At 40.3% G+C, this 114,222-nt stretch overlaps 12 protein-coding genes, 1 long non-coding RNA gene, 2 other non-coding genes and 2 pseudogenes across 21 annotated transcripts in view; 11 read left to right on the forward strand and 6 right to left on the reverse strand.

Annotated features, from left to right (window-relative positions):
* The window catches only part of LOC103979407 (NAC domain-containing protein 2), a 1,535-nt gene extending 1,455 nt beyond the window's left edge, over positions 1-80 (forward strand). The window contains exon 3 of the mRNA XM_009395544.3: positions 1-80. This exon is cut by the window's left edge and continues 637 nt beyond it. The gene's annotated coding sequence lies outside the window, so the exon portion shown is untranslated.
* Positions 81-7,993: 7,913 nt separating this feature from the next.
* Positions 7,994-12,049, forward strand: LOC135627163 (2-oxoisovalerate dehydrogenase subunit alpha 2, mitochondrial-like). The gene is made up of 9 exons (XM_065133162.1): positions 7,994-8,336; positions 10,059-10,196; positions 10,342-10,524; positions 10,620-10,777; positions 10,850-10,949; positions 11,034-11,145; positions 11,224-11,363; positions 11,437-11,622; positions 11,738-12,049. Exons 1-9 carry the CDS (start codon positions 8,124-8,126, stop codon positions 11,903-11,905), a joined length of 1,398 nt encoding a protein of 465 aa, XP_064989234.1. The 5' UTR covers positions 7,994-8,123; the 3' UTR covers positions 11,906-12,049.
* Positions 12,050-13,264: 1,215 nt separating this feature from the next.
* LOC135637558 (transcription factor MYB54-like) lies at positions 13,265-14,411 on the reverse strand. Of its 2 annotated transcripts, none has more exons than XM_065150149.1 (2): positions 14,120-14,411; positions 13,265-14,040 (listed from the first exon to the last, which is right to left on the reverse strand). In XM_065150149.1, exons 1-2 carry the CDS (start codon positions 14,265-14,267, stop codon positions 13,409-13,411), a joined length of 780 nt encoding a protein of 259 aa, XP_065006221.1. In that variant the 5' UTR covers positions 14,268-14,411; the 3' UTR covers positions 13,265-13,408. The 2 variants fall into 2 exon arrangements, with proteins under 2 accessions (XP_065006221.1, XP_065006213.1); XM_065150141.1 differs by having other exon boundaries at positions 14,111-14,411.
* Positions 14,412-16,742: 2,331 nt separating this feature from the next.
* Positions 16,743-29,272, forward strand: LOC103979411 (uncharacterized). Its single transcript, XM_009395549.3, has 13 exons — positions 16,743-16,963; positions 17,899-17,983; positions 18,103-18,173; positions 19,693-19,807; positions 19,967-20,046; positions 21,075-21,159; positions 21,246-21,326; positions 23,605-23,699; positions 23,814-23,864; positions 24,810-24,890; positions 27,303-27,375; positions 27,758-27,835; positions 28,850-29,272. Exons 1-13 carry the CDS (start codon positions 16,827-16,829, stop codon positions 28,877-28,879), a joined length of 1,062 nt encoding a protein of 353 aa, XP_009393824.2. The 5' UTR covers positions 16,743-16,826; the 3' UTR covers positions 28,880-29,272.
* Positions 29,273-29,577: 305 nt separating this feature from the next.
* On the forward strand, positions 29,578-35,031 carry LOC135627184 (uncharacterized). The gene is made up of 4 exons (XR_010492547.1): positions 29,578-30,702; positions 31,506-31,562; positions 33,758-33,969; positions 34,383-35,031. It is a non-coding gene; the product is annotated as an uncharacterized LOC135627184 (long non-coding RNA).
* A 1,124-nt stretch (positions 35,032-36,155) lies between these two features.
* Positions 36,156-37,785, reverse strand: LOC103979412 (zinc finger A20 and AN1 domain-containing stress-associated protein 5). The gene is made up of 2 exons (XM_009395551.3): positions 37,551-37,785; positions 36,156-36,869 (listed from the first exon to the last, which is right to left on the reverse strand). The coding sequence occupies exon 2, from the start codon at positions 36,846-36,848 to the stop codon at positions 36,375-36,377; it is 474 nt and encodes a 157-aa protein (XP_009393826.2). The 5' UTR covers positions 36,849-36,869; positions 37,551-37,785; the 3' UTR covers positions 36,156-36,374.
* An 11,298-nt stretch (positions 37,786-49,083) lies between these two features.
* On the reverse strand, positions 49,084-53,702 carry LOC135584312 (neutral/alkaline invertase 3, chloroplastic-like). Of its 4 annotated transcripts, none has more exons than XM_065133190.1 (7): positions 53,531-53,702; positions 52,474-53,187; positions 51,957-52,122; positions 51,382-51,593; positions 50,402-50,895; positions 50,270-50,318; positions 49,084-49,657 (listed from the first exon to the last, which is right to left on the reverse strand). In XM_065133190.1, exons 2-7 carry the CDS (start codon positions 53,119-53,121, stop codon positions 49,334-49,336), a joined length of 1,893 nt encoding a protein of 630 aa, XP_064989262.1. In that variant the 5' UTR covers positions 53,122-53,187; positions 53,531-53,702; the 3' UTR covers positions 49,084-49,333. The 4 variants fall into 4 exon arrangements, with proteins under 4 accessions (XP_064989262.1, XP_064989276.1, XP_064989268.1 ...); XM_065133204.1 differs by having other exon boundaries at positions 53,552-53,699; XM_065133196.1 differs by having other exon boundaries at positions 52,474-53,484; positions 53,552-53,682.
* Positions 53,703-55,401: 1,699 nt separating this feature from the next.
* LOC135637568 (uncharacterized) lies at positions 55,402-56,092 on the forward strand. Its single transcript, XM_065150160.1, has 3 exons — positions 55,402-55,627; positions 55,732-55,812; positions 55,924-56,092. The coding sequence occupies exons 1-3, from the start codon at positions 55,529-55,531 to the stop codon at positions 55,996-55,998; spliced, it is 255 nt and encodes an 84-aa protein (XP_065006232.1). The 5' UTR covers positions 55,402-55,528; the 3' UTR covers positions 55,999-56,092.
* A 7,469-nt stretch (positions 56,093-63,561) lies between these two features.
* On the forward strand, positions 63,562-75,061 carry LOC135627209 (DDT domain-containing protein PTM-like). Of its 3 annotated transcripts, none has more exons than XM_065133227.1 (10): positions 63,562-64,882; positions 64,971-65,660; positions 66,276-66,463; positions 66,551-67,596; positions 71,543-71,831; positions 71,939-72,063; positions 72,158-72,627; positions 72,727-72,755; positions 72,849-73,319; positions 73,401-75,061. In XM_065133227.1, the coding sequence occupies exons 1-10, from the start codon at positions 64,050-64,052 to the stop codon at positions 74,372-74,374; spliced, it is 5,115 nt and encodes a 1,704-aa protein (XP_064989299.1). In that variant the 5' UTR covers positions 63,562-64,049; the 3' UTR covers positions 74,375-75,061. The 3 variants fall into 3 exon arrangements, with proteins under 3 accessions (XP_064989299.1, XP_064989304.1, XP_064989292.1); XM_065133232.1 differs by having other exon boundaries at positions 66,572-67,596; XM_065133220.1 differs by having other exon boundaries at positions 66,276-67,596.
* Positions 75,062-75,550: 489 nt separating this feature from the next.
* On the reverse strand, positions 75,551-78,798 carry LOC135627223 (UDP-D-apiose/UDP-D-xylose synthase 2-like). The gene is made up of 9 exons (XM_065133238.1): positions 78,407-78,798; positions 78,045-78,137; positions 77,843-77,950; positions 76,773-76,887; positions 76,558-76,691; positions 76,353-76,454; positions 76,184-76,276; positions 75,945-76,080; positions 75,551-75,862 (listed from the first exon to the last, which is right to left on the reverse strand). The coding sequence occupies exons 1-9, from the start codon at positions 78,710-78,712 to the stop codon at positions 75,747-75,749; spliced, it is 1,203 nt and encodes a 400-aa protein (XP_064989310.1). The 5' UTR covers positions 78,713-78,798; the 3' UTR covers positions 75,551-75,746.
* Positions 78,799-79,825: 1,027 nt separating this feature from the next.
* On the reverse strand, positions 79,826-80,676 carry LOC135637569 (uncharacterized). The gene is made up of 3 exons (XM_065150172.1): positions 80,390-80,676; positions 80,146-80,328; positions 79,826-80,065 (listed from the first exon to the last, which is right to left on the reverse strand). Exons 1-3 carry the CDS (start codon positions 80,576-80,578, stop codon positions 80,009-80,011), a joined length of 429 nt encoding a protein of 142 aa, XP_065006244.1. The 5' UTR covers positions 80,579-80,676; the 3' UTR covers positions 79,826-80,008.
* Positions 80,677-88,646: 7,970 nt separating this feature from the next.
* LOC135637573 (mitogen-activated protein kinase kinase kinase 18-like) lies at positions 88,647-89,944 on the forward strand. The gene has a single exon (XM_065150184.1). The coding sequence runs from the start codon at positions 88,706-88,708 to the stop codon at positions 89,927-89,929; it is 1,224 nt and encodes a 407-aa protein (XP_065006256.1). The 5' UTR covers positions 88,647-88,705; the 3' UTR covers positions 89,930-89,944.
* Positions 89,945-90,401: 457 nt separating this feature from the next.
* Positions 90,402-90,473, reverse strand: TRNAG-UCC (transfer RNA glycine (anticodon UCC)). Its single transcript has one exon. It is a non-coding gene; the product is annotated as a tRNA-Gly (tRNA).
* A 723-nt stretch (positions 90,474-91,196) lies between these two features.
* On the forward strand, positions 91,197-92,753 carry LOC103979419 (U-box domain-containing protein 4). Its single transcript, XM_009395561.3, has 2 exons — positions 91,197-92,336; positions 92,438-92,753. Exons 1-2 carry the CDS (start codon positions 91,320-91,322, stop codon positions 92,498-92,500), a joined length of 1,080 nt encoding a protein of 359 aa, XP_009393836.2. The 5' UTR covers positions 91,197-91,319; the 3' UTR covers positions 92,501-92,753.
* An 8,091-nt stretch (positions 92,754-100,844) lies between these two features.
* On the forward strand, positions 100,845-100,963 carry LOC135639490 (5S ribosomal RNA; annotated as a pseudogene).
* Positions 100,964-101,225: 262 nt separating this feature from the next.
* Positions 101,226-101,344, forward strand: LOC135639313 (5S ribosomal RNA; annotated as a pseudogene).
* Positions 101,345-101,629: 285 nt separating this feature from the next.
* LOC135639364 (5S ribosomal RNA) lies at positions 101,630-101,748 on the forward strand. Its single transcript, XR_010496905.1, has one exon. It is a non-coding gene; the product is annotated as a 5S ribosomal RNA (ribosomal RNA).
* The last annotated feature ends 12,474 nt before the right edge of the window (positions 101,749-114,222 follow it).

The following is a 114,222-nucleotide window of genomic DNA, read 5'->3' on the forward strand; positions in this document are numbered from 1 at the left end:
CAAAATTTTGTTTGCTTCTTGTATGCGCAGTGTGTGTTAATGGTGATTGAATCCTTAGACAAATGCAAGTGCTTGCGTAATCCCTCGGGCTTCTTTGTAGGTTATTACTTGGTGCTGTGCTTGACGAGTAGATTGCCAATGTGTTGTCCTCATCCTAAATGCCCTCTGTAAGCATTTGAGGGCAATTAAAAGCGCAAACATAGAGAGTGATGATTGTCAATATAAACTTAATCATATGTATGATATTAATAAAACATTTAAGATGTATATATGCATCATCATTTAATTCAAGTTTTAGATGTTTGAATCGGCCTATCAATCTAATATACATTTGTCTTCTGAAACCTAAAACTTATGCATATGTCATTGCAGTTAATCTCTGTTAGCTATCATAATTTAGTTGCTACTTGAATCTTTGATTTGTATTGACATCCTTTATAAACTCATTATGATGATTTATTTGGATTTGACGCAATATAATTCCACATGAATTGGGGAATATATGATACCATCATCTATATCAATACACGTGTGTGAATATAACGGTCCACGAGCTATATACTATAAAAAGCCCATTCATGTGCATGCCAAATCAGATAGAAAATCTCTCACTCAATCAATGCATTCAACTTTGTTGCTTTGCACTTTTCTAACACTTCAACTCCTCGAAATAATTTAAGCATCGAAGAAGTTTTATCCGGTGTACCGTGATGTAATTTTATAGGGTTCAACATCTTTTAGAATCTTCTTGATTTTGTTGTTTTTTATATCAGTAAGAGACAAACACGAAATAAGGTTGCCGTTGTTTTCGAATTAGTATCTAATTTGGATAATCATATTTCGATTTAATACTTTGTCACTGAAAGAAGGATCTTTCCTAAATTGTCTAAATAAATCATGTTGGTCCGTAAGATAATGATACCACTAACACGCCTAACTTGTCTACGATAAAAATATAAAAATACGATCAATACAATCAAAAGTGATATCTATGATGACAGTTTAGTTGACAGAGGCCAAAGCACCTTATATGATGGTAACACAATCGACATGATTCAAAACATTCTCTATGACAATAATATGGTTGACACATCTGAAAGCACACTCTATGATGCTAGTGTAATTATAAGGAAATAATAATATAACCAAGGTGATCGACACCTCAATAATAAGTGGTCGATACCTTAGTGTCAAATGGCTAATATGATGGTGCTAGTCATAGGTGCCCTGCAGGTTAATCATGTGAATGATGACATATATGACAAGATATGCATTCTTTTTTCTTATTATATTATTTGATATTTTATCACTTTATATTACATATATATATATATATATATATATATATATATATATATATATATATATATATATATATATATATATATATATATATATATATAGTCATAGGTTACTCGAGAGGGATATCGAGATAACCAAACAGACTAGTGTACTATATACACGTACATATGATGGAGACGATTGGTCTCATAGCTGCTCGTGTGGGGACCCTAGGGTGTGTAAGTGCTCATTAGAGAATGAGTTCACTAATTGATCCACTTACGGAATGCTAGACGATTAATGATACCTCATTGTCAGACAATGATTCTATTGTTCTAGTTGTATACTTGGTCCTTAGACTTGAGACACCAAGGATATCCTGTATAAGTACTTCATTCTTTGATACTAAACTTATAGGTTTGAAAGTTTTAGATCTAACATAGTTAGTCATCGGGAGTGGCAGCCAATCTTACAAGGACTATTGAGTGTCGATAGAGGATCATCCACTCTCGGTATAATGAGAGGAATATCCCATGTGTTCTTGCTCAAACAAATCCTTGGTTAGGGTCATTCAGATTGAGAGAAAAAGAGTTTTCCGGGAGAATCCGATTAGAGCGAGACTTAGAGTAGAAATCGTATGGGTCTTACAGCATCTTACCCAGTATATGGTCTATGAGATATTAAATGGATGAGGGACTATAAATACACGGTAATTGATGACAAATATGTCTAATGGATTGAATTCCCTTGTATCATCTGGGGACTACAGCGTAGTGGCCTAATACATCTGCAATCGATGAGTTGAGTGAATTATTATGAAGATAATAATTCGCTAAGCTAGAAAGAATTTTGACATGTATGACTCACGACCAGTTCGATATTGGGCCTAGAGGGTCACAAACATATGATAGAAATTGTGACGAGTAGATATTTAAATATGAGATATTTGTTGGAGCCCCTATCTTATTGGATATCTAATAAGCCCCTGAATTATTGGATCCTATAAAAGAGATCTAATAAGAGCCAATGAGAGATTATTGAATAAAGATCCACTAATCTAAAAGGCTTAGATAGTTGGATGGAGATACAATACCCAATATGATAGGATCCATTAGGGTTAAGTTGACAAGGGGTAGGATATATAGGCTAGAGCTTCTCTTGGTTGTCACCTCCTATTCTCCGCTTCCCTTTTCCTCCTCGAATAGCAGACTTGAAGATTTATGGAGCATCGTCGCAACTCTACTATGTGGATCACCGTTAGAGAGGAGGATGCTTGACCTCCTTCATTATTTTTTATAGATCTATAGGAATTCAGGGATATATGATCTCCCTAGGTAAAACATAATCTTTCATATATACAGTTTTCGGTTTTACGGATTTTGCACACCAATCTTTGCACCACGATGAACACAATTTATGAAAAATTTAAGGGTTTTTATTTTATGTTCTTTCACTGCGCATGTGATGTCGTTCCTAAATTTTCTCACACATGATGTCAAGTGGTCGACACCTTAGTACTAAGTGACCAACACTCTTAGTATTATGTGACTAGCACCTCAATGACATGTCCACAACATTTTTGCTATGTGTAGCTAACATGAAATGTCTTAGTGATGTTACCAACCACATTGCACTTGTCACGTGTTCCCCAAATTCAATATAACACAATTCTACCTAAGCTAGGGAATACAAGAAATCATCGCTAACATTAATGCATGACTACATATATAATGGTCCTAAGCCATATAATAAAAGGCCCCTTTGGGTGCATTCCAAAACACATAAAAAAAAAGTTCACTCTTGGTGTTTTGCTAATTCTTCAACTCCTAAGCTAACTTAAGCATGGGAGAGGCTTTGTCGTAGATACTATTGGCATAGATTTGTAAGATTCGACATCTTCTAAATTTGGTTATTCTTGACACTAATAAGAGAGAAATGTAGAATAAGATCCTAGTTGGCTCAAGTTAGTATCCAATTCGGATAATCAGATTTCTACAACAAATAAAAAATATTTATCATGATTGTGAGTTTAGATACTAAATCTTTATATTTCGATGTTCAATTAATACTTTTACAATGTTCTTTCCTTTTTGTATATGTTTTACAATGGGTAAGTGATAGAAAAAAGCGATCTTTAAACCTTAATTATTAAAATGAACCAATTAATTTAGTTGCTTTTTTTATTATTGAATGATATATCATACTTTCTTCTATTTTCATCATGAACTTAGATTCAACTTACATGTGAAGCATAATCTAATTTATATTACATGTTGGATATATAGTTTAATGTATTAATAATCTAAATTAAGATCATGTCTTTTATATAACTAAAGCTTTTATGTTGAATGATATTTGTTTTGGAAAGATATTATTGATGTCTTGGTCAGTCCAATGTGATTCCAGCCTGTGTGTATAGGGATATCCGAGGTACCTTTAAGATGGAAACATCGAGCTCCCGAAGTGCCACCTGCATGAAGACCAAGGTGGAGAAAAGTTTTCTAACTCGATCCCTTCGATGTCTAGTTTAGTAACCCGAGGTAGGTGAGTGTAATAATCAATTATCAAAAAGTGATTCTTTATAACTATGTTAAAAGTGAACTTTTATACCTAGTAGTGAAGGGATAGAATATTCTGTGAAATATTCTTCGAGGGGGTAATCTTTAATAGTCTTTAACAACCTAAATTTGGCCTTTTATTCACATAGGCAATAAGGGTACAGATAACCTATATTAGCCTGCTTTGGAACCGTATCCATATGGGTGCACTGATGAGGAGTAACCTGTCTCTTTCTTTTAGCTTGGATGTCATGCAAAGGACACTATCGAATGGTGATTAGTCAACGATAAGAGAGCAAGGGTGCCCAACTAATATACCTTAAGCATACCTTAAAAAGTGGGTTGGGAAACCCATCCTCCCCACCTCAAGCAACGAGGGGATCAGGGTGCCCAACCTACCCACCTTGGGTGGATGGGGGAGCGATGCCTAACCTCTCCACATTGGGTGAAGGGAGAGGTTAGCTCTTGACTTGCCCACCTCGGAGGGGTGGTTGGCACCTAATTTCTCCACCTAGGGTAAAGGGGGAGGTCAATGTCCAACCTACCCACCTTAGGCAAAGAGAGGTCAATGCTCGACCTCTCTACCTTGGGCAAAGGAGATGTTGATACTCGGCCTACCCATATCGGGTGAAGAAGGGGTCAACACTTGACCTCTTTATTAGTCATAGATGTCCTACAAGTCAATCACGTGAGTGATGACAGATGTGACATGTTATATAATTTTTTTACTTATTATTATTGGTATTTTCTCACTTTATATTATATGTTGCATATATTAGGATATCCATATATCTATGCAATGGGAATTAAATTATATCGCCACTCAATAGTCTTCGTAAGGTTGGCTACCACTCTCGATGATCGGCTGAGCTAGATTTGGAATCTCCAAACCTATAAGTCCGGTATCAAAGAATGAAGTACTCATATAGGACATCCTTAGTATCTCAAGTCTAAGGACCAGATATACTACTGAGACTGCGTAATCATTGTCTAATAATAAGGCATCATCAACCATCCAATATTATATAAGCGGATCAATCAGTGAACTCATTCTCTAATGAGTGCATATATTGTATCCCTAGTGTCCCCACACGAATAGATATGAGACCAGTTGTATTCATTATATAGACGGGTATACAGCACACCAGTCTATCCGGTTATCTCGATGTCCCTCTCTAGTAACCTATTACCGAAATTATTTAGGATCTGTGTTTAAAGGTGAATCGGTCTCATTATAGTGATCTCATCATGATCCGATTCCTATTGCAATCTATGAACATCACAATATATTTATGTGTATATATATAATAATTAATATAAAGTGATAAAAATATCAAAATATAATAAGCAAAAAGACTGTGTGCCAAGTCACACGTGTCATCACTCACGTGATTGGCTTGCAGGGCACCTATAACTAGCGCATTGGGCATATTTTACTTTTTGTCTCCTATTGTGCTCATGTAGATCAAATTTTTTTGACTCACGCACCATAGGTACATTTTGCGTTATGCCTCTCCTCATAGTAGACTTCTTCTCAAGTAGGTCAAGTTTTTTTTACTCACATGACTCGGGCATATTTTGTATTGTGTCTTTCGTCTTGACGAGTTTTTTCTCACGTGACTTGAGTTTTCCTAACTGATATGCCTCATGTAAATTTTGTCTTATGCTTGATAGGTTTCTTTATGCTTTCAAAGGTAGTCTCCGTATATTGGGCATCTTTACGCTTCTCGAGGTATCTCTTGAAGAGTTGGAGTTGCATCCACTTTCAAGGGAGGTGTGCTTCTTACCCTTCCTAATGTGCCATCATGTTGTAATTAATTTTGAGGTTAGGGTATTACATTCAGATCCAACCCAAAGGAACACTTGTCTTCAATGTGAGAGGTGAGAGGTCAATCCTCACCCTATAAGTTGCCCTTAGCCATAGGGGGGGGGGGGTTTGCTTGTAGGACTCATTATCTCATATGAGCCTATGTGATCCCCCTTAAAAACCTTTTCTTCTTAGCCTTGATCTTTCTCTCTGAGACAAATTCTAAATTCTCCCGTTCAAGACAGGTTGGTCTTTGGGTGTCTTAGCCTTTAAACACATCGGCACTCTAATACCTCAGCTTTCTAGCATATCGTTTTCAAAGTACTTATTCCACCTCCATAAGTTAGGGTGTCTTTCTTTTCTCACACAAGCTCCTCTTGATCTCACAACCACCAAATGGTCGAGGAGGTTGGCCCTCCATCATCGAATACCCATGGGTGGAGGAATTTTTGACCTCCCCTTTGTCGGGAGAGTTAATCCCCGTGAATTCAAAAATCCTTTATGATTTAGAGTTCATGAAAAGCATATATGATCGAGACTTAATAATAACTCCATAACTCATAGACTATTTATGGACTAGGTACTCTATTCCAATCGAGTTCGAGTTATAAGTCCCTTAGCTATGTTACTATCCATATAGCCTAATGTTTAATTTTTTTTTGCTTATCTTCTAAAACACTAAAGGTGAGACTTCACTTTCCCCTCCACTAGTGATTGTATATTACCTCCAAATGGTGGAGGATATCATCCTCCTAGATGAGGCCCAACTCATGACACTATTTAGTAGTATTCATCGGGAACTATGCTGATATTATCCTGACTCGTAAACTCTTTGTCGCTTGCTTTTGATTGTGCAAGATAAAAAGTGACTATTACCTTACTACTCGGGAGGGCTTCAAGGTTAGTGGTGCCCCTTCCAACAATAAGAGTTAGAAGGAGCGCTTCTTCTTAATAGGCCTAGGTCAAAATTAGGGGTTCAATCTTGTTTGATCCATACACTCTATAGATAATATATTTTCTTTCTTGTCAGACGAGAAGGTGGATCAAATATTTCGATTGAGAGATATGCTCTTTTCTTTTGAGGTTGTTAAGAAGATGAAAGAGGATTAGCTACTCGATACAGGTCTCAACCCTACTCCTTGAGGTATGATTTGAACACCCCTCCCTCTTTTCTCTCTTCTTTCTATTTCTTTTAAGAAATTATTGTATGTAGTCTCATGACTTTAATTTTCTACAAGTATGGATCTTTGAGCCTTATGAAGATGAAAAGCTGGCTCTTGTTCAGGCACAATAGTAGCCTCTTTCATCCGTGAGCCGTCACCTAAGGTATCAGCTCTGACCTAGTCCAACCATCCTTCCATCGCTAGTTAACCAAGAAAAAAGAAATTATGAGGAAGGTGGCCCATCCTTGGTCGTCGAGGAGTTTGAGGTTGAGTGAATTCCTAAAAAGGAATTGAGCGAGTTTCCTCCTACCCCCGAGATACTAATGTTTTCAGAAGTTGTCGAGGTCCTCCTTGGAAAGAAGATGAGAGAAACAATGGTCAATGATTGACTTATGCATGAGCAAATCTTTTACCATTCATGATATAAAAAGTCAACCCATCAAATCAACTCCAAATACTTAATTATAGTCAAGATGAGAGAATCTATAAAAAGAGTAAAAAAATATGAAGCAACGTCAGAACTAGAAATAATACGACTAACGATTTTTATCAATAAAAAAATTTAACATAATATTGAGCGAGTCATACATATAAACATTTAAGTAGATTGAGACACCACAAAGTAAATTAAGAAAAACAAGATAATCTCATGTAAAAGCTGAAAAAGTAAGAATTTTATGGATAAATTACATTTATAATCGATAAAATTAATTTTGTTAATAATTTTAATACTAACTAAACTGCACTTCTTATTATTAGTTATCTGATCAACGGCAACGTTTTCCCGAGTCCAAGCTGACGTGTCCAACGCCACCGAGAAAGAGTTTCCGAGACGCAAAAAGAAAAAGTACGGCGTGCAAATAAAGAAACTAGCAATTACCAAAACCCCACGTGCCGGATTCTTCCCCCCGCCCACACGCGGCGGACTCACAGCCTTAACGTGCACTCTCTGTACGACACGTCTTCTCAAGACCCGAACCCTGCTCAATACGAAGCAGCCGATCCCCGTAAATGACCAAAACGCGGTAGGACGAAACCTCGGGCCACGAGCACGCTGACGTGGTGATCGTATCGGCCGTGTGAATGACGACAACAGTCATGATGATCGTCCGTGGATCGCTGCGTCATCTGTAATCTTATGGTACCTATTGGTCCGGGAGAAAAGGAGACAAGCAAGCCCAGATAAAGATGAGACAAACTCCTTCCTCCATCTCACCATCTCCTCCTCTCCTCTCCTCTCCCTCTCCCTCTCCCTCTCCCTCCCTATTTCTTCCCCCCTTCTTCTCCGAGGAGTTTATGTAACAGTGTGCGACAATGGCTGTCCGATTGATGAGATCACCAACGTTGGCGTGGAGGAAGATGGCTTCTCTGGCCGCCTTTGGTCGTAGCCTCTGCCCTACATCGCCTCGGTTCCCGGCGCCGGCTTGCGGCAACCACGGAAGTCTCCTTCGCCCGGTACGGCACCTTGGGTCGGGAGAAGCCGCTGGTGAACGCGTATTGCAGGTGGACAATCGCTGCAGTGATCAGGTTTAATCCTTTGCCTTATATGCGATTGTGCCGGATTTATCTTAGGGTTGATGCACCCAATCTTTCTTATGAAAATGATATCTTTGGTTTTTAGGTTTTAAGTTTAGTTGAATCCTTCTTTTTATTAGACATTTTGAGAGGGTGGTCAGGTAAGATTTTGACTTGAGGGTATTGCTGGCAAAAGATGCCAAAGCTGTCCCAACGCAGAGCCCTATTCATTCACAGAGGGAAGATGTTGATGTTGCTGGTGACGAGGATTTGGATTCCTGTGAGCGTCGGTGTCCCGATTATTAAATTCAAGGGTAAAGGATTTTTATAGACGGCATTAGAACTTCTGATGTAATTTTGACATTTCCCTCTCAAAGGCCCAGTGGCTTGTACTATCTGCTTGTAGATTTGAACGTTCTCTGTATGGGAGAAACCTGTTAAATTGCAAGAGAATTCATAATGTCATGTTTATGGAAAAGGATCAACATGATAATCGGTACATGGTTCTCTTTAATTCGCTCACCGCATAGAGACCATGTGATAGATGTGACTGATATTTAATGATTTCTTGCAAATTTGAGCATGAGGATCAAGAGATAAAAATGTTTGACCAGATCATGGCCTTACTTGGTAGATGAAAGGCATAGTATCAGATCTTTAACCATATGATTGCTCAATGGAATTGAATAGCAAAGTTCTAGTTAAAAGAATTCTTTGACAAGTTGGGAGAATACTCATTAACTTTTCATATGGGCTCAGAAGTTCATGTATCATTTTTCTTTTTTCTTTTTTTTTGCTTAACTATTTTGTGGAAACATTTGGAGGACAGGATTCATGAATGATGCTAATGGACATGAAAACATATAATGGAATGCCAACAGTTTGTTTTCGATAGGTCTCTTGTTATGTGTGTCATGTTTTGACTTAGATTTATTGAGTAGGGAAGTGTTATATGCTTATTTAGACAGCATCATGAAGGATTATACTGTATTTAATTGAAAACTTGAGAAATCCTAGCAAATCTTCCTGGTTTGTGTACAAATATAAGGCTGAAATCCTAGATCTACTTTTCTTCATCTGCTAAGTTGATTAAATTTATTACTCAGCAAACAATAGGGAGATATTTGAGGACTTTAAATTGGAGGAGACCTTACCAGATATGCTGTGTTAAATAGATTACTGTGCAAGATGATAGTAAGCAAGAGATGATGGTTTCTTTTGTTGAAAAATATTATGTTGGATGTGTGGCCAACTTGGAGTGATATATACCCATAAATTTTCAAGCTTAGGAATTGGGAGACTTGACAATTATTTTATCCAAAAGTAGAACTGTTCCTGATTTCACTTTTGATCCTAGAAGACAGGAAAGCCAAGGAAAACGTGCCAAAGAGATAGAACGGGGCAAGGGAGGAACAGGATTTAGATAAGGGGACATAAATTTGTTGGTTGGAAAGGAGGTCCTTCTCATGTTACTGAGGTGAAAATAAAATAAATTACCAGCTATGTTTTTAGGTTCAGTGTTTTGGCTTTGACCGCTGCTTAGTTTTTATACATTTCAGGAGTCGTTGGAATATTGAGATTACTACATGGTTTAGTAAATTATAGATCAAGGACTGTAGTTTCCAACTACATTATGAACAATTAGACTTACCTACTGCGGAAGAATAATGGTAGTCTTCTAGATTCTTAAGATTTCTGGCTGCATCTCAAGGATTTTCGTCATGGTAATGGCAGGTGCTGGATTTTCCTGGAGGAAAGGTTATGTTTGTCCCTGAAATGAGGTTCTTACCAGGGTCTCCAAATGAACGAATCAACTGCTACCGTGTTCTTGATGACAATGGGCAAACTATATCAGGCAGCAGATTCCAGGAGGTATTCGTTCTCCCCTCTTTGGTAGTGATTTGCAATTTTTTTAAAGCAGAACAAAGCAGAAATTTCATAGCATTGTAAGAAGAAGAGTTCACAAAATTTTAGTGTGCTATTGATTGTTGCTAACAAAACCATTTTTTAACATCAGGTGAGCAAAGAAGTCGCCATCAAAATGTACAGTGACATGGTCACTCTTCAAGTTATGGATACTATCTTCTATGAAGCTCAGAGACAAGGAAGAATCTCCTTTTATCTTACCTCTAATGGGGAGGAAGCTATAAATGTTGCATCAGCTGCTGCTCTTACCATGGATGATATCGTCTTTCCTCAGGTACATAAACAGAATGAATGATCCTTTTTTTCTCTTGTTGCTGTTATCCGCTGATGACATAATCTAATCATTATGGATAACCGTGCTCAATCTAGTACAGGGAGCCTGGTGTGCTCTTGTGGCGAGGTTTCACCTTGCAAGAATTTGCAAACCAATGCTTTGGCAACATGTTAGATTATGGTAAAGGACGACAGATGCCAATCCACTATGGGTCAAGCCGGCTCAATTACTTCACGGTCTCATCGCCTATAGCGTAAGGATCAACTTCCTCTTATAAGCCAGTAAATAGATCAGATATTTTCTCCTCACATTCTGTACTTCACAGTACACAAATCCCTCATGCTGTTGGAGCTGCTTATTCCCTCAAGACGGATGGGAAGAATGCATGCACCATCACTTATTTCGGAGACGGTGGCACCAGCGAGGTACACAAGCAAGTTCACTACTGCTGCATCAGTAAAACTTCCACCACCATGATTGATTTTTCTGATTGAGAAATGTTGTGGCAGGGAGATTTCCATGCTGCACTAAACTTTGCCGCGGTCATGGAGTCACCAGTCATCTTCTTTTGCCGCAACAATGGATGGGCAATAAGCACACCTACAGAAGAACAATTTCGAAGTATTGACAAATCCACGTAGTTCATTAGGATCTTCCCCCAAAACTAGATCTAATATTGCTGTGCTGTTGAAATGGTAGGTGATGGTGCTGTTGTCCGAGGTCAGGCTTATGGAATACACAGTATCCGTGTCGATGGCAATGATGCTCTTGCTGTGTACAGTGCAGTGCATGCTGCCCGCGAGATGGCCGTCCATGATTGCAGGCCTGTTTTGGTTGAGGTGGGGGTGTCAATCTTTACTGATAAAATCACTCTTCAAGATTGCTGAACTCAACACTGCTTCAAACGAACAGGCACTGACATATAGAGTGGGGCATCACTCTACATCAGATGACTCCACCAAGTATCGGTCGATCGATGAGATCGAGCACTGGAAGACTGCACGAGACCCTGTGTCGAGATTCAGGAAATGGGTTGAAGGAAATGGCTGGTGGAGTGAAGCTGCTGAAGTGGAACACAGAAGCAGTACCAGGAAGGAGGTATCGTAAACTGCAAATTGTAATGCTTGTGATACAGAACTCTCTCAGCATCCATTCCCTCACTCTCAGCATCCATTCCCTCTAATATCTCTGTGCATGGCATCCCATCTTGCAGCTATTGCGAGCTATTCAGGTTGCAGAGAGAGCAGAAAAACCTCCGTTGAGCGAGCTATTCACAGATGTGTATGATCAAGTTCCTGCGAACCTGCAGGAGCAAGAGAAATCACTCCGCGAAACCATCAAGAAACATCGGAACGACTATCCATCTGATGTGCCGGTCTAGTAGAACATCCAAAGGCCCATATCTGTAGTTCATTACAACTATGTTGTTTCTGGGAACCATCAATAGATGTATTCCAAGAACAAAGGATAGAATAAATGTAAACAAGTTGAATAGCCAAACATTCGTTATATTGTTTTTTGTTAAGTCTTATTAGATCCTCCTCTATCTTTACTCGTATGACTAATCGCAATTGTTGCTATATTAATTTTGGAAAAACACTTAATTATTTTATATTAAAATATTTTTTTCATCTTTTCTGATAACGTGCATTGTTTTTTACCTCAATTACACATTTCTTTTATGCAAATTATTTCTTAGTCGTTCAACGTTCCTATACATAAACTATAGCTGATCTTATAATAGTATGATAAAATTATTCCTTTAATAAAGTCTCCAATTTAATTTTTTTATTTTTTATTAATAATATCTTCATGGATAATATATTCAAAATATTAGCTACATATCCCTTTTTCCTGACGATAGGATAAATCGATCTAGTTATAATATTTTTACACTACCTTATAATATTTTTAATAATAATATAAAAATACTATAATAGAGTAAAAAAAGACTATGTTGCACTGTTTTTTTAAATATTACTGAAAATATTATAACAAAGTGCAAAAATATTATTTATTATAAATAATATTTTTATCAAATTTATATCGTAACATAGTGTAAAAATATTATAACTAGATCGGTTCACCCCGTAGACGAATTCATAATTATGCAAATTAATTCTTTGTCGTTCAACGTTCCTATACATATACTATAGTTGATCTTATAATAGTATGATAAAATCATTCCTTTAATATACTCTCCAATTTAATTTTTTTAATTTTTTATTAATAATATCTTCATGGATAATATTTTCATAATATAATATATTCTATGATCATCAAAGGTAGATTTCCAAAAAAAAAAAAAACTTCTTTTTGAGTTTTTCTCAAAAAAAGCATCCTCAAATTTTTTAACACTATCCTTTTTTTTTTACCTAATACTTGAAATACCCCTTTCCCCTTCCTTTTCATAGGGACCTATCCACAACATAAATCGATCTAGTTACAATATTTTTACACTACATTATAATGTTTTCAACAATAATATGAAAATACTATAATTATGTTGCAATATTTTTTTCTAATATTGCTGAAAATACTATAACATAAGTGTAAAAATAGATATTAGACAAAAAAAAAAAATGCCATTAGAGAATTATGAAAATGAAGGATACTTCCCGAACAAAACCCAAAAAATTTTTGGAATTCACCTTTTCTTCAACATTATATAATTTTTCTCCTTCTACTATAAATAATTTTCACCAAATACTGAATTATCTAACTCCATAATTTATCCTGCACTTCTTCATGCATATCATACACTGATGTGCCATGGGTAAAAGAAGGAAGCTACATTGATGAGAACAAATGCACCTGAGAAACTATCACGTATATATCACATCTTCTCTCCTATCATATTTTACAGCTAATTGAGGTTTTGGATTCAAGGTGTTATTCCAACTCCCAAAAAGTCTATGAAGGGAACGTTCTTGCCCCTCTCATTCTGCTCATTATCATCCCCACGTCTGATTGCATGGCCTACACAACTATCATACTCGGAGGAGAATTTGGAGTTAGGAGCAGCAGCCCTCTTGTTGTGACCATCCTCGCATGCTCTGAGACTCCTGTAAGTTTGGTGACGATGGCGAATCGATTGATCATGGAGCTGTGAAGTCTCGAGAGTACAGCAACTGCATCTAAAGCTGGAGTAGTTTCTTCTCTCTGAACCAAATCCTTGTGGTACCAAATGGATCCTTGATCCGAAGAAGGCTGATGCAGGAGTAGTTGTACCGTTCGTGCCATCTCCAACCTCAAAAGGTAGCTGCGAAGTAAAATCCTGATCGGTTCTCTTCCTCATGAGCTTTAATCTTTCTCTGTGCCGGCGAGCCATGATGACATGCCAGTGGTTCTTCACTGAGTTGTCTGTTCTTCCAGGGAAGAGCTGTGCGATCAGTGCCCACTTGTTTCCATGAACTTGTTGAGCTGCAAGCAGCATTTCTTCCTCTTCCGCTGTGAATGGGCTTCTGTTAATCCTCGGGTCAAGTTGGTTGAACCACCTCAGTCTGCAGCTCTTACCTGCAAAAGGATGAAAACAACACATGGCACACAGTTCTTCGAGAGCAAGAGAAGGTAAGAGAAAACACACCTGATCTACCTTGCAGCTTCTCAGCTATCGAGTTCCAGTTGTGAGGCCCAAACTGCTCTACGAGCTGCCGCAGCTTCGCATCTTCGCTTGGTTTCCAGTGCCCACGAGGGCATGCCTTCATGTCACCTGATCCAGTCGATGTTGCCGTCGATTCCATCACTGCTCCTACTAAAACTAGGGGATGGGAAGAGAGGAAGAGAAGTAAGAAATGAGGAGTTAGATTGGGTTAGGGTTTGGATGGCATGTCCTTTTTGTTAGTTGTACACGACAGAGAAGGAAGGGTGGCAGTGTTCGAGTTGCGTGTTAGGCCATTGCCCAACATCTCTCTCTATCAAATTGCACCTGTCCTAACTCCATTAATGGAGTCATATGTACACGTTCTTTCCTTTTAACTTCCTTGACAATCCTCTCTATCATACACATCTCTCCAAAGAAAAATCTTTCTTTGAGGTCTTGGGTTAACAACAGTGCAAGAAACAGATTCATCAAGTTCTTTATTTTGGTGGATCAATGAACGTCATGGTCTCATCCACGTTATGCAAACAGGTGACTGGAATACCCACATAACTAATGTTGATTGCTACAAAGACAAAGGTAACTAATATATATACAAAGGTGCCATGAATTCCTTGTGCAAAAGTAGGGTTTCAAAGCATTGACATGGCTCAGGTTTCCAGAAGAGTTCAGGGTTGAAGACATGATCGACTTGTCTCGCTGAAGATAGGGAACAGACAGCACGTCGAGAACACTGAGAAGCAACTTTTGAATCAATCAACTATGTCCTTAGAAAAAGTCTTGTAGACGAGGTTATAATTAATCCTCCATGCATGAACTTACAGTGTCTTGTTTGAGTTGCAATGTCATAAGGCCATGCTTATCTAACTTTGATGTCATGCTCAGAGGCTTTCCAAGAAAGCTTAAACTCTCTCCTGCCTTCCATAATAGACATTTGAAATGTTCAGAAATAAGAGAATGTGTAAATGCAATAAAAGAAGCCAACCATCATTAAATTGCTTGATGAAAGCCTTGGCTAGCAGCAATTATTTTTGATGTATGAGCCAAGTTAGATCTGATATAAGCACTTTATAAGGCTCAAATTATAGTATAATGGAGGCAATTAATGTGTCTAAAATGAATAAGGATGAAACTAAAACTAGATCACAATTACTGGAGTCCTAAAGGAATAGGGTTTGAACACCAATACAACATAAAAGTTTAAGCCATATATTTATATCCTAACATTGTGGAACTAATCTTCAACCTCCATTATACATAAAATTAATCCTCAAAAAGCAATATCCTAATTCATTAGCTAACTACCAACTAATCACAAAGAGTTGCTTAGTCAAAGTAGTTTCACTATCCATTCAGTGAGAAACTTCTGATATCATACAACAGTTGGCTGCCACATTATAGGTCATACCTAATCTACTTCATAAAAAAATAATATATAAGAACTTATAGGTGATGTACACATGTAGATAGTGATAGGTGCATTAACCATCATAATATAGTGCATTATATAAAGCTTTTGCTTGTTAAGAAGGTTGGGTGATCCTACAAGTAGTGCATGACAATGCACCAACAAAAAGATCCCATCAAAGTTTCCATAAAATGAAACAAGAATGGCCCACTTAGTTTAGGCATGCTTGTGGAATAAGAAATGCTATCCAAAATTATATATCCAAGGCAGATATATCAAACAATGACTATAGGAGGAAGAGGTCAAAAGAAGCAGTCTCAACCATTACAGGGCATTGCAGATGACAACATTAAAAGAAGCAACATTTATTATATTCAAAACAATTAATCCAATTATATATAGAAGCATACATTAAAATTGGCAGAGAAAACAGTTTAAGAAATAATTCATATTTCATCTTTCCTTTCCCCACCACAGTTGATCTGCATGGCTTCTCTAATGAGTCATGAAGTACTGGCAAAGATAGGAAATGGCTTCGTTAATCAAACATGGAGGCTTATATAAATTAATCAAAGTTCAAATAGCTATTACCCACTATGAGCTATCTTTCGGAGAAGATATTATTCTTGTATCGCGTGTCAACTCTTCCTACCAAGCGCTAAATGTTATTACTCTATCAAAGCATCATGACTTTCGTAAGTCATCAACTTTCGAACAACATTGACTTGAGTATCAAAGGCGTATTACTAAAAAAATCTTTTGACATCTCTTTTAGTCTTGTAGAAATCAATCACTCGATGAAAGAGGAAGAACATATGTCATTAGGAGTGTGCTCCATCTACTATTCTTCGTCGGTGATGTTGATGGATCGAAAAATATGAACCTAATCGACTCCATTCAAATCAATACGAATGGATGAATAACCATATCTGGTGATCGATCAAGAAAGATCCTTATTGCAACCCATTATTCTTTGTAATTAATAATAATGACAGTAATTTGGTAATTAGAATACTTCGAGAATTTAGAGAATCAAAGAAACTGGTGAACCGATCCGACCCGTTTGAGTTTATGGGTCGGATCCATGTTCGGGTCACGGTTCCTTGAGCAGTCAACGGGTCGGGCTGGATTCGATCCGCGTCGCAATTTCGGGTCCCTCGCCCGTACTATTTATCACGAGCTCCGAACGCTCTCACTGCCTTCGTCCTTTGTTCCGAGGAATTCCCTTCCCGTTCTCACCTTCCTCGCTGCGTCTCGTCACTGTAGAGTTTTCCCAGGGGGGAACAGACACTCATGGAGCCCTCTAACCTCTCCGCTCTCAAAGAAGAAGAAGACGAGGACGAGACCTCCGTCGGTGGAGGAGATCAAGTACGCCTCGCCGCCCCGTCCGCCTTCTCTCCCGACTCGATCCCTCCCCGCCCCGCATCACAGTGAGATTACCTCTCCGGATAGATCCATTTCCTTACCCTGTTTTATCCTAACCATCTGGATGCAACAGTTGTGAGATCGAATGTTTTTTCTGGGAATTTAGAACCCAGGAACTTGTTTTGATTGGTAACATTTAGAACTCTAATCCGAGCTGTCTCCGTTTCCGATCGTTCGTTTCGTGCTGTTCGGTTGGATGGGAAATTTCGGGAGATAAAAGATGCACGTGAAGCTACGGCATCTGATTGATCGCGTCGTTTGACACGATTTTTCACGGTGGCTATGCGTTTGTTCGAGTAAGATGTTCGATCAAGAGGCAAGCTAGGGTTCCATAGTGTCATCGCTTTGGTGTACTTCTCATTTGCGTTTCTGTAGATATACCAGTTCATCAGGTGTAGAAGTTTTCTCGTTGTTCTTTTAGGAATGAGCAAGTCTAGTGATCTTACATCAACCACTGGCGGAGCATTGTCTTCCAGAACATATATTAGGCATGTTCTTGTGTAAATATGATTCTAATTGCATCGAATTTGGAATTAGACTTCAAGTACAGAAATTAGGCCTGTTCTCGTGCATGGACTTCTAATTTCAATGTGTCACTGCATGGATCTGATTCTGTAGCATCAAATTAGGAACTGGTTGCTATATGAATAAGTCTAATTAACTCTGAACCACTGTGATGTCATAACAACTTTCTGATTCATCACCAAGTAAATGTAGCATTGGAATGTTCCCTGTTTATGTTGTTCTATTCCTTTACTTTCTTTTGGGTGAGGTAGCTCCCTTAGTCAAGGGTTGTTCGTGTAGCTGCTTTTCTCTGTTATTAACCAAGCAACTTGATAGTTTTTCTTTAAAGGAAATTTATACTAAAGTTATCATTATAATTATGTGTAAGCAACTTGATAGATAGGACATGTAACTGTATATTAGAATGCTTATGCAGGAGTTCACTTCAAAAGTATGCACCTTTAGAATGGTCAGATTATTTTGATAAAGAAGATGATGTAAAAGTTCCTGGATCAGATAATGTGAGTAATCTTTAGTATTTTATGATATTTGTTAAATGTTCTTGATTTAAGTTTTTGAATTTGATTTCCTATCATAAGAAATTGTATAACATTATGCCTCTCTGCTGTTTTCTGATTAGGTTTTTCATGTCTATATGGCTGGATCTGAAGGACCAGTTGTTTTTTGCATACATGGAGGTGGCTATTCAGGGTATTTGAAACTTCTCAAGCCAGAGATATTAGTTTGCAATTTTGTATCTGCATCCTATATAACAATATTAGTGCTTCTTGTGTTTCATTCTTGAATTCATTTCAGGCTTTAAGTAGTCAACTCTATGTTTCAGGCGTTATGATATTTGCTTTGTGCAGTAATTTCACTTTTTGGTATAATTGGGATGAGTAACTTATGATTGTTCACTTTAATTTGTCAGTCACCAATAGTGTATGGGCATTGACTGATATGTAATACATTAGACAAGAAATTGGCTGATTATGATTAGAGATGATTTTAAAATATCTATATTTAATGTACTTTTCATTCAGATACTTCTGCCTTGGGAAATAGTTTTTGGATGTTATGGTTTAACATATATCACTTTTCCGTACACATAGTGCCACTATCTCTGTTCATACTATTATACCTCTGCTAACTATTTACAATAGAGTATGGTGTCATTTTGATCTGACAACTGTGATCATTTGAAGGTGCTTGCTAGCTTGTCTGGTAAAGACTTTGACAGATTATCACAAGATCTCGGGATCAAATCCCGCCTTCGTCACTTGCCCTTACAAAGAAAAAAGACAGTTTGGATGATTTGATGAATGATTGAACTAAGTTTTTCTTATCAATCTAAGATGATGTCCATTTGTGATGGCTAAGATTTGGACTTGTCAATGACATTATGCTTCGGCTATTTTGTGTCCTGACTTTGTCTTATCTAAAGGTTAATTTTGGAACTTTTTAAAAAGAAAGGTGCAGCATCACGATCATATTAAGCTAACCTAGTTTGACATTGCAACAATCATATGACTTGTAGCCTTTATAATCTTTGTGGTCCCTGAAACATGGATTCTCAAATTACTCACTTTTTTGCATTAATGAATTATTACGATTTGAGTATTTGTGGTTATCATCTTTCCACACAAATCCTAAGGTTCTTCTTTGTCCAATAATACTTGTGATTGATGGTCTTCTGCAGCACAGCACCTTGGCTAGTAATATTCTGAATATCCATATAAAATGCATGCTTATGGATAAACATGACCATCTAATTTGAAGCATGTATGTGACTGTTTTGTCTGGCTTTCTTGTCACATTATATTCTTCATGATTAGTTTAGTTGGTCTGTAATCTAACTCCATCGACCATAAGTGGATATATTTGATGTCCATTTGAGCTTTTCAGGATATTTTTCCCAACAAATTTACATAGTAGAAACATAAGTCTAGTCCTCTATGATTATTAGGATATGTTGTAGAAGTGAGAAGGCATCCTCTGTTTAGTTCAATCAGATATGGCAATGCTGCTGAATACGTTTTTGGACATTTGTCTTTTGTGTGTAACTTCTTTTAGGTACAAGTATGTTTTTCCTCTCTTGTTTTTGTTATGATTTTGTTGTCAATCATGAAACTTCATAAACTTTTTTATAGCATTTTTAAGCAAGTAAATGACAAGATTTTGCAGTTGTCTTACATATTACGTTAATATTCGGCTATCACTTTTTGGCTAGGCTTTCTTTTGCTCTGGCAGCGAGTAAGATAAAGGAAAAAGCTAGGGTGTTATCCATGGACCTTCGAGGGCATGGAAAATCAGTCACCGACAATGACCTGGACTTATCTATAGAAGTGCGTTCTTTCTTAGTTGGTAAATCTGTCAAGAGAGCAGATTATAAATATTCATGACATCTTTGACAATTTTTCTTACAGGGATCGATAAAACCTGTGTATTCTAGATGATACTATTTTTTTACTTAAAAATGGGAAGTAACATATTCAAATTTGCAGACTTTATGCAATGATATTTTGTGTGTTTTGAAGACACTGTATGGAGATTCGCCACCTGCAGTTATACTTGTCGGCCACAGGTTTTCTCATTGGAGCATAATGAAATCTTTATGATTATATTAATGCATTTGCTTAAGCTTGGAGGTCTTTTGTAGCTCAGCATCCAGTCATTTCATTCACAATTGGGAATTCGAAATATACACATTAATATGATGTCAAAGATGCTGTTTTTAATTAAATTATTAAATTATGAATTCTCCTTTGTCTGCGATCTAAGATTGATCATTTTTTGCATGAGCAAATTATATAAGAACCATCTATGATCAGTATAACTTATCATAATGCAAATGAAACTATGGCACTTAATATATAATTCAAACATGGTTGACCTAACATATACAAAATTAGCACATCATTATCCTTGACATTGAAGTACAATATGAAAATGACTATTTCAAGTTCAATATGAAAATGACAAACCGAAGTATGTTTCTCCGGTGCACATGTGCAAACCAGTGATATTAATTTTGACATGCTTAAAAATGTAGTAAAGATTTATGAAAGTGCAAATAATGCTCACCTTATTTCCCTGACCTAGAGACAGTGAAAAAGAAAAGAAGACATGGATCCCGTCCATAAGTCTACTCTACTTGTCATGTTCAAGTTTCCCAAGACCAAGAGTAGCTTTCAAGCTTGTAAATCTTATTACTGCAGCATCCTTTGATCCAAGAATCTTTACTATTTATTTGCTCTCTAAGCACCTGCAGGTGCAATAAGACAACAATCCAGGTTCTTCTTGTGTTAACTTTTTAACTAGAAATTAGTCAACTAAAGGGATAATGCTGAAGTTGCATCACAGAATTGCTATGAAGAAGAAAAAAATTTATAGCTCTCCTTGTGCACCTAGACAACTACTAGTAATTTATTTTGTTTGTTCCTTCATTATGTAGTGAATGAGAAATTTTATACAATGATATGTGTTTACGGTTTTGTTGTTGTTGTTTAAAAATATGTAACTTCTCATGCATGTGTGTTGAACATCTAATTTGTTTTATGTTTGACTAAAATAATCGATAAATAAATGTCTCTTCTAATTCTGTCCCTGTAGCATGGGAGGTTCAGTGGCCGTGCATGTAGCTGCAAGAAAAGTTATACGTAACTTAGCTGGTCTTGTTGTCATTGATGTTGTCGAGGTCTGTTTCACATTTGAAGCTGTTTGTACGAATGTTGATTTCTTTTTGTTGAATGCTAATCCAGTCAATTTCATCTTGAATAACAGGGAACAGCTATGGCATCCTTAGTCCATATGCAGAAAATCCTCTCGAGTCGAATGCAATATTTTCCCACAATAGAAAAAGCAGTATGTAGTATGCCACTAAGCTTTTTTGTTCTGATTGTTTGTTGTCATTTTCAATGAAAATTTTAGTCAAACATTGGATAATATCTGTTTTCTATATTTTGGCATGCCACAGTTTCCTAGTACAGTAATGCAAATATAGATTTTGTGTATTGACATGTTATTACATGGTCATCAAAGCGATCAAGTGTTTGAGAATGTTCAGGATTTGGTGTTGTGTTCTTAACAATCGTGTAAATATGGATAATAATAATTTTGTTTATCATCCATCACATGGCGTTGCATGGGACCATTTTACCATATCACAGTGGGAGTTTTCTTATGCCATCATGGACTGAAAGTTTAACAAGGGACATGGATGAAATCAATTTTCAAGCACCATTCATTTCATCACCTTGGAAGCCCCGCAAGTGGCACACAGGATATAGTTGCAGATGGTACCTAGGACATGGCCGTTGAGAACTAAGCCAGCTATTTTACACTTCTGCATAGTTTTGTTTGATGGTTTTCCTTTTTCTTGTTATTGGAAATTGTGGTGTCATATCGAGTTGTAAGCATTCCCATTATCAGTAAAAAATTTCCAATGCAAATTTTGTGTGCCTTCCATTGAAATAATAAGTTACCCATTCCATTGATAATGACACGTCTGAGATCCTTGTCTACCGAATTGGTGCACTTACAAGCAATCAACATGTTTCACCCTAGCAATCATTCATTTAGGTTGACTTCTTTGGCAGTGTGCAACAGACGACTGCCGCATAAATTTGCCAGAAAATGCTAAGTCCATGATAGTATGTAGCAACAATATCACTCGTAATCCTAGTTGATCCATATAGAAATGTCATTTGAGGAGTTGCTGATGTTGTCATGGTACATGTTGTTTAAGTAGCATGTTTTGTTTCCTTGAACTCTTGAGACTGTCAAACATAAAACTGGGGTGTTTGTTTCAGAGTATGTTTCTAGTAGCTTGATTGGAAATGCAACCCTGAAGAGCTAACCTCGCAACCAAATGTTATATTCCTTGGTTAAGAAACTTTTTGATATATGTTAGCAATTAAGTGGATTGATTTTTTAGTGTTGGCATATTTCATGTTGTGTCTATGGAAATTGCCCTTGTGAAACATTATCTGCAGCCCATATACTGTCATATTATTCAGCTAGAGATTTACTTAGTTGTCTTCTAGCTTTGTATGTTGTCTTAGTTCAAGTGCAAGCTAGCATAATAAAGATTGCTAGGTGATATCTTTGTTCTATGTTGTCTTGGTTCAATTGCATGCTAGCATAATGAAGACTATGAGGGTACAGCTTTTGGTATTCACTCAAATGTCTTTTATGCTTATATCATCTCAACTGTTATGTTTGTACAGGAGTTTCTAGGAACTGTTCTGTTAAAGTTACTGGTTGTTGTAATTTGTTTGCATGGTCCACAAATTAAGCTTGATTGATTATGAAGTGTGGATCCTTTTGTCCATTTTACCATCTATCTATTTCATTTTTCGCTTTCTAAGTCAGCTTGTTAGTTCTCACTTAGCTATCGATGACAGACTTTTGTGCAGTTAATCTTAATACTTTGGTAATAGTTATTGTTGCATATGATCAATCTTAAATTACTTGATCTGCAACATATTAGTTGTCTATTAACCATTGACCTTCTGGCAGAATCTAACTACAGTAGAATATCAGTCAAATGTCCCAGTATTCCTGAACTTAGGCACATGATGTAGCTCAGTTGTAAATAGCCAGCTCTATGTCACCCGATATTGTTGGTTAATCATTGAAGAATTAAGGGTTAAGGCTGACAACAGGTCTGTGAAACTGGTGATGGATCAAATCATAAGTTTACAAGATAGTTCGTGGTCTTGCACAGGAGATCTAATATTATGCATATAACAATTAAAAATAAGTTAAAGAATTTTTTTTCCTTCCTTGGAGATGATTCAATAAATTTTCAGGGTTAAAATTTGAGGTTTCAATGAGGGTAGAACAGATTATTTAGCTAGTTGCAGAAACAAAGTTATATGTCATGCCTACCAAAATGTTTTTGTCTGTATCAAATTTAGCATCAATTGTCAATTTTACAGATATATTGTAGAAACTTTTATCTAAGGATTTCATATGTAACAACCACCATTAGTTAGTCCTCTTGGGTATGAAATCTGCTTTTAGAAAATAACAAAATTAATGGACTATTATTTGATTTATCTAGAAGTTACAACATGCCTAACCATCAATTCAGATGCATTTGACTTCATTTTAATTCATTGATTACCAAATTCTGTAGATTGAGTGGAGTGTTAAAGGAGGCCCATTAAGAAATATTGAATCTTCCCGTGTATCTGTTCCATCAACACTAGTGTATGATGATTCAAAGAAGTGGTAAGATTACCTGTGGCTATATTATGAAATGATTTTCTTCAGCAATTTCATCAATTCATGCGGTCTGTGTTTGACATATACCTAGAATGTTTCTAATTGAAAGTTTTATTGCAGTTACACCTACCGTACTCCTCTGGAAAAAACCGAGAGATACTGGAAAGGCTGGTAGGTCGAAGATGTTTCTTTATTGCAGTATAAGCTAGAATTTTCTGGGGTTTTGTAACCTTCCGTAGATTTACTAGTCTTTAAGCATTCGAACCATAATTATCAAGCTCAAACTGAACAATGACTTTACTAAGCCTCAGATTACTAGTTGGACCAATAAGACAGCCAAGATTTTGGTGCAATATTGGAAAATATTTAAAAATCTGAAAGTACTAAGAAGTAAGGAAATGGTGCAATATTTTGCAGCTAGAGATAAAATGATGACTGGAAAGAAGAGGGAGCAAGGACAAAAAAGACAGGAGGAGGTCAATTGCTGGGGAGAGAGAGAGAGGAGTGTGCAAGAGCCAAGAGAGGGACAGAGTAGTTAGACAGAGATAAAAAAGGGTGGCTGGAGAGAGAGAGAGAGAGAGAGAGAGGGTAGCGGTTCACGAATGAGAGGGTTCAATCATGCTTATGATTGAATAGACTGAAATGTCTTCAAGATAAAAACAAGTAATAGCTTGGATGGAGGGTACTCTAGTCATTATGTGCCTCGTGACAACAGGGTTGGTACTGTTCAACTCGGCCAGTTCCTGCAGGTCAATAAAAAATCCATTTTTGTTGATTGGTTTAAAATGTATTTCAAGCAAATTGATCTAATAAATGAATCAAACTGGCCAGAGGTCTTGTTCCCATTCTTTTGGTCCAGCCGACAATCTGGTTAGTTCTATTCTAATAACTATGATTGTAAGTATGGGTGACATCCTAGGATTTCTATTTCATTATGATCTTGTACTTGTAATGTTACAAATTTATTTAGAAGGGTTAAGATGCAGAAATTTTAGTTAACGGAGTGACTTTAAGATATTGTTTAGAATCACAAAATCAGGAGGCAAATAGAAGAATTACAGTTATTCATATCACCCTCTGCTGTAGTTGTTATATCTTATTGCTGTGTGATTCCAGGTATGAAGGCCTCTCAGAAATGTTCTTATCATGTCCAGTGCCAAAGCTGTTGCTGTTAGCTGGAACAGACAGATTAGACAGGTCCTCTCTGGCAGATCTCCAGCACACCTTACTATATATATCTTTAGTCCAGCATGTTGTCACTGATGAAAAATTAATTGCTAGAGCTGAATCCAAATAGTTGTCACCAAGGTTCGTCATACCATGGCATACTGCCCAGTACAAGCGGTATATACCGATCCAACAGGTGATCGGTATGGACGATACATATCGATTTGTCGGTATGTCCCATCGTACCATGTCTTAATACATTGATACAATTTGGTACATAGCATACCGATGGTTGGTCAGTACATCGGTATGGACCGGTAAGACAAACTATGGTTGTCACAATAAAATATTATTCATTCTAGTCTGCTTCCTGTTCTTGTATTTGTGCACTTTGATGTGTAGTGCAGGCCATTGGCATAATCAGCAAGAAATTGTTAGGTTTAAATCAAGATATAGTGGAGATGATCCATTAAATTCCTTGGCTTCCATTAAATCAAGATATACACAACTAAATAGTATGTTCTGATATGCAGAGCACTGACTCTTGCTGATTGAACTAACCTGATTATGCCGCTGTAGTGTCACGGACTTAACTGGTTTTGCCTAAGTCGTGCGGCACCCTTGCATGTCCGTCCGCAAAGGTCAACCTCCCCGAAACCTCCTATGGTCCCTTAGGACCTACAAAAGAGAAAACGGGTTAGAGAAAGCACCTCACTCGGGATCCAAAAGCAAACATTCCAGGAAACACTTCATAGACAATGCAAATTACAAACAGACTTTACAAGCTCTGAACAGTTGCACAACAAAGGGTCAAAATGGTCCACAACAGATCGACTATCTCTCACAAGTGTCCACATGACACAACATTTATTTACAAGCCTAAGAAGACCACCAAACTCAACTAAAATGGGACTGTTAAGCCTTCGATCATTCCTCTACATGCTGTGCAAAGCATGAACAAACATAAAGACATGGACATACACAAGTATTACATCAAACATCTGTTTAGAACTTTGTCCGTGACAGTAGGGCATTGAATTTCCATGTCGGTTAGCCTCTGGCAGCAATCCAGTTCATATTCATTGCATGGGTTAGCTTGCACCAATTATGTTTCAGGTGATTAAGGTAGGAGGATGTTCCAATTAATTTTCTTGGATTATGTGAGGATAATCTAACATCTCTTAGTATATCTCATAGTATATCAGGATAAACTTGTGAACAAATAAAGAATGCATAACCAAAGCCTAGTCTATACTAAAAAACAAAGCAACAATGTTTCGACTGGCCCCTGACCAATCCGCGTTAGATCAGTCTGGCTCCTTACTTGTTTCGGTCTTGAACAACCTTGATTGGGTGTCTTTGAATGTCCAAGTTAGGTCATGCTGTCAAGTGGTCTGAGCAATAACTGCAGATTCAACAAGAATTTGCTTTTCATCATCAATCCTGGGCTTCTCCACAATGGATTAATTGGACCTAAGGCCTCAAGTGTGATGTCAATGAGATAAAGCCACAGGAGACTGCCATCTGCCCTGTGACGTTGAATGGTCATATTATGTTTTCTTCAGCCACTTGGCTGAGCTTGGGATCCACTTTTGTCGGACAGTGGAATGCTCTGTGGTGTTTTTGATTGTCTGGAAGTTCCAAAATGACAAGAAAATGATGAACAGAAGGAATCTAAGTGAAAAATGGTGGAAAAGGGACGATGACCAAATAGAAATGAAATGAAGAAAGCAGGGAAAAAAATTCTGTACTTGCTCTCTAGGTCCTCTGAACTCTCTCCATGATGTGGAACATCACCATTGTTATTATGGAAAGATTTCTTGCTGCTATTGATGCGCAAGCTTATGTTGCTTTTTTCAGTTTATAACCACTTCAGATGCAACTGGAAAGGAAAAGATTGAATCAATTTCCATTGATCTGTCCTTAATTATTGGTTTCCTTCCCCTTATTGTGATCTTATTTTACATATTTGTTTTTACTTGTTGAGGTCATTTGAAGATCTGTTGTTATTTCTGTCAAATATATTCAGTTAGTACCACAATCTTTTCTTCGATCAGTATGCATCACCTTTTTGTTATGTTTGTTTGTGCCAATTGTCACGGGGTAAAATAACTGTCATGGAGCCAATAAAAAGAAAATTCCTTGCTTATTATCAACTTTTAATAGATTAATCATTTTAATGAATTGTTTAATTTATAAAATATATGAATTTATGTCATCCAACTTATGCCATTCTGTTGGATTCAGAATTAGCACTTCCATTCTGTCGCTCGTATACTTTATATTGTAAAGTTAATGTCTCAATGACAATCTATTCTGTATGATTAAACTTTTGAAGCTTTTGTAAAGTTTTAATCTATGGCCTAAGCACTATGTAGCCTTTGATGCTTTAGTAAGATGTAATCCATGGCGTTGACAACTGTATGTCTTTTGATAAAACAGATCTCTCACAATTGGACAAATGCAAGGCAAATTCCAAATGGTAGTTGTTCGGCACACTGGACACGCTATACAGGTGATGATCATTTCAAACTACCGATTCTTATGGCAAAAAAATGAACTGCAGATGTCTAAAATATATTAGTGATTCACTACTGGCCCAACATGTATGGAAAAGGTGCCTGCTTTCATCAGTTTAACTATTTTTACAACAACTTAAGTAGGGCTAATATAATAACCTCAAATTTCATATATTATTGTACAGTGTACACTTGGGGCTTTATATACTATGTAACAGTAGAGCTAGTATTACAGTCTCAATAATGCACTAAATTCATTAATGCGAGCTGGTTACATTATGTTATCAGGGTGTTCCCAATCATTCAGGCATCTATTTCTTATATGTAAAGCATGAACTTCATTAAAACTACAAGTTCACATCATTGCTGTTATTGCAGGAAGATGTACCTGAAGAATTTGCATCTCTCATAATCAACTTTATATCTCGCAACCGGATAGGCCCAAATGGTGTCGAGGTTAATAACTCTTGTGACTTTGTTTGAGATCAAATTTTTTTTCTTATATTTTTAAGCTAATACATTTTTCCTTTGAATTTGCCATCTACAATGATAGATCGTAGTATTTTATCACCGTAATCCAGCTTAGATGTAAATGTTAAGTTTCACTTGCCATGGTTTGTGTTCAAAAACAATAAATAGGTACCTTTTGGTTTAAGTTGACAAATAGCTTAAAATTTTTAAGCTGCATCATGTAAATCATATATTCAAGGAAAAATGAGATGTAGGACATGTGGAAAGAAAACTTTTTTTTTATAAATGATATATGGTACATGTTTTCTGCATTATGAAGATATGAAATGAAAGACGATAAGATTTTAAGAGGCCTCTGAAACCAACAAGGTCAAGTTCTTATTGTCATGATATCAGTTGCTATTTACAGACTATCACTATAGAGTTCTTCCGTCTCAATCTTGCATTTCTTGGTTAAAGAGCAACCCGACGTGATACACATGTTTATGATATTATCGGTATAGGACTGACTTTTGATGGAAGGTTTACAGTGAAATCTCCCAACAGTATCCTGTGAGCATGGATGGCTAGTAATTCTTTAAGTTTGATTATCTTATGCTCAGCTGCATGTATGTTTCTGAAAGACAGATACTAAACATTGTGAAGGTTGATCAGGCATCTGGACAACATGACTTCCGACCTTAAAATTGCATAAAAATATGTAGCATGAACTGTTTGTCTAGTTTGAGAACTTAAAAGCAGGGCAAAGGAGTAATTCATTGTGAATGGACATGCTAACCTGGTATTATGATGACCAACTTAGCAAAAAATTATAATAGTAACTTATGGTAATTTCCTCATCTCATAGATTTAGTTCAATCGGATAGCTATGTGATCATGGTGTCTCTGTTGCCTGTGCCAAAAATCATGCTCGAACATGTTCTATGTTCATATTTTTTGTTATCATTGTGGCTTTCATTCCTTTTTAATTCAGTTCATGACTTGCATTCGCTTCTGCAGATTCCAGGGTTAATCCGACGACCACAGTAGAAGAACTAGTTTCTGAGAGGTGGCTGAGAAAATTGAGCAGTTCTAGTGGTAGAAAAAATAATTTCTCGATCGCTAAAGTTTGTATGTCTTTTGGATTTTTCTCCAGATTACATATTAAGCAAATTTGAGATCATCTTGGGCATGTGCTGTTGTCTAGTTAGATATGTCTTTCATTTTGTCTTTGATGCATACATAGTTTAGTAGACAAGCTTTGTGTCAGTTTTTCTACATTCTGGGAACAAGACCACCTCTAACTCACAACTTGATGGTCAAGTGGTAACTGATGCACTGTACCTTATTATGTAATTGGCTGGAATTGATCGACATGATGTCGATCTGATTTTACACTGATGGCAATTTTATATAAATCGATGCTAATCTCTCTTATATAAATGATCTGAAATCTTTTTTTTTTAAATCTCAACCTTGGTAAGCAAACAACTCATCAGGTTTCCAAATGAAACCAGGTTGCCAAGTGAAGCAAAGCAAACAATATTGTGCACAGTTTGATGCATCGACTGTAAGAAAACTAGTTCTGGAAATGGATCTGTTGATACACTGCGGCATGGAAGAGAATGTGCCACAAATTTGAATTCTCCTTTGAATTAGAGAGAGTTCAAAGGTTGACGAGCGATAACTTACAGATTCTAGTGGAGACAGATCTGGGAAGAATCCCTGTTTATTAACGGAACATGTGGGAAGAGTGTCACTTCGCTAATCAGTGCTCAAAAGTACGAAGACGGAATTCTGCTATGGGAGTGGATGCAAGCGAAGACGGCGAAACAACTTCTCGAGGCCCGCGGCTGCCGCCATCGCGGATATACGAGATCCGCAAGAGGGCCGAGCTCTGGACCGCGCCTCCGAGTTGGACCGTGCCTCCAGCCTCGCCACCGTCATCGCCGACGAGCAGCTCGAATAAGCTCCACCCGATCGCTCTCAGCGACCCGGCGGCTGCGACATGTGCAACGTCCGGGACGGTTCTTCCCTACGGGCATCGCCCGAGCACCGGACCAGGACGCAGGATAGGATAGGATGGGGAGGAGGATGTGGTGGTCAAGAAGGAAACATCGAGTGGTGGAGAGAGTCATAGTTCGTCGTCGTTGTCCGAGGCTATAGATGTGGAAGAGAAAGAATCTGGCGCAGCGAGTGATCAAATTGATCAACATTCGACCCTTACCTCAAAGAGATGAAAATCTTGGCAAAACCCTAATCGTCAAGATTATTACGCAAGGGAAGATTGGAGGATTTCTGGACGGGATCATGTCACCATGGATGCCTGCCGAAAGATGGACAGCCACTCTGACGGGGCGAGGCGCGGAGGCAAAGAGTTCCAGATCGGTTTGGCCGGAATAAAGTAACGAAGCGATGGCTAATTTCCAAGGACTTGAAGATGGAAGATGGAAGATGGAGAAGCTAGTTGTATAGCAAATGTTAGTACAAGAAACCATAGAAATGGCATCAGCCAACGATTTGGGGATTCATTTAGTTTGAATGTTGACGTCTGGCAAGGGAGAAATGGTTAAGATCGGTTAATGGAAAATGCAGCAGTGCCAATAGCAGGTCCGTAACAGAGAGGATGGCACTGCGACCTACCAGAGGCTTGTTCAACAGGGAGGGTAACCATGGCAGGAAAAGTTCCTTGCAGAGTGGAGATAATGGTTACAAAAGATATGCTGAGAGGTCTAAGCACCGAAGACAACCTGATTTTGATCGGAATTTTTGGTTGGAATCTTGAATTCCGAGGTCCAATGATAACAACAAGCCATAATTCTTAGCTTTTTGGGATCGGCTCAATGGATCTTTATCCAATATTGAATTCCAAGGTATCATTAGAAAATATTTAGTCTCCATACAAATAAATGAAGTGTCTATGCTCTCAAGAAATCATCTTCACCAGCCCTTGAAAACCCATATCTCTACTTTGTCCTATTGGATTTATGCCTATGTTTTGAAGTTGAAAGCTTCTCTTCTTTCTATGCGTAGTGACTCCTACTAAGTGCTTTAAACTGCTGATAAATAATGATAAAGATCCTAAATGTTTCAGTGAAATAGCATCCCATTCTCTTTTATTTTACTATTAAGTATTGCTCAATATTTTGTTTCTCACCTTCACTAGTAATTATTGTGGCTTGCTATATATGGTCCTTTCATTTCAACACAGGGAGGGCTATGCACTGCCTGTTTATAAACCATCTTACCAAAGAACGAATGTGGCAAGCTGATGCACATTGTATTTTTTGCTCTCTGTCATACCGGCAATGTGTTTCTGCATTTGGTTATTTACTAATGTTGGTAGGTTTGGAACTCACATTGCTTATCTTAAATTCAACCATTCTAGTATTGTGATTAATCAATCAACTTAGTTACCAGTTAATGCTCATGCTGAGGTTCAGGAATGTGAACTTCCTTCATGGGTTTCTTTCTTTTAATTCATTCAAGAACGCATGAAAGACCATTTATGTTATTTACACATTTCTATTTGGTTAAACTTTTTTTTGTGATAACTACATATAGTCTGAGGTATGTTGACTCAACATAGTGATTTGTTTGCATCTTTCTTTTCTTTATCATTTAATTTGTTCGTGTATTGATTATTAATATATTTTTTTCCTTGTTTGACATGAAGGAAGAACTTTCCAATTACACTGTGATGGTGATTCTAACTCAAAAGTCAATTAACCAGGTAAAATGGATTCACACTTTCCGTTCTTTAGTCTCAAGTTTTAATACATATAATTTGCTATCTTCTAGCTACCTATCTTATAAGGATGTTTTCTCATAGTTCTGGATTTACCTTCATCGCCATTATTCTCATTGTAAAAGATCTTACAGGTTTAGAATTGCACTCAATTTAGTACTTATGGTGATGATTGAATTGTTATGTTCTTGATCATATGTTGATGCTGGCATAGACAAGTGAATGTCCCAACAATTGCTAGTTCCAATTTGCCATTTTTCCCCTAAATTTTTTGCTCATACTACTGAACAAAATACATGGAAAACTATGAATCATTCCGTAATAAGTAGTGGATTTACAAGTGTTGGATTGTCTGTAAGAAAGTCATTTGCAGTTTGTCTCCATGTATTTAGACTCTTCTAATGCTGCAAGTAAATTTGTGATTTGAAGTAATTATACAAACAGATTATGTGTTGGAACTTATGCTAGTAATATATCATTTAGTCAAAATGGACAATGAATTGGATTACCAATTCTACCAACACGATACATTAATTTACACCTGAAAGAACTTAAGCAATATTTTGTTCCCACTTTGATCCTCACAACATCTAACTAAATACAAATTACATCATGCAAATCTGGCTTTATCAACTTTAGATCAATCCCACCATGTTTGTGTTATTCTAGCTTGCTTGAAGCAAGGATTCATGGCTTTATCAACTTTAGATCAATCGCAACTATGCTTGAAGGAGGAAGGAAGTATTTGATACTGGCGTTTTCTCCTATAGCTTCATCATTTAAATTAGTAGCGTTTTGTTTGTTCCCTGACATGATTGCGTACTGTCACAAATGGGACGTCTGATGGGACTTTGTAAACTGGAGTGCATATGACGTGATGATGGAAGATGGTCAACGTCTTTAATACGCACTGACCAAATGTCATGTCTCCCGTTGCTGTGATCTTGTGGTGGTGGACCTTCCTCTCTTTGATTTCTCATCTTTTGAACTTATGGTCTTTGTTGGATTTTAAGAACAGCATCTGAATCAATCTCATTTGACATCTGTCTTTGATCCGTCATCATTATCAGCATTTTATATCCCAGACATCATCTCAGAGACAAGACTTGCCCTCCTTTTTGGGATCCATTCATAAAAGACAGCAATGATAACACAAGGCTAAAGGCTCTCTGCTAGTGATGAATCCAGTGTAGTGCTGTCTTGGCTCTTAACATAAGTCAATTGATGCTCATCATAATATTCAAATTAGATTGGAGATATCTTTTGACAATGCCATCTTCTGACAATGCCATACTATTTTTATATAGTCTCAAACAGTCAAAACTCCTGCTGATGCACATTTACAATTGCAGTTCTTATTCTCTGAATTTTGCCTGTACTGGTTTGGCTAATATGGGTCTTGACATGAAATTGTTGAACTGTTGATTTAGCAAGGCAACGATTAGTTTATTGATGTTGTTTGATACTCTCAGTACAATGGACTCTTTGTCTACTGGCACATGGATTTTGATTAAAGCTTGTGTAGATCTAAAACAGTGAGGCAAAACAAATTAAGATGGAAGGTTGAGAAGAATTTTGCATGGAATGGAAACAATGGAGGAAACCGTACACAGAACTTCGTACCTGTGATTTTTTTTGTTATTGCAGAAAAAGAAATAGAAGCTAGCAAATCAACAAGCTTAGGTTTTATCTATATGTTTAGAAAGGATTATCTTGCACAATTGATTCATGAGGAAGGTTTTAAGTCTGTCGATAAGATATCAAACAAAAAGAGAGGTTTCTTGTTTAAGCCAAATTTTAGAGAAGACCATGATACATGTTGCTGCCCTATATTGCCTCTTGGCCAAATCGATCCAGCTACATTGGATCCATGGCCTAGAAACACCAAAATCCCAAAAAAAAAAAAAGGTGTCCTGTAGCAGAGATCTTTATACTAAGATGAGCGATTGCTTCCGTTGGAGGCCATGGATGACGAAGGGGGAATGTTGAGCTCAGGGGTATTGGCACTGGGGTTGGAGCTGGAACTGGATTTGGCTAGCTTCTGCTTGAGTTCAGACAAGAGCGCCTGGTTCTCCTGGTTGAGAAGCTGCGCCTTCTTTCTCAGCCTCTCGTTCTCCTTCATGATGTTGCAGTTCTGCAAGTACAGCTTGGTGTTGAGCCTCTCCATGATTTGCCTGCAGGAACAGTACCCCGGAAGCATCACAATCAGAGGCATGTAAGTGAAAGAAAAAAGCAAGCAGATGCGGATGTGAATCCGAAGCCACTGCTGGAAGACGTCTGATTTCTCTTGCAGAATGATCACCTTGGATGAGAAGAACCAAGTGAGGCAGCGGGAGGAGATGGAATGCAGCGGGAGTGTGGCGTTATTTATAGTGCCCAGGAGCAGAAAAAGGTGAGACATCTTCTCTCTCTCTCTCTCTCTCTCTGCACTCACAGGATTCATGCATGTGGCGACGTAAGCAAGCAGGGAGGGAGGTGAAGGCGGCCGAGAGGGGGAGGAGGAGGCAGAGGGTGGCGTCACGTGATATCTGGGGATGGCTTACCGGGAAAGCATCATGCGAGATGATGATGATGATGGCGCCAGAGATTCGCAATGATGGCGTCCCCTTCCTCCCTCCTCCCCCACCCCTCCCATCATCATCATCACCGACCCCTTCCCCCTTCCCCGCCATCGATGCGCTTTTGTTTTTTTCCCCATCATCCTCTTGTTTCATTCACCACCTTCCCCTCACCTGTCTTCGTTTCTTCCCTCCTTCGAGATACTAACATTCACCACCTTCTCATTGGTTTGTGCTCTCGTTGCAGGCGTGAATCTGGCAATGCTAATAGGATGAGAGCATGAGGAGGAACTCCCTCTAGATTTACCAGGACAACTCGGAATGGAAACTGCAAAACTGCGTGTCACAGAACTGCGTGCGTCCCACTTGGCGTGATAGAATGAGGCTGTGGAAGGAGGAACACGATCTTATCATGCAAAAGGTAGGATTGCATGGTCAGACACCTGCAGGTGCCATCGAGTTCATGCTACTTACTGCATGCCTCACATGGCCTACCCATCATGAGCAACGCAGTGCCCCCTTCTTCTTCTTGTCTTGAGTTGCTGTCTGGGAGTCAAACTGGACTGATACATGATGATGAACAGGTTGGAGTATTCAATTCCTGCCCGCGTTAATTTTCTTGGATCGAGCCCACCGCGTTAAATACATGATGATGGCAAACTGGAAAAGAAGTCATCTGGAAGCTGGGTGTGACTGTAGAACAGATCTTTGTACCAATTAAGTCCTAGTTGAATGAAGGTGGAGGGCGCAGAGTCACATGGACCTTATCACCGGCGGTAGCTCCTTTTGTACCGTGTGGTCTGCACCTCAACAAACTGACGGCTTACCTGTTTGTAAAAGCTGTAAGTCCTTTGCCACCCAAATCTACGAGATCTGCGAGCGACCACAAAAGAAAACTAGGTGCCAAGTTCTACATCCAAGGAGGAAGACGAGGTCAAATAGTTGGCGATTATCCAACTTAAACCGGCTTGTCATATTTGAATTAAGTCACCATATAATATACATAAAATAAAATAAACTCAAATTCGGCCATCAGAAAAACTGCTTGTTAGGGAATACATACAACTCAATCATAAATGTGTGCGAACACTGTTGACTTACAATTGCTTAGGAGAGGCCCAACTATTTGACGAGGGGGAGTAGGTATTATGCCAAGTGACAATTTAGTGAAATCATATTAATCTCCATCTTGATTACAATAATTTTAGACTTGTTGACATATAAGTAGGTTGATCTGATCTGAGATTGAGAGCTATGCTGGAGTTAGATCCCTGAGATTGTACTAAACCATGTGAGGCATCTTAGATTCTCGTACAAGATGGTTGTGGAGTGGAATGATCGAGAGTTCAAAGAGAAGAGAGAGAAAAAAAACTCAACTATTTATAGTTTGAAAGAACAATTTTACCCTTATCAGTGCCTAAGATTTTACAAGAGATGAACATTAAATCAGAATTTATATATACTTTTAGTGTGGACAAGTAGCTGCCTAAGATAATCTACCTGTTAAAGCTTATATTTAAAAGCTATAAATATAAAAATTGTTAGAAACTATAAAAGGAAAGCACAAATCTTGAACCCATTTATTTTGTATTTATTTTACTCGATTAAATATTATAATCCTTTCAACCGGTCTCCACGTTGGTGTCCACATCAATTTATTGATCCGTCGATTTAAGTCTATAAATTGATTGATTTGATTTCATAGCCATTGTTTTCGATCCCCTCACCGAACGGTTGCATAGCCGTTCAGGTATTCCGTCCTTCCAAATGCATTGCATTGTATGCTACCAACAACGTTGCCTTGGACTGCAACCATCTCGAGGGCCTCCTCGCTTGTACGGGATCTACTACGGCCACTCACGTGGTCCGCGTTGAGTGAGTCCACTTCTAATTGACCCAGTCATGACTCACTCTCCGTGCCAACCCCAATACACGGAGACGACCACGTCCACGTACCATTTCCCAGCTTCTTATTATTATTATTATTATTATTATTATTATTTGAGAGAAACTACGATAATAATATTAATAAGCCATATTTCTCCAGACTACAACGAGGAAAAAAAAAAAGAAAATAAATAGAGAAAAAGGAAAAAGAAAAGATTGGGAGCAGCCAAACATAACTAACCACCAAAGGTCACATCGCAAAGGGCGTCAAGCCCGGGAGGGGGTTACCGTCCCGGGAGGATCTGGGCCGTCGATCGAAGGGGAGCAGGGAGAAACGGAGGGTGGGGATTCTTCAGATCCTGTTGAGCTTGTCGGCCTTGACGACGGGGTTGGCGCGGGCGATGGCCTCCCGGCCGGCCGCCTTGAAGTCGAAGGTGCAGCTGTGCTGCTCCGCGTGCCGGTGTGCCCCGCAGTGGGTGGCCCCGCACCGGCACCGGAACCCCGTCAGGCCCACCCTCTTCCGGCACATCGCGCACCGGCTCGGTCCCGCCGCCGCCGCCGCGACCGCCGGAGAGGCCAGCGCCGGGGGCCCTCTCGCGTTCCCGGCCGGGGACGCCACGACCGAGGCCGAGGAGGAGGCGTGGGGGGGTTTCTCGGCGGCGGCTACGTTGGCCGCGTGCGAGGCGTCCTGCCGCTGCTGCTCCTCCTTAAGGCGGTGGTCGCGGTAGCATTTGGGGCAGAGGTTGAGCGTCGCAGGGCTCCCGAGGAATCCACAGTTGTTAGCGCAGAGGCGGTGGCCCTCCTGGCATCGCTGCTCCTCCGCCATCCTCTTGTCTTCTCGGTCGATCTGAAGGCAGCAAATCAAACGAATTAAACTCTTTGGCATAAGAATCAACGAAATCCCATTTCCTCCGGTGCAAGAACAAGCAAGAGAACAACAACCCGAGACCACAAACACACGAAATCACACCCAATCCTCCACGAAGAACACAGTTCTCATAAACACAACCGAAAGGAATCGCACCTTTGGGGAAGAAGAAGAAGAAGAACAACAACAACAACAACAAGATCAAATCAACCACGAAATCGCACGCAATTCGCCACAAATAACACAATTCTCATAAACACAACGAAGGAAAAGGAAAAAAAAATCTAACCTTTGGAGAAGAACATCAGGAAGAAGATCAAATCAACCAGAAAAAAAAAGGCAATCGCACGCAATACTTCACAAAGAACACAATTTTCTTAAACACAAACAAAAAATATCGCAAACAAAAATCTCACCTTTGGAGAAGAACGGCAAGAAGAAGATCAAATCAACCACGAACAAACAAAATCGCACGCAATCCTCCACAAAGAACACAGTTTTCTTAAACACAAACAAAAATATGGCAAAAAAATATCAGCTTTGGAGAAGAACAACAAGAAGAAGATCAAATCAACCACGAGCATACGAAATCGCAGCAATCCTCCACAAACAACAAAGTTTTCCTAAACACAGACAAAAATAAGGGTAAAAAAATCTCACCTTTGGGGAAGAACAACAAGAACAAAGTCAAATCCGTTACGACCGGTGCCTCCGAATCGAATCAATGACGGTGAGACAATAGAAGGACAAAGGGTAGAGATGGTTCCGGCTTTGCTAAACGGGACGGGAAGAGCGTCGATACCAGGCTGGATCGTAATATAGGGGAGGAGCAGGAGAGAGATAGAGGAGGCGAGGAGAGAGAGGGTGGGGAAGGAAAGAGGTGGGCGCACAGGTATTCTACTTCCATCGTAGTGGGTATTATTAGAAGGTGGGTTCCCAATGATACCAAACAACGGCGGTGGTCCCTGTCGGCCCCACCAGGAAGATTCCAAGTGCCCTCCGTGCGTTCGGTGCATGCACCGAAACCCGCCTCTGCTCCTGTCGGACACCGAACAGCAAACGAGAGACCAATCTCGGTCGAGAACTAGATGGGACCCACACATAATTTTGATCAAATTAATATAATCAAAGAATATAAGGAATTAAAGATGGTATGATCATCGAATCTTCCTCCATCCTCTATCAACATTAATAATAATAATAATAATAATAATAATAATAATAATAATAATAATAATAATTCTATCACGATCATAAAAAAATCAAATCGATACAATCATTATTTTGTTTAAGTCTTATCGAGATGAGTCGATCTAAATGAGAGTCGATAATTTATAAACCCACGAGTGGGAAAGATCAATTCTTGTAAGAGTCGAATAGAGTTAGAAGATTGGATTTCTAACGTGGAGTGTTTTGAGTACTATCAAGACTTATGCATCAATCAATTTTATACTAATATTATATCATATCATATTATATTATATTACATTATATAAAATTTGAATACTCTAAAATAGGTTTGTAATTTTATCTTTTGACAAACCAATATATCATGCTAAATGGTTGTCATAAGAAATTTCTTACGCTCACCGATCCAATCTCTCTTGAGAAAAATAAATAAATTATTGAAAAAAATTTATCTTAAAAAAATTCTCGTATAGCATCCTAACTTTTAAAAAATTCTTACAAAATATCTTTGTGAAAAAATAATTGTCTCTAGCCCCCACTGAACCCGTCTTTACCTATGTCACCCTCGCACGAGAACCATCATCACCTTATGATCTCATTGGCCCTCGTCAAATTTGTCATCACCTCCGTGCATTTATTTTCCACGTGAGAGTCGCAAACAATGATACTAGCCACCTATACAATATGCAAGGATGACGATGACTAAATGAGTCCGACGAAAATCAAGGATAAAATTAATATTTATAAAAAAGATACTCTATAAAAAAATTAAAAAATTGGAACGTTCTATAAGAATTCTTCATAATTTTTTTCTAAAAAATTAAAGGAAAATTACTTACACACATTTGTTATTAAAAATAAATTAAGATGATTGAAACCAACAATTTAGGTACATCATCAAAACGAGTAATTAGTTAGGCTTATTTTACTTGTCCTCGTGAAAAGACAACCTGAGACAAATTCGTGGGAACACGTAAAATGCATCCCCTATTTCCCTAAGAACACATACACCCCCCTCTGCCTTTTGCTGTCAGCTTGCACGAGTCTTCTCAAAGCCTGTCTTGTGAATTTGTTGGGTTCTGCAACTCCGGCTCGGTTGCCATATATTAATGCACTGCTTTGTCTCCTCCAGGATAAAAATGTTGAGAGATGAGGTCGCAGTTTGGCGTGATATCTGTATCTTGGCTTGGATGCATCCTTTGTGATACGTGTCTTTTGACTTGGCATGGTTTTCCTTCTCTCTTCGTCGCCCCGTTTCACTGTTTGTTTATAGTCTTATTAATTTCCTTTTATATTCTTTAGGGATAAAAACACCCCTTCCCTCGGATGGTACGAAAAATCTAATTTATGAGAAAATCAAATTAATAAGAAGTTTAATATTAATTGGAAGAGAGGTTAGGATGCTTGCTCAAGGGCTTAGTGAGTAACTTGCATCTTGATTTTCACGACTCAGTAAGTTTTTTTTATGATGGGTTTGACCTACGAAATATTATGAGGTATGAGTAGAATAATCGTTTAGCATTTGTTCCTTATCCTCCTCATGCTAACTAGGCTACGACATGTCATGTTTTTATTGGTGTGAATATTTTTCTTATTATATGTATCTCATCAAATGTGTATTTTGATCTCTCGAAGAGATACTGAAGTCGGCCATGTGTTGGCTCAGCACATCAATTATGAGCACAATGGGTTTTGGTCAACTTGGTCACCTTGGGCACTATCAACTTAGTCACCTCGTGTGTTGGCCAACCAAATCACCTCGAGTGCTAGTCGATTTAGTCACCTCAAGCATTGCTCTTCTCAGTCGTGCGGATGCTTGGCCTACCTGGTCACGTCAGAAACTTGATTGACCTAGTCATGTCGAGCACTTGGTCAACTTGGTCATGTTGAGCAGTTTGTTAGCCTGGGCACTAGTTAACACGAGCACTGACTGGCTAGGCCACTTGGAGTGTTGGTCGACCTAGATATCTCAGGCAATGATCGACCTAGGCACTGTTAGGATCAAGAGCACTAAGAGGGAAGAGGTGAATTAGTGCAGTTGAAAACTTTCGTCGATTAAAAAAACTTTCGTACGAAAACCGTTTCGGAAAGAACTTTAACTTGAGAGCAAACGGAAGTATAGATGATGTAAAGCAACAGAGGTAGTTTACAGTTAAGATAAAGAGCAGAATATAAATGCAAACCGAGATTTAGAGTGGTTCGGTCAATCTTGACCTATATCCACTTTTGGCTTCCCCCTCCAACCAGGTCACCGACGTCCACTAGAGGCCTTCCTTCAACAGGCGAAGGCAGGAAGGCTAACCACCCTTTTACAGCTTTACTCCTTTTGACGGTCTTAGGAGACAACCCTTACAGATTTTCACTCCTCTCTTGAATAATCAAAACTTAAAAGAAAATAGGGAGAATAACTTCTAGCTTTTTATAACACTTTTAAGCTCTTAAATTCTCAAAATAAGATCAAGATTTTGATCGCCTTTCATGCAGAAAAAGGTGAGATTTATATAGGCCCCAACTGGTTTTAATTTAGAGCTCAAAAATGTCATCTCCCGAATTTCCGGGGTCCTAACGGTACTACCACCATAATTGGGCAGTACTATCGCTTCGCATTGCTTGGAGTCCGAGCTCACGTGGTACCACCACCTGACAGGGGTGGTACCATCGCTCAGAATTCTTGGGAGACTGAGCTCCTAGGCGATGCCACCGTTGGCCAAGAATTCTGGGTCCAAATGAGCTGATCCATTCGGCCCAATTTGGGTCTGTCAAGGGCCCAATTGCCCCCAGATTAAGTTAATAGGATCACCTCCCATTCCTAACTTAATATTCATACTAACTACGATATTTTAAGACATTAATACTACAACTTGCTTCGGTGCGCCAATCGCTTCTTCCAACGAGCTTTCGGCGAACTTCCAGCGAATATCCGACAAACCTTCGGCGATGCTCCGGCGGACTTTCGGCAAACTCCTAGACTTACAATGATCCACTTGACGAGTTCCGACGAACTTCTTTGGCAAGCTCCTTGACTTCTCGGATTTGTTCTTGTAGAACCTCCGACGACCATCCGGACTTTCGTCGAACTCTCGAACCCCTAACATGATCATGGTCTTGACTCTGGCGCAACTCCTACTGCATGTCTTACTTCCATTGTAGTTAATCCTGCACATGTAAAACAAACTTCGATCTAGACAATTAATACTAAGCATTAATCAAGTTTTCCGACATGTCATTGGTCCCTCGACGCTTTGTCCGATTCTTCGGCGCATCGTCCTCTCCTACAGCCTATTACCCAATCGGCCAGTTAACTCTGCAACTCTGATATCCTTGGCACAATGTCTGCTCTTCTTGGCCCCATGCCCGAATCCACGGCCCGAAACCTTCTATCGATACGTCAATTGATCCACCGGCCCAACGTCCAATCTTCTGACATGTTCCTCCGGCCCAACATGATTTTTCCTACTTTAATTGTCTCATCCTTATCGAAGCATCCTGCATCACTCAAAACGTAGATTAAAACATAAACATAATTATCAATTGGTTTCATAATCAAAATACGAGATTCAATAAGCACCTCGAACATCGGTTGACTTGGCCACCTCATGTGTTGGCTAACCTAGGCACCTCAAGAGCTGGTTGACTTGGGCACCTTATGCATTAATCGACTTGGTCACCTTAGACGTTAGTTGACAAGCTCATGTCAAGTAGGTTGACCCAAGGTCAGTCAATCTACTTGCCTTGGGGCCAAATCATTTCTCTCGAGTGGTGACTTGGTATGCTAGTGTTGTCATATCGAGGACCATAGTTGCTCAACTCAAGGACACGGTGGTTTTTTATATGCCCTTAAAGGGTGCATTGGAAGCGTTTTAGATGCTTAGCCCTATAAAGAAATTTAGGTGGCGACATCACATACGCAGCGGAAGAACAAAAAATAAAAATCTCTAAATTTTCAAAAATATGTTCGTCGTCATGCAAATATTGGTGCACAAAATCCGTAAAACTAAAAACTACATATATAAAATATTATGTTTTATCTAGAGAGATTGTATATCCCTAAATCCTTGCAGATCTATAGGAGAGGATGAAGAAGGTCAAGCGTCCTCCTCTCTAGCGATGATCCACACAGTAGGGCTACGACGACGATCCTCAAATTGCTATCCTAATCTTCACGCCTGCTATCTAAGGAGGAGAAGATGAGAGGAGAATATGAGGTAGCAACTAAGAGAAGTTGTAGCCTATGAACTTTTGGTTCCCTCCTATTTATACTCGGTGCCCCCCATCAATTTAACCATAATAGATCATATCATATTGGGTATTGAATCTCCATCCAACTACCAAAGCCTCTTAGATTAGTAGATCTCTATCCAATAATCTCTCATTGGCTCTTATTGGATCTCATCCATATGATCCAATAATTCATGAGCTTATTAGATATCCAATAAGATAGGGGCTCCGGCGGATATCTCATATTTGAACCTCTACTCGTTGCAACGCCTGCCATATGTGTGTGACCCTCTAGGCCCAATATCGAGCTAGTCATGAGTCATACTTGTCAGAACTCTTTCTGGCTCAGTGAATTATTATCTTCATAATAATTTACTCAACACATCGACTGCGAACGTACTATGCCACTACGTTATAGTCCCTAGACGATAGATGGAAATTCAATCCATTGGACCCATCTATCCTTAGTTACCATGTATTTATAGTCTATTATTGATATAATACCCCAGAGACTATATATCGAGCATGGTATTGTCAGGCCCATACAATTTCTACTTGAGTCTTGCTCTAATCGGATTCTCCTAGAGAACTCTTTCTCTCTCAATCCGAATGACCCTAACTAGAGATTTGTTTGAGCAAGAACACATAGAATATTCCTCTCATAACACCGAGAGCGGATGATCCTCTATCGACACTCAATAGCCCTTGTAAGGTTGACTACCACTCTCGATGATCGGTTGTGCTAAATCTAGAACCTCCAGACCTAGAAGTCTAGTATCAAAGAATGGAGTACTCATACAAGACATTCTTTGTGTCTCAAGTCTAAGGACCAGATATATCATTGAGACTACGGAATTGCTATTTGACAATAAGGTATCATCAACCATCCAGCATTCCGTGAGCAGATCGATCAGTGAACTCATTCTCTAATGAGCACATACACTGTATCCCTAATGTCCCCACACGAGCAGCTATGAGACCAGCCACCTTCATCATATTTATGGGTATACAGTACACTTGTAACTTAAGAGTCATTGAGCCCAATATGTAACACCGAGCAAGAGTGAAGTCATCTATGTACTTCACTTAGCAAGCGATTTCATCCTTGCTTGCCCTTTCCTCGGGCATAAGCATCACTATATCAAGGACATAAATGATTTTCTCCACTATGAGAATAATTCTCATGTTGTAGAGCCAATCCGTACAATATAGACTAATGAGGTGATTGACATCAAGTATGCCACGTAAGGGATTTGAAAGTGACATTTTCTAAAAATAAAGATGCAGCATAAATAAATAACATACAGATTTTGTAGAGAAATAAACAAATAAGATATGGATTTTTATCTTAATCTGCTATTACTATTTTTCTAATAAGTCACGCGACACCCTCAGTACGTGAAATGGAAGTCTCTAGTAGACTTCTAGTGAGGATCGGGATCCAATAAGCATCTTAGTGTAACCTCGAGGGACTCAACTAATCACACTAAGCCCAAAAGATAGGTAACTCTTACCGATCACAACTTTTTGTGATTTCTATCTTGTTCGGCCTACGAACCATCATGGTCTTGAGGGACTTGACCAACCATGATGTTCGATTAAGTTAATATCATCGTTATAAGATGAGTATGATTCGATGATATACCCTCGAGGGACTCGACCAATCATACCATATCCTCAGGTCACCAGTGACATCTCTATATTGTATGCAAGATAGTGAACCACGATATAGGTGAGCCTCGAGGGACTTGAATAACTCAACCTACGTCAAGATTCGGTCCCTACTTATAATAATGGAAGGCCACATGGGTCAATCTAATTGTCTTATGTTTACCGACTTAATATTATCGAGAGAGGGGATTTTGATTTGGTCTCCTAATATAATATGTCACACACATATATATTTAATATATATCTACATCACATACAAATATATATGCATATCTATTAGGAGTACAAGTAATCACACATCACATAAGCAATCACACAAGATGATTATGGATCATAGTCTAATGTGATCAGGCTAAGCCAGTGGGCCTAATCACTCACATCAAGATCTATGTGTGCAGCGGTGCATCTCTATGCCTTGTGATCATCCATCTCATTCTCATTGGTTCCATCGGCATCTCAACACATCTTGTAGGTGGGCACCCCCGTGGACGACTCTACTTACAAGCGCAGCGCCCACAAGCATCGCTGCCCCTATAGGCGACTGGTTGCTGCTCGCCAGCCACTTGCACGTAGGTGGCTAGGCCTCAGCCACGGTTGCAAGCAGCCATTGGCCAACCTACAAGGGCAGCAACAACTGCTACCCTATCTCACATTTTGCGCCAATGATTTTGACGACAAAAGGCTTCCCAAAACACAACACACATAGTTCAAAACTAATATTTCACACGAGCAACCTGGCTCTGATACCACTATAGAAAAATTTAAGGGGTGACATCACATGCGCAATGGAAGAACAAAAAATAAAAATATTTAAATTTTTAAAAATATGTTTATCGTCGTACGAAGATTGGTGCGCAAAATCTGCAAAACTATAAACTGCATATATGAAATATTGTGTTTTACCTAGGGAGATCGTATATTCCTGAATCTTTGCAGATCTGTAGGAAAGGATGAAAGAGGTCAAGCGTCCTCCTCTCTAACAGTAATCCACATAGTAGAGCTACAACAACGCTCATCAAATCACTGCCCTAATCTCCATGCCTACTATCTGAGGAGGAGAAGGGGAGAGGAGAATAGGAGATGACAACCAAGAGAAACTCTAGCCTATGAACCTTTAGTTCCCTCTTATTTATAGAGTCCCCTTGTCAACTAAACCTTAATGGATCCTACCTTATTGGGTATTGGATCTCCATCCGACCACCCAAGCCTCTTAGATTAGTGGATCTCTATCTAATAATCTCTCATTGGCTCTTGGATCTCATCCATAGGATCCAATAATTCAGGGGCTTATTAGATATTCAATAAGATAGGGGCTCCGACAGATATCTCATATCTGAACTTCTACTCATCGCAATACCTACCATATGTGTGTGACCTTCTAGGCCCAATATCGAGCTAGCAGTGAGTCATACCTATCATGACTTATTCTAGCTCAATGAATTATTATCTTCATAATAATTCACTCGACTCATCGATTGTGGACATACTAAGCCACTACGTCACAGTCCTCAAACGTTACAGAGGAATCCAATCCATTGGACTTATCTATCCTTAGTTATAATGTATCTATAGTCTCTTATCCATTTAATACCCTAATGACTGTATACTAGGCATGGTAATTTCATGCCCATACAATTTCTACTCAAGCCTTGCTTTAATCGGATTCTTTCGGAGAACTCTTTCTCTCTCAATCTGAATGACCCTAGCTAGGGATTTGTTTGAGCAAGAACATATGGGATATTCCACTCATAACACCGAGAGTAGATGATTCTCTATCGACACTCAATAGCCCTTGTAAGGTTGGTTACCACTCCCGATGATCGGTTGTGCTAGATCCGAAACCTTCGGACTTATAATTCTGGTATCAAAGAGTGAAGTACTCATACAGGACATCATTGGTGTCTCAAATCTAAGAAGCAGATACATCACTAGAACTACGAAATTGTTGTCTAACAATAAGACATCATTAACCATCCATCATTCAATGAGCGGATCAATCAGTGAATTTATTCTCCAATGAGCACATGCACTATATCCTAGTGTCCCCACACGAGCAACTATGAGACCAGCCATCTCCATCATATACGGGTATACAGTACACCAGTCTATTCGGTTATCTCGATGTCCCTCTCGAATAAGCTATGATTGAGATTATTTAGGGTATGTGTTTAAATGTGATTGACTTGTAGAGCATCTATGACTAGCAAGCCTAAGAATACATTATACACCCTTTGGATATTTAGCCCAAGAATGCATCAGGCACCCTTTGGATGTTTAGCCCAAGAATGACACATCTAAGTGCTCTTGTATGCCTTACCTGAAAAGGGTACATTGGGTATTATTTGGTTTCTTAGCTTAAGAAAGATATATCAGGCACTTTTGGATGCTTAGCTCGAGAAAAACATATTGTATTATTTAAATGTTTCTATCCTCGAAGGATGTATCATGCATCATAGACTCCTATATCGTGAAAGAAACGGTGTTTGATACTCTTTAAATGTATTTGTCCATCAAGAACACATTGGACACTTCATATGCTCTTATCCATTGATGACACATTGTATCAATACACTTATCCACAAAAGACACGCATGTATACTTTAAATTTTTTTTTTTTTCACGTAAGACGTATCATATGTTTTATATGCTCTTATCCACGAAGAATGCATTGACCTAACCCTCCATGGGCTCAGTGCATACATCGAAACCTGCCTCTGCTCGGTTGTTGGCGCCGAACAGCAAATATGAGGCCAGTCTCGATCGAGAACTAGATGGGACCCACACATAATTTTGATCAAATTAATATAATTAAATAATATAAGGAATTAAAGATGGTATGATAGATTTTGAAGTTGTTGTGATATTGAAACCTTATAATAGTGGTTAGTTCTTAATTAGTCAGCATCTATATTCAACATCATCATCAAATCCTCCTGAATTCCCTATCAATAATAAATAAAATAAAATAAAATAATCCTCCTACGATATGATTAGAAAAATATTCAGGCAATCCACATTCTATGAACAATTGGTATCAAACGTGAGAACAAACTTCAATAGGAGAGAATAATTTATGAGCTCACCGGCGAGGAAGATCAATTCTTGGAGTAGTCGAGTAGGGTTAGAATATTGGATTTCTAATAATATGGACCGTGTGAGTCCTATCCAAACTTATTTTATGTTAATGTTATAGCATATCATATTATATTACATTATATAATTTGATATTATTTTGATAATATTTAGCATATAAAATTTGAATATGCAGCAGTCATGTGTTGTAACACTCTCACTTGTGGACTCTTATTTCTTTGTTTACCTTCATAAATTTTAGTCTAGCATATATATTAATTTACTATTAATATATTTTTCATTAAAATCCATCCAAAACAAATTCAGCTCAACATCTCCAACTATATTAAAAAGGATAAAATACATAATTTACCTAAACATCCCTATATTTTCACTATAAGGATAACTAATGAAAAGAAATTGATAGTCAAACCATGTACAGAAGTTGTTAGATGTTCTAATAATATGTATGCAATTTATACATATTTATCTTTTGGCAAGTGGAAATATCATGCTAAATGGTTGTCATAAGAAATTTATTAAACTCATCGATCCAATCTCTCTTGAGAAAAAAAAAAGAGATATTTTTTTAATTTATCTTTGAAAAATTCTCATAAAATATCTTTAATTTTCAAAAATTCTTACAAAACGTCTTTTATTATGTGAAAAGATAATTTTATTCCTAGCCCCTATCGAACCTGCCCTTGCTTGCATCACTCTTGCACGATAACCATCTTCGTATTTATGGATTTCGTTGGCCCTGTCAAACCCGTCGTCACCTCCGTGCCCCCTTTTCATCACGTGCTGATTGTCTATATAATAAACGAGGACAATGATTGTCTATATAAAATATCTTAACTTTCAAAAATTCTTATAGAGCGTCTTTTATTATGTAAAAAGATAATTTTATTCCTAGCCCCTATCAAACCCGCCCTTACTTGCATCACTCTTACACGAGAACCATCTTCATATTTATGGACTTCGTTGGTCCTATCAAACCCGTCGACACCTCCATGCCCCCTTTTCATTACGTGAGGGCTGTGAACTGATTGCCTATATGATAAGCGAGAACAATAAGAACAAGACAAGTCCGACAAGGACTAAGGGTAAAATTATTATTTATAAAAAAAAATATTTTATAAAATTTTTTAAAAGTTGAGTCAAGAGTAGTGAACGAGTGGGGCTCACATGTCAGCAACTATTCATGAGTTACGTTCTTCCTGTCAGCTTCTAATTACTATTTTGATGTTTGTGATTTTCCTTAATGTGGATTGGATCACATTAAATGTTTTTATTATGGGGACTTTCATTTCATAAGGGCATTATTTGGAGATAAAATACAAACTTATAGATTTTCTTGATGAGTGTTGGTGATGATTGGATCAACTCGATCCGGTTGAAATCCGCATGCATTAAAAGTTTGATGTGATCAAAAGAGAGGCTCGAATCATCAAACAGTAGATTGGATGGGGTGGTTGACCTGTACAAAAATTGAGAATGGATAAGGTTCCCCATGTGATCCCTCTGATGATCTTGTCTGATGTGATGATCGCTTGGATGTTTGCTCGGTGATTGACCTATACAAAAATCGAGATTGGATGGGGTTTCCCATGTGATCCCTCTGATGATCTAATCTATCACAAAACAAAAAACAAGAATTTCAAGTAAACAATAACTTATTTCAATTATTACGACATGATGAATTTTTTTTATAATGGGCTTAACCCGAAGAAATATCTTATGATATTAAGAATATTCTTTCAATATTTTATATTGGGTTGATATGCACGTGACCCAATTGTTGAGTGAGATTTGTTTTCTCCTTGTTGATTATGCCATCACAAATCTAAGGCGAGATTGAAGTGAATATTTTCTCTATCAGAAAGGAAATTAAAAATTTTACTTTTGAAAATTAAAATACTTGAACAATTATCTCTGTGAAAATATCCTGATGGTTAGACAATTGATGATACGTTTCAGGTTTGACTTCGTATAGAAGCATGTTGTACGCAATATAATATAATAAAAAATAATTCATCAATAATTGAGAAAAATAAATGATGTCAATGATATCATAATTTTACATTCTCCTCTTAATATGTCGTACAACATAACACCCTATTCCATCATGGCTTATGGAATGCAAAGAAAAAGCTAACATGGGATTCATGTGTACAACACTACAAAGTTGTATGATTCGGGAACAAACAATGGCATTCATCTTCCTTCTCGATTTCTCATATGCAAAGCTTCAAACTTGTTCTCTTGATCAAAATAAATAAAAGCTCGTCTCCTCAAATGATATAGGTTTTCTTTAGCACCTTCCTGCCTCGCTTCCTTGGGTTGGAATCGACAATGATGTTCAAGGCATTCACAATCTCTGCATCCTCGTCGTTCCATATGTTTCTTGCAGCATCTGGGTTTTTTAGCAGCAGCTTCGCCACCAGGAAGCCTGCGATGGACCAAGTTTGGTACAGACGAGCTTGTTTTCCAATGAATCGTGCTCGCTTGGTATCATAATATTCAGGCCACCTGTCTGCTGCAATGCGCTTTTCCGCAACCTCAATGGCTCTTGCAGCAATTTCTGGCCTGTTCATTTTAATGCATGCAACTGTGAGCTGCATTTTGATCACAAAAGGATAAGTCAGCATTAAGATGTCTTTCATGTGAGAACTATCTCCAGTAAACAAATGAATCTGCCCAAAGTATAGATTGCAGATCTTTTAAAATGCAACATCTTCATTTCCATCAGTAAAAGTTCCCAGCATTACAAGCAAAGTGTCAACATGCAGAATTTGGTTCTACTTAAATCTCAATTTCACAACGAAGTGCCAGGATGTGAGGCAAGATGGAACCACTGTTAGCATGACTCTCCAGGCCATGAGTTCCGATCCATTTGGGACATAAACCCACAAACAATGGCTACTTCTTGTCAAGGCATACTCACCCAGCCAGACAAAAGGTTTATGACTGCCAATAATTTGTATGAGTACTGAGAATGGTTCACCAGTTATACTATTTTCAAGTGTCTGACCTCGACATGCAGCATGCATAAGATACCTCTCGGCACTTGATATATCATTTCTACTCTAGTCAATAATAATCAAACTCATGTCAAAAAGTAGGCATGCAAAAGACAAAACAGAAGTCAGATATTTATGTGTATATCATCAATACACTAAAAAGAAAACAGGGTAATCCCAGACAAGTAACATTGGTGTATTGCCCACCTGCCAGAGCAATGTTGGCCAGGAACCTCCATTGTGGTATGACCAAGGCCTGCAGAAAGCAGACTCATAGATTAGAGTAAAGTACTGGAAACTCAAATGGCAAGGTACTATTAGTAGATGCTGAAAGATTACGTATTTTTGGGATCACTGCCAGTAATAATTTGCCATTCCTGACCCTCAAGAGCAGGATAACATATCTTAAATGGCATATCTGCCACCAAATCAGACCATTTAGCCTCAATAAGATCCAAAATGGCAAGTGATTGATGTGTAGTTGCTAGACTGCTCACTATAGACCACAGATTTCCTAGAGAAAAGAAACGAAAATCCATATGTGCAGGCTGCAAATTTCCAATAAAGTAACCTCCTTTCTCAGGCATCCATTCCACTAGCCATGGAGAAATTTGATCAGGGTAGATGTTGAACTTGTTCACAGCATCATAAGAATATTCTTCTGTTTTGTATCTGTAGATCTCATTGAGTTTTCTCTTGTCTACCCAATAATACTCCCGAATGTGAAATGACAGTGCTATTAGTCTGTTATTTAATGCTCGAATAAGGTCTGCTGATCCATCCTCTGGTGCAAGCATCTCCCGAGCACATACAAGTGCCGAATAGAACAGTGCCTGCACATACAAGGCCCAGTCAGACATACACCCATAAATGATTTAGAGGGAACTCATTCATTTGTTTCATGTGACAGCTTTCCTCTAAAAATTGAGGTGCTATCCAACAGAAGCAAGAATCTTAAGCAATTCATGAGTGTGAGTTTGCTGGTTCAGGGTTAAAGAAGATTAATTTGGTGGATGGAGAGCAAACAAATGTTAACAAGGGTTAAAATGACCCAGTCAAAGTGGTAATTTGCAAAAGAAAATCTAATTTCAATTCAACATTACATGGCCAAATTGGACACCTACCAAAAATATCTCATAAAGAACACCATTAAGACAAACTTCTGGTTCAACTTAGAGCAAATATATTAAGGATTACCATTCAGCTTATACCAAATGTTAATGTAGCGCTTCAGATTTTTCTTTATAAAAAAGAAACAGAAGCACTTAATCTAACTCAAGAACAATAGAAGTCGTTAAAATGGAAGCAAAAAATGCCACCTGAATTTCAAGAGGGTGGCCATGAATCCCCATTCGGCGGTCAATCATGCATGAACCATCTGTTACTAATAATGTTGGAAACATGTCAAAGCCATCAGCTAAACAAAGCTTTAGAATCATCTTGATGCCTGTCTGCACATCAATTCTTTCCTGGACTGAGAGATCTCCAGAGCATTTTCCATAAGCCCGTAGCAGTATAATCCACCATAATCCTGCAGTCGAATATAATAGCATGTTTAACAGTCAACATCCATGATTAAGCAGAATGCTAAACCTTGCAGAGAGATTTGAATAAATCCTAGTGAACATCCAAAATTATAAGCAGACACCACAAAACGCAACTAGATGTATAGCAAAAGACTTCTCTTATCAACAACATCCAAGTACAGTATAACTCCTTGAGGTACTAATGAATATTATAAGAAAACTTGTCAGCTATGTGGCAATGTATGATAATGTAGAAGGTGTCAGCTAACTTAGCTAGTAAAGCTCTTGACAGTTTATCACAAGGTCCTGGGCTCGAATTCTGCCTTGCCACTTATCCATTGCGAAAAAGAAAATATAGGATAACATACCTGAATCAACTGGTGCTACACGTCCTATTGCAGCTTCTCCAAAATCAGGGTCCAAGACTTCTTCAGTAGCAGAGTCATCACCATCAAGCGGAACTGTCCTAATCTTGAAGCTTGCTGGCATCAATCCCTGACCTGGACTGTGACAATCCATTGTCTTCTCCCAGCTCTACAAATTTTAAAAAAGAATTTGAATGGTGTTCTCTATACTCTATAGATGGAAAACTCAGGTGTAGCTGTTAGTGCAGTGACGACATTATGATTTGAATCTACGAGCACTATAACATGCAAGCTTTGTTTCCTAAACTCTCAACTCATGATGTGAAAGTCTCCATACACAGATGATGGGTAACAAAATAAAGTAGAAAAACAATCTAATGAAGAAGAAAACACAAGACATATTTTAACACCCTTTTCATTCCAATTGTTGACTCTTGTGCCACTTCTAGTAGTAAAGACAACAGGAAACTTCTTACCTACACTCCAAATCACAGGCATGTATGACAATTTAATGCATTACCTGCAGCTGAAGAGTGTGAAGAATGAAGTTGCGGACAATTTCATATTCTCCCATTAGTAGAAAAGCCATCCCCGAAGGTATGAAATCACGAATGAAAACCTGATCATAGTTCAAAACACTGCTACCGCTATCTGATGGATCCTTTGCTGCAATAGTTCCAACTGGAGTTCCACAATAATAAACCACAGATTCCTGTAAAAGCCGCCACGCCACATCCTCAACAGAGTTTCCTCTTGTCTTGTCCGATGACTGATTGACTGATACATCATTAGGCATGATGACAGAACCATTCTCAAAATCAACAACTTTCTGCCCATTCAGCTCACCAAGAATCTGATCTGCCTTACTCGTTGGTTCAGTGAACCAGGTCTTGTTGGCATCTCCACTGGTGCTCTCAGCTCGCTGGCACTTGCATTTCAAAGACAACAATCGGTTATTGATGTTCCTAAATCCATAATCTCTCAGGCAACCGTTCCGCATTCTTGATGTAGAACATGATGCTGCGAGCGCACGACTCTTCCTCCGGTACTTCCCACGAGTTTTATAGGGGATAGCTAGGTGCGGCGCATTCGCAAATAAACTGGGACTAAAATGGGCAGGTACTGCCCCAGATAGGGCATGCATAGCTACCTCCGAAGAACCCATCATCGAAACATCAAACAACAAATTTGTATTGATACCTTACAGAATCAACCGCGCACATTATCCAGAGGCCTGAGAACAGAAGTCGCAGAAAAAGATCATTTTTGGTTCCAAAAAGTCACAACAAATGGAGATAATACAACCCCATGAGATCAACAAGAGGCTCAAAGAACACTCGCCAAACAAAAATAGCAAAACCCCCAGCTTGCCAATTTCTTTCACCAACTCGATTGAAAACCCTACGAACCCTACAAAACCCGTCGGATGATCACCAGAATATATTAATAGAAGAAGCAAATAGTCGGGCGGCGGAGGCTCGGGAGAAGCACCGACCGGATTCTTGACGACATCGATTAACCGACCAGGAAGCTGGAAAACCCTCAACACCAATTAATCGAGAAGAACAGGAAATTACCAGGAAGAGGAAGTGAATGACCTCGAAACGGGGAACGGGATCGGAAGAGACGGGAATTGCTGAGGATGACACACATACATGACGACACTAGAAATTAGGGGAAATATAAAGAACATATCCACTCGCTGTAACGGCCGCAACGAAGCTTCATATCCGATGGGGGAAATGATAACATTGAAGAGGATAAGAACAAACATATATTTATGGGAACGGCATTCCATCAACAAAAATAATATTATGCATATGTGAGATATAAGGTCATATATATTTACTATAAAAAAAAAGGGCAAATTTCAGTATTTTTTAATTTTTTTTCCGAAAGATACTTCCTTTTTGATATTTTCGAAAAAAATTGACATAACTCCTTAAATACCTCATGATGATTGAAGTAATGCTTGATTATATTATGAATTAGTTATTCTCTTGTGTACAGTAATTTTTTGATAGGTTTATAATGTTTTTGGATTCTTCACCAAAATATTTAAGTCTGTTTAAAATTATTATAATTATGATAAATTGATTCAAAACTAAATAGAATTCATTTCAATGTTTCATATGTAAAAATAAGATTTCAAATAAATATTTTTTATTAGTTTAGAAACAAAAACTATCTAATAGGAAGATTTACTTTCATTCCAAATATTAATGGTTTGAAACCTTATTAAATATATTTTTTTATCATGTCAACTAGTTTAATTGGTAAGAACTTCGACAATTTATTGCAAAGTCCTAAGCTTGAATCCTATATTCATCACTTGTTATTTACAGTATATATATATATATATATATATATATATATATATATATATATATATATATATATATATATATATTAAAAATCACTTTAATTGATTAATTAGATTGATTTTACCCTATCATTTGGTCCCCTAAAAAAAAGGATGAGAGTAATTGTTATGTCTTATTAGGAGTATCCTAGAAAATATGGCAAAAAGAATACCGATTAAAAAATATTTAAAATTTTTATTGGAAAAAAAAAGGAACTTTTTACCATAATTCATCCAAAAAATATATAAGAATAATAATATTATTATTACTAATATATATATTTGTTAGATTTATAAGATGGGATAATATTTACTTTCATGAAACTGCTTGATAGATTGTTTTGTGGAGTGAGACAGGATGGACTTTGGGTTATGAACAAGTGATATTCTTTATATTATAGTATAAATCCAATTAATATTCAGAGGAATATATATAAAGAGAAAGAAAAACAAATATTATAAGGGCTAATGCATTATTTCCCACATATGAGAGGCTGAGGTGCACTTCCTTGACTCGCATCATAACCATCTCGTGTGATCCTGACAGAAGTAGGGGCATGGAGTGTTCCATCGCTGCTGCGTGGAAATTGCTTTGCCTCGAAGCCAAGCGAAGAAGAAAGGCCGAGTCTGGCAGACCACCCTCGCTACACGGAATATGAAGTCTCATATTGCGATCAGCTTCATAATGAAGTACGAGTAATATGGATGTTCATGATGGAAAGCCAGGTGGTAGCTCATGTGCTTTATCTTGGCGCCTACGACTCTCCTTCCAAGTCTCTTCATAACAACGCAGCTCGTGCAGGGACAGAAGTGAAAGGAAGGGCTGCGTCGAAGAGGAGAAGAAGGTAGGAGAGAGGTCTGTCGGCTCTGAAGAAGCGTTGAGAGGGTCTAATGGAGGAAGGACAGCAGCAGCACATTCGACAAATCAAGAACTCTCGGCTAATGGAGGAGGATGGTGAAGAAGAATCACCGAGGTCAGCTCTTTCCTCATTCCAAGCAAGAGAAGAAGAGATCGAGAGGAAGAAAATGGAGGTCAAAGAGAAGGTTTTTGCTCAGTTGTGCAGAGTGGAAGAGGAGGCTAAACACTTGGCCATGATCCGAGGCGTAAGTAGAACCATGCACCATCTATAATTCTGATCCATTAGAATCCAGGAAAACGTCTGATAGCCATGATTACATATCCTAACTTGGATTCTGGTAGGAACTGGAAGCCATGGTAGATCCAACCAGGAACGAAGCGGCGGCATTACGCAAGAAGATAGACGTAGTCAATCGTGCATTGAAACCTCTCGGACAATCCTGTCTGAGGAAGGTAAACCAAAGTTTAGATCTTCTAGAAACCGAGTGTTGTTTGATGATCAATTTACGTGTTGCAATCTAGTTTAACCATGACCTGGATGATCACATTTTGTGAAGGAAAAAGAATACAAAGAAGCTCTCGAAGCCTTCAATGGGAAGAACAAGGAGAAGTCTCAGCTAGTGGCCAAACTCATGGAGGTGACTTTTCTTTCTTTTGCGTCTTCTTTTATTTGGTAAGCTGTTGACCGAGCTTGCCATCCATGGAAGCAGTAGTATTGATTGAGTTCGTCATGTTCATTGTTCGAGCAGCTGGTCAGCGAGAGCGAGAGACTGAGGATGAGGAAGCTGGAGGAGTTGAACAAGTCGATAGATTTCTTTCGCTAAGTCCATCTGCAGGAGCATTTCAGATGGATTTTTTCTACAGTAATGTTTGAGATCGGGATTCCAAGTTCTGTTTCGGTGGGACGTCGATTGTAATGGTTTAGTTCCGAATTGCTTTAATGCATCATCGGAATCTCTCTCTCTCTCTCTCTCTCTCTCTCTCTCTCTCTCTCTCTCCAGGCATTATTAATCCTTCGATGTTGGCGGCCGCAGCGGTGACCCACCGGCATCTGCAACTGCAGCGGGGACCGGCAAGTGGTGAACCCACTCGAACCAGGTACGCTCACGTCTGAGCCTGCAACTGCGGGGAGGGAAATGGCTCCCCTTCCTCGGGGACGTCAATGAGGCTTCCAATATTGACGAGGGAGGTCAAAATTGAAGTGGGAAAAGTCAAATTCACGTTGCGTTAGATAGTAAATATAGTTATAATATTGGCAATATCCGACACGAGAGCTTTTGAGGGTCATTCTTCTCCATTGATAGCAAAACATAAACGCTTATGCATTCTGCTTACGTCAATACCGGACTACTATACTGTAGACAAAAAGAGAAGAAAGAAAGAAAAAAGGAACGAAATAGGTCACGACATCCAATTGCTGCGATCGGGCGCCGGGGGCGGCGGCTCGGTCATGGCCACGCCGCCCGGCCGTGGCGGGTGAGGGCGGGCGGCTTCCGCCAAGGGTCGAGGACAGAGTCGCGGTACCTCCTCGGCAGCGCCTGGCTCCTTCCCCGCTTCGAGCGCACGATCGGGGCCGTCTCCGTATCGTCGAGATCGGACGGAATCCACCGCTTCTTTCCCCCACCGCCCGAAAAGGTCGGCGCCCTGTCGGGCGGGGCGGAGGATCCCTCCGCGGGCGAAGCCTCTGGCTCGACCTTCTTTTCCTCCGGCCCCTCCTCGAAGACGCCGCCTGACACCTGACGGACAGCCTCCAGAAGCAAATCCAAGCATCCCTGATTCTCTCGGTCCTTTCCTGCGATCCTACTGCTGCTGCTGCTCGTGATGGTGGTGGTGGTGGTGGTTGCAGGGGTCGCCGCTTCTTCTCCTTCCCCGCTTCCCTTCGTTTCTTCTTGTTCTACGAAGACCTCCTTTTTGGCGTCGTGTTCTGCCGCCTCCCCGTGGCCCTCGCCCTCGTTCTTCTCTTCAGGATCGCATTCGCCCTCGGAACTATTGACCGCAGTCAAAACGTCGACGCCGCCAACTGCCACCGCTGGGGCCATCGCGAAGGTCGCGCCCTCCGCGCCTCCGGAATCCACCGGCGCGGAGGCATCCACGACGACGCTGTGCGCCGTGGGGCCATCTCCCTCGGCGGGTCCTCGTCCGATCTCTGGCGTCAGGCCCCACCTAAGCCTCGGATCGACGCCAAAGCCCGGCTCTTTCGTCATCCCACGCGCCGCCCCGAGATCTCCGCCGACGCCGCGGCCGAACGCGTCGGACACGGGGCGAGGAGGAGGAGTCGGGGCAGGAGTGGTGGAGATGATGGCTATGATCTTGGCCAAGGCGGCTTGGGCTTTGGCTTCCCCGGTGCGGGACAAAGCGACGGCGTAGAGTTGGCCGTCGGATCGGCGATTGACAGGAGCAGGCGAGGAAGCCATGAACAAGGATCGAAGCTTCTGCTCCTCTTCCGCGTCGTCCCTCCTTTCCTCCTCCTCGATATCTCTTAACAGATTATTAGGATGAATATAAACGATAATAATAATAATAATAATAATAATAATAACAACAACAACAACAATAATAGATAAAAATTAAGAAAAAGACTGATAAACCCTTCGGTTTCAAATATTCTATTTACTTGTTAATCTATCACAAACTTAAAATTTACTTGAGAGTCCCAATTGTATATATTTAATTATTATATAATTAAATACTTAATTATTATTATTTAATTAATAATAATATTTGAATCCGAGTTTGGAAGTGAGCATGCACATTACAAAGACATAGAACATTTTCGTTATTGATAGAGGAAATTAATAATCTTATTGCACATCATTTTAATATAAAAGAAAAAAAAATATGAATTTAACTTACTATAACAGAATGTGAGATGATGAGAATAATAGAATGGCATAAAAACACATATGATAAATTTAATTAAAAATCAATGAGGTCACATTTTGATCATCAATCTATTATGGAGTGTGAGAATATAGCTTTTTGTTGAGATGAGATACACAAGAATTTGCACAGTATCATCCTCATATAATGTTCAATTTAGATAATATTAAAAATAAAAATAAAAACACCTATAAAATGCCTGAAAGGGAGTCAGAGAAATGAATCATAATTCTTAAACCCTACAAGGATATCCCTTTTATAGTAAAAAAAGAATTTTCAACTCTCAATAATAATAATAAAAAAAATTCATTTTAATATAAATATTATCATTTTGATTTAGTGATTATAGGCTAACAAAGTCTACCATCAAATGAAGGTTGTCTTGATTCGAGGTGAATTATTTAGCTTTTCTCGGCCTACATATCAATCATAAAAGTCCATGAGAGTCAAGTCAAATTAAAATCAAATTGATCAAATATCAAAATAAAAATCAATCAATGGCTCTACGATTTTGAATCAAATCAGAACCAAAAACAAGGATTCTGATTTGGTTTCAAACTGATTGAAAAAAATAAAAATATTTAAGTTAATAAATTTAAAAAAAATGATTATGGTTCAAAATTGGATTATCCTTTTTCCTCCACCTCCTTGAAATCTCTATTAACAAATTATTAGGATGAAAACAAATGATAATAATAATAATTATTATTATTATTATAGATAAAACCAAAAAAAGATAAATCCTCGGGTTTTAAGTATTCTATTTACTCGTTAGTCCATCATAAATCTAAATTTTACTTAAGAGCCTCTGTTATATCTCAAGACATAATCAAACCAAGGAGATTAACTAGTTAAATTGTTTAGATCAAGAAATAAATGTGAGATGTGTCTTTCATATTGTCCACAAAATATTTTTAATTATCATTTTATAACTAATTGATATGATTTTGTATGATTTTTTTTTATCCGGCATCGGTGTACTAAACATTCAAATTTGAGTTTGGAAATGAGCATGTAAACATTCAGTAATTTTGGCTCTTGATAGAGGAAATTAATAATCGTGTTGCACATCATTTCAATATAACAGAGAAAAAAAATGAATTTGATTTCATAGAGCATAATGCTAGATGAGAATAACCTTTTTATTGAGATAAAATATACAAGAATTTACATGACATCATCCTAGTGTAATGTTTAACTTAGATAATATTAAAAAAAAGATGAAAATAGATATAGAATACCGGAGAGGGAGTGAGAGAAAAGAATCATAATTCTTAAACCTTATAAGAATGTCACTTTTATTTATAGGTTAAAAAAAGTTTCATCAAAAGAAATTCTTCGTTTTGATATAAAATATTATAATTTTGATTTAGTGGTTTTAATTCGTGATAAATTGATTGGTTTTCCTTAACCAACATATCAATCATTCTATGAGAGTCGAGGTAGAAGGGGAAGATGCAGCTCTAATCTAGCTCGATTCAAATTGAAATCAAATCGATCAGTGATTTCAAACCAAATCAATTCGGAAGATAGGGGTTTTGATTCGATTTCAAACTAATTGAAAAAATAATAATATTTTTTTTTAATAAAAAAAATTAAAAATAAAAAATTAAATAAATAAAAAGGATTATTTTCGGATCACCGGTCAATTAACAAATTTTCGATTGTCAATATTCATTCATTCTATTTAATTTTATTTTTTAAAAAAAATTAGCATATAGAAAAGACTTTTAGTTTATGATATTAATGTTATTCTTATATTTAACATAATATAATATTTTATAGTATATATATATATATATATATATATATATATATATATATATATATATATCATTTGGATAACTATCTTCTTAGTTAGTGTTTGATTTAACGTGCAAACATTTCGGTACGATATTTGTTAGAACATTGACTGGAGAAGCATATGCGGCTGAGATAGGAAGACGATGGTGTTACTGCACTCCATGATGACTGCGCTACTGAAAGAAAGAAGAAGAGAAGAAAAGAAGAGCTTTGACATCAGTTTTGGCATCGGCTGGTCATCGATCTTGACCTTTTCTACTTCGTACGTTATGAGAATTTGACTTTATCTTTGACTAGTAGTCTCTCTTTCCTAACTTACGAGTGACCGAGGTCTCCATGTTGGTAGATGTTGTGGACATATAGTCTGTCTTCTTCTCATGTTCGCACCTGTTTCCTATTCTCTTGTGCTCTCTGTTTGTTTGCGAGCACAATCATCCTTCCCCACCTTCTGCAGTAGAGAGGAAAGGTGAAGTCCCTCTTACTGTGGGCTTTGAGTAGGTCATCATCATCCGAACTGAATTGTGTTTATGTTCTTTGTAAAGACAGATTTTCCATTGGATCACATGAATCCTGCTAAGGTTATGACCTCTCTCTCTCTCTCTCTCTCTCTCTCTCTCTCTCTCTCTCTCTCTCTGTGTTGGAAATGTGTGATCAGTTCCAGAGGATGTGATTCCAGTCTGAGTCATGCTTGTTTTTTAAGGAAAAGACTGCTGCCATAATATCTCCATGATCAATTGAACACATAAGAGAAGGGTGCTGCCAGAATTAGACACTGGATGGGCTTTTATTTTTGTGTTCTGGTCTCAGGAATTGGATGTTCTCATGGGTTAATTTGCAAAAGCTATTCAAGAAACATATCCGAGTAAGTTGATCAAACATCTGTCATCTAAAGCTTTAGTCAATGCTTGTTTACAACATCTTCTTTGGGTGAATATTTATGTGACTTTAGTCAATAATTAAGTCAATATAGATTGAGAACGATCATCAGTATCGGTCAGCTATCACTAATCCCTCGTAAGCTTACACTCTTTCTTCTGCCTGCAAGTAGTCATCGACTGAGGTGGGTTCTCTCACAGCCTTCAGCTCCATCTTGCTTTCCCCTTCTATGGCTTGTGGATTTGCGTGTAGATGTCATCCTCCGCTTCAGGCATCCTTCATTCCCATCCTCGCGCTCTTCCACTTCCAACACCTGAGACGTAAGAAGTACCGCATCAAGGTCGTGAAGACATGCATGCAACTGAAGAAAAGGATAGATTGGATTCCTCTCCTGCATGTTCCACGCGATGAACCCCATGAAGCTTAGCAGAACCTGTGTTGCCAAAGCAGTGGGAATTAACGAAGAAGATCTCCATCAATACCCACATATATTCGTATGATTCAGACCTTACCTGGCGTTAATGGTGGCCGCAGGGAAACGGGAAGCAACTCTTGTGGCATGCATGGCGAGGATAACGACGAGAACAAGGAAGATAAGACACAGACAAGAAAGATGCCGTAGAGCGGAGCACAGAGAACGGTACATATAGACGAGGTCGGGGTCACCATTGAAATGCGAACCTCAAAGCAGGTGGCAGCAATAACAATGGCGACATCACTGCAGGACCTGACCATGATGCACCGTTGACCCACCACCATCCCAAGCATATGCCTTCCGCATGTGTAGTGTTCCAGCTCCCAAAGTTCCACCTTTTGACTAAATCGTGGCTGTAATCGTCGTTGAAAGAATCTCTTTACCTCCAACTCGACTCAACCACTGAGAAGCCTCCCCTGAGCTTGTAATCCCTTATCTTAGCTTCGAGAAGACATGTTTATCCTCCTGCTTGTATCAGCCTTGTATTTAGCGACGTCATCATTGATCATAAAGATGAGAATCTCAAGATGTACGTACGTTTGCATGCACATGAGATATAAATGCTGTGGTGCACAGGCAGAGCCATTTGTCATGCAGTGCTTGAGGTCTGAGAAGAGTCACAGGAACATGAAAAAGATGATCGAGCTGCGCTGGCTTTCGGCCTTGAGATGGGTGCTGTCACCACCGCCTTGATGAGGAGAGACGTACGACCGCTGCCCAAAGCATTGAGCCTTTCAAGGCAGTTTGGGTCTCGTTGTTATCCATGCAAAGTGTTCGAGCTGTTCTTTCTTATGTATCCTTGTCAATCTTCGAAATCACATTTTCCTCATTATAAACTTTAATATAACAAATAAATCCCTCGAAAATATAATCATGTCTCTATATTTTGGAAGGAATGTATATATATATATAACAAAAAATAATTAATTTTTAATTAAATATATATGAGGTTATGAAAGATCTTTTTTATGACTTGGTTTTAGGGTTAGTGATAAGATAATCAAAACGAGTTCAAATCATGTATATGTTTTTTAATACTTAATTAAAAAATATTTGAATGATACTCTTTTCTTATTTATTTAGGTTTATACGATACACATTTTTACATTCACGAAACCATAATATAAAAGATGTTTAGCATAGTTTAAGGAACACGAATAGAGATAAGAAACCAACCAATTTGAACTATTGTCATTTACCCTCCTTAAACTACACTCAAAACACTTTTAACTTAAATTCGATTTTAGTACTTAAGTAAAAATCTCAAAATCCATTGTAATAAAAAATTATGATCGTTAGTTCTAATCGAAATTGTCTCGATATCTTTAACATTTGTTATTTTAGATTTTAATTGTCTAATACGTTATGTAAAATTTAACGTCTAAATTTTTTTCAAGTATCATGAAATAAAAATTTATTAGATGATCATGATGAAACTACATCGAGACATACCTAACAAGTCTCTCTAATACTTTAAGTTAATACTCGATGAGTATTTTTTATATCGAGCTTATAGATACATAAGAGATTTGCTTTGAAAGTTGCCTTTGTGTTCCTAAAGGCATACAACCATGTATTATGGTATACAACACTCGTATGGGGACGTGTTATCGGGTTCATTATTGGATATATGGTATCATGCGTTCTTTTTTAGTGGATCAAATCCCATCGACCAGTGTCACACTCCGAATATGAGCCGCCTCCGAAGTCCGAACCATTGTGACCGGCGCATGCTTGGTTTTCTTGTGAATTCTTCTTCTTCACGTACACCAAGGGATACGTAGCCGTTGCTTCCCTCCTTGCGCGTCGCATGATTTGAAATCCTGAACCCCGACTCGGCGTCGCAGAACTCAGCCCGCGTTGGCTCGGTACGTGGCAAAAAGGTCCATTCACTATATGCAAAAAGTGCTAGCTCAGTACTGTTAGCCGTCCATTAGAACGGGAACCAACCCTTATCCACCGTTAGATCCCGCGTTCCCCGGATCTCAAAGCTGCTTCTTCGGTGGACTACCATGTAGGCTTTACTTCTCCTACTCGCCCCGTGATTTCTGTCCCGTGTACCCGCCTCGTTATTGATCTGAATGTGGAGCCGGACAGGCCCCACATGATTAGCCAGGCAAGCGGGTACGGGCAAGGGGATATTACTTTTGTAGACCGGGGCAGGAGCCGGGTTTCTGACTCGCCCGAGTTGAGTCACAACGCGCTCGTGGGGAAGGACGGCAGCGAACCGTTTAGATGTTATGTCACGGACGGCCAAGGCCAGGCTCAGCCGAGTCACGGGCCGGGTTGGACCGGGCGAGTTCTTCGAATCACTCTATGATGGCGGTAACGTTGCTATTATGGTTCCACTCTATCTTCCCCTTTCTGTCAACAAAAGCTAGGGCACAAAAAGGAGATCCCTCGGCGGCAGCCCTCCCCAGATCGAAACCCTTCCCTCTCCCCCGTCCCCTCCCTGCTATCCGTCTATCGATCTCCTCCTCCTCCTCTCGCTCGATTGGTCGACGCTTGGGAACCAGGAGGGCGGAAGGGAGTCGAGGGCCGCGTGCACGAGAAGGAACCTTGGACGTGTCCATCTCTTCCCTTCCCCGCTAGATCGCTGTTTCGCCGGACGTTTGCAGGTCCTTGGAACTTCCTCGAATACCTCGTTTCGAAAAGTCGGATCTTTAACCTTTCCGGCTTCTTCGTTTTGGTCCCCATCTTTTTCTAGGGTTTCCGCCTCTTTGTCTACCTCTTTTTTCCTTGTTTTGTTTGTTTACGCTTCAATCCGGACTCTGCTTCTGCTTCTGTGGTATGGAATATAAATGCACTCCTTTCTAGTCTCCCATCCCCAAATCTGACCTTATGGGATCGGAGGAGGTGATGGGGTCTGTTAACGGAGATAGAGTGGATGAGCAGAGCGTCGTGGAGGTGCGGACGGATCAACGATCCGAGGCTTCTGAGATTGCTGGGTTGGTCATCGAAGCCGGGAATGTTGATGCTAGTGCTCTCGTCGGTAGGTATGTGAGCAAGGAGACTCCTGGAGTCAAGAGACCCCTCGTTGGTAAGGTGGCGTCTTACGTCCACGGAAGTGGATTGTACACTGTCGTCTATGAGGACGGGAATCGTGAGAATTTGGACCGTTTGCAAGTCTCCAAGATCCTCATTGCTGAGGACACCGGGGTAGGCTCAAACATGAAGCTTAGCTGTAGGAAGAGGAAACTCGACCTTCTAGTCTCTTCTGGTTCACAGGACACGAATGTGCCTCCTCCGAGGACAAGGTCCAGGAAGAATGCCCCAGGTGCTTCTGATGGAGCTGACACCTCTTCGCATGGCAGGACAGATTCTGACCTCTCTGACGATGCTGACTCTTCTAGCAATTCCTGTGATTACGTGCAGGGTCCTTCATCCGTCGCATCTCCAGAGATCCATATGTTAGAATTGCCCCCGTCTTCTGGGGATATTCCGATTTCTGAGGAATCAATTAGTTATCTGTTCTCTGTGTATAGTTTCTTAAGATCATTTAACATTCAGTTGTTTTTGAGCCCCTTCGGAATAGATGAGTTTGTTGGATCACTCAAATGTACGGTCCAGAATTCTTTGCTGGATGCCATTCATCTATCGCTTATGCGGGCTTTGAGGCATCATCTTCAAGTGCTTTCTTCTGAGGGTTTGGAGCTCGCTTCAAAATGCTTAAGGTTGTTTTCTCTCTTATTTTTATACTCGCCTAAGTGTTGCTTGTATTCTTTAACTAATTTTGAAGTTTTGGCTTTTCAAATTTTACAGATATTACGATTGGAGTTTGCTTGATGCATTGACTTGGCCAGCTTTCGTAGTTGAGTATCTGTACATAATGGGATATATGAGAGGTCTGGATGGGAAGGAATATGGTGCCATGCTTTCAAATGGCGAGTATTACAGTCTTCCCGTAACAATAAAGCTTAAGGTTTTGCAAATACTATGTGATGATGTAATGGACTCTGCAGAACTCAGAACTGAACTTGAAATGCGTGAGAATTTGGATGATGACGTAGAAGATGGTACTGATATTAACTTTCCACTTGGGGATGGGCCAAGGAATGTGCACTCTAGATCTCTCAAGAATTCTGCTTCTAGGAGCATGTGTGCTCTTCAGGATTCCAAAGAGCCACCAAAGCAAATACCAAGCTCGAAAGTAACGGAATCTAATGCAGATGTTTCTAGTGCTGATACAGATGGTAACAGTGATGAATGTCAGCTCTGTGGTATGGATGGCACTTTGATTTGTTGTGATGGGTGTCCCTCTGCATATCATTCTAGATGTATTGGCCTGAATAAAGCATTTCTACCAGATGGGCCATGGTTTTGTCCAGAATGTACAATTAACAAACTTGGTCCTACATCTTTTAGAGTAGGAAGGAGTATAAAAGGAGCGGAGGCTCTTGGCGTTGATGTTTGTGGACGATTATTCTTGGGAACATGCAATTACTTGCTCGTGTAAGCTTTTCTACTTAGAGCATGTTATATGCACATGAATTTTTTTGAATTTACATATTTTAATTAGACTATTCGACACAATTTATGCTACACTTAGCATATGTATTCTGCTTGCCGGTTAATTGAAGAAAAAAAATTCTGTTGTGGCATGTGGCATTCTTCTAACACTCTCTTCATTGTGTTATTTCATCTTTCTTTATCTTCTTCTGGTACTCTTCTTTGTTTTCTGATACGTAGTTATATAAATTAGCCACCCTTTTTGCCCCATGTAATTCTCAATTTTCTAGATATGTTTTAGAATTAGCAGAGTGATCTTCCCTGGATCCAAAACCAAAACTTCTTCAATAAGAAGAAGGGAACCAACCATGAGGCCGCACATATGTCACGGTCATAGTTTTGCATGTTTTATGTTGCACAGATGTTTGAAGTCACATTTGTCTTATCTTGGCTCATCTTGCTCACCTGTGAGTACTCCTAAAGAATCAATGAAACAACATCAATCATATCTTATAATCTTTTCTTAGATGCTTTATAATGATTCCTCTCAGAACTTTGACTAATTGGATCTGGTATTTCCTAGGTTATCTTTATCATTTGTTTATATTAATTATGCAGGATTGGGACATCATTGAATGCAGAGCCATTTTATAGATACTACAATCAAACCGATGTCACCAAGGTCTTAAGCTTGATGTCTTCAGTTGCAGAAAATTCATCATCATATGCTCATATCTGCAATGAAATATCGAAATACTGGGAGGTTCCAGCATCCACTCTGGAGGCTGGACAAATTAAACCTGTAGGTAATTCTCTGGCTAATGCTGAAACCTTTAAACATGGTGCTCTATTTTCCATTACCTTGATTAAGAGGTCCATTGACAATGTTACAGGGGGAAATCATATTTATACAGATAGAGAGAGTGGTGCAGATGTTGAAGCTGGAGTTCGCAGTTCTGTATTGAACTCAGTGAACCAATTTAGCTTTCCTGAACAGCAGGAGTCTGGTAAAGAAAATTGTAATGATGCTACAGATAAGACAGAATTAGCTTCACATGGAATTTTGTTATTTCCGAGTGATGAACAATTTTCTTCAAAAGTTATTAGTGAGACTGTCCAGAAGATTTTCCCCGATACTCACACAAGATCTAGTAAGCAATTGGGTAATGGATCTATGATGACAACCATGTCATTCTCAAACTTGCCATATGCCTCTCAAAGATCAATAGTACCTGATATTTCAAGTTGCGCCTCAACGAATGAGTATGGAATGTGTAGGGCAGCTGCAGGTAGCTCATACTTTTCCAACAAGAACGATGCTGTTGGTGCGTTTGGTGGAGGCAGACATGGAAGCCAATATTCTGTTGTGCAAGAAAGAAATGATAAAGCCTCAAATAATAGAGTTTTCTTCAACCCTCAGTCTTATGTCAACCAATATATCCATGGTGACATTGCTGCATCTGCAGCTGCTAATTTGGCTATTCTTACAACTGAAGAGAAAAGATTTTCAGATGCTCATATTTCTTCCAACTCCCGGAAAACTGTGGCTGCAAGCATTGCCCTGCAAATGAAAGCATTTTCCAGAGCTACAATGTATTTTTTGTGGCCAACTTATGAGAAGAAACTGATGGACATCCCAAGAGAAAGATGTGGTTGGTGCATTGCATGTAAAGGTTCAATTACAAGCAAAAAGGGATGTTTTTTAAATTTGGCTGCCACCAATGCGATTAAAGGATCTGCTAGAAACATTAATGGACTTCGTCCAACTAAGCATGAAGAAACTCACTTTCCGGTCATCGCAGCACATATAGCAAACATGGAGACAACACTGCATGGTCTAATTGTTGGGTCATTTCTAGATACACAGTATAAGCTGCAATGGCGAAAACTTGTTCGAGAATCCTCCAGCTGCAGGGTCCTGAAATTTCTACTGCTTGAAGTGAGTTTATCAGTAATTTTCTTGCCATCATTGTTACTATGTATTTTTTCCTGTTTCTGTTTGCTTGAGTCTTCTTTGCTGTATACTGCTAACATGCGGCGGTTTGTTTGCATGAGATGACCAATCTCGGTGTTTTTTATTGGCAAAGGATTTTGCTATGGAACATAGGGCTATGTAATGTTTTTGACATTTCATTTTTCATTCATGGCATGCATTATACATTTTATAATCCTGCATCCATTTCAATAATGAAGTATTTTATGCAAAATGTATATGGTAGTAAAACCTCTGCTTTTTGATGCCCCAGTTAGAGGGATAAGTAGCTTGTCTTGACTTCACTGGAGACTTTTGTCTCTGAGAAAAGAAAATGGAATAGAAGGGGTTTGAGGTGATGGACAATGAGTGATAGGGTTGTGGGAATGACTGAAGATACCTGATTGGTTTATAGAAGGATGAGTTCTAGTTGCAAAAGTAACCCACCTAATGGTCCCACAATTTGCCTAGCTGAGGCCTAAACTTTTAGAAGTCAATATGTTACAACTTATAGAAATCAGGAACTTTTGTACTCGGCAAAGACTCACTGCATACAAAAGAGAGTGAGAAGCATAAGTAGAGGCAAGTGATGCTATTGGCTGCTGCATATCCTTTGACCCATTTGGATGTCTTAATGGTTTCAAAGAAACTAGTAGCTTGGGATCCTTGAGTTAAAAATTGGGGTTACTTAGAGCTGTTAGCACAAGTTAACCAGTGCATGGTTGTTATAATTGAATTGACTAATGAGACATTTGTTTAACTAATTCGTTTTGTTACAGTGTAACTTTAAGTTGCTTATACAAGTTCATCCTCAGTCCTTTTACTGATTATAATTGAATTGACTAATGAGACATTTGTTTAACTAATTCGTGTTGTTACAGTGTGACTTTAAGTTGCTTATACAAGTTCATCTTCAGTCCTTCTACTGAAAATTGTCTTGTTTGGTTATGTTGAGAGGCCTTGATGGGATCAACTCTATCACTACATGCTAACTATCATTTCTTCAGTTGCCTTCACTCAAGAAACACCATTAGCCTGAACCAATCTCTCATATGCATGGGGCATTAACATTGCTGTCCGAGATAGGGGCTTAGATCACTATCATGGATGCTCAATGCAGCTTATGGTGATTCTGTACGCATTTCACACTTTGGGATAGCATTATTCAGCCTCACAAGTTGTTTCTGTTCATATTTGCATAGCTTCAGCTATTCCAACTTTGGTATCCCTTCTTGACCTAAATCAGTGTAGGTCTAGCATGTACAGGTCTCATCCAGCCCAGTTGAACTTGGAGAAGACTTGCTCTAACATGAATAAGGCTTACCTAGCTTTTGGATGTTCCTTGTACAGGAGAAGGTAGAAACATTGTTTAACTTGAGAAAAGAACTTTTGGGCCATTCCTAGTTGGGATAAGAGTGAGAGAACATCTATTCATTGCCAAATTTGGAAAGGGGAAACTTGACCAAGCCACCTTCAAGTTTGTAGTTGGAGTATATTATGAAATTCTACTTCTAGTGAATTTTGGATTTGTTTCATTGTGTTTTATATCGTTGATATGTTAGGATTTTTTTTACCACTATTTTGAATTCAAATATGTGTCCAAGAATTCTTGTACGGATATGCTATGGGTTAAAGAAGTTACTTAGCTATTCGAAATTGTATCTAGAGAGGTTTATAGATCCTTCTAGAGGAATTTTGTGGGTTATGAGAATTTTCTATATGGAAACTTTACTCATAAGTCGTTTTAGTTAATTATATGTAGGTAATTTTAAGCCCTTGAATGATAAGAGTTGGGTTGCCATCTCTCTTGTTGCCCTAATGAAAATTTATTTACTTTAGTTCTCTTTATTTGTAGTTGGTGAAAATAGCGAAGCCCTTTTTTGGAGGACATAACTTAACACAATGACTAGTTGGATTGTTTGTCTCCTAAAGCATTGGGCTTATAGCAGTTGCTATAGTCCAGTCATGTGGTGCTTGTTAGACTGCTGTGATGGTCATTATGTTCCCCAAATACCATATGCTGGAACTACATATAGACCACTGGACATGCGATTATAAATCCCTATTGCAACACTTTAGATCACCGAGAAAGTTGCAAATCACTGTTGCAGCTGGTATGATGATCGTGGATCCATGTGGTATGTTGTACTAATTGCATGCTATGGTCCTTTCTGAACTTATGTGAACATACATGTTCTAAAGATCAGTTAGATGGTCGAACATTTAGTCATTTTTGAAGGTCAAGATTCTGTAAACTAAATCAGTTTGATTGTCATTGACAAACTTAATCATAAACAAACAAATAAGTGATCCAACAATGAAATTTGAATGAGTTGTCTGATGCACTATTTAGAAATTCAGTATTTATGTAATGTTTGGACATTTTTTTGAATGGCGTTTTTGACATCTTGACGGAGGAAACATTAGTTCATGTGGTAGGTGAAGCAGGGTTTGGTGGGATTCGAACTGATTTAAGTTTGGCTGATTTATAGTGCTTAACTAAGAAGAGATGTGTTTAAGTGAAAATGGCAAGAGCAACAGAAGAGTATATATATAGAGAGAGAAAGGGATAAATTGCTCCTGGTTTTCTTTTCCTACAAAGAAGAAACAGGTTCTATTGGAGAAAGAGGTTACCTTGGAAGAAATTTGGACGGTAGATAATGGAGATGAATTACATGTCAAGGCCACATGGTTAAAGACAAAAGATGTCCTTATATCTATTATCGTATGTCATTATCTTCTATGTGTTACCCTTTTTGTTTGGGGTTTACGCTCTTCTATTCTTAAATGCTGAATATGATGTCATTTCTAGTACCTGAAAAGGAAGCAAATGAACTGGACCATCTTTGTCCAGAATGAGCCAGCAACTGTCCTCTCTAATTAAATGACTTGGTGAACTTTCTAAAACACTTAACGTCTTCTCTTTATCTAATTTCTAGTACTTTTGAACTAAAAAGAATTATGAACCAGATTTCTAGGATCAAGGATTGGTTCAATATCTTGTCCCACCAAGAGGCCATAATCAGGATTATTGTGCTATGTGCCTTCTTTCTATAAAGAGTTCAGCATACTCATGGGTAAAAAGACAGTTGTACCATTGTTTAATGGCCCATTAACTTACTGTTACCTAATTCAGATTTCGCTTATGACGTGATTGCACTGGTATGATCTTACAATCATGTTGTAATCTTCACTTAGTCTATGTATGTTGATGTTTGGATTATCAGCAAGTTTTGCTACTGTATGTTCTCAATTTGTGCTGTTGTTTAAGGTATAGTGGAACTATCTGATGGTTTCTGCTTAGAAGACTCCATTTAGGAAAAAGAGATTTACTAAGCTATCATAGTGATTCATGTGCTTTTAAATGATTTAAGGCTCTCATCACAAAATGTATGATGAGAAACCATCTTTACGCTCAAATACCTGGTCCCAGTATGCTGGTTGATGTCCAAATTTCTATTCTTTTGGATGGCAATTCATGGATTTGCTTTTATATTGAATATTAGAAACTGTTAAAATCATTACATATTGTATATGTCACTACAGTACCATAAGATACTAAATTATGTTCTCACTAAAATTTTAGTATTTACCTTGACTAACCATATTTTTTATATTATCCCTTATCCTTTTCTTAATCTTGTGCTACTTTATATTTTTATTCAACCAAAGTTAGTTATCTTGCTCTAGTACAAGTATTTACAAGCACCTTTGAGAGCACTGGAAATGACATCTCCCCGAGAATATTTTGGTTCGACATAGTTAAGTTTTGCTAGAAACCTGAAAATCATTAGAGATGTCAGTATGACCACATTTATCTGGAAGTTTATGTTTTATATGACCATGAACCCTAGTTTTTTAGAATATTAGACTCTGAACAGACAACATGGCTTTTCTGGATCTACTGATGCAGCTTGAGAAGAATATTCGTGGAATTGCATTTTCTGGAGGCTGGTTTAAACTGATAATTGATGGACCATCGGGGTTTTCTGCACTAAGTGGTACATCTCGCTCTGGACCAAGTCAAAAGCGTGGGCCTGGTAGGCGGAGCAAGAAACAATATGCATCATCTGAATCTGCAGTTGTGTCATCAGAGGATAGTGGAAAAGACGTGCAATGGTGGCGTGGGGGGAAGTTCTCTGAGGTTATTCTTCAGAATGGGACTCTTCCAAGTTCTCTGGTCAGAAAAGCTGCTCGTCAAGGTAAAATTTACCCTATAAAGTTTCTCAGATTCTCTTTCCCCACACAATTCCCTACTGGTTCTTTAAAAAGGCTGCTGATTGCTGGTGAAACTTTTTCATCATGTTAGGTGGTTTTCGAAGGATACCTGGTATTTGCTATCCTGAAAGTGTTGATCTTCCTAGAAGAAGCCGGCAGCTTGCTTGGAGAGCTGCTGTTCAAATGTGCAAAAATGCATCTCAGCTTGCTCTTCAGGTTAGTTCAGTACCATATTATCATGCAAAAGCTGTTGTCCATTTGCAGATTCCTTTTTTGATAATCAATTAATTTATTATTTGGGATTCATCAGGTCAGATACCTTGACTCCCATATTAGGTGGAGAGACCTTGTTCCTCCTGAGCAAACCTCTGTGGATGGGAAAGGTTTAGATGGTGATGCTTTGGCTTTTAGAAATGCAGTCATATGTGATAAAAGGGTTGCTGAGCATAAGATGATGTATGCTCTTACCTTTTCAAATCAGAAGCATATCCCTTTACGTGTAATGAAAAATGTTTTGGAAAAAGAAACTATCAATAACGAGTATAGTAAATTGTGGTTTTCTGAAAATCATATCCCATTATACTTGATAAAGGAATATGAAGAGAAAATTGGTGGGAAACCATTGTCTGGTTCAATGACATTAGGCTCAAATGTTCAGCCAAAGTTTCGGAAAAAGCAAGTAAAATCTCGAAGGGGAGATATTTTTTCTTATCTGCTGCACAAGGGGGACAAACCTAGCAGCACTTCTTGTGCATCATGCAAAGAAAATGTCATTTTGAGGTATTGTCGAATTAACATTTGAATTTATTCGCCGATCAATTAAAACAAATTATCTAACTGCTAACTTACTTTTTGTTGTTTTTTTCAATTGTAATTAAGGGATGCTACAACATGCAGCATTTGTCAAGGTATGGAAGTGCTCACACTGTATGCCAGCTGCACTTTCTGTTTGGTTATTAGAATTTTCAACTAACTGGGATTTGCTCCTTGTGAAATTACAGGTACATGTCATAAGGATTGTGCAATACCTTTGATTGAAAGAAAGGGAACCAATTTAGCATACAATATCACATGCAAAATATGTTACCATGCTAAAACTGCGGCTCTGAACGCAAGTCGTAAGGAGATCCTCAACAGTCAGCTTCCTTTACGAAGGCAAGATCAGCTGATGTCTGGGAACAAATTCATGCCTCAGATGACAGCTCCTTGCTCTTCAGGATCCACTGGTAAGGCTGAGGTTCAAGGAACAAGATCATCTAAGTTAGAAGGCAACAATAAACGTCGGACATGCCTTTCATATGGTCTCATATGGAAGCGGAAAAAGGGTGATGATTCGGGCAAGAATTTTAGATTAGAAAATATTATTTTGAAATGTAAGGAGGGAATAAATCCGCCGAGGAATCCTACTTGCTGCCTTTGCAATTCTCCTTACCATTCCAACCTGATGTATATCCGCTGTGAAAAGTGCCTAAGTAAGTGTACAGTTGATTCTTCAATCTACCTCTTTCTCAAACTATCTTCATTGAGCTCCCATACTTATCTTTTGTTTGCAGATTGGTACCATGCAGATGCTTTGGAACTTGAGGAAGCCCAAATCTTTGATTTAGTTGGGTTCAAATGCTGCAGGTGTCGAAGAAAAGCCTCACCAAAATGCCCATATCTTAAAACAGATGCTAAGAAGTTGGAGCCAGAACATATTGACAAGCCAAACACACTTGAAGGGTCCATGTCAGATCTTCCTTTATTAACACATTCATCTAACCCGGTGTCACATACGGCGGATGGAGATATGGTTGTGGTGAATGGTGATCCTCTGCTTCATTCTCGTGGAGTAGTTGAGCCACTTCCAGTTCAAACACTGGAGACTGGGGCTCAAAGCCAGCAAAAGTTGTCTGTCAGAAGGCCTCACTTACTACATGCAACTGATTTGTGTTTTGAGAGCCAGTCTCCTGAAAGAAATGATACATCACATGAAATAGATGACTATGATTTCTCTATGACGAACGATGAGATTTTTGCAAATTCTTCTGACATGGTATCATCATACGACTTGCAAGAAAGTGGTGGATGTGCAGCTGTTTCTGTTGATGATGCTGACTGTGTCTACCAGTGGCCTGATCAAATGTGTGGAAGCATCGAGGACGCAGAGTATGAACCACAGACCTACTTCTCATTCACGGAGCTGTTGGCATCTGACGATGACCAACTACATGTATCTGATAACAACATGAATGCAGTAGAGATTGGATTCTCATCAAGTTGCGGTGAGGTCAGATCTTTTGAAGCACCTGCTTTTGATGGATTAGGATCAGAAGAGGTGCATTCTGCCGGCGAGGAGTTGGTCGTTAAGGAGACTACCTTTAACGGAGTGGCATGTGACATTTGCAAGCTTGCCCATCCATCTCCAGATCTTAGTTGTGAAATATGTGGGCAGCATATCCATTCTCATTGTTCTCCTTGGGTTGAGAGTGAGCAGCCTTCTAGTGATGCGAACTGGAGATGTGGAAGATGTCGAGATTGGCGGTAGTTAAGAACTGGTTCTGTCTTGATTTCTATATCGCCAGTTCTGTGAACACGGTCAATAAATACATCAGTAAAAGATACAGGACAGGCCGCCAGAAGGGATTCTTCTGGTTGTGAGGTGCGCTCCAACAAAGGTACCAGATAAAACCAGCTTCGATTGCTTATGGAGACGCGTAGACCTTTTTTGCGGATTTGATGGAATGGCATGGATGCTACATTTCGAGGATCCTTTTTTAGTAGGTTTGGCATAAGCATCCTGTGGGAGTTTGTTTCTATTCAACTTATACTGGTAAGAATTAGTGGCTACATGATAGGTGAGCATGTCATGGTGTATATATAAGAGGTTGAAAGAAGGGCTGAGGTGGGAGAGAGGTGGGCGCTTCGTTTCGGTGATACATCTGATTGATTTCCCAGGAGATAGTTCGCACATTATCTACGCCATTGCTGAAGGAAAAAAGAGGAAAAGTTTGGCATCGCATTTTGTGAAATCCATCGTGGATCTGCACAGCGCTTTGACTCGCTGCGGCTGCATGATTCCTTCGCACAGGTGCAGATGAATTAGGATTTCTGGTGCCCTGTTACTGTTTGTTCAGACTTGTTATAGCTGCATCTGTTCTCCCATTTCTGATTGTACTTTGAATGAATATCTTGAATAGAATTGAGCTCAAGGGTACTAATCATTTCTGCTTGAGGTTGAGCCTTTTAGATTATGGAGAAGAGGGTTCAAAATCTGCATTGCTGCGCCCCCACAAATGTAGTCTTATCGTTCATATCTCTCATCCTTGGTTTTAAGTCAAATGATGGTATTATCATTGTTCCTGGAATATGCGGGACAAAAAAGGAAGCACGGCAAAAACACCCTACTCCAGCTTATTGTATGTTAAATCGAGATGTCATTCCCGAATGTTGCCACCGGTTACCTCGTGAGAGTGGGAGAGAGAAATGGTTGTGATCATAAACGAGAACTTTCAGTGGCTGAACGCTATAACAGTAACCGGTGACCATCCACATCACCTGGATGGGTGAGGCTTGCAATCAGGCAAAAGACGTGCCGGATCAATCATTAGTTAAACTTGCACGATTGGGATCACGCGTACTCGGGGGCTTATGGTTGACACAGCAAAGATGCAGCAGGAAGGAAGGAATACTGATGCTGCTGCAATGAAGTACTACTTGCAAATAGAGGAATTAACGTCTGATGAGACCTGAATATTACAGCAATTGTTTCAGCTTCCTAAATAATTTCTCCACAACGGGGAGAAAATTACGGGTCAAACAGTTAGGCGACGTGCTAGTAAGTATAACGTGTATATATATGAGAGCTTTAAAAAGAATTGAATCAGAGATGATGATTCCCCCCAATGCATTGCATGAATCTAGCTGGACGCTACGGGTTTCACCATTGCCATTCTGACGGCTTCCGCATATGTTCTGTGCTGATAGGCCAGCGTCGAGTCGAGCAAGTCCCACAGGGATGTCTTGGGATTCCAGCCTACACTCGAAAACATCATCAACTATACCTCTTACGAGTTCAAGAGGGAACGGATCAACCGTTCAATGTAAATTGGTCATACCAAGTTGTTTATTGATTATGGTCATGTCGGGAATTCGCTTATCGCTGTCGTCGTATCCTTCACCGTAGAACTGCTTAGAACTCACATCGATCGTAGCCGCCTCCAAAGGAGGCTCCCCTGATACTTTTGAATATACCTGCATGGAAGAAGACAAAATAGCATAGGAAAGTTGGGCAAGGATCTCTGCATCTAGCAATGTCAAACGTATATGTATGTGTTCGCCGAGTGCCAACACTCACCTGTACCATGATTTCAGCAAGTTGCTTTATGGTGACTTCATTGTTAGGATTTCCCACATTAAATATGTGGCCATTAGCTCGAGCAGGATTTTCCTGAGAGAGAAGAGAACAGTTTTATTTGTTTCGTTGCAGAAGGTAAGAAAGAGACACGAGAGAGATTGATACAGACAATCATCAGGAGAACTGCTTCTATGGCATCCTTGATGTAGACAAATGTCCTTTGGGATTGGCCACCGTCGACAAGTTTTAGAGGCTCACGGCGCAGGAGATTCTGCATCACATTAAGACAAACAAAAAAAAGAAGAAACAACGGAAATTATGATACATAAGAGAAATATTTTCTGATGCAACATAAGAGAAATTATGATACATACATTGCTGAAGCATGCCAAAACCCTAGGAACACCCTCGCTGGGACCATCAATTCCAGGAATGAAGTCCATCCTTGGTCCAATCCAATTGAAAGGTCTCACGATGGTGAACTCAAGGCCATTTTCCGCACCCTCAGCTTTAGATGGTCCAAATAAAATGTAAGAACAGGGTATAGTATAGTTTTGTTGCATCCAAACAGACAAGTAAGTAAACACACCATAAATCAGTCTCTCGATAAGTTGCTTGGCACACGCATAAGACCATCTCTGCTTCTCGACCGAACCAAAAATGCATGGTGAAGCATCTTCTTTTAGCATATAGAATTCTGATTCCTTTACGATCATGCAATTTCTGGTTACGGGAATGAAAAGAAGAAACAATACTAGTACAACATAGACATGACTTATCATGTAGAAGAGAACTCAATCGGAACATCCATGTCTGATAACCATGAAGAACCAATTGTTTCCTTAAGCAGGTAGGTTACTAATAAAATGACCAGATATAAAAATCATGAAACAAAGTCATCAAGAGAGTTAATTTCAAGCCACAATTTTAGTCTCTTTAAAGCACATGAAGTCCAACTACATTGGAACTTTGAAAACAGCGGTTCAGTGCACATAAATCTACTGCAAATTATAATGCTCCTTGCATAGTTCATTATCTTCAAGCCTAAAAAATGATATTAAAGTGATGATTCATGATGAAGAATAAACACAGGATGACTAAACATACGTGAGACTAAGGGTCACCACATCCTCCAAACATATATAATGTATTCCACTGCTATGAACCTATTAGGCAATGTATAAGTACAAAAATTCAGGGAACATATCATGGCTTGTGCTCAACATTGCGACCAAGGGAGACATACCACAACTCACTTTTTAGAGAGGACATAGCAAAAGTAGCTACTGGTGTGAATGATGCATAGTTAACATAGTTAACTCATTTTTAACATTGTAATAAAATTGTAAGAAATATCAGTTTATTCCGATTTTTTAGTACATTTGATCCAATAATTCTAAATGTCAATGAAATTATGAACTAAAAAGAAGACACCTTTGTGTCATTACTGTTTGGTTACGGTGTATAATGCCTTAGTTTCAGGTAGAACATGAAGTCATTTTGATGCAAAAGCAAACATTACCCACAGGTGGTTAGATCAGAAGTATTTTGAACGCAATCAAATTGTGATCATTTAATCTAATTAGACAGATCCTCATGAGCATTCACATAATCATCTGTTCGTTTAGATGCAGGAAGTCAAAGGGACGCAACATGCACCTTTCTCAGAGGATGATCCTTTGGCAGGTAGCTCCCTAGTGTTTTCCCATACACTTCACAGGTGGAGAAATGAATGAGGCGCTTGTTGTTCTCCGAACAATACCTGACCTGCACAGCCACGTCCCCAAGATTTCACACAGATGAAGAAAGAGGTGCAGGAAAGCCAAAAAAGAAGAGGAGGGCAGGTAACCCCGAAACTTACAACTGGGAGAGCGTCAATGAAATTGCTGTAGATGGTGTCTAATGGACGGGTGTTGTAATCCGCCGGGGTGCAGATTGCCGCCAGATTGATCGTCTGTAAAGCGAACAGCTATCAGAATTCCTTGTGAGACAAGAAAACGCGATAACAGACGCAGAGCGGCACAATCCATTACACGACGGTTCACCAAGAAAGCAAAAAGTTGCTGCGAATCGAAAGAAAAGATGCGTAGAAGAAAGCAGAGAGACTGTAAAAGAAAATGCCGATCCGCAAGAATCATATAGAACGGAGTGCCAGAGATCCGAAGAAAGATTAGCGGCGTGGCGGTTGGCGGCGGGGGGGGGGGGGGGGGGGGGAGGACGAACCACATCGGACATCTTGATGAGACCCTCGAGCCTGGAGTCGTGCTTGATGTTGAGGCGGTGGAACTCGATGCGGCCGTCCCAGGGGTTGCGGGCCTGCTGCCCGCCGTCCGCGGGCAGCGGCGGCGGGGGGTCGAGGAGGTGCTTAATCTTGTCGTTGTAGACGTCCACGGCCAGCACCGTGTGCGGCGTCTCAGCCATCAGCTTCTCGCAGAGGTGGGATCCGATGAACCCCCCGGCCCCGATCAAGCAGATCGTCATCGGCTTGATCGGGTTGCCGTCGAGATCCAGCCTCGCAGCCGCTGCCATCGTCGGGTCCCCTCAACAGCCTGGCTCTCAATCTGCGCAAGGGATTCGAACAAGAAGAAGAAAGAATCGACGAGAGGAAGAGCGGAGGGAGTGGAGGAAGTTTTGGGGAGGCCATAAGAGGAGAGGGAGGAGTTTAAATACCCACCGCTGTTGCGGTGTTAGGGATGGACGTAAAAGTCGGTGCTTCCCCAACTGCCTCTCACAAACATCAACAAGAAGGTTTATTTGGACAATCATTTATCTTTTATGTGTATGATCCTTAAAAATTAAAATATGAATTGAATGATTAGTGAGGGCATATTTTTCATTTTTATGATTTATTAAATATATCAGCGAATTATCCTCTAATTTTTATTAAAAAAATAGAAAGAAAAATTACACTGTATAGGAAATTTTAGGCCATTTTAATTATATAATTCTATAATTTTAAAGCGGAAAACATATTAGAGAAAAAAGAGAAACGAGGAAAATTGTCCGAATTCTATAAACAAATAAATAAAATGATTTTTTAATGAATAGATGCACTCTGAATCCAAGTGATCTCCTATACTACTGCATGGCGGAGACATAGTTGGAATCCAAATGATGTATCAGTTGAGACGAAGGATGTGATACATATTCTCTTTCTTAAACATAGGATGGAGAAATATAATATGCCATTTTAGCTTCAACAAGAACAAAGACGGAGAAGATGGCATAATCCCAAGGAGAAGTCCACAGAGCAGTGAATTCAAAAGCCTAACATCCTTTACCGGGGCAGAAAAAGCCTAACATCCTTTGGGGTAAAGCTAGAAGACGATCAGAGGTTATCACGGAAGGGGAAGGTGTGAAGCAGAGAACAGATATAAATCAAAGTAAATGCATGCCTCTTTCGAGTGTTTTGACTGTCAAAGGCTGCCATAAGTGCAAGCTGTAGAATCTTTTTCTGGGCCTCCTCGAAGCTACACAGCACATTTGCCTTGAATTCCTGACACGGGTAAAGATGCTTCTGTGGAACTCGAGTGCAGTGAGTTATGAGAGTCATATGCACGGAACAACAAAACAAGGTGGCTATCTCAGCACGTTCGACTGAGGAGCTACCTATATCTCTTCTTTAACTTGTCGAAGGCCAGCTATAGAGAAGAAATCCAAGGTTTATGCTGTAAACAAGTTGTAAATGTTTCTTGATGGTGTTTGAATGGTACATCACATCACATTGGTGGAGAGGAGGAAAAGACGGCAGGAGAAACTAAAGTACAAAAATTAAGATCCCATTTGATGCCGAAGCTTGTGTAAGCCATGAGCACTTCCATCTCCTCAGGCAACGCTGTTGAGTCCCATACATCCTGACCACAGAGTCTTCAACAATCTCTTCTGCAAACATCATATCAACAGGTATTTGGTCTATACATATGTATGTTTTTATATATATACTGGAATAGCGATAGTGATACCCTTTTGGGCTTTTGGTGGAGGAGTTCAGGTGGGATCTTGTACAGGTCCTCATCCACAGCCTTGGGAGCTCTTCTAGGCCTTCTTGGGGTGATTTGGAGTGTCAAATCACTGGCCCTTTCTTGCTTCATCTGCTGTTCTTTCCCAAGGTGCTTCTCTCCTCCTCCATGACCGCCCTTCTTGACCTAAAACCGCATGGTAAGACCTGGTTGAAGAGCTGAAAAGATTAGGGTGATGAGTGCGTACCTTTCTGTGGTGGTGGTGATGGTAAGCTGGTCTAACTTGTGTTGACACTTTAAAGAGATCGCCATCCTCGCCAAAGTAATGCCGTCCGATCAACCCAGCCTGCACTGCTGACTCGAAGTACTGAGTGATGGGGAGCTCGTCGCAGTGATCCCAACACCCAAACGCTGGAAATTGGTGACTCTTCGTCATGCTCTGTAACCACAACTAAACACAAACATCAGACCAAGCTTCAGTCTGCAACAAAAAACCTCTCGCATTATAACTTACCGGTAGCAGCAAAACTGCGAGCAGTGATGAAGGAAATGTGGAAGCAATAGTGGTTATATAAGAGAGAGAGAGAGAGAGAGAGAGAGAGAGAGAGAGAAATGAATGGAGAAGTAATAGTAGTAGGAGTAGGGAGAGGTCTTTATGAGAAGGACAAGCCAAGAAGTGGTTTGGCTTCTTTATTAGGGGAGGTAGGAAGGTCACTGATTGCCACCAAAGACGGCCGGTTCTCTTGCTCGACTGCCTTTTCCCAAGGCCAACAGTCATGGATCTTTTGCACACTCCGAGAGAGAGAGAGAGAGAGAGAGAGAGAGAGAGACTAGGACTACTCGAGCATCGGTGGCCACGGTGTTGACGTTTTGGCCATCTGCTCGGTTCTCCAGTTAGGTCAAGAGGGGGCCACCCATTGGCGAACCATTCTTTACCTCGGTCGCCATGCACAATCACGTGAAACCTCGACCCTCCCTTTGAATTGATGAGGTCGACGCAGTCAGTCTCTCACTGACTCACAGCGTGTATAAATAATAATGGAGGCAGAGACAGTGAGCCTTAAGATCAATAGGTTACTGTAGTTTTGCCATACAAACGTAGATTTGGTACAACTTTAAAGGTGATGATGGCTGTAAGAAAGACTCAGCTCTCTATTTATAGCTTTTCTGTTCATGGATTTGGGACCTAATGCATGCATGGATCTTATCTAAATGTGTGTAAGAATTTATTTACACACAAAGTTAAGAATAGATTTATGTATATGCACTTAGAATAATTTACTTTTAATAATAATATAAAAAATAATCATCTAACTCGACACGTTATAGTCATGCCACCAATACGTCATGTCAGTATAATCAAAATAAAAAATATTTTTTTTTTGTTATGATGAATATTTTCCTATTTATTTATTTTTATTTTGAATTTTTTTAGAAAGATTATCTTTGTCTCTATTTATATCTTAGATTGAAACAAATTATTATAATTCGTCCCCGCCCAAGGACAATTAAAAGATCAAATTCTCTCTACCTCCTAAATCAAAAGTCTAACTTAGTATCTGAAGCCAATCCAACAATAATAACAAATAAAGAAATAATATCCCCACCAATTTGTGAGGATAGAGGTGGGTATAACCGCATCGACTACTATAAAAAAATATGAAAGTTAGAAATCATATCCATCATCAAATTAACAAATCCACTTATATGGGCTGACAGTAGTTCAGCATATAGTGGGCTTTAACAGCCCATAGCTTATCTCTCTTTTAACTTAAACCTAGATCTAATAAGGAGGGTATGGTAGCTATCAAAATAAAGGTAGAAAACTATAGCAAATAAAGATAATACAGAAAGACTATTTTCAATCATCTAGATAGTGTTCTAGATAAGATAATATCTACAATAGATTCTTACTTTGTTACCCTAATTACTTAGGGAGATTTTAGATATTATACACAGTGACATATTCCTTATATCTCAATTATTCTCTTGTGATTGTTGCTTATGTTTTGGCCAATAGATTTTGAGATTTATATATTCATTATTTTTATAGTGGATTTTCTCTGGTTTATCATGTGATTTTTATTCTCGAAGAAGTTTTTGCACGTAAATTTTGATATCATATTTTATTATAATTCTATTTAATTTTTAAGGAAGACTTTGAGTCCGTTGACTTTTATTTGACACCTGACCTCGCCGACTCGACAACTGATACTAAGCAGACGCATGCAATCCCGTACTCGACACGATTCATGACAACAACTGCAGACTTGTTTGCGTCTTCGTTGCTGTCTACTAAATGAAAGGGCAACTAGAAGGAGGCGCTGCTGATGCTGTTGTGCTCTCGATCGGTGTGCCTTTCAGGAAATCGCCGTGCTCGGAGAAGAACTCCACCTTCTCCAACATCTTCTCATGCTCCATCTGTCAAATGGTCGGAAGCAATTCATCGAACACCACAGAAACACACACACACATACATAATGGGATGAAATTATGGGTTTCTCCTACCTCAACAATACAAGAGGACGACGTAATGGTAATATCTTCATATCAACCACGATTTTAAGGAAAACAATGTACAGACATTTGTGTTCTATTTGATTTCATGGCAATACAAGTTTTTGGTTACGGAAGCAATGATACAATAATTCATTATTTTATTGGTTTAGATATTGTTTTTAAATTCAATATGCATCATTTGGAATAATCTCTATTTTTTTTGAAAGTAAGGCATGTATAAGTTCCAAAATTAAATGTCAAAACGTATAAATGTATTGGTGATAGGGAATATCCCCACACCAAATGTAGAGCGACACCTGGCAGTCACCAAGAAGCTGACATGGAATGACATAATATGTGTTCGATGGGGAGAAAGGTCGATTTGGCAGACGCACGACCAACGCCACGTTGTATGAACCGACATGTCGACATTGCGTAGTAGAAGTCCGCACAAATCGTCGTGCCAAATAGGACAACGATCTGTGCATCTTCAGGTCGGCTCCGTAGGTATAAAAGTCGGCCTCCTAACCCAGAGAAGAGGATCGAACTCTTTACACTACAAAGAAAATCACTCGCTAACATAAATATAGGGCCCGATGAGTATACTATGTTAACTCCCGCTTAAACATTTTGGTCCGTGGTTGAAGAACCAAAATGGAGTTATTGGCCAGTTGGCTCATCAGACTCGGGCCATGACATTTGGTATCAGAGCCGACCTAGCATTAGGACAGGGTGAGAGGGCTCGAGTAGGAAAGGGCTACCCGTGGTTGGAGTCAGAGAACTCATCACGGCGTGGAGCCACCACTGAGTTAATCCTCACATGCACTATGCTAGGGTTCGATATGGGATATGTTAGACCTTGACGGACGTCAAGCTAATTGAGTTGGGATAATGTAACATCTCATTAGTCCCACATCGGAAGTGGGCAATGTGTATGATTAGCTTATAAGGGCCTGATGAGTGTACTACATTAATATCCCATTAGTCCCACATCGGAAGTGGGCAATGTGTATGATTAGCTTATAAGGGCTTGATGAGTGTACTACATTAATATCTCATTAGTCCCACATCGAAAGTGGACAATGTGTATGATTAGCTTATAAGGGCCTGATGAGTGTACTACGTTAACTCTCGCTTAAGCATTTTGGTCCGCGGTTGAAGGACCAAAATGGAGTTATTGGCCAGGCTCATCAGATATATTTTGGTATGCCTTACGATTTAAGATGAGAAAACTATTGTTGCTTGGATTCGACTCCTCCATTGGCTTCAACTAAAAAAAAAAAAAAAAAAAAATCCTCGAACAAAACGCATGCCTTTCGTGTACCCATACCTGCATAGTTATGTGTTCCTTCTGTTGGGCTGACAGCCCATAGTTGGCTTGAAAATAGGCATAAATAGGGCAGCAGGGTAGATCCTTACAGTAGTAAAAATAAGGAGCAGCAGGGTAGATCCTTACAGTAGTAAAAATAAGGAGAAAAAAGATAGAAATCCAAGGAGAAAGAAAGGGAAGAAAACAAGGATAACGCAGAGAGACTGTTCTCAATCATCCAGTAATGTTCTCATATCAGGTTAGATCAAATCTAGAAATAGGGAGGGTTTAGAATTTTGTGTACAACATCTGTTCTCAATCATCCAGTAATGTTCTCATATCAGGTTAGATCAAATCTAGAAATAGGGAGGGTTTAGAATTTTGATCCTTGTATCCTAGATTTTCTCTTGTAATTGTTGCTAGGTTTTGGGCAAAAGATTGAGATTTATATATTTATTATTTTTATAGTGGATTATCTCCAGTTTGCCCCATGGTTTTTACCCTTCATATTGGAGGGGTTTTTCACGTATATATTTGTATTATATTTGATTATGATTCTATTTAATTCTATTGTGTGTTATAGCCTGCTAGTTTTTGTTCATATACAAAAGTTATTTTTCTTTATATCCCATCACCGTCAACCTCGCTAGTGCTCCATTCTTTCTAAGATTATGAATGAAAGTATTTCTTGAACGATTGATATGAACAATCCAAGTACATTGATAAAACTAATAGAATGTCGTTACAAAGATTTAAGTAGAAGACGAGGAATGATAAAGTATGTTGATGGACTCCGTAGAGTCAGATTTCATCACAAAGTTGGAAAGGCAAAATTGTTTTGCCAAGCGAAAACCATCCAAAAGAACACAACATTCAGTATACATGCAATTGTGACTCTTATCACTATTGGCAAAGTAGAATTCATAACATGCAAAAGAACTAGTATCAAAAAAGGACTCATTACAAAGGATGCACCATCCTCAAAAAAGTATATAACCTAAAACTATAGAAAAGACTAAAAGGAAACACGGTTATTGAATCTATAATTATTTTTATTCTTCCAAAGGAACCCTAATTAGATGAAGTGTCGATAGTGGACACAAACAAAGAAGAGGAAACTTTATCTGTGTCGCTACCTTTTTAAAGCCAAACACCATTCCGCCAATTGGGCATCACTTGAAAAGTTACCACAAGATGGCGTTGAATAAGAATCCAAAAAGATTTGACAAACTCACAATTAAAGAATATGGGAGAGGAGTTGTCTTGGAGATGACAAATGTGACAAACATCAATTTAACAATGGAGAAATATAGATAAAATCAGCAATGTAGAAAGGCGATTGATTCTAAAATAGTTTTCACAAGAAAATTTTAATTTTTAGAAGAATATTAAGATTCCAAACTACTTTCTAGCCATCTCATCTGTCCTCTTGGTAGGTGGTCTCCTCTTTTAGGAGGATGCTAAAAGAGTGGAGACTCCAAACTTAAGTACCATCATAAAATCAACAGAGAGATATTTTAGTGACAAGGTCTGGGTGAAAAAAATTATTAAGCAAGGGTAAGTTTCAAGAATTATCATAGATCAAGTCAGAGACAATAGAAATGAGAGAAATCATAATAGTTTGATTTGTCTATAATTTGATTTTGGATATTAGAAGCTTGTTATAGGAAAGGAATGTGCAAAGATAATTGAGAAAAGCTAAAGGGGCTTATGTATGCTTTGTTTGTTCTTATAGATGATTGACATTTTGATGATATTCTAATCTTCAGGCTACCAATAGACCACCATGCTGGATTGGCTTCATCATGCATGTGTGTTTCTAGAAGAGAGAGAGAGAGAGAGAGTGTGTGTGTGTGTATAAAGTGATCCTAATCAAAGATGAGAGATGATTGGACCCACATTTCTTGTGGGCACCACGACAGGTGGAAATCCTATTCCACTTCAACACCTCGTCTGCTGAAATAAAGTCTCATTTGGTGTTGACTTGAAGGAGACCATCGAACGAAGGCGAGTCTTGCATGACCATGGGATCCTTGCCTTTATAGGATTGGCATGAGGAAGAGGAAGATCAACAGGAGCGGCTTGGAAGGAGAATGAATGGGACGAAACATTGCTGGAGGTAAGAAATGGTGACGTCGAGGCTTCGACATCCATCCAAGAAAGAGATGGAGAAGGCATTAGGTTTTGATGAGGCACCAAAGGAGATAAAGAGGATGAAGCGGTGTTAACTACAGAGAAAATTATGGTTGACTGACTCGTGATGTTAGCGATGGAGAGGAGAGGGATCTCCACATAGTGAGATCGGTTCTTCTCATGGGTAGACAACGAAGGGGTGTAGTGGATTTCTCGAGAAAGCAGAGCTGACGAGATGTCGAAATCCACAACAGTTGGCTCCATTTTTTCTGTAGATTGGTTAGTAAGGACAGTAGAAAGAGACGGTGTTGTTGGCAGCATTTGATTTCTTAAGAGCATATCAGGAAACTTGGCATGATCTGAGGACCTATCTGTTGCTGTCATGATCGGCAATAGGAGCAACCATAGTTTTGGACAATGGAAGATCACCATCCTCAATGGTTGGCAATGGAGGAAGAGTGGGAGTGGCCAATGGTAGACTCGTTGATGAATATTGTTAGTCTAAAAAATCGATTGCCAATGAGAAGTACAATAAAAAATCTAACCTAATCGTGATTATAAAACTCGACATAGAATAAGAATCATCCACATCGAGCATGAAAAGATCATCGTGGGATGAGCTTGTGACTCGATCTATCCTACGCTTAAGTTAGATAGATAAATTATAAGATTCTGATTGTTCTTCTATTGTGATCGATTGTTTTTGTTAGTATAACCTCGACAGTATTGTCTACACTCTAATGTTATTTATGGATATTGGTATTGAATTCTGTATCTTAATTCTCGATTAACCTTCATGGTGGGTGGAATTATCCCAATTCTCGACCCACCTTTGCCACACACAAAGGTTGCAGGCAGGAGTAGTATTCCAAGCCAATCAATTCGGCGTAGGCAACCATCGAAATCATACCATGTCATGTCAACTCTCACCTCCTTTTGTGAGCTAAAAGCACGCCTTGATTTCGAGGCCGGTCGTGCAATACATCCAATGAATCCATTTCTAAGATAAATAAATGCATAAAGAAAATAAAGTTCTAATCATGTTTTTTTTCTTCTTTTTTTCGATAAACTAATTTTCTATCATTTGCAAAGCTCAATTCGATGGTCAACTCACGTATTAACTTATTTAATCTAAATATTATTAGACTAAACAACATATATCCTATTATGTTTGATTGCATTATGGAATGGCTTGTGGTGCGAAGACAACTGAGTGTGCTGCTTCTGCATCTGCATCAGCAATCCCCATCAAAGAATGACCTCAGCTGCAACACCAACTTTTACATGTAAAAGCCACTAAAACTTTACTTTGCCGGCCATTACTTTGCAGGAGAGAGAGAGAGAGAGAGGTAAAAACTGCTGCAAGGAAGAAGAGATTACTTAGCTTGGAAGCCACACTGATATTTCCGGCCGTGTCTTTTCATTGCTTTCTCAGGTGTCGGCGCTGTGACTTTTGCATGCGGCAACAAAAAAATATTTTTGATTTTTTTGTGCTGTTCGACCATAGTCTCATCATAAACCTCCAAGTATTGGGAGAATTTGCAACTCACTGTCAGATAGCTGTAGTGTGAGACATGACCAGAGACAGGTCCTCAGTGTGAATCCTCGAAGGACACTGATCGTGAAGATGACTGAGGTGCATGCATGTGTGGGACTTCAGAAAGGTTTTCAGTAAGCTTGTTTCGGGTCACAGCTTTAGCCTCCCATCATTGCTTACACATAGTGAAGTCAAAAGGTTATGATCTGCTTCTGCTGCTGCTGCTGTAGCTAATAATGGGGCCACCTAAAGCTCAACACGGTTGGCAGCAGAAGCAATGGTGCCATGAATCATGCCGAGAATATACCCCCAGAAGCCCTGCATCTGATTGCCAAATTATGAGACGTAACGCCAAATCCTCCTCCTTAGATCACCTAGCAGACCATGTGGCTGCAGACGCTCCACAGCAGCAGCAGCATCTGCCCATCTCCACCTCCCTCCATTCCTTTCTGCGTAGATCTGTTATTCGGTGGCGTCTTGCTGTCTGTTTGACAGCTCCCAGGCTTAATTCCGAAGCCTTCGGCACCGCCACGCGTGGCCAAATCCAGCCACTTGGATCATCATCATCATCCTTCCCGGAGAGGATATGCTCTCTTCCTTTACCGAAGCATGCAGAGAGGACAGGTATTATTCCCAGGTGGATCCCCTTCCCCCACCTCGTCCATGTGTTTCCCAGGCGGCACCGGCAGAAGCCAACTGTAAAGATTGGATAGACTCAGAGAAGCGAAAAAGGGCAGAAGGAAGGTGATATGCTTGCCCATTTCATCACGATAGGCTTAGGCAGAAGGAAAAGTGACAGAGAACAACAGGATTGAGAGCTACCTAATGTTGAACAGGTGATGTGTGTGTTGGAAAGTTAGATGGTCAGCTGTTTCTCATGCAGCATGCGTTCACGCTTTCATATTTGCTTGGAAAGAAGGCTATCCATCGACTTCACTTGCGACACGTGGCCTGTGAACGCGGACGAAGCCACCCCCTTTATATATAGTGCCGATCTCGCCGACTCCCATTTGTTCGGTCCCCTTCCCTCTTCTGCTTTCGTTTGAGCCTTCGCTGTCACTCTCTCGCGTCGAGCTTAAACAAGGATGGCGATTGATGAGTGGCGCCGTGGCCGGATCGTAGGCCGGGGAGCCTCCGCCACCGTCTCCGTCGCCGCTTCGCTTTCGTCCGGCGAGATCTTCGCGGTCAAGTCCGCGGAGCTTTCCTCCTCCGGGGACCTGCAGAGGGAGCAGAGGATCCTGTCTTCACTCGATTCGCCCTATGTCGTCTCTTATTTTGGCTTCGAGGTTGGCCTCTGCTACGATCTCTTCATGGAGTACGCTCCTGGGGGCTCCATGTCTGACGAGATCAAGAAGCGGGGCGGTCGGCTGGACGAGCTCAACATCCGGTCCTACACGTGTGACCTCCTCCGGGGGCTGGCATACCTCCACTCGAACGGCGTCGTTCACTGTGATCTGAAGAGCCAAAACGTCTTGATTTGCTCCGGCGGGCGGGCGAAGATCGCGGACTTCGGGTGCGCGAGGCGGGAGGACGAGGAGGACAAGGATGGCGGAGGACACGTCCAACCGAGGGGCACGCCCATGTTCATGGCGCCGGAGGTCGCGCGGGGGGAGGAGCAGAGTGCCCCGGCGGACGTCTGGGCCCTGGGATGCACCGTCATCGAGATGGCCACAGGGCAGCCGCCGTGGCCGCACGCCTCGGACCCCGTCTCCGCCCTCCACCGAATCGCGTTCTCGGTGGCCGTGCCAGAGTTCCCCTGCTGGCTCTCGGAAGACGGAAATGACTTCTTGAGCAGGTGCCTGAGGAGGGATCCCAGGGAGCGGTGGTCGGCAGAGCAACTCCTCCGGCACCCATTCGTTGCGTCTTGGACCTCGAATCCCCTAGATTACCGCTGGGTTTCTCCCAAGAGCACGCTTGATCAGGGCTTCTGGTCGGCGCTCTCGGAGGAGGAGGAGGAAGAAGACGAGGAGTCGCTCGAACAACCAGCGGAGGACGCGTCCGAGAGAATGCAGAGCTTGCTTGGCATTGCGCCCAACTGGACGTGGGGCGAGGACTGGGTGACGGTGCGAAGCGACGGCAGGGATCGCAGCGTCGACGAGGTCACCCGCGGCAGCGAGGCATTCACGGACGTGAGCGTCACGAGCAACAGCGAGGAATTCGTGTTCAGCACGAATCACACAGAGGGATCAAGTGATCGCGCTATTATTAAAGCGAATTGTAATTTTAATGATACAAGCCTTGTTGAAATAGCAAAGGGAATAAAAGACCAGCTTGCTTTGATATGTGAATGTGTTCGAATGTGCATCTGATCTGAACTAGTGGAGCCGCATGTGCATGCCATCGAATGGCCCAACTGTCAAATTTAGATACCATGCGTGAAGTCTCCGTGGGCGGCGCGATAGCACCTTGCGATTACAGTGGTGGAAGTCTGCGATTAAGATCAATGTTTAAGATATGGATATAATAAAGATTAGCTATGGAGGGCCATGATGCACATTCCTAAGTCTCAAGCCACTAGGAAATAAACAAGTACGGGTAACCTACCACACCTACGACGATGCTATGCTCACATTGAGAGATAGAGAGAGAGAGAGATGTGGAAATTGCGGTTGACGTTCCTAATTTGGTCGTATTGGGTGTCACCAACCGGCCAGAGGAAGGTGGCGAGCAATTGGACCAACAGTACGTGGGATCGAGCGCAAATCTTAAAGCAGCCCAGCTGGGCTTGCAATGAACGACGTCTCAGATCGCTTTGAATGAAAACAATAGAAATTAAAAAATTGCGTTTGCCGGGAGTCGAACCCGGGTCTATTGCTTGGAAGGCAATTATCCTAACCGTTGGACTACAAACGCTGACTTGACCTATCCTCCACTAAATATATATAAATAATTAGTTTAATTAGGTTAATCTACTGATCACGTAGAAGATGATTAGTCTGCTTGTATATGTGACCCGAAACAGATGCTGTATCTCCTTCCTTTTACGTTCTTGAGAGAAAATAACCTGCAGTAGATGACAGGGAACAAGAAACCAATACGACTGTATTTGAATTATCTCTTTTCTAAATTTATAGGTTTATTTGAATTATATTTGTGTCACAAAATAGCAGGTGAAAGACTCGTTAAAAGGCTCGAGTCAAGTGTCTGAATCAGTATACGGTCAACTCGTTGGATGCTACTTTTCCGCTCCTCTCGATTTTATCTTTCGCCCTTTTTGACCACCGATTCCCAGTGTTGACCAACTTTAACCGACTCCAATATCCAACCGATAATAGCAGGACCAGAAAATAACGCAATTATACATTAATTGTGGTAAGGTTCGTCCACAGCGAGACGAGCGAGGGTATAACTTAACGCTGTGGTAAAGGAAGAGGTCCGGGGCTCATCCGTTGGAGTCAGTCGTCTCTCTTCCCAACTGAAAACCAACCACAGACGCGTCGAGCCTTTCCCACGTGCGGCCGATCGCCACTCGGGTTGCCCTCCTCTGCATGGCGGCGACCGTGGCACATAGCACGCGCAAAGCACGTGCGCATCTCATCCCCGCTTCCTTTTAATCGCACTCCCCCCTCACCCCTCCGTTCCCCGTCTGGAAAGCAAAGAATCCTTCGACGAGCCCGCCGGGTTTCCGTTCTCTGGTTCTCCGGCGAATCGAATTGGACCGGGAAGGAATCGAGTCGACTGGCTTCGGTTCGTGATCGAATGGAGAAGGAGAACCCGTCGAGCAATCGGTACATGGGACGAAACGACAGCGACACCTCTGGCGCCTTCAGCGACTGCAACAGTGACCGCTCCGGCGAGTTCACCTCCTCCGGATCGCCCACCACGTCGTCTTCTTCCATCGGCGGCGGCGGCGGCGGCGGGGGACTCCACCGGCTCCTTGTCTCCTACGCCGTTGATTACTCCCACGAGGTGGTGCGCCGGCTCATCTCCGACCTCGAGTCTCCCTCCGCCACCGTCGAGTCCCAGCGCCGAGCAGCCATGGAGCTCCGCCTCCTAGCGAAGCACAACCCGGAGAACCGGCTGCGTGTCGCCGCCGCCGGAGCGGTCGGCCCCCTCGTCGCGCTGGTCTCTCACCCGGATCCCCAGCTCCAGGAGCACGGCGTCACCGCCGTGCTGAACCTCTCCCTCTGCGACGAGAACAAGACCCTGATCGCTGCCGCCGGAGCCATCCGCCCCCTCGTCCGCGCCCTCAGCACCGGCACCCCCGTCGCTCGCGAGAACGCCGCCTGCGCCCTCCTCCGGCTCGCCCAGCTCGACGACCTCCGCACCGCCATCGGCCGCTCCGGCGCCATCCCTCCCTTGGTGGCCCTCCTCGAGTCCGGCGGGCCCCGCGCGAAGAAGGACGCCGCCACCGCCCTCTTCGCCCTCCTCGCCTCACGCGAGAACAAGGCCCGGGCCGTCGAGACCGGCATCGTGCGGTCGCTCCTGGACCTAATGGCCGACCCGGATTCCGGCATGGTGGACAAGGCCGCCTACGTGCTGAACGCGGTGGTGGAGGTGGCGGAGGGCCGGGCAGCGGCGGTGGAGGAGGACGGCATCCCGGTGCTAGTGGAGATGGTGGAGACGGGCACGTCGCGGCAGAAGGATATTGCCGTCCGATCCCTCCTCCAGATCTGCAAGGAGAGCGCCATCTACCGCAAGATGGCCGCCCACGAGGGCGCTATTCCCCCGCTCGTCGCGCTCTCCCAGTCCGCCACCAAGAAGTCCAAGGAGAAGGTAACCTCACCGTTTCCGGTGATCCCATTCCCCCCGTCCTTGTCGATTGTTTTGTTTTCTCGTTTGCTTAAAATGGAATTAAAAATTCGAAATAAAACCAGGCGGAGGCGTTGATCGAACTGCTACGGCAACCGAGGCGGACGGCAGGCGACTCACGCCGCTAATGGACGCGTGGCGCGATTCCAACGCCGGTGGGCCTGATGTAAATACCGGACCCCGATCTTCCGTAGCTTTCCCAAAGCGATGAAGAGAAACAAAAGAGCAATTTTTTTATTTATATTGTTTATGGATTAGGAGTTGCAAAAAATTGATGGGCTCTAAGCAGCATGTGTAATCATGCGATGGATGCTCGTTCTTGTGGTCAACCAAATGTAACATGTATGTGTACCATAAATTGTATACGTTCCGTTCTTGCAAGCTGCACTCCTATGTGTGTCGTCAATAACTTAATTTTATTGATAGAATAATTATATGATTTTTTAATTAATAATAAATATTAAATTTTTATTAAATTATTTAATGATTTAAAAGATATTTTTTATTGATAGGATCAATGATAATATATTATCATAAATTTTATGATTTAAAATTATCATAATATAATATTAAAAGAAATATGATAATTTTATTTTTCCTCAATAGTATGTTTCAGCAATGAGACTGTTCGATATTTGTTCCATCTTTACCACGTCGAAGGAAGAATTTGCAGGTAGTCAGTCTAGTCTACTAAAAGATCTTGTGTTCCTTTCTCGGGAGCTTCTCATTTGATGGAATTGTCACCTCCATGACTGGGCTGACAGTTGATGATGTCAAGAAAGATCAACTAACAAATAGGTGTTTGACTTTAGACCGACCAAACGCACCTTGTCTCATTGCTGAAACATACTATTGAGGAAAAACCAATCCAAACTCTCCACTGTAGTTGACTTCAGCAGGAGTAGTTGACCCCCGCTACAAGATAAGAGGCTGAAATAAAATTTGATTTATATTTTAGATGCACAAAAAAATGTAGGCATTATTTCGTCAAAATGTCAGACCAAAGACCAGAAGGAAGAAAAGAAGCTTCCACAGGAGTCATCAGAAATCCAAGACAGCAGTCAAAATATCCATCCATCCACAAAACCCTACCAAATAATATCGACCACATCATCTGTCAACATACGATTAATAGGTAATTTCCTATAAACAGTTATCGAATTCATTGGAGGCATCAACAAGTTTTAAACCTAATGACAACCTTTTAGAGAAGGGAACACGCATTAAAAAAACTATTAACATTCAGCAGAATGGATGCTACCGTATCAGTCACCACTTGCCGTTGTTATTATTTGCTCAGAAGCTTGTGAACAACCTTATGCTTATATGATTATGTACGAAATGTGCATGGAGAAATATTCCACGGCACAGTCTGACTCGAGAAGGAAGGAAGATGATATCACGTGACCTGCACGTGGCTGAGTTGAGTCCGAAGATGTCCTCTCCCGCGACGGCCACGAGCAGCCAAACTCGGCTCTCCAACGTGTCATCGGCCAAACTGACGCGCAAGCTGAGTTGGTGGGCCCCACTTGGGCAGGCGATTACTTGAGTTTTTATTGATCACCTATAGGAGTCTATATACAGATTATAAAATATACTAATTATATAGTTTTTTAATCAATAATAAATATAAAATATTTTTCTAAATCATTTCATATTGTAAAAGATATGTTGAGATCATGATCATCGTTGTTGATAGAATCATGATCATATATTATAATAAATTTTATGATTTAAAATTTTTATAATATATCATCAAGATACTATGAGGATCATGATAATTTTATCAGGATTTATTTTTTAATAATATCCTTTCTAATATGTTTTCTCAAGATAGTACTCTTATCAAAGGCATTGATCTTGAGCTTAAGTAGAATAAATTACTAACGAGATAAAAACTTGATAAGAGTATCTACAAGTTGATCAGGGGATAAAACATAAGAGACACGTAACTCATTATTTTGAACTTTGTCATGAATAATGTGAAGATTAATAACTGTATACTTCATTCGAGAATAAAATACACGATTAGCACATAGATATGTTGTCATAATATTATCACAATATATAGATGGAGGATCAGAGAATATGAAAATTAGTACATATAACAAACGATTGAATTCAACAAAACTTAATAGTTATAGAGGCAATCGCTCGATATTCAACTTTTATAAAAGATCTCATAGTAAAATATTATTTTTTAAAACTTCATGGTGATCATGAAATACAACATAAGCATTAGTATATATCATATTATTCTTATTATATGTCTAATTGACATCTAAAAAGACATAAAATAATAAAGGAGAGTTTTTTCGGATAAATAAGTTATAATTAATAGTACCCTTTAAATATCAAAGAAGATGTTTAATAGTTATCCAATAATTGAAAGTAAGCTTGTGCATAAATTAAGATTATTTATTTACTACATATGTAATATCCGGAGGAGTGAATGTTAAATATTATAAATTGTCAATAACTTGATGATACATAGTAGTGTCACTATGATTAGTACTATTATATAAGGTAAGAGGAACACCGGTAGAGATTGACATAATAATAATATTAGCTTCAAGTATTTTGATGTGATTAAGAAGATCATGAATAAATTTCTATTAAGAAAGAAATAAACCATTTGCCATGTAGATGGCCTAAACACAAAAAAAAAAAAAAAAAGTTGAGGGACCTAAGATTCTTGATAGAAAACTTATTTCAAACCGTTGAATAAACCGATTAATTATTATTTATTTATTACTAGTAATAATTAAATCATCCATATAAATAAGTAAAAATATGATTATATCCTAATGAGAATAAATGAATAATTTATTAGAAAATCTAGGAGTGACACCACATGTGCAACAAAAGAACAAAAAATAAAATCCTCAAATTTTTCAAAAGATGTGTTCGTTGTTGTGTGAAGATTGGTACGTAAAACTTGTAAAACTGAAAACCACATATGTTGTATTACATAGGGAGATCGTATATCCATGAATCTCTACAGATCTATAAGAGAGAACGAAAGAGGTCAAGTGTCTTCCTTTCCGGTGGTGATCCACACAATAGGGCTATGACGACACTTCTCAAATCTTCAAATCTGCTATCTGAGGAGGAGAAGAGAATAGGAGAATAGGAAGTGGCAACCAAGAAAACCTCTGGCCTATGAGTTTTTGGTTCCCTCCTATTTATAGAGGCTTCCTATCAATTTAATCCTAATGGATCCTGCCCTATTGTGTATTGGATCTCCATCCAACTATCAAAGCCTTTTAGATTAGTGGATCTCTATCCAATATCTCTCATTGGCTCTTATTTGATCACATCTATATGATCCAATAATTCAGGAACTTATTGGATATCCAACAAGATAAGGGGTCTGACGGATATCTCATATATGAATCTTTGCTCGTTGCAACGCCTACCATATGTTGTGACCCTCTAGGCTTAATATCGAGTTGACAATGAGTCATACCTGTCAGAACTTCTTATGACTTAAGTGAATTATTATCTTCATAATAATTCACTCGACTCATCGACTGTGGACATATTATGACACCACACCATAGTCCCCAAATGATATAGGGGAATCCAATCTTTTGGACATATCTATCCTCAATTACCGTGTATCTATTGTCCCTCATCTATCTAATACCTCAGAGACTGTATACCAAGCATGATACTATCATACCCATATAGTTTCTACTCGAGTCTCGCTCTAATTAGATTCTATTAAAGAACTATTTCTTTATTAATCTGAATGATCTTGGCTAGGGATTTGTTTGAGCAAAAACACATGTGATATTCTTCTCATGGCACCGAGAGCAGATGATCCTTTATCGACACTCAATAGCGCTCGTAAGGTTGGCTACCACTCTTGCTGACCGGTTGTGCTAGGTCTAGAACCTCCAAACCTTGTAAGTTTGGTATCAAAGAGTGGAGTACTCATATAGGACATCCTTGATGCCTCAAGTCTAAGGACCAGATACATCACTAGGACTACAGAATCATTGTCTGACAATAAGATATTATCAACCATCCAACAATCTATTAGCAGATCAATCAGTAAACTTATTCCCCAATTAGCACCTGCACTATATCCCTAGTGTCCACACATGAGCAGCTCTGAGACCAATTACATCCATCATATAGATATGTATACATCATACCAATATGTCCAATTATCTCGATGTCCCTCTCGAGTAACCTATGACCAAAATTATTTAGGATTTATGTTTAAAGATGAATCAGTCTCATTGTCGTGATCTCATCATGATCTAATTCTCATTGCATAGATCCATGGACATCACAATATATTCATGCAACAGACAATATAAAGTGATAAAATACTAAATAATAATAATAAGCAAAAAGATTGTGTGTCAAGTCACACATGCCATCACTTACGTGATTGGCTTATAGGGCACCTATAACTAGCAATCTCTTACTTGACCTAAAGTCAATCCCTTTGTCTCTGATCCCCATCAGACCCCTGTGACGCTCAAAGACAATATGAGACAATGGCTTTGTTAGTGGATCTACGATGTTATCTTCGGATGAAACTCTTTCCACTACTACATCTCCTCGAGTCATGATCTCTTTGATCAGGTGGAACCACCTCAAAACGTGCTTATATTTCTGATGAGACATGAGTTCTTTCGTTTGAGCAATCACTTCGTTGTTATCATAATATAAGGGAATCAACTTATCGCTATCCTACACGACTCTTAGATCTATGATAAACTTCTTCATCCAGACTCCATCATTTGCTACCTCTACTGCAACAATGTACTATGCCTTTGTGGTCGAGTCAGCAGTAGTATTTTGCTTGGAACTCTTCCAGCATACTGCTCATCCATTCAGGGTGAATAGATATCTCGAATTTGACTTGCTATCATCGAAATCAGACTAGAAACTCGAGTTCGTGTAGCCTTCAACTCTAAGGCTACTACCTCCATATATTAGTAAAATATCTTTAGTGCTTTTCAAGTACTTAAGGATACACTTTACTGCTTTCTAGTGCTCCAAGCTTGGATCCACCTGATACCTACTCATGACACTCAAAGCATATGCTATATCAAGCCTGGTATATAGTATGACATACATGATAGACCCTATCCCTGAGGCATAGGGTATCCTATCTATGTTCACCATTTCTTCAGGAGTCTTTGGGGACATACTCGTAGAAAATGATATTTCATATCTTATCGGCATGAGACCTCTCTTGGAATTTTTCATACCAAACCTTTTGACAATGGTGTATATATACCTGGACTGAGACAAGTCAAGCATCCTCTTGGATCTATCTCTATAGACCTGAATCCCTAAGATATATGATGTTTTCCCTAAGTCCTTTATGGAAAAGTGTCTAAATAACAAAGCCTTTACTGTTGATAGCATTCTTACATCATTCCTCATAATTAGGATGTCATCCATATATAACACCAAGAAGATGATAGCGCTCCCACTTACCTTCCTGTATACACAAGGCTCATTTTCGTTCTTAACGAAGTCATAAGTCTTATATTCCAACTTCGGGAAGCTTGCTTTAGTCCATAAATGGACCTAAGCAACATACACACCTTATTTGGACAGTCCTTGGATATGAATCCATCAGGTTGTATCATACACACCTCCTCCTCGAGGTTGTCATTAAGGAACATGATTTTCATATCCATCTGTCAGATCTCATAATCATAATATGCTACAATAGCTAATAGTATTCGGATGGATTTTAGTATGGCTCTGAGTGAGAAGGTTTCATCATTGTCCACACTTTGCCTTTGATGATACCCCTTAGCCACTAGCCTTGCTTTATAGGTCTCTACCTTTCTAAAGATGTGTTCGTCGTCGTGCGAAGATTGGTGCACAAAAATCACGAAACTTAAACCTGCGTATATGAAATATTGTATTACCTAGGGAGATCGTATATCCCTGAATCCCTACAGATCTTTAAGAGAGGGTGAAGGAAGTCAAGCACCCTCCTCTCTAGCGGTAATCCACATAACAGGGCTGCGACAATGCTCCTCAAAACTCCAGGCCTACTATCTGAGAAGGAGAAGGGGAGGAGAATAGGGGAGGCAACCCAAAAAGGCTATGACTTATGAACAATTAGTTCCCTCTTATTTATAGAGGTTCCATGTCAACTTAACCGTAATGGATCCTATCATATTGAGTATTGGATCTCCATTAAACTACCCAAGCATTTTATATTATTGAATCTCTATCCAATAATATCTCATTTGCTTTTATTGGAACTCATTCATAGGATCTAATAATTTAGGGGCTTATTGGATATCCAATAAGATAGGGGCTCTGGCGGATATGTCATATCCGAACCTCTACTCATCGCAATGCCTGCCTTATGTGTGTGACCCTCTAGGCCCAATATCGAGCTGATCGTGAGTTATGTCTATCAAAACTAATGAGTTATTATCTCTATAATAATTCACTCGACTCATCGACTGCGGATGTACTAGGCCACTATGTCATAGTCTCCAAACGATACAGGGAAATCTAATATATTAGACTTGTTTGTCTCAGTTACCGTATACCTATAGTCTCTCATCTATCTAATATCTTTGAGATTGTATACCGAGCATGGTGTTGTCAGACCCATACGGTTTCTTCTCGAGTCTTACTCTAATCGGATTCTTCTAGAGAACTCTTTCTCTCTCAATCCGAATGACCCTGGATAGGGATTTGTCTAAGCAAGAACACATGAGATATTTCTTTCATAACACTGAGAGTGGATGATCCTCTATCGATACTCAATAGTCATTGTAAGATTGACTACCACTCCCTATGACCAACTGTGCTAGATTTGAAACCTCAAGTTTAAGGACTAAATACACCAGTGGGACTATAGAATCGCCATCTGACAATTAGGCATCATCAACCATCTAGCATTTCGTAAGCGGATCAATCGGTGAACTTATTCTCCAATGAGCACTTGTATTATATCCTTAGTGTCCACACACAAGCAAGAGACCAGCTACATCCATCATATAGATGAGTATACAACACACCAATTTATCCAGTTTATTTAGGATTTATGTTTAAATGCGAATTGGCCTAATTATCGTGATCTCATCATGATCTGATTCTCATTACACAGATCTATGGATATCATAATATATTTAAGCAACAAGTAATATAAAGTGACAAAATGCCAAATAATAATAATAAGCAATAAGACCGCATGTCAAGTCACACATACCATTACTCACATGATTGGCTTGTAGGGCACCTATGACTAGCAATCTCCAACTTAACCTAAAGCCAATCACCTATGTGTCTGATCCCCATCTGACCCTTGTGATGCTCAAAGACAATCTGAGATAACAACTCTGTCTATGGATCTATGATATTATCTTCGGATGGAACTCTTTCCATTATTATATCTCCTCAAGCCATGATCTCTCTAATAAGCTAGAACCTTCTTAGAATACTTCTGATGAGACCCGAGTTCCCTTATCTGAGCAATTGCCCCATAGTTATTGCAATATAAGGGAATCAGCTCCTTATTGCTTGACACGACTCTTAGATCTGTGATGAACTTTTTTCATCCAGACTCCCTCCTTTGTTGCCTTTGCTGTAGCAGTGTACTTCACCTTTGTGGTCGAGTCAGCAGTAGTATCTTGCTTGGAACTCTTCTAGCATACTGCTCCTCTATTCAAGATGTACACATACCCTAAATTTGACTTGTTATAATCGACATCATACTAGAAACTTGAGTCTGTGTAACCTTCAACTCTGAGGCTACTACCTCCATATACTAGTAAAAGATCCATAGTCCTTCTCAAGTACTTAAGGATACACTTTACTATTTTTCAGTGCTCCAAGCCTAGATCTACCTGATATCTACTCATGACACTCAGAGTATGTGCTATATCAGGCCTGGTACATAGCATGATATACATAATAGACCCTATCGCTAAGACATAGGGTATCCTATCCATGTTCGCCCTTTCTTCATGAGCCTTTGGGGATATACTCATAGAAAGCGATATATCATGTCTCATCGGTATGAGTCCTCGCTTAGAATTTTTCATACAAAATCTTCTGACAATGGTGTCTATGTACTTGGATTGAGACAAGCTAAACATTATTTTGAATTTCTCTATAGATCTAAATCCTCAAGATATAGGATGCTTCCCCTAAGTCATTCATAGAGAAGTGTATAGATAACCAAGTTTTTAATATGGATAGCATTCCTAGATCTTTCCCAATGATTATGATGTCATCTGCATATAATATTAAGAAGGTGATAGCGCTCCCACTTACCTTCCTATATATATAAGACTCATCTTCGTTCTTAACAAAGTTATAAGGTCTGATTGCCTCATTAAATCTTATGTTCTGACTTCGGGAAGCTTGCTTTAGTTCATAAATGGAACCAAGAAATCTATATACCTTATCTGGATAGTCCTTAGATGACACACACATACACACTAAGACGGACAATGCACGCAGCAAGAGTGTGATCATACTAGTACTAAAGTACTGAATCCCATCAGAACTCTGAAGTTAAGCGTGCTTGGGCAAGAGTAGTACTAGGATGAGAGACCCAATAGGAAGTCCATGTGTTGCACTCCATTTGGTGCCCAAGCGATGAAAACCACCACTGCAGACCTCTGAGGCAATGGTTTTTGAGCTCAGAATTCTCTATGACCGATTCGCAATCAGCCACGTGGGGCTTAGAGAGAGGTTTCGCGATTCCGAGATCGTTCGAGAAAGTTACGATGGTTTTAGTGCCACGGGGTCGGGCTGGCGATGTGCGTGATCGACGCAAGGGTCTCTGCCCATCCCATCGTCGGTTGCGACACGCACATAGGCGACGGACAACACACATAGCATCGGTGTGATCATACCAGCACTAAAGCACTGGATCCTATCAAAACTCCAAAGTGAAGCATGCTTGGTTGAGAGTAGTACTTGGATGGGTGACCACTTGGGAAGTCCTCGTGTTGCACTCTTTTTTGTGCACGAGTGATGAAAACCTATGCAGTAGGCCTCCAAGGCGATTGTTTTCGAGCTCGGAATTCTCCGTGATTGCTTCGCAGTTAGCCACGTGGGGCTCGGAGAGAGGTTTCTGAATTGGTGTTGCAATAGCAACTCGAGATTGTTTGAGAAAGTTACGATGACGATGGTTTTAACGTGACGGGGTCGGGTCGACGGTGCACACGACCCACGCAAGGGGCTCCACCCATCCCATCGCCAATCGTGATACGCACATAGGCGATAGACGACGGTCACTGCATCGGTGTGCTCATACCAGCACTAAAGTACCAGATCCCATCAGAACTCTGAAGTTAAGCATGCTTGGGCGAGAGTAGTACTATGATGCGTAACCCCTTGAGAAGTCCTCGTATTGCACTACTTTTTGGGCCCAAGCGATGAAAACCTCCATCGTAGACCTCCAAGGTGATGGTTTTTGGGCCTGGAATTCTCCGTGATCGCTTCGTAGTCAGCCATGTGGGGCTCGAAGAGAGGTTTCCGGATTGTGGTCGCAATAGTAATTTCGAGATCGTTCGAGAAATTTACGATGGATTTAGTGCCACAGGGTTGTTGGGAAATCTTGGGGGCGACATCATATGCGCAGCGGAAGAACAAGAAAACAAAATGCCCGATTCCCAAAGAGATGTTCGTCGTCGTGTGAAGATTGGTGTGCAAAATCCACGAAACTTAAAACTACGTATAGAGTAGATTGTGTTACCTAGGGAGATCGTATATCCTTGTTTCCTTGCAGATCCTTAGGAGAGGGTGAAGGAGGTCAAGCGTCCTCCTCTCTAGCGGTGATCCATACAGCAGGGTTGCGACGACGCTTCTAAAAAATCTAGGCCTGCTCTGAGGTGGAGAGGGAGAGGAGAATAAGAAAGGCAAGCAAAGGCTCTAGCATAAGAGGCTCTGAATCCCTCCTATTTATAGAGATCCCTTGTCAAACCCTAATGGGTCCTCCCCTAGTGGGTATTGGATTTGCATCCAATAAGACAAGGGCTCCGTCGAATATCTCATATCCGAACCTCTACTCATCGCAATACCTACCATATGTGTGTGACCCTCTAGGCCCAATATCGGGCTGGCCGTGAGTTATACCTGTCAGAACTCCTTCTAACTCAGTGAATTATTATCTCTGTAATAATTCACTTGACTCATCGATTACGGACGTACTAGGCCACTACGCCATAGTCCCCAAACGATACAGGGGAATCCAATCCATTGGACCTGTCTGTGTTAGGATCGGAGCGGCACTAAGAGGGGGGGGTGAATTAGTGCAGCGGATTAAAACTTCGGTTTTAGAAAAATCTTTCGTACGATAAGAACGAAACTTGAAAAGCTTAACTTGAAGGCGTATTCTTAAAGTTGCGCAGCAAAGGTAATAAGGAACTAAAGCATGTAAGAAGGTTTGCAGTAATGTAAACGGCAATAATGAAATGCAAACCAGAGATTACGCCGATTTTAGAGTGGTTCGGTCAAATGACCTACATCCACTTGCGAGGCCCCTCTTCGATGAGGCTCCCACCTTCCACTAGCAAATCTCTTGAAATGGAAGGGTAAATATGCTAGTCATAGGTGCCCAGCAAGCCAATCACGTGAGTGATGGCACGTGTGACTTGATACAGAATCTTTTTGCTTATTATATTTTGGCATATATCACTTTATAACTATTGCATAAATGCATATATATTGTGATGTCCTTGGATTTGTGCAATGGGAATCGGATCGTGATGAGATCACGATAATGAGATCGATTCACCTTTAAACACATATCCTAAATAATCCCGGTCATAGGTTACTCGAGAGGGACATCGTGATAACCGGATAGACTGGTGTGCTGTATACCCGTCCATATGATGGATGCAGCTGGTCTCATAGCTGCTCGTGTAGGGACACTAGGGATACAGTACAGGTGCTCATTGGAGAATGAGTTCACTGATTGATCCGCTTACGGAATGCTGGATGGTTGATGATGCCTTATTGTCAGACAGCGATTCCATAGTCCTAGTGGTGTATCTGGTCCTTAGACTTGAGACACCAAGGATGTCCTGTATGAGTGCTCCACTCTTTGATACCAGACTTATAGGTTTGACTGTTCTCAGATCTAGTACAGCTGGTCATTGGGAGTGGTAGTCGACCTTACGAGGGCTATTGAGTGTCGACAGAGGATCATCCACTCTCGGCGTCATGAGAGGAATATCCTATGTGTTCTTGCTCAGACAAATCCCTGGCCAGGGTCATTCGGGTTGAGAGAGAAAGAGTTCTCCGGGAGAATCCGATTAGAGCGAGACTCGAGTAGAAACCGTATGGGTCTGACAGCACCATGCTCGATATACGGTCTCTGGGATATTAGATGGATGAGGGACTATAGGTACATGGTAACTGAGGACAGACAGGTCCAATGGATTGGATTCCCCTGTATCGTCTGGGGACTACGGCGTAGTGGCCTAGTACTTCCGTAGTCGATGAGTCGAGTGAATTATTACAGAGATAATAATTCACTAAGTTAGAAGGAGTTCTGACAGGTATGACTCACGGCCAGCTCGATATTGGGCCTAGAGGGTCACACACATATGGTAGGCATTGCGATGAGTAGAGGTTCGGATATGAGATATCCGACGGAGCCCTTGTCTTATTGGATGCAGATCCAATACCCACTAGGGAAAGGACCCATTAGGGTTTTGACACGGGATCTCTATAAATAGGAGGGATTCACAGCCTCATAGGCTAGAGTCTTTGCTTGCCCTTCCTATTCTCCTCTCCCTCTCCACCTCAGAGTAGGCCTGGAGTTTTGAGGAGCGTCGTCGCAACCCTGCTGTGTGGATCACCGCTAGAGAGGAGGACGCTTGACCTCCTTCACCCTCTCCTAAGGATCTGCAAGGAAACAGGGATATACGATCTCCCTAGGTAACACAATCTCTATACGCAGTTTTGTGTTTTTGCGGATTTTTGCGCACCAATCTTCGCACGACGACGAACATCTTTTTGGGAATCGGGGATTTTTGTTTTCTTGTTCTTCCGCTGCGCATATGATGTCGCCCCCCAATGATTTCCCAACAGTGGTATCAGAGCCAGGTTGTTCGTGCGAATGATTGGTTTTGAACTGCGTGTATTGTGTTTAGGAAGAAAATTGACGTCAAAATCGTTGACGCAAAAGCGAGGAAGGGCAGCAACAGTTGCTACCCTCGATCTGCATGCCTGCAGCCACCTGCAGCGGCAGCCGCAGTCGCAGCCAGGCAGCACAGCGCCGGCGCATGCGCAAGCGCTGTGCCTGCAGCAGTCGGCCGGCGGCCTGCTTGCAGCAGGCTTGCTGCCGGCGGGGCTGGCAACCCACGGGCAGAGGCACCGCAGGGCAGCGGCGCCTGCCGCCGAAAGGAAGCGGCGCCTGCCGCCGCAGGGCAGCGACGCGCGACGCCTGCCGCCGCTGCTCCCGCGGGCGAAACCCCCCCACAGGGGCGGCCGCCCGGCGGGACAGCACCGCCTGCGGAGGCAGCGGCGCCCGAAAGGGGAGCCCACCCGCAGCGGCATCGCCGCCAGCGGGCGTGCCGCCTGCAGGCGAGGGCAGTGCCCTCGCCCCGCCGCACAGGCCGCCGCCGGCAGGGTGGCGGCGGCGGCAGCAGCGAAAGGGGGAAAGGGCATTAGGGTTTTCTGGGAAAAAGACAGTTTTGCCCCTCGGAATTTGAGAAATTCCAGTTTCTGTCTTTTGTCCAAATTACGAAAATACCCTTAGGAATTGAGAAATTCCCTACATGTCCCTGATTTCAGAAAAATATTAATTAATTAAAAGGTTTAGTTGATTATTATTTTTATTATTATCTAGTAGTCCTACATGATGATGATTATTTATACATGTGATGTATGATGTGTGGACGGATGATCATGGACCGTGTGATGTGTGTACTTGTGATTATTATTATTGAGGTCTGCGAACCTCCATTATATTTCTCGTTTATTGTCGGGCCTGCGTGCCTATGATTAAGTTGTAATCACATGAGGAGGCGCAGCGGGAGCGTGGATGCGACAGCGGGACCCACGAGACGGACGATCGTGATGCATGGAGATGCATCAAGATGTCGACGAAACCGACGAGGACGAGATGGACGATCACAGGGCATGGAGATGTACCGTTGCACACATAGATCTTGATGTGAGTGATTAGGCCTACTGGCTCGGGCCTAATCATATTAGGTTGTGGTCCATGATCATCTGATGTGATTGCTTATACACATACTAGATATGTATATATATTTGCATGCGATGTAGATATATATTAAATATGTATATGTGTGACATGTCATATTAGGAGACCAAATTATAGAAACATCTCTCGATAATATTAAGTCGGTAAACGTGAGGCAATTAGATTGACCCACGTGGCCTTCCATCGTTATGAGTAGGAACCGAATCCCGGTGTAGGTTGAGTTGGTCGAGTCCCTCGAGACTCACCTATATCGCGATTCGCTATCTTGCTTACGACATAGAGATGTCACCGGTGACCTGAGGACATGGTATGCTTGGTCGAGTCCCTCGAGGGTATATCATCAAATCAGACTCATCTTGTAACGAAGGTGTTGACTTAACCGAGCATCATGGTTGGTCGAGTCCCTCGAGGCCATGGTGATTCGGAGGCCGAACAGGACGGGAATCACAAGGAGTTGTGATCGGCAAGAGTTGTCTACCTTTTAGGCTTAGTGTGATTGGTCGAGTCCCTCGAGGTTACACTAAGACGCTGATTGGATCCTGATCCCCACTAGAAGTCTGCCGGAGACTTCCGTTTCACGTGCTGAGGGTGTCGCGTGACTCGTGAGTAAAATAGTGGGAGCATATTAAGATAGAAGTCCATATCTTGATAGTTTATTTCTTGCAAAATCTGCATGTTATTTATTTTGCTACATCTTTATTTTCAGAAAATGTCGCTTTCAAATCCCTTACGTGGCATACTTGATGTCAACCGCCTCACTGGTCCAAATTATACGGATTGGCTCCGTAACTTGAGAATTGTTCTCACAGCGGAGAAAATCGTGTACGTCCTTGATACAGTGATGCCTACGCCCGAAGAAGGGGCAAGCGAGGATGAGATCGCTCGCTACGTGAAGTACATTGATGACTCCACTCTTGCTCAGTGCTATATGTTGGGCTCTATGACTCCAGAGTTACAGAGACAACATGAAAAGATGGATGCCAGATCCATTCTCCTACATGTCCGTAAATTGTTTGAGGAACAGGGAACGACTCAACGATATGAGATATCCAAGAGCCTTTTCCGCGCTAGGATGACTGAGGGGACACCGGTTCAGAACCATGTCCTAAAGATGATTGAGTGGATAGAGAAACTCACAGGTCTAGGAATGGTCCTAGAGGATAACTTGTGTGTGGACATTGTGCTTCAGTCCCTACCAGATTCCTTTTCACAGTTCATAATGAATTTTAATATGAACAAGCTTGAGGTGACTCTCCCAGAGCTCCTCAATATGTTGAGGGAGGCAGAGAGTACTATTAAGAAAGAGAAGCCAGTTCTCTACACTGGTGAGACCAGAAAGAAAAGGAAAGCAGAAAGGTCCCTTAAGAAGGGAAAGGGCAAGGGCAAACAAGGTAAAGCAAAGGTTGCTAAGAAAGACCCAACAAAGGACAAAGGCCAGTGCTTCCACTGTGGTAAAGATGGGCACTGGAAGAGAAACTGCAAAGAGTACCTTGCAGAAAGGGCGAAACAAAAGCTTGGAGAAGCTTCAGGTATATTCATGATCAATCTCCAATTGGCAGATTTTTGTGATAATGCATTGGTATTGGATACCAATATTGCTTATCACATCTACAATTTATTGTAAATTCTAGCAAAGCCGAGGGGAGATTGACGAGAGGAATATTGCATAAAGGTTTGTTTATGCAAGACACCACTCCACATATCATGAATGTAAATGTGTCTAAGAGGAAACGAGATGAGGTGAACAATGCATACCTGTGGCATTGTAGGCTAGGTCACATCCATGGAAGAAGGATTCAAAAGTTGCTAAATGATGGATATTTAGATCCATTCGACTATGTGTCATATGCAACTTGTGAGCCTTGCATTCGTGGAAAACTGACCAACTCTCCATTTAGTGGAACTGGAGAGAGAGCCACTGAGTTGTTGGAACTCATACATAGTGATGTATGTGGACCCATGTCAACTCATGCCATTGGAGGTTACTCCTACTTCATTACTTTTACTGATGATTTCTCAAGGTATGGATATGTGTACTTAATGAAGTACAAGTCCGAGGCCTTTGAGAAATTCAGAGAGTATAAGAATGAGGTGGAGAACCAGACTGGAAAGAGTATCAAAACTCTTCGATCAGATCGAGGAGGTGAGTACTTAAGTACAGAGTTTACTCACTTCCTCAAGGACCATGGGATATTATCCCAATGGACACCTCCTTATACACCTCAGCTCAATGGTGTCTCTGAAAGGAGAAATCGTACATTATTAGATATGGTACGGTCCATGATGAGTTTCGCTGACCTACCCATCTCATTCTGGGGATATGCCCTAGAAACCGCAGCTTACCTTCTGAACAGAGTTCCAACTAAGTCGGTAGTGTCTACACCATATGAGATATGGAAAGGGAAGAAGCCTGATCTTAAGGTTGTTAAGATTTGGGGCTGTTCTGCCCATGTTAAAAGACACAACCCCGATAAGTTAGAATCAAGGACAGAGCGATGCAAATTTGTGGGATACCCCAAGGAAACTTGTGGGTATTATTTCTATCATCTCGAGGACCAAAAGGTCTTTGTAGCTAAGAGAGCAGTGTTCCTTGAGAAGGAACACATTCTTGGCGGAGACAGTGGGAGAATGATAGAGTTGAGCGAAGTTAGGGAACCAAGCTCAAGCACCACTCTACAGCCCGAGTCTGTTCAGGTACCTAATACACAAGTATCAACTTTACGCAGATCTGATAGAATATCCCATCCTCCTGAGAGATATGTGGGACATATTAGAGCAGAGGATGTAGAGGATATTGATCCTCAGACCTACGAGGAGGCTATTATGAGTATAGACTCCGGGAAGTGGAAAGAAGCCATGAATTCTGAGATGGATTCTATGTACTCCAATAAGGTTTGGAACCTAGTTGATGCACCCGAAGGTATTGTACCCATCGGTTGCAAGTGGATCTTTAAGAAAAAGATCGGAGTAGATGGAAAGGTAGAGACCTATAAAGCAAGGCTAGTGGCTAAGGGGTATCGTCAAAGGCAAGATGTTGACTACGACGAAACTTTCTCACCCGTAGCAATGCTAAAATCCATCAGAATTCTATTGGCTATTGCAGCACACTATGATTATGAGATCTGGCAGATGGATGTGAAAACCGCATTCCTCAACGGGAACCTGGAGGAGGAGGTGTATATGATGCAACCTGAGGGATTCGTGTCCAAGAACTGCCCAGATAAGGTGTGTAGGTTGCTTAGATCCATTTATGGACTAAAGCAAGCTTCCCGAAGTTGGAACATAAGATTTGATGAGGCAATCAGATCTTATGACTTCGTTAAGAACGAAGATGAGCCTTGTGTATACAGAAAGGTAAGAGGGAGCGCTATTAGCTTTTTGGTGTTATATGTGGATGACATCCTCATCATTGGGAATGATGTAGAAATGCAATCCACAGTAAAGACTTGGTTATCTAGACACTTCTCCATAAATGATTTAGGGGAAGCATCCTATATCTTGGGGATTAGAATCTATAGAGATAGATCCAAAAGGATGCTTGGCTTGTCCCAGTCCAGGTACATAGAAACTATTGTCAAAAGGTTTGGCATGGAAAATTCCAAGAGAGGTCTCATACCGATGAGACATGGGATATCGCTTTCTACGAGTATGTCCCCAAAGACTCTAGAAGAAAGGGCGAACATGGATATGATACCTTATGCCTCAGCAATAGGGTCTATCATGTATGCCATGCTATGTACTAGGCCTGATATAGCGCATGCTCTGAGTGTCACGAGCAGGTATCAGGCGGATCCAGGCTTGGAGCACTGGAAAGCAGTAAAGTGTATCCTTAAGTACTTGAGAAGGACTAAGGATCTTTTACTAGCATATGGAGGTAATAGCCTTAAGGTTGAAGGCTACACTGACTCAAGTTTTCAGTCTGATGTCGATGATAGCAAGTCGAATTCAGGGTATGTGTACACCTTGAATGGAGGAGCAGTGTGCTGGAAGAGTTCCAAGCAAGATACTACTGCTGACTCGACCACAGAGGCGGAGTATATTGCTGCATCGGATGCAGTAAAGGAGGGAGTCTGGATGAAGAAGTTCATCATAGATTTGGGAGTCGTGCCGAGTAACGAGAGGCCGACTTCCTTATATTGCGACAACTACGGGGCGATTACTCAAATAAGGGAACCCGGGTCTCATCAGAAGTGTTCTGAGGAGGTTCCACCTTATCAGAGAGATCGTGACCCGAGGAGATGTAGCAGTGGAAAGAGTTCCATTCGAAGATAACATTGCAGATCCACTAACAAAGCCGTTGTCTCAGATTGTCTTTGAGCGTCACAGGGGTCTGATGGGGATCAGACACATAGGTGATTGGCTTTAGGTCAAGTGGGAGATTGCTAGTCATAGGTGCCCAGCAAGCCAATCACGTGAGTGATGGCACGTGTGACTTGATACAGAATCTTTTTGCTTATTATATTTTGGCATATATCACTTTATAACTATTGCATAAATGCATATATATTGTGATGTCCTTGGATTTGTGCAATGGGAATCGGATCGTGATGAGATCACGATAATGAGATCGATTCACCTTTAAACACATATCCTAAATAATCCCGGTCATAGGTTACTCGAGAGGGACATCGTGATAACCGGATAGACTGGTGTGCTGTATACCCGTCCATATGATGGATGCAGCTGGTCTCATAGCTGCTCGTGTAGGGACACTAGGGATACAGTACAGGTGCTCATTGGAGAATGAGTTCACTGATTGATCCGCTTACGGAATGCTGGATGGTTGATGATGCCTTATTGTCAGACAGCGATTCCATAGTCCTAGTGGTGTATCTGGTCCTTAGACTTGAGACACCAAGGATGTCCTGTATGAGTGCTCCACTCTTTGATACCAGACTTATAGGTTTGACTGTTCTCAGATCTAGTACAGCTGGTCATTGGGAGTGGTAGTCGACCTTACGAGGGCTATTGAGTGTCGACAGAGGATCATCCACTCTCGGCGTCATGAGAGGAATATCCTATGTGTTCTTGCTCAGACAAATCCCTGGCCAGGGTCATTCGGGTTGAGAGAGAAAGAGTTCTCCGGGAGAATCCGATTAGAGCGAGACTCGAGTAGAAACCGTATGGGTCTGACAGCACCATGCTCGATATACGGTCTCTGGGATATTAGATGGATGAGGGACTATAGGTACATGGTAACTGAGGACAGACAGGTCCAATGGATTGGATTCCCCTGTATCGTCTGGGGACTACGGCGTAGTGGCCTAGTACTTCCGTAGTCGATGAGTCGAGTGAATTATTACAGAGATAATAATTCACTAAGTTAGAAGGAGTTCTGACAGGTATGACTCACGGCCAGCTCGATATTGGGCCTAGAGGGTCACACACATATGGTAGGCATTGCGATGAGTAGAGGTTCGGATATGAGATATCCGACGGAGCCCTTGTCTTATTGGATGCAGATCCAATACCCACTAGGGAAAGGACCCATTAGGGTTTTGACACGGGATCTCTATAAATAGGAGGGATTCACAGCCTCATAGGCTAGAGTCTTTGCTTGCCCTTCCTATTCTCCTCTCCCTCTCCACCTCAGAGTAGGCCTGGAGTTTTGAGGAGCGTCGTCGCAACCCTGCTGTGTGGATCACCGCTAGAGAGGAGGACGCTTGACCTCCTTCACCCTCTCCTAAGGATCTGCAAGGAAACAGGGATATACGATCTCCCTAGGTAACACAATCTCTATACGCAGTTTTGTGTTTTTGCGGATTTTTGCGCACCAATCTTCGCACGACGACGAACATCTTTTTGGGAATCGGGGATTTTTGTTTTCTTGTTCTTCCGCTGCGCATATGATGTCGCCCCCCAATGATTTCCCAACAAAATACCCCTCTTACAACCTTTTACAAACAGTTCAACCTCTTACAAATTTTCAATAAGAAAGAAGGAGGAGAACTCTCTAGCAAATTGAAAACAAGACTTGCTAAGACTTTCTAAGACTTTTCTCTCAATCAAAATGCTTCTCAAAAGTTGTAATCTCAGCTGAGATTTGAGGGGTATTTATAGGCCTCAAGAGGATTCAAATTTGGGCTCCAAATTTGAATTCTCGTTGGGTTCCCGATGCTGGCGGTTCCACCGCTTGTTAGTGGCGGTGCCACCGCCTGTCAGTGTCAGACACTGACAGTGCTAGGCGGTGCCACCGCCCAGCTCTCGGGTGCTGGATGGTGCAACCGCCCAGCTCAGGAGGAGTCACCGCCCAGCTCTCGGGTGCTGAGCGGTGCTACCGCCCAGCCAGGCGGTGCCACCGCCTGGCTCTCCGAGTCACTAGTTTGGCTTAATTTTAGCCCAAACCAAATCTGACTTTGGGCCTAGTTGGCCCCTAACCAGGATATAGGATTATCTCTTAATCCTAATCCTAATTACAAGTGAACTACATAACAAAAAAACATTCTAAGCAAGTTTTCAACCGCAAACGTCGAGTCTTGTTCCGGCGAGCTTTCCGACGGACTCCCTGCAAGCTCCCGATCTTGTGATGACTTTAACGAGTAGCCGAGCCTTCTCGGTGATCTCCATGAACCTCCGACGATCTCTTCGGCGAACTTCCGAAAATTCCGACAGGTTCCCGATTTCTTCTTGATTGGTTCCGGCAGCATCTCCGACGATTCTTCGGACTCTTAAACGTCCATCGATCTTGACTCCGGTATACTTGCTTTGTGTTTTCTGGTTATCGTAGTTAATCCTGCACACTTAACTCAATAATATGGATTAGATCAATTAACCCACCAATTGATTATATCATCAAAATCCGAGATTCAACAGTCTATCCTCAGTTACCGTGTACCTAAAGTCCCTCATCCATCTAATATCCCAGAGACCGTATATCGAGCATAGTGTTGTCAGACCCATACAGTTTCTACTCGAGTCTCGCTCTAATCGGATTCTCCCGGAGAACTCTTTCTCTCTCAACCCAAATGACCCTGGCCAGGGATTTGTCTAAGCAAGAACACATGGGATATTCCTCTCATGACGCCGAGAGTGGATGATCCTCTATCGACACTCAATAGCCCTCGTAAGGTCGACTACCACTCCCAATGACCAACTGTACTGGATCTGAGACAATCAAACCTATAAGTCTGGTATCAAAGAGTGGAGCACTCATACAGGACATCCTTGGTGTCTCAAGTGTAAGGACCAGATACACCACTAGGACTACGGAATTGCTGTCTAACAATAAGGCATCATCAACTATCCAGCATTCCGTAAGCGGATCAATCAGTGAACTCATTCTCCAATGAGCACCTGTACTGGATCCCTAATGTCCCTACACGAGCAGCTATGAGACCAGCTGCATCCATCATATGGATGGGTATACAGCACACCAGTCTGTCCGGTTATCACGATGTCCCTCTCGAGTAACCTATGACCGGGATTATTTAGGATATATGTTTAAAGGTGAATCGATCTCATTATCGTGATCTCATCACAATTCGATTCCCATTGAACAAATTCAAGAACATTACAATATATATATACATTTATGCAATAGTTATAAAGTAATATACGCCAAAATATAATAAGCAAAAAGATTCTGTATCAAGTGACACGTGCCATCACTCACGTGATTGGCTTGTTGGACATTTATGACTAGCAATCTCCCACTTGACCTAAAGCCAATCACCTGTGTGTCTGATCCTCATCAGACCCCTGTGACACTCAAAGACAATATGAGACAACGACTTTGTCAATGGATCTACAATGTTATCTTCGGATAGAACTCTTTCCACTACTACATCTCCTCGGGTTACGATCTCTTTGATAAGTTGGAACCTCCTCAGAACACTTCTGATGAGACTCGGGTTCCTTTATTTGAGTAATCGCCCCATAATTGTCGCAATATAAGGAAGTCGGCTCCTCGTTACTCGGCACGACTCCCAAATCTGTGATGAACTTCTTCACCCAGACTCCCTCCTTTGCTGCATCCGATGCAGCAATGTACTCCGCCTCTGTGATCGAGTCAGCAGTAGTATCTTGCTTGGAACTCTTCTAGCACACTGCTCCTCCATTCAAGGTGTACACATACCCTAAATTTGCCTTGCTATCATTGACATCAGACTAAAAACTTGAGTCTGTGTAGCCTTCAACTTTAAGGCTATTACCTCCATATACTAATAAAAGATCCTTAGTCCTTCTCAAGTACTTAAGGATACACTTTACTGCTTTCCAGTGCTCCAAGCCTGGATCCGCCTGATACCTGCTCGTGACACTTAGAGCATGCGCTATATCAGGCCTAGTACATAGCATGACATACATGATAGACCCTATTGCTGAAGCATAAGGTATCATATTCATGTTCGCCCTTTCTTCTAGAGTCTTTAGGGACATACTCGTAGAAAGCGATATCTCATGTCTCATCGGTATGAGACCTCTCTTGGAATTTTCCATGCCAAACCTTTTGACAATGGTTTCTATGTACCTGGACTGGGACAAGCCAAGCATCCTCTTGGATCTATCTCTATAGATTCTAATCCCCAAGATATAGGATCCTTCCCCTAAGTCCTTCATAGAGAAGTGTCTAGATAACGAAGCCTTTACTGTGGATAGCATTTCTACGTCGTTCCCAATGATGAGGATGTCATCCACATATAACACCAAAAAGGTGAT

The sequence above is a fragment of the Musa acuminata genome, chromosome BXJ1-3, assembly GCF_036884655.1.
Source record: "Musa acuminata AAA Group cultivar baxijiao chromosome BXJ1-3, Cavendish_Baxijiao_AAA, whole genome shotgun sequence".
NCBI classification, from domain to species: domain Eukaryota; kingdom Viridiplantae; phylum Streptophyta; class Magnoliopsida; order Zingiberales; family Musaceae; genus Musa; species Musa acuminata.

Bases quoted from the DNA above. Each gene is read 5' to 3' on its own strand.
- LOC103979411 (XM_009395549.3), top strand. From the start codon at position 16,827: ATGGAGCCCTCTAACCTCTCCGCTCTCAAAGAAGAAGAAGACGAGGAC. The intron at 17,984-18,102 runs GTGAGTAATCTT...TTTTCTGATTAG, and splicing joins AAGTTCCTGGATCAGATAAT to GTTTTTCATGTCTATATGGC. The intron at 18,174-19,692 runs GTATTTGAAACT...CTTTTTGGCTAG, and splicing joins CATGGAGGTGGCTATTCAGG to GCTTTCTTTTGCTCTGGCAG.
- LOC135637568 (XM_065150160.1), top strand. From the start codon at position 55,529: ATGGTAGATCCAACCAGGAACGAAGCGGCGGCATTACGCAAGAAGATA. The intron at 55,628-55,731 runs GTAAACCAAAGT...CATTTTGTGAAG, and splicing joins GACAATCCTGTCTGAGGAAG to GAAAAAGAATACAAAGAAGC. The intron at 55,813-55,923 runs GTGACTTTTCTT...TTGTTCGAGCAG, and splicing joins TAGTGGCCAAACTCATGGAG to CTGGTCAGCGAGAGCGAGAG.
- LOC135637573 (XM_065150184.1), top strand. From the start codon at position 88,706: ATGGCGATTGATGAGTGGCGCCGTGGCCGGATCGTAGGCCGGGGAGCC.
- LOC135627163 (XM_065133162.1), top strand. From the start codon at position 8,124: ATGGCTGTCCGATTGATGAGATCACCAACGTTGGCGTGGAGGAAGATG. The intron at 8,337-10,058 runs GTTTAATCCTTT...TGGTAATGGCAG, and splicing joins ACAATCGCTGCAGTGATCAG to GTGCTGGATTTTCCTGGAGG. The intron at 11,623-11,737 runs GTATCGTAAACT...CCCATCTTGCAG, and splicing joins GAAGCAGTACCAGGAAGGAG to CTATTGCGAGCTATTCAGGT.
- LOC135584312 (XM_065133190.1), bottom strand. From the start codon at position 53,121: ATGATGGGTTCTTCGGAGGTAGCTATGCATGCCCTATCTGGGGCAGTA. The intron at 52,123-52,473 runs GTAATGCATTAA...TAAAATTTGTAG, and splicing joins TTCACACTCTTCAGCTGCAG to AGCTGGGAGAAGACAATGGA. The intron at 50,896-51,381 runs GTGGCATTTTTT...TTGTATGTGCAG, and splicing joins GCCACCCTCTTGAAATTCAG to GCACTGTTCTATTCGGCACT.
- LOC135627223 (XM_065133238.1), bottom strand. From the start codon at position 78,712: ATGGCAGCGGCTGCGAGGCTGGATCTCGACGGCAACCCGATCAAGCCG. The intron at 77,951-78,044 runs GTAAGTTTCGGG...GTGGCTGTGCAG, and splicing joins TCATTGACGCTCTCCCAGTT to GTCAGGTATTGTTCGGAGAA. The intron at 75,863-75,944 runs GTATGACCAATT...TTTCGAGTGTAG, and splicing joins CATAATCAATAAACAACTTG to GCTGGAATCCCAAGACATCC.
- LOC135627209 (XM_065133220.1), top strand. From the start codon at position 64,050: ATGGGATCGGAGGAGGTGATGGGGTCTGTTAACGGAGATAGAGTGGAT. The intron at 72,064-72,157 runs GTTAGTTCAGTA...GGGATTCATCAG, and splicing joins CATCTCAGCTTGCTCTTCAG to GTCAGATACCTTGACTCCCA. The intron at 72,756-72,848 runs GTATGGAAGTGC...GTGAAATTACAG, and splicing joins AACATGCAGCATTTGTCAAG to GTACATGTCATAAGGATTGT.
- LOC135637558 (XM_065150141.1), bottom strand. From the start codon at position 14,267: ATGGAATCGACGGCAACATCGACTGGATCAGGTGACATGAAGGCATGC. The intron at 14,041-14,110 runs GTGTGTTTTCTC...ATCCTTTTGCAG, and splicing joins GAAGCTGCAAGGTAGATCAG to GTAAGAGCTGCAGACTGAGG.
- LOC103979419 (XM_009395561.3), top strand. From the start codon at position 91,320: ATGGAGAAGGAGAACCCGTCGAGCAATCGGTACATGGGACGAAACGAC. The intron at 92,337-92,437 runs GTAACCTCACCG...AAATAAAACCAG, and splicing joins CCAAGAAGTCCAAGGAGAAG to GCGGAGGCGTTGATCGAACT.
- LOC103979412 (XM_009395551.3), bottom strand. From the start codon at position 36,848: ATGGCGGAGGAGCAGCGATGCCAGGAGGGCCACCGCCTCTGCGCTAAC.
- LOC135637569 (XM_065150172.1), bottom strand. From the start codon at position 80,578: ATGACGAAGAGTCACCAATTTCCAGCGTTTGGGTGTTGGGATCACTGC. The intron at 80,329-80,389 runs GTACGCACTCAT...ATGCGGTTTTAG, and splicing joins ATCACCACCACCACAGAAAG to GTCAAGAAGGGCGGTCATGG. The intron at 80,066-80,145 runs GTATCACTATCG...TGATGTTTGCAG, and splicing joins TCCACCAAAAGCCCAAAAGG to AAGAGATTGTTGAAGACTCT.